Here is a 144,179-nt window from a genome sequence, read left to right on the forward strand (position 1 = left end):
GCCTACGGTTAATATGTAGTGACAAATATTCCAATCCTCATTTTCTGTAGACATCGATATCCAGTAGATAACAGCGATTGGTTCTGAAAGCAGGCCGACGCAGAGATCAGTTGTTGCAAGGCTACGAAGCAAGAGTTTGGACGGCGGATGGAGGGAAGACTCCTTGTGAAGAGCAATTAGGATCAGAGCATTCCCAAGAAATGCAGTAACGGAAAGGAACGAGTTTAAAACTGAAAGAAATGTCAGGTGGCCGTTTAGTCCAGCAGATAAACCTAAAGAACAATCTAGTTGTTCAACTGTTTTCTGCTGTCCATCTCGAATAAAGTTTGTTGCTGCCATATTGATCTGCAACGTAGCTATTTGTAGCTAAACTGTGAGCTAGAATCTGTTAACGTGCGCTGTTGAAACTTCTCAGTGTGGTTTCTTACTACAAGAACTGATATGTGGATGAAAAACTGACTGTAAGCGCTTTTTATAGCGCTTGTCAGTAATTCCCCAAACGTGTCAATACATGACATTGACAGTTTGAAAAGACAACTTAAATAGCCATGCAGCTGGTTTATTGCCAAAGATTCTAAACACTGACTATTTTTATTTTTGCGTTGCAAAAACACTAGGAGGTAGAAGCATGGCATTCTCTTTCAGTTGATAGTAAACATGGAAATAATTAATGAGAACGGTAATAATTTATTGTCCTGCCATTGGTTTTGAGGTGTATGTTTTGACCTCAGGAAATATTTCACAAATCCTTAAATCTACCAGTCAGATCCAAAATTAATTTCTTTCTTGATCACCAATCAAACTAATAATTTGTCAGTTTTTAATATCGGTGATATTAAACAAGAAGATTTTGAAGGTGAAAATAATCTGTAATTCTTTTCTCAGGATCTATCGGGATGGAAATGTATCAAGAATGATTTATCTTAATTTTCTTATTCTTTGCTTTTTTTCCTTGAGATTTTTGACTTTTTGAGTCCTGGATTAGGACTTATTTTGTTTGTTTGTTATAGGGGGTTGTATGCGCGAATTGCGTCTCTTTTCAAGCTTTTCAAGAATGGGCCATAAACATCTGTGGACGTGTAAACTCGCAATTATAAATGCAGTGACCTTCCGTACATTGCTCGACATTTTAAAATAATATCAAATGAGAGAAACGTCATGTGTAAGTTGCACATTCTGGCGAAATTGAAATCGCAATTGTCTTGTGTTTTCTGATTTTCAATTTCAGGGAAGTGGTTTGTCGTGGGTTCATCACAATACGGAGATCTGCAGTATAGCTACATGACCTATCACTCTGACTGACAAACATATCTCCTTTATTTATTTTGCAAATGAATATAACCCAATGATGCAAAGAAAACACATAAGGGAATATCTGTCTTACTTTAGTTTTACTGACGGGTCAATGAAATTCTAAAGAAACTTGTTTCCTGTGAGCTAGGAACTTTAATATACTTTGTCTTATCCTTAATTAACTGTATGGATGCCTGTTACAATGCCATGACAAATCTTGCTTTGTAAATGTGCCAATATCTTATCGCCTCAATTAAAACTTGGAAAATCCAAGCAAAAACTGAAATTAACTGTTTTCCCAGGAAAAGCCAAGCAGCAGTGTTTTGAAAGATAATTTTTAATGTGTCAGTTCATAAATGCGGACGCAGAAACATGTGCATAAAATTACCTTGTCCTATAACCGTACATACAACCGTCTAAAACTAGTAAGGAAACAAGCGAGATGAAGTAGACAACCAAAATATCTACGCTTATAAACGTTTACTTCTCTAAAACTGGTTAAGAAGCTCACGAGCCATGCAACTCAGAAATTGTAACACGCGAAAAACAAAAAAAGGAGCTGACTGAATGTTCAATGTATAGAACTCGTTCCATATATACGAGGCGAGGAAGAACAGCACCATACCCAAATATTAATTGACCTTTTTTATCCCGCAGCCCTCATAAGCAAAGAACGCTTGCATAACCTATTTTGAATTCATGAGTCAATATCCTCTTTGAAACACTGTGCCTTTGATTTTCGAACATCAAATGGCTCCATTCTACTCAGCCGAAGGTGGCTCATCTCGATCTTTCGATCGCCCACCATCGCTCTGAATTAAACAGTTGATGATTCGCGGCATTTTCTGTTTATACCAATGACACGGATGGAAGTGGATTCTTTGACTAGCGAAACATAGCCGTGTCTCTCGAAAAAATGTTTGGGAAAAATATAGGACTTTTTATTTATCACTCGTACATGTTTAAACCTAATAACTTCAGTTTTCTCTTTGAAAATGACTTATTAAAATATTTTCTGTTTTCCATTCCAACAATTAACTTTATCGCCATTTTTCTGCAACGCATTTATCTTCTTTTTGGCCTAATACACCACAGGCATATGGTAAGTCCATATTTAGCTAACAGTCGAGCTTCGTTCAATCAACAAACGCTTCAATTTATATTAAAGACAGACGAGCTGTCTCGAAAGAAAGATATTTTACATGAGAAACCATTGTTTAAAATAGCACGGTTTGAGAAGTGTAACAAGAATGCCCGTCACGCTTACCTCAAATCGATTCCCGAATTTTCAACTGGCATAATTTCAGTCACTCACTAGAGCGAAGCTTCGAAATTTTATGTTCATTATAAAATACTGCTTCACATAAAGCACATCCCAGCTGTCCATTTTAATTTCATTTTGCCCTCACAGCTGCAGAAACATACGCCATCTAAAAAACAAAATTGCAAAAATTTTCATGTTCCAAATTAAAAATAATTCAGCTCAAACCTCAAAAAAGAGTTGAGTCATAATTTTCGAATAATTTTCGCCTGAGTGATAACTACGTATTCCACTGTACCCATGTTTTTTTCTATAAATGTTTCTGCAACCATTTTGTGAATATTCGTCGAGTTTTGGAACTAAAGACGAATCATAGAAACACAGACTAGAATATTGCTGAAGTCGAGACGGTTTGTTACATGATTGTCAAAATTAAATGCATAGTTTCTGTTTTACTTCGTAAACGACGTTCGTGTCAGAATAACGCACTCATCTCAATTTGTATGTTTTAGACATATAAAATTCAGCTAAAACCTCAATGAAGACTGAGCCATAATTTTCAAGGAAATACCGCCAGATCGAGTGTTAACTACGTGTCGCACTGCACCTTTGTTTTATTCTATAACTGAATGTATAATAAGTTATTTTGAGAATATTTGTTGGCTTTTGGAACTTAAGATGAATCCTTCAAACACCAGAGTATTCTATACATGATGTAGTCCACACGAAGAAAAATGGAAATTTATTGTTTTCGATATCTATTTACAGCTGTAAAATGATAAGTCGTCATTTGAAACATCTTTTTTTAAATTTACAACAATGATGAAAACTTTCCCACGGCTGTCTTCTTGCAAAAGAAACATTTCATACTGATATATTAAAATGAGTAAGCACCATTTTTAAATTAAGGCAATGCTCACAAGAGCTTTTAAAATCTTAGTCTTGAACATCATTCTTCGTTACAAGTCAGAGCTAATTCAAATAAAATGGCAAGACAGTTGTCTGATTGTGTTCTTAACTGCTTGTCTAACTTCTTCTATCTTCCAACAGTAAAGAATCGGGTTTAACGAAGAGTTTAAGAAAACTGAAGTGACTGTATAATACCAAGCGGTATAAACAGATAAAGATCATCCACCACTAGTTGCTAAAGCCGACGTTACAACACAGGGTAGATAACAAGCGACCAGCGTCAGTTGCAGCAATATTGCAGTAGACACTGCCTTTTTATATCGCACTATGTTCAGTTGATTTGTTTGGTTCGGTTGTTGAACATTTTGTTGAACTTGATTTTGAAGATTACGGAGGGTCAAGAAAATCTTTGTGTAGGAGAAGATCGAGATAATAAGAACCAGTGGAATACCTACGGTGCCATACCAAAAGGTTATAAGGCGATTCCAAAAGCACATTGCTGAAAAAACAGTGGACACAAACCAGAAGGTAATAACGACCACATAGACTCGGTTTAATGTTACAACTTGTCTGTATCTCAGTCCCAACAACAGGGCGAGAAGTCTATCCACACTTATTGCACTCATTGTCCCCAAAGACACCCCACACAAAATATTGCTTGTTACAAGACCTGCCACTGATATGTAGCGGCACATATTCCAATGTTCAGTCACCACAGACATCCAACAGCCAACACAAAGAGGCTCTGCAAATAGACCAACACAAAGATCAGTTGTTGCAAGGCATCGAAGTAAGAGTTTGGACGGCGGATGAAGCGAAGACTCCTTGTGAAGAGCAATCAGGATCAAAGCATTTCCAACAAATGCAGAAACGGACAGAAAAGAATTTAAAACTAAAATAAATGTCAACTGGCCGCTTAGTTTATCAGTTAGTCCTTCCAAACATAATAGTTGTTCAAATGTTTTCTGCTGTCCATTTCCAGCGAAGTTTGCTGTTGCCATATTGATCTGAAATGCTTACTAGAAACTGTCTAAACTTCTCAGAGTCGTAAAGTTACAAAGCGGTTCCTTAACATCTGACGAACTACCAAGACGCTTTTTATAACGCCAAATTTCAAGATTGCTTAAATATGTCAGTACATGTATGATTGACAGTTTCTGGAAAGACAAATTAACTAGCTATAGCTCAGCAGCTGGGTTAAGCCCAAAGAGTCACTGGTTGTTGTTTCCGATTAAAAAAAAGAACTACGGGTTTAAAACTATCCGCATTTTATTTCATGTGATAATAAAAAAAATGTCTAGTTTAACTATTAGTTTTGAACGTTATATTTTAGCTGCAAGAAATATTTCGCAAATTATGCAAACTTTACGGGTTAAATTAATTTTTTCCTCGATCAGGAATCAACTAGTTACCTTGTGCTTCTGTTTCAAAACGAGTCCCCATGCAAAACTTTTCATTTGAAAATGAGTTTGATTTGCATGAAAATGAACCTGAAGGGGAAACACATTCGTATATCAATGATTTCGGACGAAGACTCGTTTTGACACTGAGGCAAAAGGCAACTAAGAAATGGCCTCAGAAATGTTAGCCATTGTTACAAAGATGGAGGTTTTCGTTAATTGTCGAGCGTTAATTGGTTTTTCGCTGGTTTTTCGCAGTCTCTGTAGTTTAGCTACAGGGTCTTATCAGCCCCATTTAGTTTTACTCAAGGTTTATCAAATTAATCACGTTTTCTGATGAAGAAAATGAAAACTTTACATAAGTTTGTTTGATTCCTCCAACACTTCAAAGCACTGCTGGTCAAGTTATCCAAGACAAAGTGTTTCCAGCCTTGACAGCTTTACTGTTTCTTTGTTATTTTAAATGAAATGACTTTCTTCCTTCTTTGTCATTCTGGCTGACAAACAAGTCTCCTTCAAAAACTTTCCACGTAAATGATTGATGCAGAGAAAACATAGAATTAAATATTTGTTTTGATCTCGATTTACATTCACTGACAATCTAAATGTATTTGTATTTTCTTCGGTGACTCCAATCTCGGGGTTCTTTTTGCATTGCAAATTATAGCTTCCCTCTCCTAAGATGGATAGTTTTGGTTTTATTTTTTTCACAATGCTATGCAAAGGTGCTGTACTAGGAATAACAAACGATGCGTCGCTACTTTGTCTCCAAAAAGCAACCTTCGATGTATCAATATTCTGACATGGCTCCGACGCTATCAAGACAAAATTACAAGTTTCTTTTCGTCTTGGATACAACGAAAACACCACCAAATACACATGTTTTTCCTGAAAACCGCAAAGCCGTGTTAAAAAAATTGATATATCGAACGTAGCTTACTTACAACGTTCATATTAGGTACACAGAAATATATTAAAGTTGCTTGAAGTTTCTTACCGATTTGCCTGTTTTCACCTGTGCTCGACAGATTTGTTTATTTAAATGTAGTCACTGGACCATGGAAAACCCAATAGAACTGAGCTACTATTGTGATTACCCACGACCTGCCCCCTTCTATCTCGTAGCTTAGTCGGCGGAGCAACGGGTCTCTAATCTGGAGGTCTTGAGTTTGAAACCTCCAAAGTGCTGCGAGGTACAACTTTGTATTAGCAAATGCACCCTTAACTCCAGTCCACTCATTCACGATGCACTCTCTTTTAGAACACTGATTGTATACTGACACTGCAAGGAACTTCGTCTCACATGCATAGGATACTAATCCCGCTTTCTTAAACTAAAACCTACAATATGTTCATTCCATTTCCCCGCATTAAACTTACCCTCGTCTGTGTGCTGATGTTAAAGAAGCTACGTCACGGTTTGCGCATCTTGTAAAGTTAAGACTAAATTTTTCAAGTTCCGGCGACGTTTGTAATCCGTGTTAATCTTCTCCATCCTTAACCATCCTTGCTCCTTTATGGGTTATTACTATCTTTTTGGTGTTTTTCTTTCTTAGTAAACGATTATTTTCAAATTTCCTTTGACTTAAAGGTAATTTTGTACCTGGACAAAAATAACTCAATATACCGTGGCTGGGCTCCTTTAAAGAAAAGCGGTTATTTTCGCTGATAAGTTCGCTCATTGTTAGTCGATAAGGTTGGTTCTAACTCCCGGTTGTCAGTTAATTAAGCTCTCTGAGGAATGTTACGTCGGACGTTAGCCGTTTATTTACATTTTATTTCGAATTTGATTTATATTTCCAAATATTCTCGGTCATTTTTTTCACCGCTGGTTCAAAGAGCACACATTTTGCAGATTACCTGTAGTAAGGAGACTTTCTACGGCGCCATAACGTTAGTGCGAGTCCTGGTTTATTTGCTAGATTATCCGTTTTATTTTCGTCGCTCTTCGTACAGTTTGTACATCTTTGTCTATCCGTTTGTAATTTCAGTTTACTCAACGTCGTCTATCCACAAGTCATCTTGACCTTCACCATGTATCTTCAAAGACTGACTAAAGTTCAAGCTTTTAGCGTTTATTGTTTGCCAGGAGAGAAGTCACCTAGGGCAGTTACAGATAAAGACAGAAACCGTGAAGACTGAAGCGACTTTCTCTGCTTGATGGGCGTTATTTTAAGTGGGGGTATGTTGAGTTTGTTTTCCATTTCGTAGTTTCTTCTCGATTAATATTTCATCATTGAGATTACCAAGCACTTCCACGTTGATGTCATGTATAAGGCGAGTAATTTCCTCGCTAAATAAGCTTAAGACACCAGATATTAACCACGCTTCCGCGCTGAGAAGGATTTTTCAGGTATCCCATAATGCGAGTGCATGCCTCGATCTATTTTATAGACTGTTATTGTTCACGTGACAAATCAGTTACCATGTACGCGATCCAGGAGAGCGCGGAGAAAAGTGTTTTATTTCGTCGTCTTTTAAAACGAATGATTGGATTGAATCTGGCCATGTTTTCAGAATACACTTCTTCCCCTACCATTTATTTATGGAGCTTCGTTTGTTCAAGCGAAATTATTCACCGAACACAATCGAACGCAGTCCATTGAATTATGTTCGATTGAGATCGGTTGCCGTACTTAATCGAACTCAGTCTAATGGGTTGAGTTCGATTAAGTTCAATTGTTTCGGAAATCGAACTCACACAAAGTTCGGTATTCGATTTCGTTCGACTGCCGAACTCAATCGAATTCAATCACCGAATTGAATTCGATTGAGTTCGATTTCCGAAGGTTCGATCGACTATGCAGGGTAAACGTGAGGGGTGGATCGAAATAACACGCTTGGGCTGATGCCAAATAATACAGACCCCTCAAACTGGCAAGAAAACAACAGAGACGAGGTAGACAACGAAATATCTAGACGGTGAAAACTAAAACACCACATATACACCAGATACAACTTTACTTCTTTAGTGTTAAGACTCGCCCGAGCCAAAGCATGCAACCCAGAAAAATTAACACGCGAGAAGAAACAAGGAGTTGATACACAACATATATACCTCGTTCAACAAACACGAGACGAGAGAGAAAAAAAAACAATAAACCAATCATTGTTTGACCTCTCTTATCCCGCAAATTTATCCGCCAGGCCTGCCAGACAGCTCATGCATACCCTGTTCATGCATACCTTTTTTAGAACAACAAGCGCATCGGCTGAATCCGGCTATTGTGTTCGAATTCAAGAGGGTATTTTCGTCTTTGAAAAACTTTGCAGTTCATAAATCTCGAACGTCGAATAGGTTGATTTTACTCGTTCAAAGGTGGCTCACCTCGATCTTTCGATCGCCCACCATCGCTAATTTAAACAGCTGATGATTCACAGCATCCACCGTTTATACCAATGACATGGATGGAAGTGGCTACTTTGTCGGGGGAAACTTAGCCGGGTTGGACAACTCTTCAAAAAACGTTTATTTTTGAAAAATGTAGGAATTTTTTATTCATCACTCGCACATCTTTAAACCTACCAGCTTCAGTTTCAGTTAGTTTTCTCCATCATGTGACTGAAATTCAAAGTTGTTTTTTCCTCACGCTATATTTAGAATTGACTTCCTTTGCCAAATACACATTTATGCCAAGAATACGAACCTTGCTGGCAAGGAAGTCCTAAACTTCTTCCGTTTTACCTGAAACTAATTAAATTAATTCTTTTGTCGCTAAGTATTTTCCGTTTTCCACTCCAACAACTTTATCGCCATTTTCTACAACGCATTAATCTCATCTTTGGTCTAATATACCACAGACGAATGTCTAACAGTCGAACTTCCTATTTATGTTAAAGACGGAAGAGTTTTTTTTTTAAAGGAAAAATGTATGATTCGAAAAGTTTAACACTATTCCCCACGCAAGTATCAACAACGATTTAACAATTACTATCCAATATCCAATATTCCAATTCCAAAGAGACATAACTTCAAACACTCAATAGAGCGAAGCTTCACAGTTTTAGATTTAGTATTTAAATATAACTGCTTCTCATAAAGGCACACTTCACCTAGCACTTCTAATTGAACTCATTTAATCTCAGATATTCTGCATCTTAAAGAAAGTTTCAAACATTTTCATATTCCAAAAAAACTACGCATGTGCCTCAATGAAGACTTGAGTCATAATTTTTTTAGTGTAGCCCACGCGGAGAAGAATTGCAATTCATTCTTTTTCATCTCTTTATTATTTACGGCTGTAAAGGGATAAGTCATTTGAAACAATTTTCTTTTTAATTAAGACAATGATGAAGTTTTCTCTTACGACTATCTTACTGATCCAGAAACATGCAATACCGAGATGTTTTAGCAAAGGTTTAAGTACCACCTCTAATTTAAGACAACTTTTTCGAGAAGGTCTAAAATCTAAAACGCATCAGGGATGCTTTTTATCTTATAGGTCTACAGGATCTTGGTCGGAAAACAATAGCAAAGCACTTGTCTGATTGTGCTCTTCACTGCTCGTCTGACTTCTTCCATCTTCCAGCAGTAAAGTATCGGGTTTAATGACGAGTTTAAGTAAACTAAAGTGGCTGTATAAATCCAAGAGTGATAAACAGTTGAAGACGGTACGTTAGTCCACAAAGTCACAATTACACCATAGGGTAGATAACAAGCGACCAGCGTCAGTTGCAGCCATATCGCACTGGAAACAGCCTTTTTGTATCGTGCTAAGTTCAGTTGATTTGTTTGGTTCGGTTGTTGAACATGGCCTTGTACTTGATTTTGATGATGACGGAGGGTGAGGAAAATCTTTGTGTAAGAGAAAACCGAGGTTACTAGACAGAGTGGAATAACTATAATCCAGTACCATAAGGTGATAACGGGATTCCAAAATTGCATTGCTGAAATGACAGTGGACACAATCCAAATAGTAACAATGATCACGTAGGTTCGATTTAAAGTTACAACTTGCTTATATCTCAGTCCCAACAACAGGGCGAGAAGTCTGTTCACGCTTATTGCAGTCATTGTCCACAGAGACACCCCACACAAAATAGAGCCTATAAACAAATCCGCGGGTAATACTAAGCGACAAATATTCCAATGTTCATTCACTTCAGACATCCAATAGGTTACAGCTAGAGGCTCTGAAATAAGGCCAACGAAGAGATCAGTTGTTGCAAGGCTACGAAGCAAGAGTTTGGACGGCGGATGAAGTGAAGACTCCTTGCGAAGAGCAACTAGGATCAGAGCATTGCCAAGAAATGCAGTTAGGGACAGAAAAGAGTTTAAAACTGAGACAAATGTCAAGTGGCCGTGTAGTCCAGCGGTGAAACCCGTGGAACATAAAAGTTGTTCATCTTTTGTCGGCTGTCCATCTCCGGTGAAGTTTGCTATTGCCATATTGATCTGTTAGGTAGCTATTTATAGTTAAACTGTAAGCTAGAATCTGTTAACCGGCTTGCACTGTCGAAACTTCTCAGTGTGACTTCTTGCTACAAGAGCTGATAAAAGAAAAACTGAATACAAGCGCCTTTTATAGCGCCTGTTAGTTTTTCCTCGTACATGTCAATACATATCACTGACAGCTTGGAAATACAACTTAAATGGCCAAGCAGCGGGTTTACTGCCGAAGATTCTGAGGACTGACTGGTTTTATTTCGTCGTTACCAAAAAGCAATGACTTAGATGAATCTACATTCTCTTTCATTTGATAGTAAACGTGGAAATAAGGAGCAAGGTAACAATTTATTGTCCTGCCGTTGGTTTTAAATTGTATGTTCTTAACTTCGGAAACTTGTGACAAAGTACTGAAATCTACCGGTTAGATCCTAAATTAATTTTTCATCGATCACGCATCAAACTAATTTCAGATTTGTCAATTTTTGAGAAAGATGACATCTAAATAAATAGTAGTGGCGATATTAAACAAGAAGATTTTGAAGGTAAAAGGAATCTGTTGTTTTTTCACATGATTTTCCGGGATGGAAATGAATAAAGAATGATTTGATTATCGCAGTTATCTTGTTCTTAACCTCTTTTCCTTGAAATTTTCGACCTATTTAAGTCGCGGATGAATTGCTTCGAAAAACGGAGATGAGTTTTAGCCAGAGGGTCCTATCACTCGGACTGACAAACAAGTCTTCCTTTTACTTTGCTTTACTCTTCCTGACAAACAAGTCTTCATTTACTTAACAAAATAATATAAGCCGAAGATGCAAAGAAAACACATAAGGGAACATCTGTCTTACTTTACATTTACTAACGGTTCCATTTAAATTCTAAAGAAATTTGCTTCCTGTGAACCAGGAACTTATACTTGCTCTTATTCTTAATGGACTTCAATGATGTAGGTTACCATCCAGTGGCAAATCTTGTTTTGTAAATTTGTTAATTATACTTTACTGTTGGGAATCACTCAATTTGCTTGGCAAATGACTTGTTTTACTGGCCATGTCAACTATTTTCGGATATTATGAGTAGGTTAAAAAGCCTTTTTGATCTTGACATTACAAGTTGCCATAATTCAAAATTTTGTTCGGTAACCAATTGAATCTTAATCAGCAAGTCAAAATTCAGGAAACCGTTGTGACCTACCTTCATTTTATTCGGTCAATTTTAATTAAAGATAGCTTCAAGCTATCTCCTTGTTTTGTTCAAAGATGTGGACCGTCTCAATTTCAAGCAAATTGGCAACATATGATGATGTTTATGAAGTCTATAAAAAATTAACCTGAATAGGCATGCGCCATGTTAAACTGGCCTGGTCTGCTCCTCTGTTTTCCTCGAGGTAAAAGGCCTGGCCTCAAATTCATCATATTATTGATTTCTGTAGACAGTCAGCACTGGAGGGAAACTCGGTGTGTTTCACGTGCAGAAAGTTGAAATTCTTCAACTTTTACAAGCTCTTGTTTCATATTTTTGTAGGAGTGAATAGTTAAACGAATAGATTTCTTAGAAATAATTTCGGACGATTTATTTCGTACGAAACAATTGTCCGAAAATTAGATCGTCCGAAATTCAGTTTTAAGGGCCTGGAATATTAACAGTACAGTATAAAACGCTTTACATACGTACTTTCATAGGCGACGCCATCAAAAGTAATATAGATTTAGCCAAGCTTAAAGCGTTAAAATCAAGTGCACACTATTAATCTATTTTTCCTGACTGGGTGCTCAAGGAAAATATTCATTATTGTATCAGAGTTGCTCACCCATCTCATAAGATATCCCGGCTTTCTGCCTGATACAGAATCGCTTCTCTTCATTTAACCATGTTTGAATGCTATGTAATGTAGTCTACGGGAAAAAGAATTGCAATCTATCATTTATCATCTCTTTATTATCTACGGCTATAAAATGATAAGTATCCATTTGAAACTTTTCCTTTATTTACAACAATGATGAAATTCTCTCTTACGACTATCTTACTGCTTAGACAAAGTCAACATATAAAACCGAGAAATTAAAAGTTTTAAGCAGCACCTTTTCATTCAAGACAACCCTTTAGAGAAGTTCTAATATCTTAATCTTTAGACATCATGAACTGTTAATCTTTTTATCGTTTAGGTTTTACAGGATCTAAGTCAAAAAAACAATAGCAAAGAACTTGTCTGACAGTAAAGAATCGGATTCAATGAAGAGTTTAAGTAAACTAAGGTGTGTGTATAAATTCAAGTGTGATGAGCAGATAAAGGTAGTTCACTGATAGCCAACAAAGCCACAATTACACCACAGGGTAGATAACAAGCGACTAGCGTCAGTTGCAGTCATATTGAACTGGTTACTGCCTTTTTGTATCGCGCTATGTTTGTTTGGTTTGGTTGTTGAACATGGTCTTGTACTTGAATTTGATGATGACGGAGGGTGAAGAAAGTCTTTGTGTAAGAGAAGATCGCGATTAATAGACACAGTGTTATAAGTATAAAACAGTGAAAACAGTAGGTTAGTGGGGCAGTGTTCAATTGTGACCTTTCCTGTGTCTTCTACGCTAAGAAGGAGCCCAAAAAAGCCCGAACTAACATTATTCAACAAGTTATGATCATTTTTAGCTCGTGAATGCGATAGCAAGCTATGAGTTGCAGTGGGTAATCAGATTGTACAAATGATAGGCAAATGAGCGTTCGGTCGCTCAATTTTAAACTTCCGGTGTTGATCTATCCTTTCAGCGGGTAATTAACGAGTGATATCGCAGCTAGAAGTGATACGATTATGAAAATGAATGCAGACTGAGACTCCATCAGAATTCATGCACGGGTGAAACCGAATTTCCTAGCCGGTCTGACTCCCTGACTCCCCGTGACACCGAGGACTCACAATTTGAGTAAAATAAAATAACTACGTTTATTTATTCCCAAATTCGCTCAATTATCACGACAAGAGAACGATTCACCCTACACGCACGAGTCCCGGAAACGATTTAATCAGGTAATTCGAAGAAATCTCATTCGCTGAGCGACAAAACAAAGCAAAAGTCATAAATTGAGGTCATTGGTGCCCTAACTTCCTGTGAAAAAACTTGCAATTTGAACAACATAAAATAACCACCCTTATGCTTCCCAAATTCGCTGAAAAATTACAACAATAGATCGATTCACCCACGCGGCCCGTGTACCGGAAACGATCCCACGATTGAAAATTGAACAGGTCAAGATAATTCGATCACTTACCTTCTCAAACTCATTAATAATTCGTCAAGTTAAAACAAAGAAAATCGCAGCCGTAAAGGAGGTTTGGATACCCGGTCATAATTAGCATAGATTTTGACGATTTTACTTCTCCGTTTCCTCCTTAGGTTTTGTTTCGATCGAGAAGATATATCAAACACTCGAGACAATGTTTCATCGGGTATCCAAACACCTCTAAGTTCGTCAAAAATACTCCGCTGCGCGTGGCATTTTCAACTCTCTTCTTGGTGTTTAGATGTCTCGATGAAACACTGTCTTTCGTGTTTGATACATTGCAACAAAACAAAACAAAACTACAGGCACAAGGTCAGTTCATTGGCGTGACGTTGTCATTAGAACTGAAATGAAATTAGGGCATTTGCTACTTGGACTCGGCGTCAAATTTTTGGTCGCTCGAACACTCTTTCGCTTCTCATATCGGGCGTTTCGAATTAGCCTGTGCAGCCTTGTCTTTCTCTTAGTTAAGGAGTAGAAAGCCTAGGAGTGGTAGCTCGCTTAAATCGTTTCAAGTTAGCAGAAACAGTGAACAAACAAAAGCAAAACAAAGTGGAAATAAGATGAGGCATTTTCAGTCGAATTTGAATTTACACCCCTAAAAGAGACCAATCTGGCGTGGCTCGAGCTTTATTTGACCCATAAAGATACAATTTAAAACGCAATAGGGCCACGCTCGATTACCAGCCGCCGTTCGGCAAAGTTCAGAGAAGGAGCTCGCTCTAGTAGACCGGACTCGAGAGATCGGTGGAAATCGAGCCGTAAAAACGGAAATGAGGGCGTTTTCTATGTTCTAATTTCTTCTAGTACACCCTAAAAGATACCTTGACAGCTAGAAATAATGTCGTTTCGTAATGAACTCTCTATATGCGAACAGAATTCTTGATTTATAGTCCTAAGCGAGGTAAGGAGCAATCCTGACCTTTTCGTATGGGAGTCACCCCCCGATCGACTACAGGAAAATAGCCGTAAATAGGCTCCAATAGCTAATGATGGACTCGGCTACCCAGGTCAAGACTTCAGTTGTCGTTAAGAGCATTTAAAAAGGTCGGTGTTGAATACGTAGGTCCCTTTTTAAAGGAACAAGGCCGTGGTAAGACCAGAGGCAAACGTTGCCATTCGTACGAACCGTACGGATCGACAAGTCGTGTCACCCCCTCGACTCAGGCACCAAGTGATTTACATTCTATGTCCCTCTAATGAGATGTAATTTTCCGACCGTATACGGATGGAAAACGGCCTTTAGCATCCGTACAAACCGTACGGATCGACAAGCCGTGTCACCCACTCCACCCTGGTAAGACGTGATTTATATTCTCCTTAAGTCTCCTTAATTTAAGTCTCCTTAATGAGATGCAGTTTCCCAAACCGTTCACGAATCTAACACAGTCTTTTACTGTCTTTCAAACCGCACAGATCGAAAATTTTTTTTTCGGACCGTATCAGATTGTGTGTATTGGACAACCCTGAACATAGAGATGGATGGTGACAGTTACCAGTATTTTCTTAGCTCTTCAATTTTGACGAATCAATACTTAACAACTGTTGGACGAGGTGGAGCAAAATAATGCGATTTCTTAGTGTCGAACAGATCAATTATTTGCTGAAGCCGAAGCCTAGGGCAAATAATTGATCTGCAAGACATCGATAATCAGTTCAATAATTAAACGAACAATTATTTTTGTCAAAAGGTCTGAAAAATTTTGTAAACAAAGCTTTCGACTGTATCGCACAGTCTTCATCAGCGATCAAAGTGAGCTCACGTTGTCACGTGAATGCAAATTGTTTAATCACGTGACAACAGATGGTCAAAAATGGCGGGAAGATCATAGCCCCCGTCTCTGTTCAGTGTTGGGCGTTGACGTCTGATATGGATGGCCTCCTTGATTTTCCTTTTGATATCTACCGACTCTTTATCAAGAATCTTGACTCCTTCCCAGTCGATCTCGTGGTTGGTCTGAGACTGGTGTTCCCGGATTGCAGATGTTGTTTGTTTCTGATGTTCACCCAGTCGCTTCTCCAGAGTTCTCTCTGTCTCGCCAATGTAATACTCTTCGCAATCGTTGCATGTGATGTCGTATACCACGCCCGTCTTCTTTTCAGTTGGTGTCCTGTCTTTTGGATGGACTAAGATGGACCTCAGCGTGTTGTAAGGCTTGTGGTATGTGCGGATGTCTTGTGCCTTACAACACGCTGAGGTCCATCTTCCATTTTTTCACACGAGAGCGTGGTTACAATTACACATGAGTAGAATAATATCTGTACTTATTTTAGACGGCATTACGCGTGAGTAGACCATTATTTGTCAGCAGTTGTTTGCAGGTCACGTGATGAGCTCTCGGTCAATAAAAAAAGACGCGAAAAATGCATCGAATGATAATTAACAGTAATTGGACGAGGTTGAGCAAAATGTCGTGATTCGTCAATGGCCAGCAGATAAATTATTTGTTGAAGCCAAATAAAGTAATTTTTGGGAGTTGTCCAACATAGCTAAATTTCGCCGGTCAAAGTCCTTGCTTTCATCCGTGTCATTGGTAGAGGAATGCATGCCGTGAATCATCATCAGCTGTTTAAATTAGGGATATGAGGCGATCAAAAGATCGAGATGAGCCATCTTCGTCTGAGTAGGATCGATCCATTTGACGTTCGAAAATCAAATGTAAAATGTCCTAAGGACTCGCAAATTAGAATACAATAACCCGTTTCAGCATAACGATGTGCCGGAGAAAATCTTTCCTTCATTGCATCTTTAATTTGAGTGCGTCGTACGAAGCTTGTACTGTGCTGGGAAGATTGTAATAAAACGTCTCAGCTGGGCCTGATCGTAATCGAAATCGTCGATGTAATCGAAAAGCTTTGTACTTGCTTATATATCATCCTTTACACATCAAGTGCAATATTTCGTTTAGGTTGTTCAAAATATAAAAAATGAATCTTATAACATACAATAGGAGCGGAAACGACTTCAATTAGATGGCGAATTCTCATCAACACCAAAAAGTTTCCAAACTTAAAGCAGAGAATTAAAATTAAAATTCACAGCTTGAAATTAAGATAGAGTAAACTTAGGAAATCAAAAGTGAGAAACTCAATTTAAATTTCTTTTTAGTAGTGGTAATGTTTGAGTGGTGCCAGTAAGGAAACACTAGTCTGAAATCGGCGTTAAGAGCGTAGTTCAGAGTGAAAACTCAAGGAAATTGAAGACCTTTGATTACTAACTGAAACTACGGTTATGATAAAGCACAAATGTACCGGTGTGCAAAGATATGGCGATGTTCAAAGTATCATTTTCCAACACAATAAAAGGAAATACCTACTTGTTAATTGGAAACCTACTGTTGGCTTTTCTAGAATTTCGATCAACAAAGAAATGGCAGACATTAATGCATGTTTGAGGAAGTAAATGTAGGAAACCGAAAGATTCCATAGTATTTCCTGAAGTTAAAAACATAAGCTTCAAAGCTAATAGTTAGACTACGGATTTGTATCCCTCTAAAATGAAAGAAAATGCAGATATTTCTTCCTCGTAGATTTTTTATACAACGGAAATAGAAACCAGTCAGTTTTTGATAGCAAACAAAGCTGCTTGTATAAACCTAGTTAGTTTGTCTCTCCATACAATTAATGAAAAATGTAATGTTCATGGGTTACTGAAAGCCGCTTTTCAACTTTATTGCACTGAGAAGTTTCGGCAGTAATAGCTACTGAATTTGGATGAAAACCGATTCTACCTTGTAGATAAACTACCGATAGCCATCTTTCGGATCATTATGGCAAAAGCAAGCTTTATTGGAGATGGACAGAAGAAAACACTCAAGCAGCTATTGTGTACCGTAAATTTAACTGTTGAACTACACAGCCAGTTGATATTTCTTTCAGTTTTAAACTCTTTTCTGTCCGTTTCTACATTTCTTGGAAATGCTCTGATCCTAATTGCTGTTCACAAGGAGTCTTCACTTCATCCGCCGCCCAAACCCTTGCTTCGTAGGCTTGCAGCAACTGATCTCTGTGTTGACCTTATTTCAGAGCCTCTCGCTGTTGCCTATTGGATGTCGGTGGTAAATGAATATTGGAATATTTGTTGCTAAACATTAGTAGCACATTTTATATTAGGCTATATTTTGTGTGGAGTGTCGGTCGCAACTCTGACTTCAATAAGCGTGGACAGACTTCTCGCCCTGTTGTTGGGACTGAGATACAGACAAGTTATAACTTTAAAGAGAACCTACGTGGTCGTTATTACATTATGGGTTTTGTCCGTCATCTTTTCAGCAACGGTTTTGGAATCCCCTTATAACCTTATGGTATGGCATCATAAGTATAACACTGTGCCTAACAATCTCGATCTTCTCTTACACAAAGATTTTCCTCTCCCTCCGTCGTAATAACACTCAAATTCGCAGCCATGTTGAACAACTAAACTAATCAAGAGAGATCAAACAATATTTTCACGTTGTTTTCTTTCTCACCCCGTGCTCATGAAACGATATGTATATATTGTGTATCAGCTCCTTGTTTTCTCTCGTGAAAGAATTTTTCTGGATTGCACATACTTTGGGTCGCGCGCTTCTCTACCAATGGACCATTTTACAGTTGTCTGTTCAGTGACCTGGCCTTTGAATGGCAGCGAGGCTGCAGGTGACCTTGTTTTGACAGAGACCTCACTGCTTTTGTTGTGTAGATCAAGTTGTTCTTATGTTAACTAGTTTGCATTTAAATGAGAAAAGCAGTGAGGTCTGTATCAAAGCAAGGTCACCTCCAGCCTCGCTTACATTCATAGGCCAGGTAACTAAGCACACAACTGTAAAATGGCCTATTCTAGAGAAATATAGATTTATCTGGCGTGTATAATTATGGTGTTTTATTTTTCAAGCTGTAGATATTTTAGTTGTCTACTTGGTCCGTGTAGAAATATTGGTTGTATACATATATACCTCGTCTCGGTTGTTAATTTACCAGTTTTAGGGGTCTGTGTGATTTGTTTTCAGAACTGGCGTGTCATTTCAATCCTTGGCTCACGTTTACAAGGGACGCTATCCTATACAATGGAAGTCGTCGTTATCGGCTGCATTATAATCACATTCAGATAATGACGTAAAAGGAGGAAAAAGGTACGAAAAGCAGGGAGTCAAGCCCCAGGCCTCTCGTTGTAATACATAGCGCAGAAATTGGCGAACAAACATTGAACTACTTTCTAGCCAAAGAATTTGAAAACAAAAGTATGTTTAAAAGTTGAAAAATCTGAACCTTTTGTGAAACACGCCGAGTTTCCCTCCAGTACTGACGATCCACAGAAATCTATGATGTGTTGAGACAACGAGACAGCCGGGCCAAACCAGTTTAACATAATGCATGCCTATATTAATTTTACGGAGACATCATTAACACGAGCATAACGCCAATTAGCTTGAAAACGATTTGAACTTCTCAGAGACATAATTATGGAAGCAGTCCACATCAATGGACAAAATAAGGGAAGGGACTTCAGCTATGTCTAATTAAAATTCACCAAAGAGACATTTTCTAAGAAAACAAAATTAAGTTGGTTATCTGTGAGCCAGCTGCCGTCATCACTATGTTGAGCTGACAAATTAAACATCATATTTCAAAAGACTGGGGCTGAACTTTTCCGGGGAAAACCGCTGTTACCATTTTTCTTTTATGTCCTGCTTTTCCACATTTGAGGCGTATAGTAAATTTAAGCTTACATCCATGAAGCTCAATAAAGATAACAACAGGGGTAAGCCCCTAGCAACGAGGAAGCAAGTTCCTTTTGGATCGTCAAAAGTTCAGTTCTGTGTTTTCTTTGCATCATCGTTTGGGTTTATATTCATTTGCAAAACAAAACAAGGAGGAATCTTTGTCAGCTGGAACGATAGGAAAGTTGTCAGCAGCATTTTTGATTTTAATTAACAAAGGAACAGTAAAATTGGAAAACATTTTGCCTTTGATAACATAGACACCGGTTTGTGCTATGTGAGCGTTGATGAGTTTTGCCGAGTTTTAATTTTCAGAGAAAACAAATAACAAACTGATCTTGAGAATATTCATACCCTACAGAGAACTGCTGGGAAGGGAATTTGGCGATCGTTTATACTTCCCTCGGAGAAGCTCGAGTTAATGGGGTGATCTGACATGCACTCTCGAGATCTCTGATTTCTCCCTAAGATCCAGCTCTTTGTGGAGTGGGACAGAGATATAGTACAGGAATTGTTTAAACCTTCAGCAATACTAACCGAGGTGAATTCTGCTTACACCCTGAAGAAAAAACTATCGACCTCCGTATCTGAAAAAAAAAACCGTGCTAATGCATTTCACTGCGGTTGTGCAACTTACACCTGTCATTTCTCTTATTTGAAGCTTGAAGAGGTCCAAGACTGTTAAGTGGGATGGCCTTTTCTATTTTAATAGCTGTGGTACGCTTTTTTGATTTTTTGGGCTGGAATTCAACGAACACATGACTGATGAATGGATAAATCTCGAAATAACGAGCAAACAACTGGAAAATAAAGATAAATCATTCTTAGTCTATTTCCATTCTGGCAGATCTTATAAAATTAATTTACATATTCCATCAACCTTCAAACTTTCCCGTTTTGAGATGTTTTTTTTTGTCCCCTCTTCTATTTGCTTAGAAATCATATTTCTGAAACAAGACAAATTATGAGTTTAATGCATGATCGAGGACGAAATTAATTTAGATACAGTTCAGACTGGTAGATTTCAGAATAAATTAGTGTCATATTTTCCGCAGTTAATAACATTAGCTTAAAAAACAATAGTTGGTCTATGGATTCTTTTTTCTTTCTTTTTATTACGATGTTTATTTTAAGTAAAAAAAACGTTCATAATTCTAATTCGTACCGTTTCTTTCAACGAAAACAAAACGCCATTAAGTCTTCAGAGTCTTTGGCAGTTAACCAGCTGCTTTTCCAAACTGTCAATGATTCATGCATTAGCATTTTTGACGAAATAATAAGCGCCATAAAAGGCGTTGGATTGTTCATCAATTACTGCCGTACTAAGCTACTTCCTAACTTTACTATACTGAGAAATTTCGCTAATGATACTTTGTTAACTTGATCGAATTTTGATGAAAAGCGATTAGTCCAGTTTCAGCTTACGTTAAACGACACGAATAGCCATCTTGCAGGTCAATATGGCGACAGGAAATTTTTCTGGAGATGGACAGAAGAATACACTCGAACAGCTATTGTGTACCGCAAATTTAACTGCTGAACTACACAGCCAATTGACATTTATTTCAGTTTTGAACTCTTTTCTGTCCGTCACTGCATTTCTTGGAAATGCTCTGATCCTAATTGCTCTTCACAAGGAGTCTTCACTTCATCCGCCGTCCAAACTTTTGCTTCGTTGCCTTGCAACAAGTGATCTCTTCGTTGGTCTTATTTCAGAGCCTGTCGCTGTTAGCAGCTGGATGTCTAAGGTGAATAAACATTGGAATATTTGTTGCTACACGTTAGTGGCGCATTTTATGTTAGGCTATATTTTGTGTGGAGTGTCGGTTGCAACTCTGACTTCAATAAGCGTGGACAGACTTCTCGCCCTGTTGCTGGGACTAAGATACAGACAAGTTATAACTTTAAGGAGAACCTACGTGGTCGTTATTACGTTATGGGTTTTGTCTGTCATCTTTTCAGCAACGTGGTTTTGGAATCCCCTTATAACCTTATGGTATGGCATCATAGGTACAATTCTGTGTCTAACAATCTCTATCTTCTCTTACACAAAGATTTTCCTCTCCCTCCGTCATCATAACACTCAGATTCACAGCCACAATGTTCAACAACCGAACCGAACAAATCAACTGAACATAGCGCGATACAAAAAGGCAGTGTCCACTGCAATATGGCTGCAACTGACGCTGGTCGCTTGTTATCTACCTCATGGTGTAGCGGCAGCTTTGGTGGCCAACAGTGAACTAACTTCATCTGTTTATCACGCTTGGATTTATGCAGTCACCTTAGTTTTCATGAACTCGTCATTAAACCCGATTCTTTACTGTTGGAAGATAGAAGAAGTCAGACAAGCAGTGAAGGACACAATCAGACAAGTGCTTAGCAATTGTTTTTCAAATTAACTCTTTTAGATTTACATAGTAAAATGGTGCAAAGTTCATCTGATTAGAATCGATCGACCCACTTGGGGTTTGAAATTAACTGCAAAGTGTTTCAAAGACGGAAATACACTCGCGAATTGGACATAAAAGCCAAATTCAGCGGTCGATTCGCTTGTTCTAAGCGGTGTATGCAAGCGCTCTTTGTTTATCAGGGCTAGCTGCGTGTAAGGAGTGACGTATAAATTTGCTGGATAAGAGAAGTCAAACACTTCATTTTCGTGTTGTTTTGTTCTTTCGCGCCAAGTGTTCCTTGAACGAGGTATACATATTGGGTATCAGCTCCTTGTTTCTTCTCACGTTTTCATTTCTCTGAGTTTCATGCCTTGGCTCGGGCGCTTCTTTACCAGTCCTAGAGAAGTTAATTTGTATCTGATATATATCTGGTATTATATTTTTCACCATGTACATATTTTGGTTGTCTACTTGGCCTAAGGAGTCTGCATGACTTGTTTCCAGTACTGGCGTGATATTTCAATCCTCTGCTCACGTTTCCAAGGGAAGCTATCCTATACAAGGGAAGTTCTCGGTATCAGCTGCAGTATGATCACGTTCAGATAATCACGTAAGAGGAAGTAAAAGCTACAAAAAGCAGCAAGTCAAGACAGGCCTCTCGCTGTAATATATAGCGCAGAAATTGGCCAACAAACGTTGAAGTCAACGAATTTTAAAACAAAAACCTGTTTAAAAGTTGAAGAATTTTAACCTTTGGTGAAGCACACCAAGTTTCCTTCCAGTCCTGACGCTCCACAGAAATCCATATTACGTTGAGACAACGAGATACTCTGACCAGAAAAGTTTAACATAATTTATGCATGTATTAATCTTTGGTAGACGTCATAAACACGAGCATAACGCCAATTAGCTTGAAAACGATTTGAACATCTTAGAGACGAAATTATGGAAGGGGTCCACATCAGAAAACAAAAATAAGTTAGCAAGCCTTGAGCTACCTGCCGTACTCACTATATGATGAACTGGCAAATTAAACATTATATTCCAAACGATTGGCGCTCAATCTTTCCCGCGAAAGCGGTTAATAAATTTTTACGGCGAGGTTTTCCACATTTGAGATGTCGATCATATAACAAATTTGCATAACTAAGTTTTACGGTGTTACATGTACATCCATGAAGTTCAATGAAGATAAACCCCTAGTACCGAGGAAGCATGTTTCTTCTGGATCGTTAGCGGTTTAACTCTGTGTTTTCTTTGCATGATCGTTCGGGCTTACATTCATACTACGGGAGCGTTGCCAAGTTTTCATTTTCAGAGAAAACAAATATTAAAGGCGTTTTTGAAGAGAACACGTACCGCCTTCTCCCAGAAAAATCCTAACTATAAACGTGAGAGATTACTCCAAGCGTTTCGTCAACTATATATTCTACTAGTTTTCTAGATTTCTTTGATGCAAATGTACGTCAATGTATGATTATTATTCAAAGTAAACATCTGCTTAAAATGCTCGTTTGCAGCATGATACTTTTATTTCATCAAATGGGCTTTTTATCAAACATTGCCGGTCAAGGTAAAAATGCTTTGCGTTAATTTTTAAAGCATGTTTTTTTCATGGCTATTTTGTCTACGTACTCATTAACATATACCAGTTATTTATATTCCATTTGTATCTTCTGTAATGTTTTCAAAGTCTGTTCACAGATCCTCTTTTTTTATTGTCTTCGGAGTTTGTCGAGATCACAATTAGCGAAAGTATTAACCGCGGGGATTTTACAAAAGTCCGAACTCAAGGGGTGGACTTGGGGAATCGCTTGCGCACTTTAAGAAAATAATTCGTAGGAAAAAAAATAAACGTCTGTGGATAGACTATGTTTGCACTGAATATTGAAGAAGTTTCTACCGAAAAATGTTCGTAGTGAATCTTTCGATTGATCTGATGGAAAAGGATGCTGTGTCATGAATCATACCAAACTCCAGTCTGACAAAGGTAGTTTGGAGAGATGGCTACTAGTTAACAATGAAAAAGGGAAATTCAACAGGAAAACATCTCATGAAATGTACTAGACTGCCGTTATTTTAAAAAACTTCGCTTACTCCAAACATCCATGAACATAAAATTGAAAACGTGGAGGTCGCGAAGCCGAGCGGAGTTGATGTCGATTTCAACAGTAAAATATGAAAGGATTGACGGCGTTCATTGCACTCTAATAATCCGAGTCTTTTAATTCTGTCCTAGTATAATTATAATGACAACAGCAAATTATCAAGGAGTCAATATTAACCCTTCTTAAACAAGAAATATGACCAGATATTTGCAATTTGCGATTCATTGCATGAATATAAGTAGTTTTGCCCCAGCGTTGGTTTCTTGTGAGCAAGTTATTTTTTGACAGATTCCGATGGATTTATTTCATGAACAAACAGCAGTGGAATCTACAAGACCTTTATAAGTTTTCTATTTGCCCTAACCCCCTGTTTGGTGGTAGATTAACAGAGATATCGCAAAGACGAACCGTACCAGTTCTCTCAACCCTCCCTCTACGAACACCTCTCTCTCAGGCTAAAGCTACCAAGTAGCACTCAGTTATTGAAGCCCAATAACAACTTATCGTATTTTTGTATTCAAAGGACTGAATTAACTTGTACGATCGGAAGAACTGGAATCGAAAGGTCGAAACCTGGGCGCCATATTGGAAACATGACAATATAAAAGTGCAGTGATTTCCTTAATTCTTTATTGAGACATCCCGCGTTTAAGTGTAGCAAAAACCCCATTTTACAGACATACATTATGCTGGAAAACTCGCACTAAAATATCAAACACTCACTAAATATGTGGAAACAAAACATAAAGCGTCAAGACTTCCTTTTTATTACGTCAAAAATGAACAAGCATGACGTCACACAACAGCACCCGTGCATTCTTCTTCCAGAACAGCTATGGACAACTACGGAAAAGAATGTGTACAAATGAATCAGCCGACAACATATTTCCAAAAATTAAATGAAATAGAATGGAAAATACGAAAGACAATTTTAATCAGGAATTCACTCCGACAATTGATTGATAATGTCCTTATATGTAGAGAGGATTCCGTTTGTGTTACTTGACACGTAGCACTAAGCTTCAGCGTTTATTTTAACTCCGGGACCTTTATCAAGAACAGCAAAGATTCCACGAATAGACAAACAAAGAGAAACAATGAAACAACACAGGAAGCTGTAGAAAGTGCTAAGACATCCCCAGACGGGGGGTCTCTTCTGAGGGGTGAACGGAAGGAGGGGCAAACGTGTGTTCAGTCCTTTCAACTTCCCTGTTTATTTGTTTAATAACGAATTAAGGCAGAGCTGATAATGACCAGCTGGACCTGTAAACGGTTCTGCATTTCGTAAGCTTTACAAGAAATCGCGCCGTTTACAAAAAAATGGGTACAATTAAACTTGGCATTGCACAAAATTGCAGGATTTTGTTGTTTTGCAAATTTTGGCATTACGCTTTCCGCATTGCAATGGGGGCTCATTGAGGAGACTACAACCAGTCTGAAACGAGTTGCATGTTGATTGAAATCCCCTCTCAAGATTGATTATTTATTTTGACTGAGAAATAATTTTGTGATCAAATTTGCAAACAACGTGAGTTCAAGGCATTTCACATGTCTACTTTTTGTCTTTTGCTCACTTGGGATGAAAAATGCCCCTTGTTGTGTTTAGGCAATACGGTTATTATTTTTGCCACACGCATTCCCACGTGATTTGATTTTTTCGCTTATAGCAACTGAATTAAAGAGTGAGATGGAGAAAGAGTTAAAAATGGTTACCTTTGTTGGCCAGCGTTTTTTACCACGTTTACTTGCTCCTCGGTCAAAGCAACGTCATAAATCTGCATAGCGGCAATTCGACCCCTGAGGCACCGTCCATCGTCCCCTTTAGCACCCATTCTGACGTTATCTTGAGTACCAAGAGTCATGCCGGCTCCAATATTCGTCTGCACCACTTGCTGTCCATCCAGCCATAAACTTGCAACACCAGTCTTGTGGTCATAGGATGCACCAACATATTGCCATTGGTTGAGCGCAAGAGAGTTACTGGTAATCAGAGCTTGAGTAAATTGATAATTTCTCTTCGTAAAACGAACAAACAGCTTTCCTGATGCCACCCACATGTGAACACCCCATGAACCACTTGTTTTATAATTGAAGATTGGTCCGTCTGTACTCTGAGGATACAGCCAACATAACATCGTGATGGAACGCTTTGCGTCTAGCCCTCCGTTGTTTGTGAACTCAATGTAACTGTTGGCTTGTCCTGTGAACTGGTAAGAGCCAGCGGTCTTACCATTCAGTCCAGGCGCTAGGGAAACACCAACGGTGGTACCCTCGGGTTGACGATTTTCTATCTCACGAGCTCCATACTTTCTGTTTAACGGATAGAAGGCGACAGCTGCAAGATTAAACAGAAGAAAACAGAACCGGAAACATTGATCATGCGCAATTTAGCATAATTTCACCTTGTTTACGGTATCCATGGTTAGGCTGCCGATTATCAAATGAAAAATTTTTGACATATCTCTGTTGCAATCAGTAGTTTAATTGCGACTTATTCGATAAATAAGGCCTAGATGTCAATCGCAAATGCTCGAAAGTGACTGGTACTAGAGCATGGTGTACTTTTCTTTTTTCATATTATAAAGACTAGATGTCGGTAGCAAAATTCAGATGCAAAGCGCTTGATTACTGAATAAAAAAAAATGTAGCTAAACCATGTAGCTTTACCCAGAAATACAACATGATGCAGATAATTTGTATTTCATGAGACCTTAGGATTTACCCGAAAAATATTAACCCCTTTCTAACCGAGCGCCAGGGCCGTTCTGGGGATATTGACCCGAGCTCGAGGTCATGGCAGTACGGACCTCGTTGCGCTCGCTCCGTATAAAAACGACGACAGCCAATACTCCCCAGTTCGGTTCGGGCGAGCTATGTTAGTAAACAGTTTATTATATGGACTTTGGACAATGCTTGTATATTACATTTACCGGCTTTCGAAAAAAAAAAATACACGACTTGTGTCCGTTTCCATGGAAACGGTCCATATTGCAAAGTTCTGACCAAAAAAGAACCAATCAGAACGCTCAGATTTACGTTGTGTCTACCTCGCTATGTTATAAACATATGTATTGGCTTGAAAAAGATTGACAAGAAAACATGCTCTGTTAAAAGGAAAGCTTTATGCCCAAGAATGCAAGAAATGAATCTGATTTCCGCAAAATTAAACTTTTTTCAGGAAAAATATACACGAGACCAGGTGAAAGATATTGAGAAAGGAACACCGAAAATCGTTTGAGCCGTGGTCAAACGGTGCATGATAGATGATAAAATCGACTCCAAAAACCTAAAGGGAAAGCTACTTCAAAATGATTACCTTGACCAGCAACTTTCACCGCGTTTACTTGCTCCTCGGTCAAAGCAACGTCATAAATTTGCATGGTGGCAATTCGACCTGTGAAGTACCGTTTATCACCTTCTTTAGCACCCATTCTGACGTTATCTTGAGTACCAAGAGTCATGCCGGCTCCAATATTCGTCTGCACCACTTGTTGTCCATCCAGCCATAAACTTGCAACACCAGTCTCGTGGTCATAAGATGCACCAACATATTGCCATTGGTTGAGCGCAAGAGACTTACTGGTAGTCAGAGGTTGTGTAAATTGATAATTTCTCTTTGTAAAACGAGCAAACAGCTTTCCTGATACCACCCACATGTGAACACCCCATGAACCACTTGTTTTGTAATTGAGGATTGGTCCGTCTGTACTCTGAGGATACAGCCAACATAACATTGTGATGGAACGCACCGTGTCAAGACCTCCATTGTTTGGGAACTCAATGTAACTGTTGGCTTGTCCTGTGAACTGGAACGAGCCACCGGCCTTACCGTTCGGGCCAGCTGTTAGGATAACACCCACAGAGGTACCCAGGGGTTGACGATTTTCTAATTCGCCTATTTTATACTGGCTGTTCAAAGGGTATAAAGCAATTGGATCTGGAATCCTGAGAGCTATAACATAACGCAGAAAAAAAAAAGAGAAAAATAGACAAATGATTATGCAAAAATATAAGTAGAGAAGAAAATTCACTTGATCTTTGTTAATTTTTTTCCTGTTTTTCATCAGTAAGAAAACGGTAACGGGCTAATTTCGTATTACTGGCCCACAAAAGCGAAACTGTATGACCGAAAGATCTTTTTCAGTCAGATAAAATCTTTTTCAATCAGAACCAGTCATTAAGTGTTAAATATCTACTGAGAAATATTTCGCAATTATATATGGAGGAAAATTATTTTTAGACACAAAAGTTTAGTAAATACGTGTGTGCCATAAAAGCTTCTAATAAATTTGTAGCAATAATTTTCAAAAATCGCTGGTTTGAAAATTATAAGAAAAACAAGTCTTGCTACAACCTAAAATGAAAAATTAACAAACACAAGCTGCGCCCTGGTGTCACTCCAAGATTCGACTTCCAGAACATTAGAGCAACAAAGCAAGGAGAGTTTAGATTCATCACGGTCTTCCGACTTGTCCGATATTAAGGAAAAGCTACCTCACAATGATTACCTTGACTAGGAAGAATTTTCACCGCGTTTACTTGCTCCTCGGTCAAAGCAACGTCATAAATCCGTATGGTGGCAATTCGACCTGTGAAGTACCGTCCATCGCCCTCTTTAGCACCCATTCTGACGTTATCTTGAGTACCAAGAGTCATGCCGGCTCCAATATTCGTCTGCACCATTTGTTGTCCATCCAGCCATAAACTTGCAACACCAGTATTTCGGTCGTAGGATGCACCAACATATTGCCACTGGTTGAGCGCAAGAGACTTACTGGTAGTCAGAGATTGAGTAAATTGATAATTTCTCTTCGTAAAACGAACAAACAGCTTTCCTGATACCACCCACATATGAACACCCCACGAACCACTTGTTTTATAATTGAAGATTGGTCCGTCTGTACTCTGAGGATACAGCCAACATAACATTGTGATGGAACGCTCTGTGTCAAGACCTCCATTGTTTGGGAACTCGATGTAACTGTTGGCTTGTCCTGTGAACTGGAACGAGCCACCGGCCTTACCATTCGGGCCAGCTGTTAGGATAACACCCACAGGGGTACCCTGAGGTTGACGATTTGCTATCTCGCGAGTTCCATACTGGCTGTTCAAAGGGTATAAAGCGACTGGATCTGGAATCCTGACAGCTATAACATTTGACAGAAAAAAAAAGAGAGAAAAATAAGCAAATCGTTATGCAGAAATATAAGTAGCAGACTAAAATTTATCTGCTCTTTGTTCACTTTTTTCCGTTTTTCAGCAGTGAAAAGGTAGAGGGCTAATTTATCATTATTTTCCCACAAAAGCGGAAATGTCCGAGAGATCATTTTCAGTCAGAAAAATCTGAATACAAGAAAACTTAGCTTTCTTTTTCATGAGAAATAAATGCACGATTGGGTGAAAAACGATCAGGAGGAAACAAAGAAAATCTTGCACTGCGTTATTCGTTAGCTATCAAAATCTTGGACTAGGTTTTAAACCACGGCTACAAGTTCAAATAGCTAAAAGAATTCTCGTCTAGGATTAGTGGCCTTAGGTTTGGAAGAATACGTTTCATAACGAAGTAAATGCAGCCAAATCTCACCAGTTATCTGAGAAATCCAGGTACATTTTACCCAAGGAATTAACTGAGTAAATGCAATAGAAAAATCTTTCATATTTTGCTGAAAAATGTTTCGCTATCACCGTATTCAGGATAATTATCAAACTCTAACGAAAAGGTCAGTTAACACCTGTGTACAATAAAAAATTCTGCTAACTTTGTAGCGCTAATTTTCAAAATCGCTGGTTTGGAAATTAGAAGAAAAACAAGTCTTGCTATAATCTAAACTGATTGAAAATCAACAGTACAACGACAAGCTGCGCCTGGTGTAACTGAAACTGGTTCTGCCGAGCTCATTTTCATAGGCTTCAAAGTTTTGACTGCCAAAACATCAGGGCGACAAGGAGAGTTTAGCTTCATCACGGACCTCTGATTAGTCCGATAATAAGAAAAAGCTACCTCACAATGATTACCTCGACCAGCAGTTTTTACCACGTCTACTTGCTCCTCGGTCAAAGTAACGTCATAAATCTGCATGGCGGCAATTCGACCCCTGAAGTACCGTCCATCGCCCTCTTTAGCACCCATTCTGACGTTATCTTGAGTACCAAGAGTCATGCCGGCTCCAATATTCGTCTGCACCACTTGCTGTCCATCCAGCCATAAACTTGCAACACCAGTCTTGTGGTCATAGGATGCACCAACATATTGCCATTGGTTGAGCGCAAGAGAGTTACTGGTAATCAGAGCTTGAGTAAATTGATAATTTCTCTTCGTAAAACGAGCAAACACCTTTCCTGATACCACCCACATGTGAACACCCCATGAACCACTTGTTTTATAATTGAAAATTGGTCCGTCTGTACTCTGAGGATACAGCCAACATAACATTGTGATGGAACGCTTTGCATCTAGCCCACCATTGTTTGGGAACTCAATGTAACTGTTGGCTTGTCCTGTGAACTGGAACGAGCCACCAGTCTTGCCATTCGGGCCAGCTGCTAGGACAACACCAGCAGGGGTACCCTGCCGTTGACGATTTGCTATCTCGCGAGTTCCATACTGGCTGTTCAAAGGGTATAAAGCGACTGGATCTGGAATCCTGACAGCTATAACATTTGACAGAAAAAATAGAGAAAAATAAGCAAATCATTATGCAGAAATATAAGTAGCAGACTAAAATTTATCCGCCCTTTATTCACTTTTTTCTGTTTTTTTAACAGTGAAAAGGTAGAGGGCTAATTTATCATTATTTTCCCACAAAAGCGGAAATGTCCGAGAGATCATTTTCAGTCAGAAAAATCTGAATACAAGAAAACTTAGCTTTCTTTTTCATGAGAAATAAATGCACGACTACGTGAAAAATGAGCAGGAGGAAACACAGAAAATCTTGCACTGCGTTATTCGTTAGCTATCAAAATCTTGGACTAGGTTTTAAACCACGGCTACGAGCTCAAATAGCTTAAAGAGTTCTCGTCTAGGATTAGTGGCCTTAGGTTTGGAAGAATACGTTTCATAACGAAGTAAATGCAGCCAAATCTCACCAGTTATCTGAGAAATCCAGGTACATTTTACCCAAGGAATTAACTGAGTAAATGCAATAGAAAAATCTTTCATATTTTGCTGAAAAATGTTTCCCTATCACGTATTCAGGATAATTATCAAACTCTAACGAAAAGGTCAGTTAACACCTGTGTACAATAAAAAATTCTGCTAACTTTGTAGCGCTAATTTTCAAAATCGCTGGTTTGGAAATTAAAAGAAAAATAAGTCTTGCTATAATCTAAACTGATTGAAAATCAACAGTACAAAGACAAACTGCGTCCTGGTATAACTGAAACTGGTTCTGCCTAGCTCATTTTCATAGGCTTCAAAGTTTTGACTGCCAAAACATCAGGGCGACAAGGAGAGTTTAGCTTCATCACGGACCTCTGATTAGTCCGATAATAAGAAAAAGCTACCTCACAATAATTACCTCGACCAGCAGTTTTCACCGCGTTTACTTGCTCCTCGGTCAAAGCAACGTCATAAATCTGCATGGCGGCAATTCGACCCCTGAAGTACCGTCCATCGCCCTCTTTAGCACCCATTCTGACGTTATCTTGAGTACCAAGAGTCATGCCGGCTCCAATATTCGTCTGTACCACTTGTTGTCCATCCCGCCATAAACTTGCAACACCAGTCTTGTGGTCATAGGATGCACCAACATATTGCCATTGGTTGAGCGCAAGAGAGTTACTGGTAGTCAGAGCTTGAGTAAATTGATAATTTCTCTTCGTAAAACGAGCAAACACCTTTCCTGATACCACCCACATGTGAACACCCCATGAACCACTTGTTTTATAATTGAAAATTGGTCCGTCTGTACTCTGAGGATACAGCCAACATAACATTGTGATGGAACGCTTTGCATCTAGCCCACCATTGTTTGGGAACTCAATGTAACTGTTGGCTTGTCCTGTGAACTGGAACGAGCCACCAGTCTTGCCATTCGGGCCAGCTGCTAGGGTAACACCAGCAGGGGTACCCTGCCGTTGACGATTTGCTATCTCGCGAGTTCCATACTGGCTGTTCAAAGGGTATAAAGCAATTGGATCTGGAATCCTGACAGCTATAACATTTACAGAAAAAAAAAGAGAAAAATACAATGGAGGCAAATGATTATGCGAAAATATAAGTAACAGACTAGAATTCACCTGCCATTTTTTTATCATCGCCTATTACAATATAACGCTGTCTCAAATGTAATTGTTGCTTCTGGAGGGAAGTTCGTCAAAAATACTCCGCTGCGCGTCGTATTTTCAACTCTCTTCTCAGTGTTTGGAAATGTGGTCAAACACGGTCTTGAGTGTTAGATATATTACTTCAATTCCGTTTCGGTGGTCTTGCAAGCAACTTCTCCTGTTCAAAAGACCAGTCCCTGCTTACGATCACGCTTGAAAATTTTCTGTCGTTTTATGGCTTACGATTCTGAAAGAACTTGCTTTGGTACCTGCCTAGAAGATTCTCTTTCTCTTTCTTTTGACTCTCTTTCTCTTCTGTTTTGTTTAACATCTGACGTGAGTGAACGCCTAGCAGAATTACGCGCTTGAAGTTTGAGATTTTTCTCTACTGAGTCTGTGATCGTGGCATTTTTTCTTAACATTTTCAGTCGTGAAATAAATCTCTTATTAACCAAGCTAGCTAGGAACCTTACTGGGAAATTATCGGCCTTCGGTCTTTTTTTTGTATTGACCGAACGCACCAACGTCCGTACTGTCAAGACCTCGGGCCTATCAGGGCGGAAAAAGGCCGGTCGGTGAAGCGGGCAGTCCTCTCTTGGTCCAATGTGTGATGCGGAGAGGGACTGGCACGAGCGCTTCTTTCGCGCTTCCGGTGCAATTAATGCCTGCCAAAAATATCCTCTCGACGAACCGGAAATCAAGTTCTTAGTTTATTTTTGAGCCACCAGTAGCGTATTTTGAAGGCCTTTTTGATATTTTTGGCCCACAACTCAATACTATTTTGTCTGTTGGAATATCACTCAAGTATTTTCTTCGAAAGCTTCTCAAATTTGAGTGAAATAAGACGGTGTCGATTGCAGGTATGTTCCGCTTATCATGACCAAGCTGTGATCCGCTACCTCTTTCACGAGTACTCCACATTACTCCACTCTAAATTTCACATATGTTGAAGATCGTTAGCTTTTACATAACATAGTAAAAAACCAGCTGGATATATTTGGATATAGCAGCGTTTAATAACTTCAAAGTTTCCCTCGTCTTGCCGCACGCTTGCAAGGATTTCGTCATAGAGTCTATCGCGACCGAAAAGTAATAAAATTTTGCGAGTTTGAGTTTCGTCTGAATTGCAAGCAACACGTGATGCCTCATCAAGGCATAAGAACTTTCCTCTGTAAATACTGCTCAGTTTTGTTTGTGTAAAAATCCAATTAATCGCTGGTTGTCGATGAAAAAGAGCGCTTGCCGATGTGTGTTTTGTAGCTAGACATGGCAAATTCAACTACAATTACGCTCTTTCGTGTAAAACCGTACATCGAACTCAAACAACATCTCTAGCTTTAAATATGTTTAAGACTGATTTGATAAATATTTGAGCATCATATTAGAAGTTTAGCAGGAAATATGGGAAGACAGCAGAGATTTTAAATCAGCAACGTTACGGAAGCGCTTTCTTCAATCAACCCGAATAACAGTTTCGATTTTGTTGTTGGAGTTCTCAAAACTCCTATTTCATTTTCGCATTATAAAAATCTATTATGTCGAAGAAACACACATGATCTTAGTAGCCTTTAAGCGTTGGCAAAAATAGTCGCATCATCTCAGCACAAAAGATGACGAAAAAATACTTTGTCAAGTTTTCACATTGACAAATTGAAAACACCGACTCGGACTTGAAAGTGCACGTGCTGCATTATGCAAATTGCTGGCTGAAATTAGCTACTTGTACGGGTCAGACTTTCCTGCTCGCCAAACAAGCAGAAACAATAAGAAACGTTTACCTAAGAAACTGATCGAAAACAGATTTGGTTATGATTAAGCATTGTTCTCAGAAACGCACAAATTAACTCGATACCAGAGTAGAGAGTTTTCTTGCATAACCTTTATTCGTATGTCAGAAGAGATGCAAGAGATTACGCGTACAATTAGCGCGAGCAGATCTTAAGGCTGGTTTTCACTAGCGACGGAGTAGGGGTCGGAGTCGTTGTCGGAGACGTATGAGCGCTTATGACCTAGTGAAAATCGAAAATCGGAGTCATAAGCGGGGTCATAAGCTCGACGGAATCGGAGTCGGAAGAATCAGAACGTTTCCATTTCTTCCGATTCCGTTTACGACTCCGTCGCTTACGATCTAGTGAAAATTTGACTGTCGGAATCAGAAGCAGAAGCGGAAGAACCAAACAGTCACAAGGCCCAGAATGGAGCATTGTAATTGGTTTATTCTTCCGCCTCTGCTTCCGACTCCGACAATCTAGTTTTCACTGGATCGTAAGCGACGGAGTCATAAGCGGGTGTTCTACTTCCGACTCCGTCGATTTGATTTTCACTAGATCGTATCCCCGATCGTCTCACTCCGACTACGACTCCGTCGCTAGTGAAAACCAGCCTTTACGGCGCGAAATTTGAAGTCCTGTTTTCAACCTGAAAAACTAACCTTTTCCCATTGCCTCAGAACAAAAATGCACCAAAAACGTTGCTGCTTCATAGAGAAGGGAGCTTCGTGGAATTTCTTTAGAAATCTAAGTTCCGGTGTAAGTAAGCGGATCTGCTCGTGTTAGTAGACCCCAGTCTACCGCATCACACCTTTTTGCTCGGACCCGCTCGTTTCACCGCCCTACATATAAGCGCCCTGGGGCCCGTTTCTCGAAAGCCCCGGAAACTTTTTGGGCCCGGAAAGCCATAGCAAAATCTCGAACCTTACGATTACAGAGCTGTTTTATTCACGTATTCTTAATATGAACAGAGGTTCCCTTCACACAAGAAGTTTCAGGCGTATACACTACTCCGTTTGTAGATACATATGAACTAAAAATGGCTTTACGGGCCCGAAAAGTTTCCGGGTCTTTCGAGAAACGGGGCCCTGGGCCTATACTCCGAGCACGGCCCTCGTGTTTGGTTATCAAGATGTATATATTTATTTTTTTTTATTTATAACAATTTAATGGCAATTAAATCTAAGTCTAAAGGCATACACAAACAGGCAAAGTCATAAGGATAATCTGTAAAAGAGTGGAACACTCCATGCGAGACAGATCACCATGTAGCTAATCTAAATAAATAATCGTGTAATAACAATCAAGAAGAAAAATATATCGACCCTTTTTTCCTTCTTGGGCGCCTACTTCGCACCTGAAAAAGGACAAAACCATTTCCTTTTCCTCTTTGACGACATGAAAAATATTATCTAACTTTCAAGAAACCTCGACCTACACGCCAAAAATTCAACGACTCCGACGCGATTCAACTCGTTTTGAGCTTGCACTCGTGTCACGCTACAAGCGCGTGACAACATGATGACAGCTATGATCTAGCGGTAATTAATAGACAAATTCGCTCTTCCCTCAGAGCTTGTTTAGAATCAATCTTTTTCGGGGAAGTTCTCTTAAATGAAAGGTATCAACGTTTTAAATGAAAATAACAAATAACATACTCTGAAAATTGTCAATTTTTAATTGTTAAACATTTTTGTAAATATAATTGCCAATAGGACGCGAACTCTCGCACAAATGATTGCCTTTTTCGTTAATTGAATAAATTTATTTACAAGTTTCGCTTTTCGTAAGCTACGTATATCAATTTTGGCCTTTTGTTGCGCAGTGTAGAAACTGTTTGAAATTTCTGTTTTGTCTTCAAGTTGGTTTCTACATACATTGGCTTGTTTTTGGTTTCCCATACTTTTTACTATTCTGCCATTTAGAGGGATTTTACCCTACCCTTAAAATAATTGCTATGTTGGTTTCCCTCAGTATCGCCCAAACGAGGGGTACCAAGAATGTGGGTTCTTTTATGTTGGGTCTACTGTCTAGCACAATCTTAGTTCAACTTCTATACTTTTTCTACTTCGACAAACAAATGCACACGCACTTAAAGAGTGTATCGGCAGCTATGTGGGGCCAAAAGAATGACCTTGGTCGATTGAACATCCGTTTTAGAATACTAACCCAAACACTTTCACGCGACTCTCAGAAGCGAGCCACAAAGTTTTTGAAACAACCAATAGAAACTAAAGTTTAGAGAACAAGAAACCTAAACAGGATCTTTGTGAGGGATTCAGACCAAGGTCAGTAGACAAACACAAACATGACCATCGATAGGGGATTGTTCGAAGCTTAACTACTCTCGATAAACAAGATTAAACGACTTGAAGTCATGAGACTCAATGTGTGGGCAGTCGGCCCTAGAATCACAAGACTAACGTAGTGGCTAAAAAATTATAAACAATTGATGATCACGAAACAATCATTCTAAATTCAAGAACTCTATAAAAAATTATTGAGCTTCGTAGCAGCTACACAAGTAGACATACTATTAGACATTAAGAGGGAATCCACAGTAACTTAGAGTAACAAGTTAAGCGGACAAAAACTTTGTTATTTAATACATCGTATTACAAATTTCTGTGCAACTTTTAAATATCTTCTCAAAAGAAATAATTTCTAGCAACACCAAATGTCGAAAACAAATTTAGAAATTCGTATAAAACACTTAAAACTATTGGTGAAATGAAACTGATGATGAAATTTTACCTATCTTTGCACAATTTTTCTGAGCTTTAAAATTGCATGATTTTCTCGAGTTCCGACGGGACATTATTTTTGGTGTTATTTAAGGCAACTATTTATATCTTAAGCTTTTTTAAAATGGAAAACGCACTGTATTAAAATACACTTAAAGTTACTCTGGTACAAGATTTTTGTCCGTTAAAAACTGAAATTGCTCGATTTCGTCTTAATTCCGTTGTTTTCGTTTTTTTAGTTTTGGGTTTTTTGAACTAATTGTTGGGTGTTGTTACACGGGACAAATTAAATCACTCTCTAACGTTTGTAAATTTAAGCCAAATAATAATTGAAAAGAAACTAACAAATCACTGCAAGGCCTAATTTTAGGCCTGGCTAAATTAGTACATTACAGCTTCTTACCACCGATTGGTGATTCCCCGATATCCATCTGAAATTGAAAAAGAATAACATGATTTTGCTAAGGTCCAAGTGTTGGCTTTCTACTGAAAACTAAATTTAACTTTCTCATGAGTAAGTTGCTCAGTCAGTGTATCGAAGTATCTTTACAATTAATCGCTTAGGGACCGTTCATTTTTTATAAGGTAGGGGGGACTGGTGGGATTTGGGGGGGGGGCATGCGACAAAAACGGCTTTCGAGGGGGGGCCATCCCAAAAAAATAAGGGAAAAAGGGGGGGTCACGTGAAATATTTTAGTAAAACTTTAAAATGGCATAATGTTGGAATATCAAAAAAATTGCTATAGAATAAACATACAAGGCAGGATACAAATTTTTTAAAAACTTTCCTTCTGCTTTAAAAAAACGTTTGGCGACAAAAAGCATTTGTAGCTACTGAAAAGAAGTATTTAACACTGTTATTTTCGAATGCAACTTTCACTGGCACTCATCTTCATCTCCGCTGTCATCGAGTTCTTCGTCGCCGCTTGTTCTGCTATGGGAGTCTCTTTCACCAATCCTGGAAGAAGCAGCAATGCTTTCCGTCAGAGTATACTCTTCAGGGTACATGAAGGTGTAAACATAATCGCTGACTTCCCGCTCAAGGTTGGTGGTGATTCTGCTTCTTGCAGCATTGGTGAAATAATTCCCTTCCAAGAGCTGTGCGATGTATGGCCCATCTCTTCTAAATATCGACGTGGCAACATCCTCAACTTTAAGACACTCTTCCGGGACGGCCGTTCTAGGAGGGTACACAAGGCATTGTGGAAGATCATTTCCTAGCGAGTTTCCAACATAGATTCCATAAACTCGTTGGACGTTGTTTTCAGTCCGCTTCCTCTTTCTTTCATTTGACTTTCTGCGGTTTTCTTTTTTCCTTCTCCTTTTGTTGATGTGCTGTTTGAGTATGCCTTTGAATATGCTGTTATAATTGGTCTTCTTATTTTCTAGTGCTTCCATGTCCTGCGTGACCTTCGTCAACTTAGCTTCTGTACATTTGATCTGTTTTACATTAAAACTGTGGGCAAATTCTTCGCCCTGCTTTAAAGCAAGCCCATTGGACTGAAAGAGTGTGGAATCGTGTTCCTTTACATCTTTCAATAAGACATTCAACTTTTCCACCATTGCTCTGTGCTCTTTGATGGAGAAGTTCAGTTTTCTTCCATCACTGGGCTTCAACTGGTACCCTTGCATGGAAAACTCACTCGCCCTTTCTGAACAGCCATCCGCACCTAGAAAAATTGCTTCTTTTGCTTGTAAGATGTCAAACTGCCTGGATCGTTCAGCTGTAAACCTTTTCTTAAACGACTCGGCGCTTTCGCCATTATTGCGCATTTTGGAATGAGCCTCTTTCATGATGCTCATGTAGTAATGCGCTCTTTCCCCGATTGGATTAACAATATAAAGAAGAAAGAGCATGGAAGTGGCAGGCTGGTTTTATCTGACCCAGAGAGCGTTGCTCTATTTGCAGATAAGTTTATTGTCAAATCGAAGTTTGTGGTGGATTATCTTCAGCATCTTGAAGTGCTGGAATTTAAAAGGAAAAAGAGAGCAGAAGAAAAGGCAAAGTTAAGTAGGGAGGAGGATTATCCTTGGACTGAGTTGTGCGAAGATTTAACCAAGCTCAAAAAGCTACGTGTTCCAGAACTAAACAAGTACTCAAACCACCACGGGCTGAAGCAGCATTTGAAAAGCAGCAAGAGTGAGAAAGTAAAGGCAATTGTAAGACATTCATGCTTGCAGCAGAAGAGTCCTTTCAGAGCTGGCCAACCAACACTGAGAAATTCCAGGACATTGACACAAAATGACAACAGGGCAAGTGCTCACAGCAGTGAAACGGATGAAAGTGACAATGATGAGTATGACAGTGATGCCATTGACTCTCGGGGAGATGACTCAAGCTAGTGACGTCATTCTTGCATTCATCAATTCAGATGAGGAAGATGCCAATAAGAGGCCAAATGCCATACGCTCAGGGCGAGCCATAACTAGGAGATCCGAAATTGACTTCTCTTTCTTTCGATTTGTTTTTTAAACAACAGCTCTCTGTCGTATAGAGATTGTAAATATTGTCTTCATAGTGAGCACAATAACGTGAAGTAGGGGAATAATAGAGAAATATTAACAAAGTTGAAATCTAAATATTGTTTGTTCAATTTTTTTTTTGGGGGGGTCATCCCAAAAAATGACCGTTATACGGGGGGGGTCATGTGAAAAAATTGGTAAGCTGAGGGGGAATCATGCGATTTTTAAATGGTGCGTCCCAAATCCCACCAGCCCCCTCCCCCCCTCCCTCATAAAAAATTAAACGGTCCCTTAGGGAATCAATTTGTTAGCCTGGGCCGTATAGCTAGTGCCAGGTTAACCAAAGCACTTGCCTCCGTAAAAATTGTATTTATTCACGTCAAGTTCATCCAAGAGGTTATCCATTAAAAACGATCAACATAAAGGAAGATTTTTTTTCTGATATTGCCTCGGTCGGTAAGAGTCTTAGTCTAGCTGCAGCCGTGCTCAGTCCTCATATTTAGGCGAACTAAAAACTGTCCAAATCAAAGTTAGATGTTTTCTTTAGGGTTAAAGAGAATCGTCGTTCTATTTTACAATACCAGAGTTAATATTCATGGGCACCGATATTTTTTTTGGCCCGACAGGTTCATTATAGCCCAGGCCGGTAGGCGACGGCTGAAATTTGGGCCAAAAATGAGGTCCAAAAATGAAGGCCAAAACATATTTACAACCAAGAATAGCATCAACTCTTTTGCTATTATAGTAACCTCAGAGGGCATTAATGACAGAAGCCAAAGACATTAGCGAGATTTAAAAAGCCACGACGGTAACGGCAACGGGAACATCGCAAAACAAAAGATTTAATGAGCAGACCAACGGCTGTGCACTTGCGTTATAATTCTTTGCGCATTTCTTTGCCGTTCTCTTCAAAACAACAACGTGAAATGACTAAATTCTGCGTTGTCATTAGAACGTGAACCACGACAGCTATTTTTTTAAATTTCTATTTCAAATTTATCGCTATGTTCCAGACGTTTCTGGGACTTTGAGTATTCTTTATAAAGGGGCAATTAGTCCGCCGAATTATCAACCGTTTTAGCCCACAAAATACGCCTCAATGCCCGATGAAATATTTTATGATTACGCGTTAGATACGTTCGAAAAAATAATTATTTTTACATTATATTTAGTGGCGAACGTAGAAAGACTGCACAGCAAACGAGAGAAAAGAGTTTCAGATATTTCGCAAAAGCTAACGTAAATGAGCTGAACTTACTGGTTTTAGTGATGTCGCTGCTGCAGCAGATGTCACAACCACTAACAGGAGAATTCTCCACTTCAGAGAGTCCCACATTGCATCCACGAGTCCCTGAAAGTTAATTTAACGCAGTTACACCACAACAGCTTTGAGATTCCTTTGAAATTTCGTTTTCGGTGTTCCAAGGCAACAAATCTTACACAAGGAGATTGTAACTGTAAAGATTCTAGAGGTTGCTTCTTACCCAAATCTTAAACAACTACAGGGGTAGCGCGGTGCGAGATCATAAGTGATTCGAACTCGCCTTGGTAGATTCAAACTGATTTAATGGTAGATCAAGTCCGTAGATCTAGTTCACGATAGGTAGCGACTGACGAAATAGCGTGTAGTAGCAGATACAAATAGTAGAAGTAGTCGTACAAGCAGGTTCGAACTGAAAAGCGATGGTTAAGAATACGTCCTACGTAGATAAGGCGTAAAATACAAATCTAACAGAATAGAAAAATCATAAGAAAATTAACAAGATCATTGCATGAAACAAATAGAGGTGACAACTGATACTTGAAATTAATAAAACTGAGACGATACCAACTCCTGTCGTAACAAACGAAGATATCAACGGAGATCTTGCAAAATAGCAAAATATAGCGTGAAAGAATCACAATTTGGTAATCATATGACAACTGGACTAATTCAAGTAACCTGACAACAAGCCTGAGCAATAATGGACCTCGTGAAAAGCGATTTCAACAAAACCTAGATAAACTAAATGAAACTTTTTCGTGATAAAGAAAAGACTAACAATTCGCGATAAAAACTTACTAAAACGTACTTTGGTTGACGACTCGCACCAAAGGGTAGCAGAGAGACAACGAAATACACGAAATAGCGGCAACTTCGATCCTCTGATCGTAGCACAATAGCGGTGTAACTTCACTAACAATCTCTGACTAAAACGTTGCACGTCGTCGTTTATTGCCTATGCTACGTGATAAAACAAGGGCGTTGCGAGAAACGTGGCGCCCACAATAAAGACTATTTCCTAGCGGTAGAGTCTAGAACTATTAGATACGTGTGAAAATCACGATTCTATGAAAGCTTTGATTTTGAAATCACGTACTTGGCTTGAATAATAACTGATAATAAATCAGTCGGAAGTTCAAAGGAAATTGATAAACGATCGGCGTTTCAAAACTAACAGAAATCAGATTTGAAACTACCACCGTCGGAAAGACGAAAATTCCGAACAGCAGTGTTGAAAAAAGAGTAGATTTAATGGAAACTTTTCTGGCTCAAATTCCAAATCGTTTCGTAGAACACAATTTATATTCTAAAGAGACCCATATGAAAATGCAATAACAGTATTCGGGAATGAAAACTCACCTTTCTTGCTGGCTTCGTCCGAGCCAAAATGAAATGACTGAAATGAATGATGATCTCTAGTGAATTACAAGCCGGCCATCACAAAATAGCACGAGGTTTTGCAAGGTGACACAATATCTCACAATATATCAAATGTTCATCACGTATCACACGACATCATAAGGCGTCAGAGGCATCACAAGGCATCGCAAGGTATAGCAAGGTGTCACAATGTATCACTCACAAGATATCACAAGGTTTCAAACGGTCTCACAAAGCTTCACACGACATCACAAGGCATCACAAGACATCAAAATGTATCACAAGTATCACCAGGTATCACATGGTTTGATGAAAATTAATCAATTTGCCTTTTACTTTAAGGCGGGGGTTAACGTGAAGGCCGTATTTTGGCTGGGTATTATGGTTTTAACGCAAATATCTCGTTCATGTTTCAAGCAGTCAAAAAACTCTCTGCTCATCGCACATGTCTACGTTTTGGTCTCTTTTCCAAATTTTTGGTGGTTTTTGGATATATTTGGGAATAAACAGTTTTTCTCAAAAGATTTATAAAATCTAAGGGAATAGAAATCGCTTTTTAAACTCTTAGACTCGCACGAGGCATAGCCTCGTTTTGGCGCTAAGCTTATTTTCGTCCTGTAATGCCATGAAATTGGTGTTTACATTTCCAATCGTGACAGACGTGTTAAACTCGTGACTTTCTTCACCTCTATTAGCTTGACAATAGCTACACCTTGAATTACCTTAAAATCGTTTTCGTAAGCTGGGTATTATGGGTTTAACGCAAATATCTCGTTAACGTTTCAAGCAGTCAAAAATCTCTCTGCTCATCCCACATGTCTACGTTTTAGGCTGTTTTTAAAATTTTTTGGTGATTTTTGGGGATATTTGGGGATAAACAATTTTTCTTAGAGGATTATTAAAATTTATGGAAATAGGAAATTTTGAAGATTTGATGTTGTATTAAAATTAAAATTTGAAGTTATAAATTGGTAGACGTAGACCAAACAGTTGTCCACCAGCCTGGGGTGCCCTTTCGGGGGGCGTTCAGCTGTCTGGTGGTGTTCCAAAAGTTTTTTTCCTTTTAATCCCTCTTTAAACTTCCTAAAACTTAACTTAAATTCAGGTAGACCTCCGCCTTGAGGGCGGACAATTTCGAATATTTCCTGACGTTTAAATCAAGTTTTTAGTGCCAGATATATTCATCTGATATGGATACGATGTTCAAACTGACGAGAGTTAGAAATTCCTCCACCTTTTACTTTGGTGTTGATGTAACCTGTATTTGCTCCGAGTGTCCATTCCTGGGCATGTGAAAGGGAAATTGGGCTCAATGGAAAGAAGGCCTGAGTGAGTTACATGAAATGAATGTTTTGGACAACTTTAAATTTACCTCATACTATTTACCGTGGTTGCAACTTAAACTGCAGATGGGAGATGTGAATGAAAAAAACAAAACAAAAAAAACTAACACCTACTTGAAAATAATAGTTGAATTCCAAATTATGTTTTTTAACATAAAGTTCACTTGTAAATTATATTTAGTTGTGATTTACATTTTTTCTTTTACTGGAAAATTATCTATGATAGGCACGGTGAAATAGCTCATGGTTTCATTGTGTGTTCTCATGTTATACCACTGCTGAAGTTTAAGGCTCAATGTAACTTGTGTAAAGGGACTATTTACCCAGAACAGTGATAGCAGGTCTTTGAAGTATTTCTCAGTCTTATTTTTTTTATCCACTGCAAGTGTTGTGGTCAACATTTTCACATTGGATGTTAAATATTTTGCCAAATACAGTCTCCAGAGCACTTCCTCGTGTCGACTAGTAACGACTGGAGCCAAATGAATTCAGAATAATTAAGTATATAGGTGTATCCCAGATCATTTATACTGGCACGTTTTGACTGAGATCACTAAATTGTAACAACATTTTGAAATAAAAGCAGATGTACTATATATTTGAACACTTGCAGTAGCTCTTAAAACTTGGGATTGCCATGCATCTTTATAAGTAGTAAGTTGCATGTCACGAAGTGTTCTTTTTCAGTGGTCTACTTCATTCGAAATTTGATATCGTAAACTGAGCAGCATGCTGTAGCTTTCCTTGTTTGATAACTACATTGCATAGGTAGATAAATTTAGTTCTTGGGAAATACAGCAAAGTTGACTCCAAGCCCATAGTCTCTTAAAATACCAGTTCGTGATTTAGCATTTGCTTTAACCATAATGGCTGGCTCTAAAAAAATTTATCTCTGCACATATGACAAAACAAAGTTTCTTCATCCTCTTGTTGAAGATGCCTCCAGGAGGATTGACAGTTTTGTGTATTAAATATACACATAAAACACTTACTATTAGTTGATTTAAGCTCATGTATAGTCCCCCACTACTACCACCATTCAAAGGAAAACATATAACATTCAAAGTATAAAGGAATGGGAGATCAAAAATAACCAGCCATAAACTATACTTTATTAATAAATATTTGCGTACGGTCACGAAACTAGAGTCCAAACTTAAGTATCCAATTTTAAGCATTCGAAAATAAGCTGTGATCTTGAGTTGCAATTATCCAATATAAAGTCGCTGCTTCTTTGCGGACCTGCAAATATAAACAAGAAATTAGTTTCACAAGTCCTGGGAATTGTGTACGAGAGTTTTGACAGACCCCCACCCCCGTAGTTTGCGACATTCAATTGTGTGACCAAATATGGTAGTGAGCACGTGTAGTGACTTTCTCAGAAACTGGAGAGACGAAGCAGCGAGTTAAACTGTGAGCATACTGTGAGTTTAGAGAGAGGTTTAGCTGCGAAATAAACCTGAAAACTAGTGAGTACTGTGTACCGCTGATAAACGGCTCAATTGTAAAGGTTCCCATAAGCCTTTGTTCGCAAAATCCGGCTACACTTCGCCGGCTAGACTCGACTCTAAAATGATGTAAGAGTCACGAAGTGTCACACGATGTCTATCGCGCCCTCTCCAGGTAAATAAACACAAAAAGTACAGAAGTAAGCGAACCAAACGACGTACGTATATAGCGCTATGTGTAGACCGCGTTGATGCTAAAAGTTTCTTCATTTTTGTCCTCTGAGTCGTTGATGAAGATGAATATTTCAGCTTTTCCAGGAAACTGTTGCGGAGTGAATCGAAGTCCAATACTATGCGATTCACCAGGACCAACCTGGAGATAGAAAACAACGATGAACAAAACATTCTAATTTTCAGGCCAGTCTACAAGCTCTAAGGTCTACCGTGATGATTCATTTATAGAAAGACGCAAACACGACAAAAATCATTAATCTTTCAAACTTGCACGTTAGCAAAAAGTTTTATAATTATATGCAAACTGATCCACGACAAAAAGGAGGTTTCTGATTGGTTTCCTGAACTGTCAGAGTTTTGGAATACGGACCGCTAAGATTGACCACTCAGAAAAAGCTTCGGCAAGGTGCTTTTCCAAAACATTGCGACAGAAAAAAAACAGTTTCTTCTTAAGTAGAATTATACTTTGCTTTATGTCTGGAGGATAATTTCGGTTAAAAACTGTCACAAAAGCGGCCTAAAACATGCAAATATCTGCCTAACATTGGCGAGCGCGTTTACCGAGAATCAACGCATTAATTTATCAGCAGAATTTAAAAGTATCCGTTATAATAAGCACTTTATTGAACTACTATCCCTTGTTCGGTCCGTACTAGGGAATATTGGTCTGATATCGAGCCGCAAGCGAGGTCCATAAACTTGCAAAAAAATAACTCGACCAATATTTCCCCAACAGGACCTCACGCTAGGTCAATAAAATTTAGTGGTTACCTCAATGATGTTTTCTTTGAATTGTAGTAAATCTGGCCTGTTACACTTCAAATGGAATGTCTTTTTCGTTGGATAGGGATTAGCGAACGATACACGCTGCCAAGAAAATGGAACAGAAATATTTTAGTTTAAACTGAAGAGGTATGCGCTTTTCATATCTGGGAGCGAGGGTCATCTTTCTCTAGTCAGTTCCTGGTACTTTCCGATTCGTTTCGTCCAAATGGAAAGAAAGACGTACAAGGACTGCAAACACTAGTATTACATCTACATAACAAGTCCAGGGATTCTCGATTGGAATTTGGCTGAATCACATGGTTTTCACCAAGCAACACGGCTTAACATCTGTAGTCTGATAGTGATTTTACTGCGGCAAAACGACCAAAAACGATAAAAATATCGCTTCTCCGGGTTTTCGAAGCTTTGAACATTAAATGAATTTGTAACAATGTTCGGAAAAATACAGCACGATGACCCGGGGGGAGGGGGTTGAAGAAGTGGAGCGGACCAATCCGGTCAATCTCTTCGCCCAAACTCCAGGATAAACATTTGTAAGCAAGCTCTCTATATATTCAAGCTACAAAACCTACGTTCGGTTTGAACTTTGAGAATTTCATAACAACAATTGGGTTAGGCAGCGGTTCTTTCTGCCGGAACTGCAGGAACCGTAATTCGTTTCATCGCCGTGACCAAGCCTTCACACGCATTACACGCACACAGTTCCCGCCAAAACTGCCCAAATCAAAGGTTCTGCACTGTTCTGACCGTTGTCCACCTATTTCATCAGCTCGCAATTTGGTTTGCAACTACTCTTTGTATATCGTTTTCTTAGAAAAGTTTTTTGCACGTTTTTTCTTTTTTAACTCTTCAATCTGTTTTGCAAACCTCCAGGCAAAGAAAACCGTCAGAAATCGCCGTGTTGATGACGACAGCCAGGCTGTGTACTGTAAAAACGTTCGGACGGCTCGTATTGTATCTGATTGGACAGTGAATTCTTCGGCTAACTCAGCGATAATTTATCGTGAACTCAATGGCTAGTTGAGGTGTACAAGATGTTTGAATTTTCAGAGAACAATAAAAAAAAACTCTCACCTTGTTCGAACCCTTTCCTCCGCCAACTTGGATTTGGAGCTCAAACGATTTGGAAATGACGGGCATTTGACAAGAGGCACACACCAGCCATGTTCTCACAAGTTGATGAAATTCCACATCTGAGATGCATGGTTAAGGAATACCATTCCAGAGAAAAGATTGTGAACAATTTCTCAAGTCTAAGCAGCTTGAGAAAAATTGTAGAGAAAGCTCTACATTTCAAATTTTAGAGGAAGACATGTTTCGAGAGCCTCTACCGTCATCGTCCGTTACCAGAAAAATTACAGAGTAGAATTGAATTGAGCATGTAGAATAAAACTAGAATTGCTTAGAAAACCAGTTCACGCAAGTTTAGCTGACGGCGGAGGCAAAACTAAACTCAACCCCATTTTTGTAACTGTAGCAAATCCTCACGCAATGTGGCACCAGTTGCCAACTTAAGCGGGAAAATTCCCGCGCTTTTCAGAGAATGAATCACCTAACGAATTTGACAGGGAAAGCACAAGTGTTAGAAAATAAGAGGTCGAAAACACATTCGATTCCAAACGAGTTTGTTGCTGTTGTTGTTGCTGTTGTTGTTGTTGTTGTTGTTGTTGTTGTTGTTGTTGTTGTCACAACAAAGGATACCAACTACGTTAACATACATATAACGCGTGCTCCCGGATGTGTGGGGCCGAAGTGTGAGATGAACTTCCTGAACAGCATTAGCCATTAACATGATTGGATCTGTCGGCGAAACCTGCCATGAACAAACAAACAATAAGTACTAAACAATTTCATACACCGCAAATACTGTGTGCATTATTATCAGTGCTAGTTTGTGGCTAGTTTACAAATCATCGGGAAATTTTCCTGTTCTTTTTGTCCGTGTTTAAAGTAAGACATCAAACACGTAAGACCTTGTTTGATCACATTTCAAACAAGAGAAAAGAAAGTTGAAAAAACGATGCGCAGCGGAGTATTTTTGACGAGATCCGAGGTGTTTGGAAATGTGGTGATACATGGTCTTCTAGTGTTTGATGTAATATATCTACCACAACAAAGGTTTATCGACCGTTTTGAGGCTGTTAATAGGGGGTTTAAGAAAACCACGACGGAAACGGCAACGGGAACGTCGCTTAACAAAAGATTTAATTAGGAGAACAATGGCTGTGCACGTGCGTTATAATTCTTGGTACATTTCTTTCCCGTCCTAGGCAAAACAACAACGTGAAATGACCAAATTCTGCGTTGTCTGGAGAACGTGAACCACGACGGCTAATTTTTTAAAATTTTATTTAAAGTTTATCGCTGTGCCCCAGATTCAGTTTTGTGAAAGTTTTGTCAGTGATAAAGAAAGTAAATGACTTTAGAGTATCGCGAGATTCGTAGGTAAAATATAAAGTCATTTTTTAATCGACGTTGTCCTCGGCGTCCCCGTCGTGGTTACTTAAACTCCCTAATGAAATACAGGCGACATCGATGTTTGGAAAACCATGCTGCTCTTTTGGCCAAACGACAAAAATAATTCAAAAATCGTTTCCACCTAATTTTAAAAACAAATTGAATACGTGCATCACCTGTAGTTCCTCGGGGTGAGATGAAAAGCATTGAACAAGGCGACTGGACTGGGTCCCACGTAAAATCACCGACAGACGACTGCTCTGACCTTGTACAGCGCTCATGTCAATTCTGCAACAACAAATGACAAACTATGAGCCAAACAAACGGGGACAGAGTGCAAGGAGAGCCTTTTTAGGCTGGGCTGTGTTCTCGTTTTTTGTACAACATACATTGTAATTTTGGCATGGTACAAAGTTGCAAAACGTGTTTTGGGCGCGCGAGTGTACAATTTCGTATCAGGCCACCATTTTAGATTTGGTAACTGTGGAAGGTTGGTGCAAGGAAACATTTTCTGGGGGAATCGAGCGTTCGGTTCCAAAATAACGCCTGCACTGCAGGTTACAAAAGTTATTACGTATAGTTAAACAAAGTTTAACATGGTAACATGCTAACAACATATAGAAGTTACATAGTGAAAAAAAAAAACATGGGCAGATATGAAAGATAAAGATAATTGCAAGGCATTCGAGTGAAACTATAAAAGAAGATTTATTCTACATTGATAGGCAATTAACAGTCAGCTTGTTTCGATCACGGATCGATCGAAATGGTTACTGTAAGCTTCGTGATAATGACAACCAGGAATGGATGAAGCTAAAATATTTTGCGCAATAAATCTTCTTCGTACCTTTGTAATGAATGAACATACAGTTGCCATGTTTGACAAGGTTCAGCGAGGAAAGGATCTCTACAAAAAATAAAACAACAAGTTCTAGAGAGCAAACCAGCAACGAAACAAACTCAGTGAACTCTTGTAGAAGGCATTCGATTGAAACTATTCACCGTGCAGACTTACATGTACAGAAGAACGAAAAACCTTTTGACAGAAGGTGAAGGTCCACAAGCGATCTTGAGAAAGACGTCCTGTGGTTCACCTGACGGCTACAAAATCAAAAGAGAGAATATTTGGTGATGGAGTTGCGGTGGCTTAATGGTTAGCGCGCTGGAAACCGAATCTATTACTCTGGGTTCGAGCCCTGGTCGGGGTCAATGTGTTGTGTTCTTTAACAATACACTAACTTGCACAATGCCCGTGTATAAATGGGTACCAGCGAATTAAGTGCAGCGTGGGGAAGGGAGAGAGGACTATTCCTGGTCGCTTCAAACTGCTTATGAACAAGTGGCTCAGGTTTCCGTGTCACTAATAGCTTTTCTTACTTTTTCATACTTAGATATCAAGCAAAAAGACGCGACAAAACACTCGTTTTCCTTATAAACAGAAGAAAAATTCGGTGTTTCTTGACTACTGCAAGTTTAGTAAGTGGGCAGTTTCAGGATCAAACAAGTTCATGAAAAACCTAAATATAACCAAATACATGATCCGCTGTAAGAGTCAAAGAAGATCTCACCATTTTTCTGGCTTCACAAACAGCATTGACGTCGCTACATCGCACGTGAACTTGTGGTTGGGTATTTTCGTCCATCACCGGCGCTCCTGCGTAAAACACAGTCGCGTATTAATCCTTCAGAACATTTCACACAAGTTAGGAATAACCCGCAATACAAACAAATCGCCATACACGATCTCTGGTAGCAATGCCCTCCAAAATTCGAAATATGGCTTGTGCTTGGAAGAGCCCTGGCGTCGGGGTGCTGCTTGGAAATCACATTGCCAGATGATGTGGAGAACCATAGAAAAAGGCGAAGCACACAGTAGAAAGCTCAAAAATAAAAATTGCCGGTCTATTTGAAAATTGAGGACTAACACTACCACTCACAAAAAATTCTTGAATTCAATTATTTCCAAATTGGAAAGGATGGAGTAGTTTTGTTAACTGTACGCGCACGAACTGTCCGAAGTACTTTTTAACTACAACACTATCCAAATTTAGAATTAATCTGAAGAGTTTGCAAACTTAATAAATATTCTTGCGCGCACTTGTATGAGATTTAAGCCTGACGATATAATTAACCTGAAAAAAATGGCATTGCTAGTTGTCCTGCAACCCAAAAACGTTAATAGATTAATACTTAATCACGTTCGCTCAGGACAGCAAACCTGGCGTTTTGACGTCCTAACCTTCACGTGGACGACGAGTCTAGCATGCGCAGTAGCGCGGTAAGGGGAAATTTTACTTCCGGTCGTCGTCCTCTGGGCTCATCGTCGTCGGTGCTTAAGGTCCCTAAAACCTCAGCCGTGTCTCAAGCGTGGAAAGAGTCACGCGAGCGAAGGAAAAAAGGAAGACTAATGCCTACTTGTGTTATCTGGGTCTGAGAGCCCATTATGGACTTTTACTAACCTGGTAGAGATCGCCAAGGAGGCAGCCGGATGGTCTTCTTTAAGAACGACTGTTCTGCGTGGTAGAACCTAAATGTTCTATCCACCACATGAGGTCGAGGTTCCGCTTGCACGGTTAGGATGGCCACAGGACACTCGTCTTTGTTCATGAATGACACCTTGAGGAGGGGTAGAGCAGAGTAACACTTTTAAAAGACATTTCATTTCATTTCCTAACAGTCCTCAATTCACTCAGTTCAGTGTTCTTTTTCACTCAAGGTTTTTTTCAAAATGGTAACGCCAAACAAAAGAGAGGGAGAAAAATATTCAGCCACGAGGAGAAAAAAGGACTTCACAAATTCTGCCATCAATGACTTACTCAGGACTCAAAGCACCCTGTTTTACACGGCTAGAAAATCACCATCAGAGACGGAGTTGTTTGACTTATTTTTTTATTAGCTCTCAAAACGTCAAATCCGTTTCGTTTGGGTTTCCATTTTCTACAATCTATGATTGGCTAAAACAACTAATGCCATCGGCTTTAACCAACTAGATCAAAATAAGCTGTATTTTTAACCAATTGGGGCCAACACAAAACAGATCGTGACTTTGCGACCTTGGCGTACGTGGATTTCCCGCGCTCGGTACCGTCTGCAGGTTTTCCCGCGCTTGGTTCTGTCTGAATCGTTTTATTTCGAGTTCCGGTTGTCTCGTGATTCTTGCGATTGCTGTGATTGGTCAAATATGATTGATTGATGGATTGAACTCTCTCACCTTAATTTGACGAGGTTTCAGGTTGTTTTCTTCTGACGTGCTCGTCTTTAAATATGTCTGGGTTTGATGTTTGAGCGGGTGAGAAGGGCCCTATGGAGAGAAAGGACAAATCAGGAACATATAATTTCTCTTTACAAAACCAATACACTGTCAAGAGACACGTAAAGAGAATAACAAAAATCATCAAGCGAGGTATGATTAATCTTTAAATTCTCAGTACTAGCATTATGGGAAATTCATAACAATTAGTACAGAGAGTTACTCATTTGATCTTGATGCCCCAGTGAATGAACCTTTACCTGTTCAGGGACGCTTTGATCCGCTCTAAAGGTCTGGAACTTGAACGGGATGTGCACGGTCTCCCTGGGCCTTAAGAACACTTGTGGGTAGGGGCTGGTAGAGGCGGTGTCAAACATGTTTTCTTCTAGAGCTGTAAATGAACATTTTACATTTCTGATAAACGTCTGGCACAACACAAGAGGGTAACACTGGATTACGGGCGGACCAAACACTGTATATAACACATAAACAGGCTTTGCCATAGTAAGCTACATAGTGCAAGAATCGCTATTTCGCAGAGAAAGGTTTTTAAGGTTGATAAATTGAAGATGCTTGATCTGTGAAAAAGTCAAATTTGAATAAAGCACAATCATTTATCACCTGAACGAGTCTCAGTTTTCCTCTTGAAATGTCTCCATTCCCTAGTGTCTGTTATGACTCTGTAAAAGACCAAATGCTTCGTTTTTAAGTGTTTTCATCTTGTAACTGCAATTGTTTTTCCATACTGCAAGAATATCGGCCTAAGAGCTTGGCAAGACTGACTGACTGCAGTGAGGTGCGTACAGAAAACACCAAGGGTCAACATTTTCCCAGCAAGCTCCCGAGCAAGTTTGGTTAATACGCAGTTTATTTCACGACTTCCAAAACGCTTCGAATAAATCGCACTACTACAGACCGGAAAGACACCGTGAACTTCAAGCACACAATTCTGATTGAGTATGTGGGTATCTGGGTATCTGGGTATGCGCCGCTCTATTCTGTGGCCAATGATAGACCCAATCTTAGTTACTTTGGGTTCAATTAAATTTTTGCGACCTCATCTTAGTCACTTTAATAATAATAATAATAATAATAATAATAATAATAATAATAATAATAATAATAATAATAATAATAACGGTTTAATGATGACTTTTCTACAGAGTAGTTCATTCATATGCTAACTAAAAATTAAAAAGACATATAGATATATCAGTATAATTTACAAGTAAAAACTATGTGGAAAACACGAGTATGTAAAAACTTAATTAATTTTGTACATTCAAAACAATCTAATCTGAGTTCGGCCTCAGTTTTCAAAGACTTACAAGCTTTCCTCGTAAATGTTTAGCATGTTTTAGCATGTTTTAGTTTTAGTTTTAGCAATGTTTTCTGTTTTATGAATCTACCTTGTAAAGTTTGTTCACTAGGTCATCCTGTAAAGAGGTGACACATAAGTTAAACTGAATGTAGAACGGTTACAACTTTCTCACCGCGAATCTTCCCCTTTTTAAATCCCCACTTGCCAGAATTTTGATCCCAGAATCTCGAAAAAGGCGCAAGCCCATTCTAGTAACCCTATTGAAATTGCAACTCCCTTATAGTCAATCCAGTCGCAAAAGTGCGACCCCATCCAGCGGAAGTGGCAAATCCCTACTGAAATCCCCGTGAGGGGCTAAAACAGTCAGCACAATTACTTGAGTTCGTTGTCGTCACAATGAATGGTGATAGTTTGATCCGTGGAGTAAGGATTTCTCAGCACAAACTCAAAAAATTCCGCTGTGCCGAATGACGGGTAGATTGTGTGACTGGTTGTGATGTTACCCGCCAGCGAAGACAGAATCTTCTCATGTCTGAGCTTCTCTCTATAAAACAGAAACAAACGAAAATGGGTGTTTGTAATGCTATAGTTGAAAGCAGGGTGTTTTAAAGAAACAAACTAGCAAGATCGCCATGCGTCACGCAAACAGTCAACATGCATTACTTGCAACAAATTTCGCACGATTTTAATTTCGGACGAAAAAATGTCCGAAACTAAAACCGTCCGAAATTTTTAAGCGTCCGGAATTTTAAGAGTCCGAAATATTTACAGTACAGTATAAAACTTGGAAGTAGCTTCTAAGCTCTTAGTTTCATTTATTGAGTGAGTCTAGTTGAGACATGACGTGACATACGTAACGGCTTGGTAGCATATGTGATATTCACTCGTCGGTGTATTTCTTTAACATTGAAGCTGCAGCAAAACTATCATTTTCACAGATGTTGTTTCAGTCTAATTCGTGTTTTGCAGACGTAAATTTACTTCAGTTATGTTTCAGCAAAGTGTGCGAAATTGTTGTCCGAAATTTGTCTGAAATGAGATTACAAAAGTGTCCGAAATTAAACGCCCAAAACATTTTGCAAGTAATGTAATATTTCATAAGTACAGCTTGGCCTTCTGTCACGCAACGCCAACCTCTCCTTCGTGAGCGCAGCATTTCTGTAACTGCAGAGAGTTAGAGGTCAGAACTGTGCATAACGACCTTTCCAACTGGAATGTGAGAAGTGCTCTGAAAGTTTCAAGATTATTTTACCAACCTGTAGAGCTGGATAGTTTTGAGGTCTCTTGTTCTTTGTAACTTTTCCTCTTTTTGAATCTAACAAGGAAAAGATTCCCTGTTTACATTACATTACACTAAAGCTAAATGCAGATTGGTCTACAAATTAAGAACTAGAAAGCGTATTTTTATATTGTCTTAACTTACTATTAAATTCCCTGTAGAATTATCAGCTCCTTGGATCTGCCGAACAGCCAGCATTCTTTCAAGTTTTCTATCGCACAAATTCACAACATGATGAATAAAGAGACAGCAAGCGTAACACCAAAGAATTATCGTACCCACAATTAACAATTAGCCAATCAGGAGCCTTTTATTCTGTCCTGATATCCTGTGATATCAAGTCAGTACCCAGTCAGTATGGCACGATTTATGGCCAAATTTTGGTACGGTAAACGAATGATCATACCTTTTTTGTACGCCTTGTTTGTATATCAGGCTCATATGGTCTCTCCATGGGTATTTTGGCGAGACGTATGTCGAGCCAAAATACGAACCATGGCTCGCCCAAACACGCCTGATATGCCGCCGAAGCGTACGAAAAAGGAAAAAAAAGATACGATTAGGTATGAAAACTGCATAAGTGTTTCGTATCTTTTTGCAATGGACTACAGAAAACGATTTTAAACTGGCTAAATGGCTTCTGGTAGTGTAAACACAATTTACTCATTGCAACACATTCATATGCTTTCATTTCACGTAAGCGCACCCAAACTTTACAATGAATACGTGGAATTTCATAATGATCTCCGGGAACTTCTTGAGGAGTTTTCTTTATGGAAACCGGCCCTAGTTTTGTTGGCACAAATCATTTAGAAATACATCTTCAATAGAAGCCGTCATTCAGTAGTGGTTCCTAAAGGCTGCCGCACACTAGCCGATTTTTCGTCGTAGAATTGCAGATTTTTTGTCGGGGTCAAATCGGGTTAAAATTTGTCGGGCCATCAACTTGCCGCACACTAGCCGATTTTATGTCGCGACTAATCGCTCTGAGGCTTAGGGCCGAGTCATCCAAAATCAAGATGGCGCTTATTCCACTGGCGTAACTCTCATGACATTTCCTTATTGGTCGAGGCGCGCGCGTGTCCCGACAAATTGTCTTGGTCCACCGCACACTAGTCGAAAAGGCCCGACAAGACGTTTTGAGATCTAGCACTGTCAGATAGCGCCCGACAAGCTCCGATCTTGTCGCAGACTTGCCTGAATTCACCGCACACTAGCCGACAAGTGAAGATTTTCTGTCGGCCAACAAAAAATCGGCTAGTGTGCGGCGGCCTTAAGCACACCCTGATAAACAAGCGTAAGTCAACACACCTATTGTAATTTAGCCAAGATATCCGTCTTCACCTCCCTGCTACAGAATTGTTCTTTGTTTGTTCGCTATTTTATTGAAATGACATTACTTTAGAGTGACTCGAGCACACACTTAGGCAAGTATCTACAAAGACAAACTAACCTTTTCCTAATGGCATCAGCCTCTCTCACTGGTTGATCATCTTTAGCTATTTTGTCCTGTCTACTGAACAGCACTGCTGCAAGCTCAGCATCGCATTCAGCCATTTGTTTGGCTTTCAGTTTAGTCCGCACCTTGTTTCCTTTGAGTAAAAAGAACTAAATATTAAGTACTGGAATCTCTTTTAACCTTAAACATCTTTGCTTTACTCCGGTATGGTGCTTTTTGTGTGGGATACCTGTGGTATCTAACACTATTGTCATCGGCTCGTGTCCGTTAATGCAAATGAGGTACCTCACACATGTCGCTTTGGGTACCTATTTTTTCTTCAGTTATTGGAGAGCTTAAGTAACGACGACGGTAACGCCGAGGACGACGCCGAGTAAAAAATGAATTTGTATTTTACTTGCGCAATTTGCCATTGTCTAGATCTGTTCAGTACGCCATTTGCTCTAAAAACGTCCTCAGGCTAAATATGAAATGACAGCGTTCAATTTCGAATGGAAATACGAAACATTAGCCGTCGTCGTTCACGTTCCTCAGACTACGCAGAACTTGGTCATTTCACGTTGTTGTTTTGCAGAGGACGGCTAAGATATGTACAAAGATTTATAACGCACGAGCACAGCCATTGTTCTACTCATTTTAAAACCTTTTGTTTGGTGACGTTGTCGTTGCCGTCATCGTCGCGCCTTGCTCAAACTTCCTGTTTTAAAATTGCAAAAAAATGGTTTCACATTATGTTCACAGAGCTCCTTAATTCCCAGAAGAAATCAAAATCTCATTTCTCGTTACAATATTTACAAGTGGACAGGTGATGAGAACGAACAAAGTCATCAACTAAATTATATTATCAAATTCTCAGAACTGACGATAGATGATCTGTAAAAAGAATTGACGTTTTGAACTTGAGACCCACACGAAACAGTTCTTCTCAAACTCGTTCATACTTCATCAAATTCAAACAAACGAAGCAAATCATTGCCGTGACCGTAGTGTGGATATCTAAGCTCGATTAGATACATATATAGGATTGTATTTTCCCATCTACTCTGTGGTTTAATTTCTACGCGGCGTGTGGTATTGTTAACTGTCTTCTATGCACTTAACCAACCAGTGAGGTTATGGTCTCCATCGACAACGATGGACGGACTTCTTGTGTTTGGTTAAGTGATGAAACACTGAATTGTCTCTCGTATTTGATACATTACTTAAAAGGTCTTAATCATATTAAAGATTCAAAATATATGCCTCTTACTAACCTAAAAAGAAGAAACATTTTTCGCTTTTTACGATTTTACGTAACTTACAGTACGGGCCAAAGAAGACTAGGTAACAAGCGTGTCTAACGATTTCCGGAAACCAATTCAAGTCACGCGGAACGTCTCAGTCAAATGATTGACGCACGTCAAAAAACACAATGAGTCAATCCGAAATAGTTGCCAAGTCATCACCACGTTTTGATATACATGTCAAGATTAACGAAACAATTTACATGTTTATTTGCCTTGAAAGAAAAAAAAACTTGAGGCATTTTAGCGACTAAGAACAGCTTCAAATTTCATCGAAGAGCGCATAGTTATTGAAGGCCCTTTTTGTGATTTAAGGGTCATTTATCTTTTCATTAGCATTTAAAATGACTATATAATCCCAAGCCGTCATTATGTACCACACCCTGCAAACTGTAAGAATTAAATGTTAAGGCAGGTTCAAACCACCACTAACCTGTTAGCCCATTGGTAGTTCCTGTTTCTCTGACAGTTTCCGACACCACGACAGTGGAATGTTTCTTGGGAACTGTACCTTACAAACAGAATATATCACCAGTAACACATAACACAACAACTGTATTTCAGAAGCTCGTAGTCTCGTAGTTCAAAACATTACTGTGTTACCATGATCGCATGTTTCCTTACAGTAAGTCGAGTACACGTCAAGTGACAGGAAAACGCCACGAACAAATGAAAAGAAATCCTCCTCAATCCCCCGTCCCTCCCAGCTGTCGTCGTCATCCCCACCCCCACCCCCACCCCCTTCTCCCTCTCCATTGCCGACATCGTTGTCATTGTCCTCACTTTTCAAAGTTATGCTAATGATGGTGCCCCTTTGAGAGACAAGAACAACTGAACTGATTTCAGAAACAAAAAAGAACTTAACTAACCAAGTTTGCCTTTTGGTGCTTCGCTGGAGTGTCCAATGTTTGCTACTCGAAGATGAAGCCTGGCTTCAACAACAGACTTGATACCAAATGGACGAATTGTTCCCGTGCGAGTCTGAAAGAGATAAAAGGATGTGGTACTAAGGTTGTGAGTTCCCCCATGATCAATGACGGCCTTCCGGCGGAGGATACGTGTTTACCTGATTGCTTAACCATTTCCCATTTTCCCATTGTTCCCTGGGATATTTCGCCAAAGTTCAAGTTAATAATAGAGATATCCCTTTTTCCCTCACATTAATCAAAAAATATCCCTCATTTCAAGGAAACATAAGAATTATCATAGGAAATTTCTTGACAAAAGGGGCTAATTAGCAGCATCTTAATGTGACTGCGTGTGCTTCTTAACGTGCTTGTGCGCAAGCGAAAACCACCCTTTACGAAGTAACAAGAGCACAGGGCTGTATAACCAGGATTTCTCGAGAAACCTGTAATCATTTCATGAATTGTTCCCCTTACCATGTCTCCAGCCTGTGATGGTGCTTCTTCGGAAATCTCACTGGAAACGACATCCAATTCACGCGCCACAATCACAGCCTCACGGCCTTGACGCAATAAGTGCTGGATAGAACAACGTTAAACAAATATTGAAAAGAGGATTATTGACGGATAAAAACCCTTTGCCATAATCCCTCTTGCCATGACGTTCACATGAGACTAGTGGTTTAAAACAGTCAACCATTCAAATCCTGCTATGTTGCTTTCTCTCAGGAAACACTGACTCTAAAAGAATTCAAATGAAAGTTACGGGATTTTCCTCTCTTATTCTTACACATTCTAAACCAAATAGGAAACATTTACTCTGCGTTTGTATTCACTTGCAGAAACAACGTTTGGGTGAACGGGAAAATGCTGCTTTGCAAGCTTTTATTCACGCAATATTTCAGTCTTGTCCCCGCAAACTTCCACTCGTGTCTCTGTACCTCGATGGAAAGGCGGAAAATGATTCCTATTACTTAACGGTGTACTCAATTCCAGCACGTTTAGTAATCTTAAAACAAACTTAATTCTTTAAGCCCTTCGATTAAAATATCAATTCTTCTAACGTATTCTCATGTTTCTCTTAAAGTCAGTTCTGAGAATTTGGTAATACATCAAGGCAATATCCCTCCTTAGTTAACGACTTTGTTCACTCCAATCACCTGCATCCTTGACTAGTATTGACATTATGGAGGGAAATAACATGTTGGAGGTCGGATAAATAACATGTCGGACCCTCAAAAGGGTAACATATGGATAATTGTTTACCTTAAGAGGCAGTGTGGTCGAGCCAATCAGGAGGAGTGAATCCCCATCCCAGACATCAATGTGTAACGCCTGACTCAGAAGATACTGACTAAACACACGACCCTCTCCAGGCTGCATATATGAAGGGTCCACCATATAGCGCAACTGAAAAGCCAAACAATTACCAGTGCTATATGAACTCAAAATGTTTGCAAGGAACGTTGCACAAACTTTATACTGTCTGATTAATAAAGTCAGCAAAAATTAATCCAATTTTGACGAGGAAGGAATTGCCAAATTTCGCTATGTACTTGTCTCGTTACATTAACGTCTTATTTTCCTTGTGTTTATTTCACTTTCGCTGTTATGACTGCCTTATTGTGTACCTTATATCCAATTACGATCTGCAAAATGGCAATGGTAACATTTTTTTTGCTAGCCTAAGCTCTCTTGATGAGCATTTCGTGCGTTCTTGTTATAGAGCAAAAACAGCGATCTAATAAATAAAGCAAAAGCTTGAGGTATACAGCTGTTTCTACAAGTCAAAGATTGTCCCTCCCACAAACGCCTAAAAGCGTACGCGACAATGCCGATTGGTATTATGGTTGGTAATAGCTTATCGTTGCTTGATTGAGGTTAACGTGTTTTCAACAAGAAGGAAAAAGAAAGCAAAAATAAACGTGTTTGTGTTGTTTCCTTCTATCACGCTGAAACACACTGAACTTCAATCAAGCAACCGTAAACCAGCATTACCCAAAATAACTTTCGAAATTGTCACGTAAGCTTATAAGCTTTTAGAAAACACCCCTAAGAAAATACGCGCGCTGATTGGTTAAAAATTGTGCTTTAATAACTCGATAAAAATACAGAATAGCACGAGCTGTTGACGTTATGATGGCAAGAGCAAAGAGAAGTTACATTTTCATGATCAAAACAAACACGTTGTTTTCTCTTTTTCGTCGTAGTGTTTTCTAAAGGAAATTGAAAGCATGTTCTCCGTGTTTCTATCGAGTTATACAGAGCGGAAAAACGTAATAAGCATGCGCGAGTTTTGGCTGTGCGCCAGGCTCCAAGTTTGAAAAAATTGCGGGAATTTCGTCGATCGGGTCAAAAAAGTCATGCTTTCCCAATTTTCCCTTTAAGCATCAACATTTTATCGTCAGTAATGGAAAGCTGGTGTATTGTTTTCGTGGGGATTCAATTTTTTTTTCGGACAAAATTAACCTTAAGGTTTCCGAACCCTTTATTTCCCCACGGTATACACAAAAAATTTCGGTGCGAAAACACATTTTTTCCTCAAACACTCTTTACATATTGCATCCATATAAACAGCCCACTGAATATATAAACAAGAGGGACTCTCAGCAGGCAGGGGAAACTTAGTTTTCTTTACAGTGAAATGCCGGGAAAAAATCATGCTTGCCCGAGTAAAAATATATCAACCGAACGACATCCTCGCGCACCTTATTAGCAGTCCGCCGTTGACTCCGCCCTTCTTTCCACAATTGCAACCCTCATTATCACCTGAGCCCGCAAGTAGGGCTAGGGATGCGCAAAAAGATGCGCAGTACGTTTTTCCACTCTGAAATCGAGTTATAGAAACATTCGTGAAAGTTTGGGAGAATTCGAAAAAGCTGTGGAAACACCTGAGGCTCGTGTTTCCACGGCATTTCTCGTTCTCCCAAACTTCCACTCGTGTTTTTGTTGAACTCGATAGAAACACGGTACATGATTTTTATTTCTTTATTGTAGAGCAACTTTTCTAAAACAGCTATATAGGTGGAAGTTTCCTTCCTCCATCCCTGACCCCAAATGAATAGACACATTTATTTACATAATAACAAAGTGGCATCACATCTCACCATCAGTCCAGGAGATTCATCTGACAGTGATCCGTCTTTGTTAAACTTTTGTAGCACACAAGGAATACCTTGTGATTGACTGTCAGTGTCTTTGAGATACACTCTAAAAACAAATCAGTTTTAATATTAACAACTCACACTACAAATTGAAAACAAACTCGACACCACTTATCAGTAATTTGTACCTTCCCAGAAACGTTTCAATCAGGATACTGCCACATAGCATAAAATACCGAAAACAACCCCACCCAAGTCTATGAAAATAAGCCTACGGAGCTATAAAAAAATTCTAATATTTTTAGACAGAAGGAACATCAGCCTTAGTTGGTTTTCAAGCGGGTCTTCTATCCTGGTCGAATTGGAATTTGGACATGTTTGATTTTGCAGCGGGAGGAAAACTGGAGAACCTGAAGAAAAAGACTTGGACCAAGGCGAGAACCAACAACAAACTCAACCCACATATGACACTGGGCAGGAATCGAACCCAGGACACATTGGTGGGAGGTGAGTGCTCTTACCACTGCGCCATCCCAGCTCCCCGTGAATAATAAAAAAAAACAACAAATACAAGTTATAAAACCTCTGCTTCTTATAGCTCTTGAGGAAAGATGCTATTGTACTTCTAATTGCAAGCTCTCTGTTGTAGAAGTCGTTTAGTATTTTACTCTGTTAGAGTATGCTTAGAGACCTGTAATGTTCGTTATGTAACTGTAGAACTTGTATTGAGTTTCACATCATCATGTTTAGAAAGGTTTATCAAGTGGTGATCTGTTGCACGCCTAAAATGTTTTCGACGCAGTATACATTCCCTTGCAAATATTAACCCAAATTTATGAAGTGCAAAACTCTTTCACTAATGAACCCCCCTGAACACAAGCCGAGAATAAAAGGCCATTTGAACAAACATAAGACCAGGGCTCAATATCGAAAGTTAATAGTGCTCAAGAAGTTCAATCTGAAAAATCTAATGCACAACAAGCAGAATTAAAAAGAAATTCCTTTGAAATTTACACAAACCTTTCAGTGGTAACTTGAGGAAAACGGTAAAATTGGAATGAGAAAAAGGAAGTCCTGTTGTAGCACCTAACAAGATTAAAATACCAAATAAGGTCACACCTGGGGGAACATCAACTTTTAAACACACTTTAAACTTTCACTTTCTTTCCCACGGTTAGATGTGACTACTCTGTAAAATGATTAAAATTCTGAACACATTGTAAATTTCTGAAAATGGAGGAAAGGAAGCAAGGAAGAAGGGGGGAGGGAGGGAAGGAAGGAGGGACAGAGGACGCACGGAAGGACGGAGGGCAAGAAGGAAGGAAGATAGGAAGGAATGGATGGAGGGAGACAACGGGAGAGTGAAAGGAAGGGAGAGTAAGGAAGAGAGGGATTAGAGAGGGTGGGAGGGAAGTGGGAGGGAGGGAGAGAGAGGGGAGCTCGAGGGAGGGGGCTCGAAGGAGAAAGGGGAAGAATGTAAATGGTCATGATATAAACCACCCAAATCAAATCTTTCTCACAAAGCTAAATACCAGCCACGGCTATATCTTAAGATCTAAACCAGGTTCAGCAGCAATACCAAAGTCAGGAATGCAAAAAAAAAAAAAAATACTAACTCGTTTTCAGCAAGAGCTTGAAGACTCCTCCATTTATGGTCTGTTTTTTACTTACCTTACTAGTAATTTTACTTAATAATAATTCACTATGTATGTATTCCCCTTTAAATTATGTAAATCCATAGTATATGTTTCTTATAAAAATGTATAAATAAAGCTTATTATTATTTTAAGAAATGACGGACGTAGGGAGTGAAAACTATGCACAAGTTATATGTCTTTCATCAGCCATACCTTGACAGTGCAAGAAACTGGATGATAATCTCATTGCCGAGGAGTTGATCCATTCCTTCAGTATCTAAGTGTAACGGTAGTTCCTCTCTGGGATCAATCACTTGTGGAGGATTGCCACGGCGATCGACAATTGTCGGGAATCCAGCACTAGACAGCCGTGCATAGGCCGCACGAGTCATAGTTGTGGGTCCACTGTATAAAAAACAATAAATAATGCATACTGAAAGCTAACGATAAAATCCGACGTTTCGGAGTAGTCAGGACTCCATTATCAAGAAAAAATATATCAGATCATGCAAATTACAGCATTTAAAGCGATCTTGGCGCGGAGAATTAACATAAAAGGGTGCGAAGATTATGAAAATACTCTCGCACGAATGGACGCGGACATTTACATAATCGTGTAAAAGGACATAAACAACAATCCTCCGCCATTGTCAAACACTACAAGAACATACACGGGACGATACCTCAGGACCTGTTAAAGCGTTTCGAAGTGCTTAAGAAATGCAGAAACAAATTTGACTGTTTAGTGTACGAAATACTCTTTATAAGAGCTTTAACGCCTAATCTCAAGGTGCAATCAGACTCCAATTTTCCTCTGTAAATGTCGTGCTCTGTGGCAAAAACGTGGCAATAGAGGCAATATGCGCTGACTTCCACGCACTAATCAAATTTTACTGTTTACGAATCAATTAAGGCCCCTTCCACTCTACACCAGAGAAAATTGAAAACGCATGCGCAGCTTTATTTCTACGGTTAGGCCTACCGTCCACGCCAATTCGTCACGAAAACGGAGCTTTTCGAAAACACTCTTCAGACCGGAGGAATTTGAAAACGCCGGCTTCACGCTTGCGTGTAGTCGGAAAACTTTTTGAAAACGGAGCTTTTCGAAAAACAAAGTGACGTCGCAACATCCATGTGATTTCCGTGACGGAGTTTTCCACAAACACAAATCCAAAATGGCCGACGATGATTATTGCGTCTTCAAATTTCTCCGGCGTAGTTTGAACAGAAAACATTTGATGCTTTTCAGAGTGAAAACGCCGCTTACTTAATTCGACATTTTCTGTGTAAATTCGTTGACTCCTTCCGTGAAATTTGTGCATCAGTCATTCTGCCTTCAAAAACTGTAGCCGGCCTATGATTACTGAACTATATGTGGTTCAGCAAAGGTACAATATACTCACGACATAGCTTGCACATGCGCCGAAACCTGAAACTGTCCCTTTACAACATGCCTAAAAGACCAGTGTTCTTAAATTTGTGGCCAAGGCCATTTTTTTTTTTTTTCAAGAAAAACCTCTGTGCTTGTTAACAGACAACTCTTCTACGGATCCACTTGATGATCAAACAAAGAAACGAAGAAGGCTTTTTGGAGTCAAACAAGAGAGACAGTCACGGTGGTTTAAAAAATTTCCAAATACTGAGAAGAGAGCTGAAATACGAGGATACTGAAATAGTTTTGACGAGTTCAAGGTGTTTGGAAATGGTAAAACAAGGTCTCGAGTCTTTGATATATCTTCTCAATCGAAACTAAAACTATAGAGAAAAGGAAAATATGTTGTATAATCAATGCTTATATTAGGATAAAAAAAAACAAACAAACACCGTCACAATAAGATTTAAGTTATGATTCCCTTTGTTTAAACTAAATTAACGAGTTTGAGAAACGTATTCCAACTACAATTACAATTTTAAATCATTGAGTATACCTGGCAGGGGTTATGCCTGTTCCGGTTAAAATCAAAGGAGAGTGAACTGTGCTATGCGGCACCTCCGAGAGATGAGTCACTGGACTGGGAGCACTTGGACGCATGCCAGAAGAGCTGTACTGCTAGAGACAAGACGAAAAGGGCATTACACTTTACCGACAGTTCCAAATTATCACCAACAGCAACCAAACAATACTATTTGAAACGACAATGCCATCTTAAAGGAGCTACGATAAGGTTTACGCATCTTGAAAAGTTAAGCCTAAAATTTTTCAAGTGCGCCGTTTGTAATCTGTGTTAATCTTCTCTATCCTTAAAGGTCAAATGAACCAAAATTTAGACATTTTGTTCATTTGAGTTCAATGTGCTCATTAAGTATAAAATAAACATATTCTGAAGTTTCGAACAAATTGAACGACGCAATGCGGAGATATTGGAATGCTAAAATCATTGTTCTTTATCCTTCATAATCGTAGAGCGGTCGGGAAAATTGTCGGATAATTGTTGGAAATAAAACTTGTGACGTCACTGTTGGTGAGCTCAAGAAATGCGGGAAATTTGAACCTCTTTTGGTTTCATGTTCTCAGTGAACTTCAGAGGAAAACCATTCAAAATCAAAAGTTAGCACTTTTAAGTTCCCCCAGGACCCAAAAATTAAAAGAGAATGGCTTAAAAAAATGAAATGGGAGTGCTTCATGCTCTCGAAGCATTCGCGCGTTTGTGAATAACACTTTACCGAAGACAGCTTCGAACAAAATCTTGTAGTAAGGAGTTTGTTGGGACCCTCTTTCAAACTTCGTACCGACCATTTTTAACTTCACTATGGACCGTTGCAAGCCTGCAATTGGACAAAAAACAAATAAAAACAAGCGAATAATGCCCGCCGAACAGCGGAAGAACTCCTCGGCCATATCCCAAGTAAAATATGATTTGTATTTAGATCCAAAACCCTCCCCACGAACGACTCACTGACGCAGAAACGCAGCAATTTTCAAGACAACAATGACGTCACAAAGCAGAGTCTCAGTTCCATTCCTTCCATTAAAGTGCGCGGTCATTTTGGAAACGTTTTCGTGAGGCCATCGGCTGTCTTCGTACTTTTAACTTTTTTACTCCTTTTCACGGCTCAGAAAGAAAAATTTCCACATAAGTTTCTTTTTACGTGTTTTTTTTTTTTTAACATTTCGTCGCTATAAAATGGCTGAAGAAAAGATGTCGAAATTTTGGTTCATTTGACCTTTAACCATCATTGTTCCTTTACAGTTTATTAATATCTCTTTGGTTTTTTTTTCTATTTTAGTAAACTGCTATTTTCAGGTTTCCTTCAACGAAAAGGTAGTTTTGGCCAAAATAACTCAAAATTCCAAGACTGAGCTCCTTTAAGTGCGACGTCGAGGACCTTAACAAACCTCCCCACCCCCTCCCCCCCCCCCCTTAGGCCCATCTTTATTTTCATCTGCCTCAAACCCTTTCCCCCTCACTAAGCACACGCAAACACCCTTTTCAAGCACCTATGGAGACCTTATTTTCTTTGAGATACAGCTATTGCTCACAGGAAATTAAGTTCAAATGAAATGTTTTAGTTCAAAATTGATGGCCAAAATTTACCTGAAAAAGTGGATCTCGAGGAGATACGGCAGGGTATTCATCTGACATCCTGAAACAAAAGACAGAACAATAACATTCAGCGCTACAATTAGAAACTTTACTCTCAAAGACCACACCAAAGGAGAGGATGGATTCTGGACTTAACATTTCTCGCGTTTTAAGTGTGTGTTCGGTCTACAATGTAACACACACAAGAGAGTTTTTCAGTCTTTTAATCCTTCAAAACAAACTACATACAGTACTAAATACCTAAATGATCACAATGATTCGATTTAGCGCAGTCCTTCCAGGAGGTAGCCTCCCACGCAGAAGCTCTTTGGGCTCATCACGCAAGCTTTCTTCCCCACGTGTTGGAAAAAGATTGCGTGACGAGCACTAAGAGCGTCTGGCTATCTCTCCAATAAGCTACCAAAAGTAAATTAGCGCCCGGATAGCTAAATTGAATCATAACGGTTCCTCCAAGGAAGTGCAACCTACAGAGTTTTTATTGAGTTACGAAACTTCGGAAACGAATGACTAAGTGCAACGAACGAGTGACGGTTTGTTTGTCTTACACATTGGACAATCAACCTCTCCCAGACAAAAATTTAATTCAAATTAACACACACACAGCATTGCTTTCAAAAGCACAATTCGTTTAATAAACGCCTCGGGGAAACGTTCTCACAAGCGAATCAACCAAACGTTTTATGGCATTTCGGGATTTACATTGTCAGTCAGTGAAAGTTTTTGTTTCAGTTCCATGCTCCTAAATACGAGTTCTTCCCTAATGAATGTTGGTACATGTAACAGTCCTATGCTAGTTCCACTGTAATCGACTGTTTTCAGTGAAGAAAATGAAACAGAATTCAAATTTGTGTGCTGTGTAACATGTGATTAGTTGGGAGCAGGTAAATTATCATTAGTTTATAATTTATGTTACAACTAACAGGCTGCTGGAAACGGGCAAATGGCGGCAAGAATGGCCACATGACTTGTTTTCCTGCCATTTCCAGACAAAAGAATGATGGAAAAGCGCTGAATTTTTAATTCCATTTGTTCCCTAATTTCATTTTCGGTGAAAATTAGAACTGCAGTCTACTAAGCAACAGTCTTAGCGGCAGAGCCTGGTGCGCATGCTGTGGAGCCCGGAGCCCCACTTTTTGGGGAGTCTGAGATGAAGGGATCTTTAAATGGTAGTAGACGGGAGCTGGAAGTTAGTCCGCAGAAACTATTAAAATCGTTTAAATCCCTTCCCGATGGATCTATCTGATCTGCCACCGCATACGAGAGAAATGGTCGACAGAAACAAGGATGATGGTGGAACTGACAGAAAGTCTCTCCCCAGAGATAGAGATTTAAAGGCAACATCGCTTGAGGCCTGTAATTTTATCACACTGGATATTTTTACGTGTCTAGAAGACGTTTTTTCACTTGGACTGTGAATATATGCTTATAATGCATGTGCCTGACTGCCTGTCAACATGGTGTAATACCCAGAAGCATGAGAAAACGAAATGGATAACGAAACTTGCACGACACAAAAAGAGGTGGATCTTTCCGCCGCGCGAAGATTGCCTTGATAGATTGGCCCTAAGATAAGAATCAACCATCAGATTACTGGTAGTAAGACCTTCAGAGTTTGAAGAGTACGTCGAGCAGTGTGGGCACAAGTTCCCTATTATCTGCCTTCCACAAGATGAAATCGGAGCAGGGTATCCACAATATTGGATCCAGAAAATTGCTATGCGGTTGAAGCTGCAGTTCATCTGGATGATTGATGACAGCGTGGAGTGCTTCTACGAGTATCACCCCAATCAGGAGCCACCTGAACGTCAGGTTGGAAAAAAGTGGGTGAGGAACTTCAGAGACAACCGAAGGCGAGAACTTGGCCTTGTGTTCAAGGTATTGAAGTCTTTGTCACGGAAACAGATGACAATGAAAAGCCTTTTGCAGTAATGAGCCCGAGGCGATGGGATCCGAGACGTCCACCTAAAAAGCCATCTTCTTGTAGGCCTCCACAGGGTGCTGTCTAACTCAACCTAAGACCATTCTCAGAAAAGAATGTTTACTATCGACCAGAACTTAATTAATCAACCTTCCCTTGCTTCTCTTAAAAGAAGGATGGCAACAACTTTGTGTGGCTGAAAATGGGGAAGCGGGTGGCAGAGTGCTCAGTTAATATTTTAGCCCCATGAACGCCTGGAGTGTCAAGAAAACCACACCTACAGCCCAAGGAGATGTAGACAGTGGATGGAGAGAAGGGAGTAAGCCTTCACTCAGGGTCACTGTAAACATTCCTGGGTAGAGAAGAGGGAGTGGGCCTCCTCTCTGATTGAAGGGAGTAAGCCTCCATTAACCTAACTCCAGGGGGTACAATTGGAGGGAGTTGGCCTCCGAAAATCGAGTCTATGGGGGCAAGAGTGTGCATCACCATTCCCGTGTTTATTTGACCAACCTAAACAGAACTTGCAAAGAACGGTAACAATATAAGAAAGCATAAATTGTGAACTATGATCTCAAGTATCTATTACTGGACTGGCAGAGTGTTCTAATCTACATAAACAAACCTAAGCGAAGTACTTAGTTTCTATAGTTCGTGTCTAAACCACCTCAAAGGTGGTATGTGCTCTAAAAGTTATGAATGTTCGTTTTGGTAATTTTAATTCGAGTGTACACAAAGAAACCTCAAAAGAGGTACTTATTGTAAGAGTCCCATTGCTCATCTTAACAGTTAACGCATCTATTAAATACAACTAAAAGCGGTGCCTGAACCCTCAAGATTTACATGTTATGCCAGGAGTTTTTATTAATTGTGTACATTACAAACCCAGGTGTAAAACTGATGTCGCCCTACAATTTAAGTTGTATTACAAAATATCCTAGATGATTGGAAAAACCCTTAGCCAAACTATATTATTACGAAGACCTATGAGTGGGCAAGTGCTTTGGATGGGTGGGAGGGAATAGAAAATATTCTGGACAAAATGTCGCACTGTAGTCTCACTCGTGTGAGAGCAAAAGACAGTGGCCAAATTTAGCAAGCACGTATCAAGATGCTAAAGTTCACTCTGATTGGGTGCTTTTCAGGATTCTTACGTGAGGTCATCCAAGGTCGATGAATGGATGATTAGCAAAGCACATAGCTCAAAATAGAAACAAGAGTTGTTGATTAACTGAGATTTATTTCATATGTTCAATAAATTGTGACAACAACTTATATACATGACATTTGGATATGAATGCGAGCAGAAGGGTCTGAAAGTTTAGAGGGATAACCGCATTATTTTACAAGACCACGACTGGAAGGACACCGGAGCCAGCAGTCCATCAGTTAAAAGCAAGTGGAAGAAAAACAGTGAGTGGCAGTAAGTAATGAAATGTTCAGGAAAATCCAAACTAACAAGTCTAAAGAAGGTGGGCTCTTGAAAGACTTGGAAACTCTTAACAATCTGAAAACAATGTTTTGTTGTCCAATATTTTGTTGTCCTACATGAGAGGAAAGGATAGACATTTATTGCAAGGAAATCCCATGGACACGTCTACTCTAGACTAATGAGAAGTAAAAACCGAGTTCCATTGTATTTTGTTAACTACAATATTTACTTGTTTATTTACCGCATCCGATTAACACCACAGTGTTAATTACATTGACACTAAATCAATGTGATTATTTTAGTTGTTTCTCTTTGTCTAAGGGCAGAATCAAAGGACTCTACGTCTTTTATTTTTTAGTTGCTAAATGTTTCAATATTTTAGGGTTACTTTCCTTTTTATACCTACCTTCTTTTACTTTCCTAACGGGCAAATGATCACAAAGTAAAACAAAAGGAAATATTTCAAATAAAAAGTTCCCATTGAGGACACATCAATTCTAGAGATTTAAAACTACCTATTTAGAAATACCAACCAATTGTTAGGTTCGGTTTTTAAATATTTCAGCTACAATCCAATTCTTGGGATTGGCATAGACTCTGCCATTTTAGATTTATTAATTATTCTGTGGAGATTGACCTATGGTTCCTTCCCAGATTCCCTGCCATGTTTTTTCTCCACAGGAGTTTTTTTTTTTTTGGCAGTGTTTGATATACTACCTCAAGACATTGACATAGAATAGACTGATAAGACAAGTGAGTTATGTAGACTATTTTGCCACCTGAACGTGGAAATATTTTTAAAAAATTAGCTTGGCATAAACAAGAAGATGGTGTTATGACTATGAAAACCCCCTAACAGTTCTCTTCCTACAGTATCCGTTAGCGTTTCATTTAAGTGCTGTATCTCATTCGAATGTTTATTTCGAAGAAAGAAAAAACCGCCCCAACCCAACAAGCGCCTCTTTCTTCAAAAATTTACCAAAAGTAAATTAGCGCCCGGGGAAATAAATGGAATAATAACTTAAAGTAGTTTAGAGAAAGTGCAGCCTACAGTTATTTTACTCACGAGTAGCGAAACGGATGACTAAGCGAACGAGTGAGTTTGTTTATTTGAACCCTCCTACACAAGAATTTATTCAAATTAACACGCACCGCTATCAAAAGCATAACTCGTTAAATAACCGCCTCGGGGAAGCGTCCTCGCAAGCGAATCAGCTCAAAGTTTTATGGCATTCCGTGACTTAGATTGTCTGTCAGTGATTGTTTTTACCGCAGTACCATGCATCTAAATATATATACATTCCTAATGGAAGTTTGTACAATTTGTTCGTGCAGTCCTGATGCTAATGTGTTGGACTGTTTTTAATGACTAAAACGAAACAGAATACAATTTTGTGTGCTATGTAGCATAACGTATTGTCTGATTGAGACAATAACTTCATTGTGATTGGCTGTGAACAGCCAAATTTATAGATAATTCATAATTTGCCCGGCAGTTAATGCTTGCCCTCGTAGTGTTCTTTGTCATATAATAAATGAGTAGCCATACGAAAGCTCGAGCATTTAAAGACTTACACTGCTCCTGATATTCTCAAACTCTCAAATATTATTCGTACTGCATTTCGTAGAATAGATAAGTTTACTTAACGACAGTAACTAACGCCTTTAAAAATGGCGTCATGTCTGTGACATCTATCATAAGGACACCTGTCTAATCAATGTAAACACGTTCGTCTGTCGTTTCGATGTTCGTTGTAGAGTGGCTGGACTGAATCATAAAAGTAAGTACGCTAAGACGCCACGATATGGGCTCATGCTTACTCCCAATGATGGCCATAAATTCTTTTTAATTGATGCGATACATGCAAACGATACAGTCTCTCTTGATCTGGGAGTGATCTACAAAGTGAAAGCGGAAATGTAAATGATATACAGAGATGTAAATGATTTGGGGCTTAAATGTGACTTGAATTGTCACAGTTCGTCACAAGTCCAAATTACAGCCATGGCTCACTCTCGACACAGTCGAGATGAAGGGTCTTCTCACGGTATTTGCGACAGTGAAGCTGAGACAGATCAAAGTTCCGCAAGCAGGAACAGAGATTCAAGCGAACATTTCTCGAGACATACATTTTCGAAATATGAAGAAGAGCAGGAAACGGCATACGGCATCGAAACACTTCAGCAGAAAAGTGACAGTAACGATGCAAAACTGAATTTGGATACTAATCAGTCTCCTGTGTCAGAGCACAAAGATGGAGAATGGCTAAAAGACCATCCGTGGGAAAACGAAACACCAAGGCGCCAAGAACGGATGGAGACGAGGATGGACATGTCGCAAGTGTGCATCGTGCCAGATAAATGGCTCGCAAGTAAAACCGTTGATCTCGAAAGGATCTATTCGAGTCTTCCGAAATTTATTGATGAAATCAAAGGACCATCGATTCGCCAAGAGCTAGAGGAAGTATTGCAAATCGATCCAAGCTCACTAAAAATACCCAAATTGTTGAAGGCGATTGAATCTACAAATACGAAGCTCTCCCCACATGTGCTTGAAATAGCTCAAAAGCAAAACAAGGTTCCGCCGCAAGACCAGCCATCTCTTCGTGATCATGGGAATAAGAACACTTTCAAGGCTTTTTCTTTAACTCCACCACAAAAGATCTGGTTTTTTGACTGCGAATACATGCTTAAGATGTGTCTGCCGGACGACTCATTACAGTGGTTTAAAAATAATGATCAGCAAGGAAGACACATTAGAGAAATTAATCCTGAAAAGAAAGATAAAAGATGGATTTTTATACCATCTTTCCGCCGGGCCAAGATTGCCTTGTTAGATTGGCCCCAAGATAACATCGTGACCCAGGAATCCACCATCAGATTACTGGTAGTACGACCTTCAGAGTTTGAAGAGTACACGTCTTGCTGCGGGCACAAGTTCCCTATTATCTGCCTCCCAGAAGATGAAATCGGAGCAGGGTATCCACGATACTGGATCCAGAAAATTGCTCTACGCTTGAAGCTGCATTTCATCTGGATGATTGATGACAGCGTGGAGTGCTTCTACGAATATGCGCCACCTCCTTGCAACAGTGACGAATTTAACTTTGTGCGGAGACGCAAACCACGAAAATTTGGCCTTGTGTTCGAACGTATAGAAAATTCGGTCAAGGCCACAAAAGATGAAAGCCTGCCTATCGCAGCCATGAGCCCAAGACGATTCATGAGTTGGGAGACTAAACCAAGACTACCATTTGATTGCAAACCTCCGCAAAGTGCTGTGTTTCTCAACTTAGCAGCACTGAAATCAAAGGAGGTGTATTATCGACCTGAACTTCGTCTATTAGAGGATATGATCTTCGGGTACAAATGTGAAAAAAATGGCCTGAAAGTATTCATTGACAACCGCATCCACCTGCAGGATCATGACTGGCAAGATACCGGAGCTAGGAGTCCTTCTGTTCAACAAAAGCCGACTTAGCAACCATACTTAATCACTGAAGATATGACACTTGAAAACTATAGCACATTTTCAAGTAATATTTCAAGATGTACATTAGATGTACAATCACTGATCAGTGAGGTAATCAGCAAGGTAATCGTTATCAGACTGCCATGGATAGCTTAAAATTAATTTTTCAATTTTGTTTACAGCCGCTGGAATGTGAAATTGTAACCATGCTGAAATTTCGACGTAGCCCAATACAAAAAAAGTCTGGCTTCATTAAATCACAGGGGCTGAGCAAACTAACACGATTCACTTGTTTCATCTCCGATTATCTATAAGTTTGAGAGAACAAAATAATAACTAATATTGAGAAGCATGCGTGTCTTTTCCAATAACTTATATTCACAACATAGAATTTTGTTCGTATTTTTCAAAACAACCTTTCCCGTTTCTAAAAATTAAAAGTATAGGGTTATAAACACTACTACAATCCAAATAGAGATTTCATTTTCCATCTGTTGTCAGTACCCTTTTCATCTTACTTTCACAGCGTAAGAGATCATTTGACTTTGCCGTAGGTACTAAAAGAAACTCTTTAGGAAATGCCAAAACAAGATGTACCAATGTTAAATCCTAGTCTGAACATTTTCCCAGTTTCTCCTAAAGTGGGAACAAACCATTATTAAATAGGGAATTTGCTACTTAGCTTCTTCATGAACTCTTAGTAACCAGTAAACAACCAACAAGAAATTTTAAAATAAAAATAGTGACATTAGCTCCTACAGCCAAAACCTGACTGATTCAAATTTTATTCAAAAGTTTCATCCACAAGGTGCAATGAAAGTCAAAGTTGGGTCTGGTAGCCCACGGCCAGCAGATTCTGTGGTCGGGTGAGTGGCTTCTATCCTTTGGTTGATCGCTCAATTGATCGATCGATCGATTGATTGATTGATTGATTGTACTGTATGCTCACTTTTTCATTAATGTTGAAAGAAAAAATATAGTGGTGGAAGAATTACTGCAAAGTAGCATTATTAGACAATGTAAGTATAGTATCACTGAATGTACTAGATATTTCTGCAATCCACAGACTTGTATCTTGAAACGTATTTTTTCCAAGTAGAATGCAACTGTCAATAATTCTGAATAAAGTATTGAAAAATCTAATGGCTGTTTTCAGAACAATCATTTCATCAGTGAACATAGTTTATCCTATGTTCCCTGGCGAAGTGATGTCTAGCAATACCTGAGGTGGCATCAGTACCACCACTTGACCAGGGGATAGAGTGTTTTCGCATGATGTCGCAGCAGCCATATTGATGAGTACCAAAATAGTGAAATGCCCGCAATGTTGGTGAACCAAACCAATATTGTGGGAGTGGAACTCTTGTTTTGTGTAAACCTTTTCTGTTGTTCTAATAAATTTACATGGCCGCTGGCCATGTGAGTGCAAAAACTCTATACACACATGTACATAACTCTAACAAGTTACTGATGAAATAGACAAATAGTTGATTGCAGTTTAGTTTAGCTGATTTGTGGCCTCTCCAGATTAACACCCCCTGCTTCATCGCCAAATGAGCTGAATAACCCTTGGCTCATTTGATGGATGAATTTTATTGAGGTGGCAAGATCAAAACGATCCTGTATCTTCCAATTATAAGTTGAAGAATGTTTCAATATTTTTAGGGTTACCTTCCTTTGTATACCTACTGTCGTTAGCTTTCTCAACAAGCTCGTGATCACAAAGAACTACCAACCAATTGCTACTTTAAGTTTTATTATTTTTGCTAGGATCTAATCTCTTGGTATTGGTATAGACTTTGCCATTTTACATACACAGGTTACTTGATGATTGTACTGCAAGTACGACCCCCCCCCCCCCCACCCCCTGGGTGTAGAGCCTGAAAGAATGGCTGATAGCTATTTTTGATAATAGACTGATAATTACTTTAGAGCACGTCTCAGATTCCCTGCCACGTTTTTTCTCCATTGGCAGTGTTTGATATATTACTTCCAGACATTGACATAAAATAGACTGATAAGACAAGTGAATTATGACGCCTACTTCGGAATAAACACGAAAATTGTGTTACGACTACGAAAACCTTAACAGTTCTTTACCCACGGTATCTGTTGTTGTTCATTTAAGTGTTGTACCACATTTACGTTTATGTCGAAAAACGAAATAAGCACCCCGTTCATGATAAATGCGCCCTCTCTGATAAGAAAAAGGGAGCTAAACAAAACCACGTCGACAACGGCAACGAGTTTGTCACCAAATAAATTTAATGAGCACGAAAATGGCTGTGCACGTGCGTTATAAATCCTTGTGTATTTCTTAGCCGTCCTCATCAAAACAACAACGTGAAATGACCAAGTTTTGGGTATTTTGAAGAACGTGAGCCACGACGTGTAATTTTCCGACTTTTCTTTAGGAATTGATTGCTGGCCTTACATATTTAGTTTGAGCAAGCTTTTAGATTGATTGGAGGGGTGAACAGATCTAGATAATTGTGAAATTCGAAGGTAAAATATAAATCTCTTTTTTTTTTACTAGGCGTCGTCCAAGGCGTCGCCGTCGTCACTGCTTGAGCTCACTAATATGATAAGCGCCCTCAATGCGCTGGTCTGCCAGTTTTGCAACGTACGGATGTTATTCACGAGTGGCGAAACTTCGAAGAACAGACGACCGAGCACAGCGAACGAATGTCAGTGAGCTTGTGTTTCATAGACAGGACAATCAACCTCTCCTAGACACCTTTATTCAAATGAAGACTGCATTGTTTTCAAAAGAAAAACAAGTAAAATGACCGTCTCGAGGAAGCATTTTCGCAAGCGAATCAGCTGCACGTTTTATTGTATTACGTAATCTAGTTATGCAAACCCTCCACTACGTCTCCGGTTTGCATAACTGTCTCGAATGTTTCAAACCCTCCTTGAGTTTAGATGAGGCTATGTAAACACGGAAAAAGTGCCCTATTGCTGGTTTTCAGTGTCACGCCATTCAAAATAGATCAAAATAAAAATCAAAACCGGTCAATAGATTAAGTCCAGAATCTGGGAAATGAAACAAGGTAAACATGCAAAGACTCTCAATCAATCAATCAATCAATAACTTAATTAATGTGTCAAATACATTCTAGCCGAGGAGAAAAAAGCCCTCTACTAATAGGGGACACATAAAACAAATAAAATAAATTATAAAATTTAAAAACCTAAATTTGATATTTACAATAAAAAGAGACTAAAATTTAACTACATTATTTACAGTAATTCCAACAATTCTAAAATAATTCATTTCTTATTTTCCTTCCTTATTTTGTCTTTGCTTGTACTTTTTTTACTTTGCATTTTGAGAAACACAAGAAAAACATCTAAAATGTGAGCGAATTTGGAAGTTATTGAGCTATTTTTATTTTCTGCGCTCAGGCTGACGTAAGTAACCGGAAGTGAAATTTCAGTGACGCAATCCGGTGTGACAAGAAAACAAGTGCATACATTACTTTTTGCCTAGTCATGTTTACGATGCTTTCACTTTAAAGCAAAATGGCTGACAGCATGAACGAAACTCTGGCTGATTCTTCAGCCAGCGGAATAGAAAGGAACTTGGAGAAATTGACCCTAGAAGAGGAGCAAAACACAGCAAGAGACGAAACACCCGAGCCGAAAAGTTACAGCAGCGATACGAGATCGAGAGAAGAAGTAAGAAAAAAGCTCTTCGCTGATGGCGACAAAACGCCAAAGCGGCAAGATGGGGAATGGCTAGAGAGCCATCCATGGCAAGACAAGACACCAAGTTGCCAAGAAACAATGGATACGACCATCAACGTGTCGAAAGTGTACACTGTGGCACAAGACTGGCAAGATGGTGCAAACGTTGATCTCAAAGAGATCTATTCCAAGCTGTCGACATTTATTAATAAAATGAAAGGACGATCGATTCGCCAGGAGCTGGAAGATATATTACAAATCGATGGAAACTCACTTAAATTAGACACAAATTCAACATTGCTGAAGGCGATTAATTTTGAAAAGGTGAAGCGCACCCCACATTTGCTTGAAATAACTCAAAAGCAAGATAATGTTCCACCAAAAGACAAGCCATCTTATCGTCAACCGGGTAAAAATAACAACTTCAAGGCTTTTTCTTTAGAAAAACCGCATCAGCCATCGCAAAAAAACTCCTGGTTCCTCGACTGCGAATACATGCTAAAGATGCATCTGCCTGATGACTCATTAAAGTGGTTTAAAAATGACGATCAGCAAGGAAAACGCATTACAAAAATTAATCCTGAAATGGAGAATAAAAGATGGATTTTTATACCATCTTTCCGCCGCGCCAAGATTGCCTTGTTGAAGTGGCCCCAAGATAACATCGTGACTCAAGAATCCACCATCAGAATACTGGTAGTGAGACCTTCAGAGTTTGAAGAGTACGTGTCTTGTTGCGGGCACGAGTTCCCTATTATATGCCTTCCACAAGATGAAATCGGAGCAGGCTATCCACGATACTGGATCCAGAAAATTGCTCTGCGCTTGAAGCTGCAGTTCATCTGGATGACTGATGACAGCGTGGAGTGCTTCTACGAGTATCATCCCGAACAGAAGCCACTGGGTTCCTACGCAGCAGACAGACGAAGAAAATTCGGCCTTGTGTTCGAGCGTATTGAACACTTTGTCCAAGACGCCGATGACAATGAAAAGCCTATTGCAGCAATGAGCCCGAGGCGATGGAATCCGCTATGTCGACCTAAAAAGCCATTTTCTCGTAAGCCTCCACAGGTTGCTGTCTACCTCAACCTCAGAGCACTGTCGGAAAAGAATGTTTACTATCGACCAGAACTTAAAACATTTGAAGACATGATATTTGGATATGAATGCGAGCAGAAGGGTTTGAAAGTTTACAGGGATAACCGCATTCCTTTACAAGACCACCAATGGAAGGACACCGGAGCCAGCAGCCCATCAGTTAAAAACATGTGAACCAATAACGGCAGTTAATACCGAAATGTTCAAGAAAATCAAAACAAACATGTCTAATGAATGTGAGCTCTTGAAAGACTTGGAAACTCTTAACAATCATAAAACAATACTTTGTTGTCCTACACGAGGGGAAAGGATTGACAATCATTGCAAGGAATCCCATAGACATGTCTACTTTAGACTAATGAAAAGTAAAAACCGAGTTCCATTGTATTTTGTCAACTGCAATATTTGCTTGTTCATTTACTGTATGTAACTAGCATCACAGTGTTAATTACATTGACACTGAATTAATGTGATTATTTACTGAGGTGGCAGGATCAAAGACTTTGCACATTCCATTATGATTTTCTTTAGTTGAAATATGTTTCAATTTTTTTTTTAGCGTTAGCTTGCTTTGTATACCTACTGTCATTTACCTTCCTAACAGGCAAGTGTTTACTCAGTAAAACAAAAGGAAGCATTCAAAATAGAATGTTCTTGAAGTACACGTTGATTTCAGTGTTTTAAAGCTGTTTGCAGATAGCTGCCAACCAATTGCTAGTCCAAGTTTTAAATATTTTAGCTAGAACCCAATTCCTCGGGATTGGCATAGAAATTGCCATGTGATGTGAAGTTTTTAATGACTGTATGTAGAGTCTACAAGGATGGGCTGATAAATACTTAAGAGCCTGGACCATGGTTCCTTCCCAGATTTCCTGCCATGTTTTTTCTAAACCGGAGTTTTTTTCTGGCAGGAGGATTTTTTTTGGCTTCTGTTCAAACAGAGTCTCTGTAAATGTTACAATTAGAGACGCTCATAGACATAATATTACGAATTAGGATCGATAAACTTAAGAAGCAATGAACACATAGCACAGATTGTTAAGGTTGCATGAGCATGCTATATTGGCACTTCTAATAAAATTAATAAATGCTTGCAAAAAAAGATGTGATCTTCCCTGTGTCAACTTCATCACAACTTATTGCACTGTCTCAGAGCACACAAGGCAAGCTAAGGTAGAATACATGGTCATAGCAGGTGGTTTAAGGTTACAGTATACCTTCAGGGGTGTCTCGCGCGCAAGCGATGTAGCGCGTGCAGTTTAAGCTGTAGATACCTAAACCCCTATATCAAATTAAAGCTTATGGAGCTGGCTATCAAACTATACCAACAATTTTGAAAGAAAATGAATTGTCGAATTTTTCACGACCACTAAATGCGAGCGCCCGAATCACCTTTCGAAAGCTACAAGTCAAAGCGAATTTCGTTTTTCGCCAATTTAATTTTTTCCTAGGTTTTAGGGCCCAAAGCACTTAAAAAACGTGTCTGCGTTTTGGCATATTCGATTGCAGTAAAAAGTTACAGAACATTTTCGAAATAGGATTAAAAAAATGTGGAGTGATCGTACAAAAATCGCTCTCGAAGAAAAAGTATTTCGAAGTTAACAATTCCCAGACACGCTTTTGTAGTTTATATGTTAAACTAGCCACTGTCCAAATTTAAGAGCAATTGAACAAATTCCCTTTGAGTCGTAACTCTTTAAAGTGTCTGCTTCAAGTGAAAAAATTTATTCGAGAAAACAGCGCTAAGAAAAATTTTCTGCTTCGCGAACAAACTCCGCCCACAAACGCCTTCAACTGGGTTCTCAGGTAACTAAGCCAATCAGTGCAGGAAAAGTTTACTGCCGTTAACCGCCTGGTGAAATTTACGCGCGAATCTCTAAAAAACTCTTGTGTTTCGCAATGCGCTCAAGGAACCGAAGGCAGTGAACTGAACTGTGTGTGGGCAACTGTGCATGGATAATATTTCAAATGGTCTCAATGAGTCCGACGATTCGTCGATATCGGACTCATCAGAAGAGTCTCTGTCAGCATCCCTGTTATTGCTGTCAAGTTCCGAAATTTTTACAGAACCTTTCTTTTCTCTCACCACGAATATTTGCCCGCCTTATACGATAACTATAGTTTCATCCGCGTGGCGAACTTTCGCTTCTTCACTCATTGATGTATTTTCATTCGTTCTTCGCTGTTTTCGCTTTTTCGAACCGGTCCATGGTTTAAACGTGGTCTATGTTTACTTATAACTTAATAGAGACACGCCTAATATCAAAAATGCTGGGTAGTCGGAACAACAATGCTGATCAACTGAGTAGTCAATTCGTGACATCCATATAGGTAATTCCCGCGAAAATCGTCTCGGTTGATTGCATACGCGCCATAGGGATGTCAATCAAGAGGTAAACTTTTACTTCCGGTGAAAACGTAAAACCGCCATTTCTCCGCCAATATTTAGCCTTTTTCAAAATTTTTCTTCAGAAATTAGAGATTATTCTTCGACCTCTATTTTGACCCAAAAATCCAAATTTGAAGAAAATTGCCGACCCGAAGGTATACTGTAACCTTAAGAGCCAATTTGTCCTTTTATACCTGGTAGTGGAAGCACTTAATTTAGAAAGTAGGATTTTAGGTGGGTGATTTACACACAGACACTAATTTTTCAAAGTTATGATAACAGATTCCTAGGAATCACATCATAAAGATTGAGGTACATGGTGGCCTGGACACTGGTCACACCAAACATCAGCGGCATTCATCAGTGAATACTGTCTGCTTTAATGGTACCCTGAACTGGACAACCCTCAATTCATCATTTCAAGATGTTAATGTTCCACCACTGCGGGGCTCAAAGTTAACGACCAACTGGTCGCACAAGCAACTAGACTTTTTATTTTGCACCTACAATATTACCATAAGTGGTAGCACTTGTGCTTCTATACAGCGCAAGTTTAGAACAACTTCCTGCATTGTCACTATGTTTCCCGCTCCAAAAACCAAATATATACTTCCTGATCAATAAAATAGTTAAATCTACCCATTTCCTGGTGGAAGTGGTGGTCAAGATGCCGCACCAGGCATTGATCAGTGGTATTCCTGTATGAATATACCATTTGCTTTATGATCACGTGAACTGAACATTCCTCAATCAATCATTTAATCTGTCAACATTTTAACACTGAAATAGCTGTTTACCTATTCCCTGGTGGAAGTGGTGGTCGAGATGCCACTCCAGGTGTCAGTGGCATTCCTGGATGGCCACCCTCTGCTACATTGCCAAATGAACTGAACATCCCTCCCACAGTGTCAAATGGACCTGGAGAGGGTAGGCCAGGGGATGTGGGGACCCTCAGCATCTGCGACCCTTGAGTGGAGGAATGAATACTGCTTCCTCTCCTGCGCTGCTGTGTGAACAGGAACTTCAATGTTCCACCAGATTTAGGTGCCTAGAATACAGAATGTACAACAGTAAAGCCCCACACAAAGGATCACAACATTTCAATGTAACATATCGCAACATTGCTGGGTGCCATTTTGGCCACCCTGTTGCAACGTGTTGTGATATGTTGTGTGTTGTTGACTCAAGTTTGAAAATGGTCAAATTTGAGCCAACTACACCCATCATGTCGCAACACATCGCAACAGGGTAACCAAGCACACACAACACATTGCACCCAACAATCTTGCAATTGTTTGGCCAGGGTTTCAGCATAATTATAATAGGAATGAATAGCAGTTTTAATTTTGCCCAAAAAAATTAAAGTATTCACCCTTGACTTAGACTTCTAAGTGTAAAAAGAGGTCATCAAAGTGTACATGGTGTAGTTGGATTTTTTTTGTTTGAAATTTATTTTTTCAAACACTTTTGAAAGTGGTTTCCTTTTTTTTCATATTCCACATCACCTGAAACAGAGGATATTAAGTAAAATCCAAGTTCTAACTTATGACAATACAATGGTGCAAAATATGAGTTTTGTCAGCTTCTTCAAATGATAACATTTAAATGCAGATTGCTCCTGAAACATATGTTGGTATACACACTTGTACATAGTTAGAAGTATTTCAATTGTACGTAACATATTAACCAAAATTGGGAGTTTACAAATACAGTCAAGCCCCTTTACAAACACCAAATGGGCACAGTTGCGAACTTATTATAAGAGCATTCCTATTTTGGAGGTGTACATATGTAGAGATTTTACCTACTCAGATAGTTTCAACTGTCCATATTGCATAATTACATGTACATGTATATGTAGGTGCCTACATTATGGAGGTTTGCTCAAGAAGATGAGCAACTATAAAAAGCTAGCATCAGTGTTTAAATTAAAGTGGAAATGTGACATACAGTATTAAGTAGGTAGGTGTGAATAACAAAAAACAGATCTTAGAAACCTTCTTGCCAGAAAGTGTTGGTGGCTTGCTAGTGTACACAAGTCTGTTACTGGGGAAGTCCTGACAGCCCCCAGTGAGTTCCAGTGTTGTCTCTCTTTCATCACGACTTCTACCCTCAAATGGCAGCCACATTGCCCACCGTAACGTTACAGCTTGGTTCTGAGACCGCATCAAACTGCCTGATAGGGATGGCTGAAAATAACAAAGAAGTTAACACAGCTCTTAACAAGGTTTTCCCTAATTTACAGAGTTGTTAGTAGGAGGCATGGTGACAGATACTAACCTTTTTACGTTTTGTTTCAATTAATGGCTGAGCAAATGGTTCAGATGTAACATACTCCAGTTCAAAAATAATGGCAAACAGTGGGTGATGAACAAGTTCTTTGAGCTCCAGTCGACTTCGAAGGACCAAAGAAAGGATTTTTCCTTGAAAACAAAACAAACAAGTATTATACAATCATTCCTGAAGGTTATTAATAATTGTAATTTATATTAATACTTTGTTTTACTCTGAAAATTTAATCCCAGACAAAATTGGATGTTAAAAGTGTTAGTTTTGAAAGAGAGAGGAAAACAGATCAGAAGAACATCTTTGGAGGAAAAAAAAACTCAGAACCAAAATAACAGAAATTTATGTCTCTGCTGGCAGGGAAGCATTTGACCCCCAACACAGAATCAAAGGATAGATCACAGTTCATCTTAGTGAAGGGCTCTCTCTTCCAGAGAGGCTCAAAGGTTTTTTTGGGTGGGGAGTGGCGAACACATGAGGAAATTGGCAAAGAGTCAAGTTGGATTCCACTCAAGTTGAATTTTACTCTTGGCTCACAAATTCCCTTGCCACCTGCAAAAATAAAATGGCAGCTTCACCGCCAGAAATCGCTCACACATGATTCCTGCCAGCTATACTGGCTACTTTGTAGCATCACAAAGATCTTAAAGACAAAATTTTGGCAAGTGGTGCAACAGAATTTGCTTGCAATGTACCTCTTAAAGATGATTGTGATGCTGGCGACTTTCTTCCCGATTTTCCACCTTCATACTCTGGTTCAAGGTAAACAATATGTGGCTCACTTACAAACTTCCAGCCATTGTGCACTGAAACCTGTGTTCAAATAAACATTTTCTACTTAGTACAGAGTAATTCAATGCATATGGGTTATGACTGGGGCTTTTTCAAAACCTAGCCTAAATATCTTCTGATTCAATTTAATAATGGCCTGTTACAAAGGTTTATGACCATAGTCTATGGACTACATTTTATTGATTTGATACTGAATGTATTAATTATATGATTATGGTCAGTTGTATATTTAAATACATTGGGTGATTTTATAAATAATTATTTTGTTTATTATTTCACATTCTATTACATGTAGTTAATTGTAGGTCTAAATCAGCCTCACTCGCTGCCGATCTTGGTAACCTGCATTACTAAATAAAATGGTGATGACATCTGATCATGATGATGGTTACACACCAACCTTAAGTCTCCTCTCAACAACTGAGATCTGAAGGCCATCATCAGGAATGATATTGTTCTGAAGAGAAGGATTAATATGGAAAAGTATTTCAAAAGGTGGCTCAAAATGGTTTCCAGCACTTAAATATTTGATGGTTCATTACAACCACTCTTTATCACTTGATGCTACGATCATGGTATCAAAAAAACTGACCCATCATTGGTGAACAAGTTGTTCTCATTTTCGTGACACAATAGGTTACCATAGCAACAGTATGACCTGCTAAAAGCACCCTTAATTACAGCTTTAGGGACTTATAATTCAAAAAGAGCACAGTGAAATTTTTTTATATTATCAAATTTTGATAAGCATGATAAGACACAACTTTTAAAGTTGCAAAGTTTAAAAAGATCCTGTACGTAGGGTTCAGAGCTACCTTAAATTTTCAACAATTTAAGGTGGCTCTGAACTCTATGGAAAGGAAAATTAAAGAAGTTCTGTTCAAAAGGTTTGCCTGCCCATGAAAACCAGTTGCCTTCTTGCTGAGAACACTGGTGAAACCTCTGCATACACAATTTAAGCAATTATAATAGATTATAATTACTAAGTAACATGTAAATATATGCAAAAATATACACCTTGTGAAGCCTGTCATGGTTAAGTATCTGTCGTAATTCATCTTCAAACTCTTCAACAGATGGATACAGCAGAATACTCAACTGTAAATATCAGAAAAATAGGTATATTTTCTATAATGTAATGTCACTTTGAATAGCCTTGTAAAATTATCATATGATCAATTTTCTCTTCATATATACTGCTACATGTAGTTGGTTTGAATTCATATTTTCTAAGTAACCAAGTAATGAATCTTCAAATTTTATAACCTCCTATGAATGGTGGGTATGTAACCATCCAAATTTGACAGCAGATTTACACTTCATTTTGCCAAAATTTGTATCACTGAGAAGCCCAGTAATTTATAATTTATATAAATTTAATTAATATTAAATACATGTAATAGGGATCTATTAATTCAATGTATTTAGAGATATGAAAAAAAGAGTATTCAAAATTGCTGGATAAAAAGGAAAATTAACAATATTAATTACAATAACAAACAATTTAAACAGCAAGTCACATTCTGATTTCTAACTGCTACCTTATTTATAAAACTTGGGGTAGTCTTGGCCAGCCTGGGTTTCTTCAAAATGTCAACTATTCCAGAACCTATCAAGAAATTGTCAAATTTGCATCAGGGATGCAGCTAAGAATACTAGTTCAGCTCATTAACACGCCTGCTGGTATCTCTGGCATTTGCAGCTGCAAAGTTTTCACAAGTCTGTTTTTGTGTGAAGTTACAGCCAGAATTTAGTTCTCTTTGACAGCGTTTGAAATTAGCCAGCAGCCAGCCTTAAGCAATATCCCTGTTACATACAAACTAAGGCAATTAGAAATTGATATTTATTTGATAGATTTTAACATGATCTTTTTGAATGTGCTTAAAAGAGTTCATTCACAAAATTTTGAGTTATTTTGACCATGTACAAAATTCAGAGTTGGCCAGGGTTTGGGGGTATGTGGTGTAGAGATTTTAAATCAAGTATACAGTATTTTGATGCCACAATTGGGCCTTTTGTGGGTATAAAGTATTCCCTGTTTTTCCAAATTTTGGTATTTTGCATAAATTTGAGGGTAAATTTTTGGTATAACAGGTTTTTCTTTTCAGTTACAGCTGCATTTTGGTATACATGTACATGTACCACTAACCCCCATGACAAACCCTGAAAATTACCATTAAATTGAAGGAAACTTGAAAATAATAGTTCACTTCACTAAGATAGAATAAGCTATAGAGGAACAAGGATGGTTGAGGATGGAGAAGATTAAGACAGGTTACAAAAAACGAACTTGAAAAAATTCCGCTAAACTTTTCAAGATGCGCAAACCGTGACATAGCTCCTTTAATACTTTTCAATAGATCGTCAGTGGAGAATTACCGTCAGGTTGGGGTTCCAAAACTCCTGGAACAAAGTCATCCCCACTCAAGACAGCATTTTCAGGAATCAGATGAAACACTCTCTCCAGTGGCGGATGGATTTGAAGAACAAAACTCAAGCTGCATCCCTCAATTGGAAGCAGACTGGGTGAATCTATTTAGAAAGGAACAAGCAAACCACAGGAAAGCCGCTATAACTCTATAAATGTGCTAGGTTTTTCAAAAATTGGTGAACAAATAGCAAATAGGTCATCCACCTTAGCACAGATTTAGTTCCAAAGATATGACAACAAAAGTTGTTACTTATTAATTTGCTCTATAACCCAATAATTTCATGTTGGAAATTAATATAATAATAATATATTATTACAAATCAATCATGTATATACAATATTGCTTTAATAGCACATGTTTGACAAATCAAAATTCAGACATGACGTCCTCTAGGACTTTCTGGTCTCTGTTGTAAATTTGGCCTTGATACAAAGAACACAAGACCAAACAGGTTTGACAAAAATGTGGGTCATTGGCTTAAAATCATGTGACTGTACATTACATGAGAGCGGAGTCAAATGTGAGCGTTTGTATGTTACCATGAATCACAGTTAAGAAATAGAAAACATGTACCATGTTTCTATCGAGTTACAGAAGTACAAGTGTTCCAAGTTCTCCCAAGCTTTCACAAGTGTTTCTATAACTTGATAGAAATACAGAGAACATGTTTTCCATTTCTCTTAGAAAACACCGCGACAAAAACAAAGAGAAACAACTTGTTTACTTTGATCATCAAAATGTAAATTCTCTTTGCTCGCACCATCATTATGTCAAAAACTTGTGCTAGTTCCGTGTTTCTAACGAGTTACAGAAACACGATTTTTAACCAATCAGCATGCTTATTTACTTAGGGCTGTTTTCTAAATTCATTTAAAAAGCCAAAAGTTCCTGTATTAAACTGTTATATCAGTACCTTCAATTGTTTCAGAAATGCAGAGCAGACCAGCAGGTGAGCCACAATACAAAGGAATGCTGATGAGAAACAAAAATGAAGACAGGTTACTGTTGAAAAATATAATCCATAAATTAAAATTTATTTCAAAACTTGCACTTATCTATTAAAAAGATTTTGAAGTTCTTTGTGTTCATTCTTATTTTATTTTCCTTCCCAGTAGAGGAACCAGTTAATAAAACTTTATCTAAATAAACTAGTAGACTGAGTAGTTTAACTAGACTAAGTAGTTTGTGAATAACTACCTAGTCTAGTCTATAATCACTAGATCAGTATTAATGATGAATTAATAATAATAAATTAATATAGTCTGCTGGCAGCTGGTTTTACCTCTAAGGATGACACTTAGACGAGTATTTACTCATTGTGAAAAGGGACAGTATGGCTTCGGCCAAGTAGGGAAGAAGGCAGAACAAGGGCGGTATGGCAGAGCAGGGAAGAAGGCCCACGTCTTGTCCCATTCCCCTATAGGCGAAAACATCTATCCTCATAACCCCTGCTGAATTTTGAGAGAAAAACAGACTTCCAGCAGTCTATAATTAGTATAAGTATTCTGTAACAGACCATTCCTGAACCTCTAAATTTAAATACACAATTATTAGAATGATTAATTAATATTTTCTTAAGGTGACATACCATACCTTTTGGGTGTAGGCTGTCGTGTAGTAGTTTCAGTCAATTCTGAGACTCGGTCAAAAATTCTGATCAGAGTCCAGCCACATCCAATACTTTGACCATTCACTATAATTAATAACAATAATTATTTAATATCTATTTACTTATCAGGAAGTAAATGTTCGTGCACAGAAAGACGTAATTCAACATGTTGAGTTTTCCTTGGCCAAGGTATGTAACTCTTAATTAAAAGTGCTTCCCTCACTCTAGGATTAAACAGGTACCACTGAACTTCAGTTATGCCTGGTAATTTATCAAACTGTTGTGGGATAACCTTACGATGGACTAGCATCTGATCCAAGTTGCTTCATGCTATGGGAACTGTGTCTGGTGACAAGGGTCACTTTGGTAGAGTCCTTACACATCACAAAATCAATGTATTTCCCCAATACTGCATATTTGTATTCTCGGTATTGGAACTACATGTGGCTTGGAATGCAAGCTCATGTGAGGGGATATCATTAAAAAGAGATTTGCAGTCCAATATCAAGAATACAGATATGGCCTATTATTACGTGCCCCTGCTCAAATATCACACGTTCAAGTGGTGAAATATGAAATTAAAAAGCCACCCATCTTACTAAAAAGCAATCACAATGAATCAATGAATGGACCTTTGCTATAAGTTTTGAGGACAAAATTATAAGACACTTGGTTTTTGAAAACAGAAAATTGCAAAATTTCAAAAAAATTCCCTGAGCAGTGAGTCACTCCTGACCAAGAAACATTAAAAGAAAATTGACTTTGTAAGTAATTAGTAACTAGTTTTCAGTTTCTGGTCCAGAGGGTAGACTGCAAGGCAAGTAGAACAAAACATGCCATGAATCCAATGAATGCATACAAGCCAAACTGAGATTTGTGTAAAATGATGTTAAACATGTTATCAGTAGAAGAAAAATGTTAAATGTTGAATGTTGATAATAGTGTTTGATGAGCTTAGCTACAACTGGCTAGTTCTCAGACAGGCATTGAGACATTCTGCTTAAACTGAGAGAAAGAAACATTTCAAATGAACACAGTAGGCGTAAAAATCCCAACTGGTGGGAGGCAGACCAGTTGGCTATTTACAAACAAGACCGAGGAGTTGAACTAGGGTCTACCGAGAAACAGCTCCAGCTTAGTGGTCAGAGCAGGACTTGAACCTGCGACCTTATGATATCAGGTCCGGCACACTAACCACTTGGCCACGCTGCCTTCCTTAAAAAATGAGTAAAATTGAATTAATTGGCAGAGGTACAAGTATGTATTTTCAGTTTATAATCTATCCTTTACCTTCTCCTGAGACTTCAACTACTCCAACACATGTGATGTCGTGTAAGGATGAGTAAAAATAGACAGCCTGTTTTGAAAGAAAAATTACTCCTAAGGGCACTCTGTAAGGAACCCTCACAACACTTTTACCAGTACAGTGGAATTCCAACTTGTCAAATCCCAATTAATTGTTCAACCTTCCCAATAACTCGAACTGTTAAAAAGGTTGTTTCTCTCCCCTCAGTTCAACACTGTTTATTCCTGATTTCTCAAACTACCTGATTTTTCTACCCAATTTTTGTTTGAAGGTTCAAAAAGAATCAGGATTTCACTGTATTACTAATTAAAAACTACTTTAGTTTATGTTGCATAGATCTTCCAAGGTCACAATCTGACTTTTTCTATCTGTATAAATTTAACTATTGACAACATTTATTAGTAATAATACATCATCCATTCCTGTCCCAGAAAGCTCAATCCTTAAGATCAGCACCAAGAATAAGGATGTCTTATCAGCTGGTAATTAAAAAGCTCAAAAATGCTATCAGTCATTATTTTTAAAGCTGACCAATTAGATTGCAACCTATGGGGACAAGAATATAGTTCATCAAATGTTAAATAACAATTTATAGAGTTGAAGTTGAAGTTGAAGTTTATCCTGAATTAACTTTATCCCACGTTTTAGTATGACAAAGCTCAGGCATTTTTTTCTTACAAACCTCATCACAGACAACTTTATGCCTGCCATTTTCTTTCCCACTGCTTGGAAAGTATGGTCCTAGCCATGTACTTCCAAAAAAGCACTTATTGGCAGCATCATATAGTGTTAGACGCAACTGGAATTCTACATCTTGGGGGTTGGCATCCTGCTGAAAATAAATAAATAAATAAACATTTTACAAAATGTGACGTTCTCGACTTCTTGTGAACCCTTCAAATTCAATGATTGTTTAACAAGCATGTAAGCTTATAAAGGAAGCTGATTCAGTAAATGTGACAATTTATGGAATCCCCACACCACCACACAGCTGGTAGTTTGTAAGTTATTATGTTCAAAACTTTTCAGACCAATTTGATTTTTGTTTTCCCATGTCTCATATTTAGAATCATGATCACGAAAACTTCATTGAACTAAAGTAGCTTAAAGTCTTACATGCATGTAAACATTGTTAAATTACTGAATAAGACAATACCTACATCATTGTTAATTTTAAGCATCAAGAAGAGGTAATGAGAAATAAATGCATTACGAAGTAATAATCAAGCCTCTAGCTGTACGTTACAGTAGCTATTAATTTCCAGGACAACAAACTTACGGAAGCTGGCGGTAATGAAATCCCGATTACAGATTTCAACAAAAGACAGAATGGGACATTAGGCTTTGTTTGTGATCCTGACTTCCTCCTGTTGGGATGGACGGGAATAAGTCGATTATTTTCGAAGAATTCTGGCCAATTTTCCTCCTGTTCTTCATCCGCCATAACAAACCATGGCGCCAATTTGAAAATTTGTAAACAGTGCGACCTCGCTCGCAAACTGACCGTGTGGAAAAAGGAAAAACTGCGAAAACTAGGCTCCACTTTTTTCCAAATATGGCGGAATTTTCCTTATATGGGGAAATCACCACGAGAGCTGGGTGTCTTCTCTTGCAGAAAATGGCGGCCTGAGAGCGGGCAAATTCTCCGAAAGATTTGCTGAATTTCCACGCTGTTGTCACCACAACCTATTGAAAGATTACCTTTCTATCGATTCTGGATATTTCCTTTTACGTTTAGACTGTTTTATTCAACATGATAGGTGGTTTTTTCATCTACAATCACAAAGGAGAAGTGCTAATTTCTCGAGTTTACCGGGATGATATTGGGTGAGTTGTAACAGTTTAATCAAGTTCTTACCTGCACAGCTGCTGTAGTGCAGTTTAATCTTGGTTATTCTGAAGTTGAGCAGCCATCTGATTGCGGGTTGATCGAATCATTCAGTGCTGTATAAAGACAATTTACTAACGTGAAGGTTCTCTTGGGTAGTCGAGCTGCAAGCCTCGTCACGTTTCGGTTTAAACGCATGCAACTGTTTCAGATTTCGATCATAACAACTAGTAAAAACTTGTCAAAACCTCCTTTCCCCCTTTCAATGTTAGAAAATAGGACAATGCATTCATGCGTCCGTACAAATTGTTTTTTCAACGTTGCACAGGGGTTGGGAGGTGCAAAATGTGTGAAAACTGAAATGTTTTGACACTTTTGACGAGGCATGTGGGTTTCTCATTTCAGTGAAACCTGAGATCTTGATACTATTTTTTATTTAGCTCAATAGTTACCTATATATACAGTCAAACCTCTCTACAACAGCCACCTTGGCGACAGAGGAAAGTGGTGGTTCTAGAGTGGTGGCCATTATAGGGAGATAAGGATGTAATGTGACACCTGTTCTTTTCGGGGGTACAACATTTGTATTTTTGAAAAATGCTAATCTTAGCTTATAAATACGTAACACAATGAAAATATAACAAAAGAAAACCTAGATAGAAACAGAGATCAAGGACAGGTAGTAAGGATCAGGTTTGGTGACCATTTCCCAATAAAAAATGTAGTTTTGTATTTACTGTTCGTCAGTAATTCATTAACTAGCCATTGTTAAGAGGTTATTTTGGCAATTCGGATGCGCTTTTTGGCTCTTACCATTGTGGAGAGGTGGCCATTGTAGAGAGGTTAAAATAAAAGTGAATGTATCGACTTTCCGCCATTGTAGAGAGGTGGCTGTTAGTGGATGTTCGACGGTATACAATTTTTGTTGTTGTTTTTCATAGTATCATTCAATTCATACACAGACATCAGTCACAATTTTATGCATGGGGTTGCCTGAAATCTTAATTTCCAGTCTCTCAAGAATCACAGTGTGACTACTCTGAGCTTGGTAGCTGATAAATTCTTTGCAAAGTGACTTATGAAAACCGTGGATGTTAACCCCAGATCTCATTGATTTAAGTAAGCAGCAGTGATTAATTTGGGAAGAATTTGCTTGGGTGCCCTTGGTCAGAGTAACCAAACTGCCATGCCTGGCAAATGCCTGCAGGTAGTGTTCTAATTGGCTGAAGTCAATGATACTATACATGTGAGTGCATCTGTACATTCAGGGGAAGAGGAGAATGGGCTCTTTTCCAGGACAGCAGTGGGTAATTAAGCCTGACTTAGAGCTATGCATCTCGACCTTCCATGTTACTTTTCACTGCTTTTGTCAACTTTTTCACTGTGCTCATTTTCAGCCGAAATGCAGTGGATGCTTTTCGGGTAAATGTCATCCATGCAAGAGGCCAGGTAAGGTCACCAGTTACAAACATTGCCAGAACAAGCTTCTTCCATATACGACAGGGAAATGTCTGGCTGGCTGCTGTTACAAGGCAGAATGTTAATGCTGCTATGGTGTTTGAGTTCCTCAATCGCACAGTGGAGATTATGATTTCTTACTTTGGAAAAGTCACTGAAGAAGGAATCAAGAACAACTTTGTCCTTATTTATGAGCTCCTTGATGGTTAGTTCAATGTTTCTTTGTTGAATCTATTTCTCTGCTGACTGGTTGGCTGACTGACTTACCGACTTACCGACTGACTGACTGACTGACTGACTGAGTGACTGACTGACCAACTGACTGACCAACTGACTGACCAACTGACAGAGAGACAGACAGACAGAGGGACTGACTGATGGACTGACTGACAGACTGACTGACTGATGAATGGATCAACTGACGGACTGAGTGACGGCCTAATGGACTGACTGACTGACAGACTGACGGGCAAGAGAAGTAATTTCAGGCTTGATTCAACTTCTAGAAATAATTGATCTGGTGATTTTTCTATAGAGTTTGTCTTAACTGTAGACCTCGCAGAATTCCTCTGACCAAAATACTGGACATTCATGATTTTGCATCAGTACTAACCTTAACCTTGTCTCTTTTCTTGTGGAATGCAGAGATCGCTGATTATGGATACCCCCAGAAGACTGACACTGCTATTTTGAAAACATTTATCACTCAGCAAGGTATCAAGACACAGGCAAGTCAAAACCTGATTTTAATAACAAAATTTGGGGTCCAAAAAGCAAGGGCCAACTATTTTTAAAAATAAAATATGCGGGTTTAGAGCTAAATTTGAATTTCTGTGGGACTAGCTAACCAAGGCCAGAGCTTAATCCAATGTCCATAGCATTAAGAAGTACTTAATTATTTCTGTAATGCTGGTCCATTGCAAGGGGTTATCCCCAGCATTAAATTCACCAGAACCTTTCCCATTTATAGACTAGGAGGGACAGAGGAACTATGAGAGTAGAGTGTCTTGCCACCAGCACTTGAATCTGTCCAAAGTCCATCCCATTAGGCAACTGCACATCCCAATCAAGGCTAAGCACCATCTAAATTGTATAATTACTACATCATCTACATCATACATGTAGGCATAACAGGTGTGACCACTGGTTATAAAGCAGTTTACACACTCTTGCGTGAACTTTCTATGAATGGTCAGTTCTAACTGGTTTGCTTGCAGGCTTCGTATATCAAAATGTGGTTTATCAAAACAAACAAGAAGTTTAAGAACCAACCAAACTGCGTCATATTCCAAACAGTTTGGCAGAGATAACCTTTCCCTTGTAGAAACCACGGAAAAAAACATGATTTCATTATTTGTCTGTTTGTTTTAGACCCGAGAAGAGCAAGCTCAAATCACCAGCCAAGTAACCGGACAGATTGGTTGGAGGAGAGAAGGGATCAAGTACAGGAGAAATGAACTGTTCCTTGATGTACTGGAGTCTGTTAATCTGCTTATGTCACCACAGGGTTTGTTGCGTCACCAATCTCCAAACGTTTCTTGTAGTACTTATTAGAATCAAGCAGGGTTTCCTGCTTGATGCTTAAGATGGCAGTAAATGATGACAACTTTCCTAAAGGACCAGCCATTGGTATGAATGTCCTTACTACGGTTGCTGATATCTTCTGCCATCAGCTTTGAGCAGGTGCTCTGTTCATAGATATAAAGAAGAAATTCAGGTCATTCTTGGGCTAGTGGTCTGACAACCAATCAGTTTTTCAGGGGGCTGCTTGTTTACTGGGATGAAATTCTGATGCATAGACGCTTCTTTGCTTTCTAGGTCAGGTTCTAAGTGCCCATGTGTCAGGCCGGGTTGTGATGAAGAGTTTCCTGTCTGGAATGCCCGAGTGTAAATTTGGCATGAATGACAAATTGGTTGTTGAAAAACAGAAGAGTGGAACTTCAGACCCATCTCTTGATCCACAAAAGAAGTTAGTATTACAAGCGTTATCTTATAAGCTAGAGTTAAATGCAGGTAAAAACACAGTAACCGTTGAACACAATGTTTTAAGATTCATTTTCAGATTACAGAGTAATAGTGTAACTATATACTTTTATTTGAACTGTTGCTAATCATTGCCTAACAAACTGTTAAGACCACGCAAGTTTTTCAACAATTTGCTCAACATCTCTTCTATAGAAATACAACAAGCAAGTCAGGAATTGCTATTGATGACTGCACGTTCCACCAGGTTTGTAAATTATCTTTTATACTCTTCATCTTACAATAAGTGTACCTCAGATGAACTGTAAGTGGTGACGAGAAAGGGTCTATACGACACCAGAATGGATAAGCCAGTTTTAATTAACAAATAAAGAAGCCTTGACTGTGCTCTATTCTGTTGTAAAGCACGCAGGAAGCGGTAGAGCACGAAAGAAGTGTAGTGGAAAACACGAGACGTAGTCGAGTGTTTTTCCCTACTTCTTGAGTGCTCTACCGCTTCCTAAGTGCTTTACAACAGAACAGAGCACAGTCGAGGCTTCTTTATTTGTTTTATGATAAAGAATCCGATAATTTCCCCACGCATTTAGCTGAATTTTCAAACCAAACTTTATTTTCCAAACGGGCAAAAGTGGCGTCAGCCGTGAACTGTTCTCTGATAAAGCACGCTAAAATAAGCCAATCACAATCGTTGTTAGAATTGTTCAAATAATTTGATTGGCTAACGAAGCGACAGCTGTCAATCATAAACTGGACTTCAGCTGAGCTTTCAGTTTCAAGTAATGTTTCGAGTAGTTTGAGCGGTTTTCGAGAGAAGAACGATGCCTTCGAAGTTCGCTTTTAAGTTAAATTTTAAATACGGATCTAAAGGCAGGTGAAGGTTTATAGCCCAGAGGAATCCAGCCATATTGTGGCCCATGAAAACGTGCACTTTTCCAGTGGAAATTACGAAACGCGGAGCTCAAAGCTTGCGGATGAAAATGGAAAATGCCGGCCGAGTTGAATTTGAAAGGAGCTACAGTTATTTACGGCTTGTAGCCGCATGCAGCAAGACTGCCCGAACTAGCGTAAAAGTTAGAAAGACTAAACGGCTCCCGCTGGTTCTACTCTGAGCACAAAAGAGAATATCAGAGCAAGCTTTGCACTGACCACTCGTCGGTTCACCTAAGTTCGCTGAGATGACCGGAGAACAAACGTTACTACACTACATGTAAGTGTTGTTTGAGCAGTTGAGCATTTTTACAAAAATAAAGCTTCTCATCGTAAACAGAGACAGTTCAGTTGTTGTTTTCTGTCGTTGTTTTACTTCTTAAGTATAATTTCTGCCTTCATAACAAATATAATGTCTTTTATTGAAGCACTGTTTAGGTTGAGAATTTGTTTATTTCGCTACGTGTTTTGTCAGCGGGAATCTAGCAAAACTTGTTATTTTAGTACAGTTTTAACACTAATGTTGCTAACAATGGTCTCTGTGAGCCATATTTGCTACAGACAAATAGCTCGTTTCCATTGCGTTTGTCTGAATCACAGGGGATGTTTAATTTGGGTCAAATTTGTCAAAATTCCCAAGCAAAAATTTGAAAGCCAACTTACCGTCATCAACCCGTGCTCTGTTCTCTGATAAAGCACGCTCTTTCAGCCAATCAGAGCGCACGTTATATGGAAACTTTATTATAAAATGTTATATTTCATTGCTTGTCATGCTTGGAAATTAGAGCAAAACCTTCCTGAGTGGTTTCATTAAGGACCAGGTACAGGGTATGTTGACTGGCTTTGAAGACAATTTTGCCCTCCTGGTCTGACCATCTAGAGGAAAGTTTTTCTTATTAAAAAGATTAAGTTCAAAATGTTTTGCCTGCCTGTGAAAACCAGTTCCCCTCCTGCTAAAAAGGTTAATGAAATGCCTGCTTCCTCAACTTCAAGTTTGACAGAAGTTGAAGAAAATGTGTGATTAATCTTTAAAACAATTGTTCGTCTCTTGTACCTGTATTTCCTTGTTGGTAGAGATGAAAATCTTTTCAAACCCTCTCTTGTCTGTTTGCAGTGTGTTAAGCTCAGCAAATTTGAGACAGAGCGTGCAATTAGTTTTATACCACCTGATGGAGAGTTTGAGCTAATGAGGTAAGGAGATGTAATTCCTTGGCATATCATTGCTTCTTTTGCAACCTGTATGCAATGATACAATGTTTGTAATGTGTCTTGCCCCATTGTTGTCCTGAGAAGCTGTGTAGCTTACAGTTCTTGTGGACACTATGTCTAGAGAATTTGAACTTATGCTCTGTTGAAGAGACTCAAGGAGCACGTTGAGTATTGAGTGATCGAACAAGGTTCGACAAGAAAAATAATAAAAATACATGTGAAGAAGAGCCAAGCGATAATAAAAATACAGGACAGAATATAAAGAATTACAAATGTTTCCTGACTGTAGAGATGACAGTAGTAAAGCTAGGTAGAGTATAGATTCCGCAACAGTATTAACTTGAAGCTAGAGAAAACGTTGAAAAGATTGGCGTGCTAGGAAACCATAGCGTTTGAATAGTCTTAATTTGCATTAGATAAATGGCAAGCTAAAATAAAAATTCGCACATGGAATCTTACAAGCTGTAATCCATTTGGTCAGAATCATGTATACGCAGATCAGATTTGAATAACCGGCTTCCAAATTGGAACCTGCCAGAGCTTGAGACGTTTTAATCCTTGATGCTTACCTGAAGGATTTTGGCCTTGACTTATGGGACAAGAATGGGCTTGTCAAAGAAGACAAGAACCCAACAAAACGACCCTGGCAAGACTGAACTTTCAATAATTATTGCCCAATCTCAAACCCCAACTCACAGACCATCATTAATAATGTTAGACTACCAGTTAGGTTAAATTAACGCAGGTATTGATTAATTTCTTCCCTCCAGATACCGCACCACTAAGGACATAAGTCTCCCATTTAGAGTTATTCCCTTAGTGAGAGAAGTAGGAAGGTCACGGATGGAAGTAAAAGTAGTCATCAAGTCTAACTTCAAACAGTCAATACTGGGTCAGAAAATAGAGGTAAGAAACAAGACGGATACCTAATTTGTTTTGCCCAGATTTAAGCGAGAGAACCTTGTGGTTAGAGTCCAATGCATCAGTGTTCCATTTAGCATAATTTTATTAATTCTGTAGTTACATAAGGGATGAGTTTTGGGATAGAAATGTGGTGTTTTTTTTTGTCTTTTGTTGTTCTTTGTTCTGTGGCAAATTGTCTGCATGCGAGGCCTCACGTGAATGGCTCAATACCCTTTGAGAGAACAACAGAAACAATGCTAAAACAATAATGGCTGCTACATTGTGAAGACAAATAGAATTACAAACTTACATGAGAGGAGCTGCTCTTCCAAAATGTCATATTTTTTCCCCTTATCTTTGTTAATTTTTTTAAAGAAAATTATGCAGACTTGAGCCTTGTACTGTACTGTTTATTACTTCTGGGGTAGTGGCTTGGTAGATGACATTGGTTTTTCCCAGTCTAAATGAGTTATCATAATTAAATGATCATTATTTTATATTACTCATTGAAGCACTCAGTACAAAATGTAGATGTAAATGCTTATTGGGGTTTGGGAGTCAAACATTGGCATGTACCCATAAGTCACAAAGGGTGGAACTTAGTAAAATGGATGTTGACATGACAACTGAATTGATTGACAGGTGAAGATTCCTACCCCACCCACTACAGCAGGTGTTCAAGTGGTTTGTATGAAGGGAAAAGCAAAGTATAAGGCCAGTGAAAATGCAATTCTTTGGAAGTAAGTAGTCTCTGTTCTGCATCTTAACTGATTGAACCTGTTATGTTTGTTGGTAGAAACGTATTACAGACAATCAATTTGTGGACTTGGGATCTTGTTGTCTTGGGTATAAAGTCATCCACTCTCTGTCCTTGATAGCACTGAGTTCAATAAGCTTCCATAACTTGCACTTGTAAAACAGCCAGTGTCTCTGTCTTCTATCAGCTGTTCTGCTTATTCGTACTCAGGGTTCTCACTGAGTGCCAGCCGCCAGCTAAAAGAGCAGCTACTTCAATTTCTAATCTTGCCTACTTTTTTTTATGAAATAATAGTATGTAAGTTGTAAAGCGTAATTTATAGAAAACACAGGTTTTTTGGAAAGTGACTGAACCCTGACTGTGTTTGTCTCAGGACAGTCTAGGCTGTAGCTAGAGATGGGACATTGGGGTGGGGGGTGTACATTTTTAATTACACTAGCGCTTTAGGATAAAAATTGAGGAAAATCTTTGTAATCCCTTGATATTCTTGGTGTTTGTAACTTTTCCAAAATTGATTTTTTTTTTAGGAAATATCTTCAAGAGAATGCATAAAATAGCATTACATAGCCTGTCAATTTCAAACTTTTCTGTGGAAGCATACCCTCAGACCTCCTTAGAGGCTTGTCCATTCAGCACTCGAATCAGTGTCAGCTGTCTTTCATGAATCTAGCCCTCTACTCCCTAAATGAATGAGATTCAGAATCCTGCATATTATTTCTTTCAGCATTTGTTCATATAGCCTTTACATGATGTAATTTGCTTAACTGTCTAATTGCTGTTAAGAATATTTCCATCAAGTGCTTGTTTGAATTGTCGTAATGTTTTGGTTTTTTTTTTTTTTTTACCTTCCTTGGCCTCTGCTCATGAAGATTGTTGTCTCCGTATGTTGCAGGATAAAGAGAATGGGTGGTATGAAAGAGTCTCAGATAAGTGCCGAGATTGATCTGATGGCTACCAAAGACAACAAGAAATGGGCCAGGCCTCCAATATCCCTGAACTTTGAGGTAATAATAATACCTATCAACGGCACAAGTTACTCTTCGATAACAATGCTTTTATCCAGATCACATGGACTGCAGTACTGACTGTAAAAAAAACCTTTCAATACAACCACCTAGCTTTAATGCAAGGGACACCAAGGGTAGTCAGTGGGGCAAGAGAAAGTAGAAAGAGCAATGAGAAGTGTCTTCTTTGCCGATTTTGTCCTCGTTGTTTTGGCCTTCCGTAGCTCCGCAAACTGCTCTAGGTTTCCAAGGATTTAATGCAAGTAATGACCACTTTGGAAGGCCCAACGTTGGTTGTTTGTTTACCCTGGTCTTAAATAGGCAAAACCAAAACCTTGTTTGGGATGAAGCTAAAAAAAGGAATTGACATAGCCGTCGAGACAACGTGGGTTCAGCGTATCACTTTCATTACGAGCATTTCCAACATTCAAACCACAAAGCTGTCAACCTGTCTTAACACTGCTTTGCCTTGACACAATGCTTGTAACAGCTCTCGAGAGAAAGCACATGTATTAAGGACACTGATTTGTTATCGTGTTTTTATTTTCAGGTTCCATTTGCATGTTCTGGGTTGAAGGTTCGGTACCTGAAGGTGTTCGAGCCTAAACTGAACTACAGTGACCATGACACCATCAAGTGGGTGCGCTATATATCAAGATCAGGCCTGTACGAGACAAGATGCTGAAGCTTTATCAATCTAACAATGTAGTTCCATTCATATTCTATTTTATCCATTTCTGGTAATTCACTGCCTTGTCTTTATGAAGCTTTACTAAGGGCCAACATCGCAAATTCAAGTCAGTTTTCAACATCCTCAGTTTAAGGAAAATGCTACATTTGAGACTTCATGATTAGTCCTGAGGAGAACAGTTAGTGTTATTTTCTCCGCCTCAGGAAACACTGAGATTCTTGAGAGACAAAGTTAACTGGTTTCCTTAAGGACCAATTATTAATTGACTTGTTATATAGCACGACGAAGACATAGAAAATTAAATTTCACGTGTAACAGAGGGGGTAACAGTGTATATTGTTACTTTCTGATGTCATAGATCTTGCAATATTGCCCGCGTAGACACTTTTGGCGGGAAACAGTGTTATTGTTACATTTCATGTGACCTCAAAGTAGCCAATAGCCAATGACAGCATGCGCTGTTGGGGAAGAAAATTCCAGCTATATATAACGAGTGTCCTTGTTGTTGTTAATGACAAAATTTTTTAAAAGCTAATTTGTTTAAAAGGCTAAAAAGATTAACGTTTTCGACATTACTTTTATGTCATCTTCAGGGTAAAAAAGCCGTCCGCTATTTGCATGATTTGTATCCGTTAGGTAATTCACGATGGGAACAGTTTCGCCATGAAACTGTGAATTTGTTTGTTCAAGCCAAGCTGGGTTGCCATTGTTGAATCATATGGCCTTCCAGAATTCTTCGTTTGTGAAAAGATTGGACCGCGCAGAGTGTGCGCCAGCTAAAAGAATGCAAAAGATTCTCGCGTAATTGACGGGCAGGTTCAAAGTCATTCAATCTTTAGCAGTTAGTGTTTCATGCATCGTTCTTCATCGCCGATCCTGACACGTGTAATGAGCTGTACCAAAGTGGTTCCGTATTCTGAAATCACCTCTAATTTACTCCTACAAGAAAACTGACTATTTGATTTGACGTCTGTTAAGATCTGTTAACAATGTATCATAGCACTTCGTTGATGTTGTTGAACAGAAGTAAAGATAAGGGTGGGTTCCGTGCAAGAATAATATTAAGACCTCCATTCTCGCCATCATAAACCAGGATGCAATCGTTTACAGTTGGATTACTTAGATTTGTCAAAGTGCACAGTTACATTAACAAGACTTCTTATCTCGACTGATGTTATTTGACAATCTTATTGTCGTCAAACGCGTTGAGCTGTCGAAGAGCTGTCGGTAGTGCTCGGTAGTGTTCGTGGTGTTTCCTGATTGGATAATTATAATTAGAAATTCTTCCGAAGATTTCATTGAAGCGGTTCTTGTTCCTTCGACTCACCAAACCAACAGTTTGCGATATCGAGCACAAACATCTGTTTTAGCGGAGTTTCCAGAGGCCTCTAAAAATACCTTGGTCATAAAAAGCCCAACAATATTGGTTTAATTTGATAGAACAGTACTCGACTAAGGACAGGAATACATTTATAAGTGAGGATGACTCAAGATTGCTAGGATGGAGATGGATTGCTTTATGTCCCAGCTTAAAAACGTGAGATTTGCGTTTAGGTTTTGCTCGGATTCCTTTCGTATTGTACAGGAATGTCTCAGTGTTTATTTGCAGGTAGGATAATTCGGCCCGGGGGTGGGTGTAGAGGGTTACGCTTCAATAGAGAGAACATTCACTCCCCCGTTTAAGGTCATTCCACAATATTGCATTGCGCATCCCTACTGCGCATATTTTCACGCCTGATTACCGCGCGCGCATTAAAATTGGCGGCTTTTTCTTTGCGGCTGGACCTCACCATAGAGGTAAATCGTCATCTTCTCGCAGACGAGTACGGTGACCTATCATTTTTTTCTGTTGTTTTGAATTGAGTAGTAAATTTCTCTGTGTAAAATAAATATGGACCAATTCTCAGTGAAGAACAAAAACAATCGTCGGAAACGTGAATTTAGCATGTAATCGTGACTACAATCATGGTGATATTATAAGAATTTATTGGGTATAAACAAGGTGCTGTTGCTCCTAAACGAACATGGGGACCCCTCATTTTTGTTTCAAAATTTAAGTTCCTATAATATAAACAATCAATAGGCAAAGTTTCACAAAAATCTCAGTGCAGGTTCTATTTCAGTGGAATGACCTTAATGTGAAAATTGAGAAGCATCTATATCATACTTTTTGGTGTATTCCATGTTTAGGAAAGACGGGTAAGAAAGGGTACACCATTCGCAAGCGCTGTGGAGAGTTTGTTGTCATGGCAAATTGTTTCTCTGCTATCTCTAAACTCGACTACCCAAAAAGATGATTCTTCTAATGTTACCCAAAGAAAAGCTTTCTATCTATTGTTACGCTAAAGTACACGCTTAAAAGTACTTTAAGGCTTATTGAATGGAATATATATTGTAATTCAACGAGTGTAGATACTAATAGAAAAATACGATACGTTCCTAATGAAGAAATGCTTTCTTTTAAATCGTCTCGGTTGCCGGCTGTCCACATTAATTCCCGTTTAGCCCCCAAAGGTTAACTGTGAATTCTCCCTTTTCCTTTACCTCATATTTCTTTTGTTCTTATTTGTGAGAATTTGCTTATTCGCCATATAATAAACAATTAGATTATGAGCTCGAGATTTCTATCGCGTGATAGTTGAGTCGACTCTCGTACGATAGAAATCGAGAGCGACTAATTGTTTTAGTATAAATCTACTAGTCGTTCAAAACTTAATCTAAATCCTCTTCGGACACTTCGAAAACGCGGGCGTCATTTTGTTAACAAGGGCGCACTGCTACGCTACTCAGTGTCTATCACACAATAGATAGTTAGCAGCGTAGCCAATCAGAGAACGGCACTCGTGATAGAACGCTAATAGATTTATACTAATATCCTACAGTTGATAATAGTCTGTCTAGGACGAATAAAGCATCTCAGACGGATAATTCGTCTAGATATAAATTCGCTGTTTAGACCAATTTATAAGACAGTATTCGTTCTTGGTTAATTTATATACCTCGGCTTATCAATCATCTTTTGTTTACTTTTTCTGGTCTGCGCCCCGCTACCCCCCTCCTTTTTTTCTACATTTTTCATTCGGGAAAAGTAGCGGATTTAAGGACAATACTGCTTCCCCCCGCCACGGGGGTAGTCAATGGCACCGCATGCGCGCAATTCCAATGAGGCTAAGGAATTTGACACTCATCGAAACTCTGGAAGAAACAAAGTTTTGCTTCTGTCCACTCGAAAAGACTCGAGGCATTCACGAAAATTATGAAAGAAACCTGAGTCTAGCACAAGATCGGTTTCACATCTCCGGTTGGTAAGCTGCAACTGGACAAATCACCCAAACATGTTGAAAAGGGGCAGGTACGTTGAAAAATCGACTTTTAAGTCCTAGTGAGTCTACTTAACACGTCGGTTCTCCGGTTAGCCTGAATAGGGACTTTAAGCAATGACAACGCGCACGGCGACGGGGACGCCATAAGATCAGGGAAAATCCAAAAGGTCCACTGCGAATGACTGGCGGGACACAGGTTGACGTTCTGCGTTCGGATCGGGCCCGACGCGAGTGAAGCTCTTTTCGCGTTGTCTGAAAACCTGAGTTTTCGCTCTCGTTTCCTCTGCCGTGTCAACGCTAAATAACCCGTGTTACTAATTTCGAGGAACGTTACTGCTTGTTTTCTAGATCTCTTGTTATGTGAGATATTTCATTTTATAGAAACGTCGAGAAATCCGACGCGAACTCAAGCCAGTCGGCGAACATGTGAGTACCGTGAAATATCTTTTTGAAAGCTTATGTAAATAAAGACAACTTACACGAATTTCAATCGAAATTTTTCCTTTCAAGAAGTACTCAAATGTCAAATGGCTCATTATGGTGAAATTCTAACACATTTAAAAGGGTAGACACCATTAAAACTTTTGTAGCGTTTTCCATTTTCAGTCGTAAGATCAGTGAGTTACTTAGATCTTTATTAGTCGACACGCTGATTTGTCGCGCCAGTCTGATTAAGGATCTGCTGATAATAAGTTCATTTACTTCATTGTACAACTCAGCGAGAAGGGGCAAGTTGCGTTTGTGGAAGCGAAATTCGGACAGGCAATCGTCGTCTTCAAATCATCGAAGTTAAAATCAGGGAAGGAATCATAAGCTTGGTCGAGATCATTAGAGCGGTTTAAATCGTACAAGAGTAGTTATCAAGAGTTGATTGCGAACTTCTTTCAATGAAGTCATCCTAGTTCATCCTGATAAACAGAGGACGAATATCAATAATGTCATTAAGCTTGACTGTGCGGAAACCGCGATTTTCGACGGTGCTGCTTAATGTTTGTGAATTCCCGCTACAACGGCGTTCCCTCCCCAGCCTTCTCGCAGGTTTCGGCGTCCCCGTCGCCGTCCGCGTTCCCCCTGCTTAGAGTCCCTAATAGCACTCTGGTTAGCCTAAATTAGCTTAGGTAGCTTGCGGTTAGCCTTTATACTGGGGTTAATTCGACTTCAACCCAAACAAGTCGTTTCAACCTGCAAAATATACCTGCCGGTTGAAAAGTGCAGCAACCCAGAGGAAGGCTTATCGATCAGAATAGCATACGGCCCGCTAAATTGACCAATCGCAGCCCGAGTAGTTCCTGATACAAGAGAGGCGTATTTCGTATCATAACCGAGTTACTTTCCTCGAGCGTTTTTTTTTTTTTTTCTTTTCTTTTCTCTTCCAGGTGCGGATTTCATGCCAAACAGTTCGCTGAAAACATTGATTAGTTTATGCTAATATTTCCACAAACTCTTTCCTTTATTCGTATCTAAAGGCTTCAAAAGGCTAACTGGGTCACTGAAAATAAACTTCTGATTGACACTTTGAGATAGATCTTTATTATTATACATATAGAGCTAACAATACAATAGAATTAAGACATTAACATATTGATCGCGAGACGCCACTGAGATAAACTTCAGTGCACATTTTGCATAACAAACGTTTAAGGGCCAACTATTTCAGTAAACGAACTTTAAGCAGATCAATATCGTGGTTTAGCTGAAGACAGCGATGGGAATTAGGAGGTTTAAGACAGATCAAAAACAACAAACTTGAAGCCATGTTTTTTTTCAGATGACTTCCGTAACTGATGAGTGTGTTACTAGAGGAAAGTGATAACGCGGATGTCCACCAAGTCGAATAACCGTTCAGTTCTATAGCAAGGCTACAATCAGTTCTGGTGGTATTTATCGTCTTCGCCGAAAAGGAAACTTAGCTGGATCATTTGAGTGTCGAGATTCAGGGCGTTATTTTCAAAATATGCGCTCACGAGGTTCCTTTTCTCAGAAAAACAGAGAATTTGAACTAAACCATGCGCGCGCAAATAGACAAGACAAGACAACACAAGACAAGACAATAATCATTTCTCGAAAACAACATCTATATTCCTAGAAATAAAACTGAGATGATATTATTTAAAACGTAACTGCATAGCCGGCAATTAAGTAATAAAACGAGGATCGCTTTTCCTCTAAGCATAACATTTCCGCATGTATGTATCACAAAGTCTCGAGATTCCTATTGTAGCTATCGTCCGCGATAAAAGCTAGTGCGGATAAGCGAAACCTTGAGGATAAGGGTGATATTGTTCTCTAGGTTGTTTCACGGCCATCTTGGAAACCTTGGCAGGCAGGACGAAGGCCTGGCAAGATGGCCTGTTGTAACCCGCGTGAGCCTTGAAAAATCCACCCAGTCCGTTGCCTTTCACGTTCCAGATGGAGACATTCATTGGAGCACCCGAGCCTTGATCGGTCCACAGAGCTGCAGTATCCAGCGCTCCTTCTGACAGCAAGTCACCGCGAATGCAGGCGTATTTGGCTGTAAACTGAGTCGAAGGCGGATCGTAGCCATTACAAGCCACATCACCCAGTGCTATGTAGCCGTAAGGAGCTTGAGGGCGCCAAAACGAACCATCCTGTTTGCCACCCGAACGCTTGTCATTCCAAACCATCTCGTAACCTGACGGTGGCATAATCAGATTGCCAGAACCATCTCTCGGAACCAAGGGCCACACGAGAATCACAGATGATGGAGGGATAACGTTTGTGTGCGCGGGAACAGCTACTTGGCCGACCATGTAAGCGCCTTGAGGGATGGACTTCACTTCAGCTTGAAACACACTAATGTCCATGCGTGCACCGGTGCCATGATCCATGTAAACTTTCTCCACTCGAGGTGCTGTTAACAAGCATAAGGGTGGCTGATTTAATGCCATTGCTTTGCTTGTCTAGCTATGTGCGGTGAGCCTACTTTAGTCTGGGAAGAATTTTGAACTTTGGAGGTGGAACAAACAAAAGCGAGCACCCGTCATGTCTGCGTGCGCGCGTGGTGCCTCTCACGACTTCAAAACCCAATCAGCGACTGACACGTGTATCATTGTTTTGTCACGGGACTATGGCATAGATCTCATTGATCTAAGTAAGTGGCAGTGATTAACTGATGGTACTGGTTTTGACACTCAAAAAGTATATATGAATTTGGCAAGAATTTGCTTGGGTGCCCTTGGTCAGAGTAATCAAACTGCCATGCCTAGGCAAATGCCTGCAGGTAGTGTTCTAATTGGCTGAAGTCAATGATACTATACATGTGAGTACATCTGTACATTCAGGGGAAGAGGAGAATGGGCTCTTTTCCAGGACAGCAGTGGGTAATTAAGCCTGACTTAGAACTACGCATCTCAACCTTCCACGTTACTTTTCACTGCTTTTGTCAACTTTTTCACTGTGCTCATTTTCAGCCGAAATGCAGTGGATGCTTTTCGGGTAAACGTCATCCATGCAAGAGGCCAAGTAAGGTCACCAGTTACAAACATTGCCAGAACAAGCTTCTTCCATATACAACAGGAAAATATCTGGCTGGCTGCTGTTACAAGGCAGAATGTTAATGCTGCTATGGTGTTTGAGTTCCTCAATCGCACAGTGGAGATTATGATTTCTTACTTTGGAAAAGTCACTGAAGAAGGAATCAAAAACAACTTTGTCCTTATTTATGAGGTCCTTGATGGTTAGTTCAATGTTTCTTTGTTGAATCTATTTCTCTACTGACTGGTTGGCTGACTGACTTACCGACTGACTGACTGACTGACTGACTGACTGACCGACCGACCAACTGACAGAGAGACAGACAGACAGAGGGCTGACTGACTGATGAAAGGATGAACCGACAGACTGAGTGATGGCCTAATGGACTGACTGACGGGTAAGAGCAGTATTTTCAGGCTTGATTCAACTTTTAGTAATTGATCTGGTGATTTTTCTATAGAGTTTGTCTTAACTGTAGACCTTATAGAATTCCTCTGACCAAAGTACTTGACATTCATGATTTTGCATCAGTACTAACCTTAAAGTGCACCTAACCCTAATTTTTTTTTTGCTAAAACGAATCCACTCGTTATTTGAAGCATTTGGGCAAAAAAATTTTGAAATTCGTTGAATCGTCGATTTTCTATGCCCTTTCAAAGTCGCGCCTGTAGTGTTACACGACCGCGTTTCAAGGAGTCTGGGGCGGTGGTTGCTGATGACGTCTACCCAGGAACCAAACACAATGGTGCCTCAGTCAGCTCTCTGTATTTGCTCGAGAAAATGGAAAACAAAACTAATCGTTCCAATACATTTTGGGACTAAAATATCCAAGTTTTGTTTCGTTCCAATACATTTTGGGACTAAAATATTCAAGTTTTGTTTCAGAAGCATTTCTTTTTCGTCACTGGAGTCAGAGTTAGGTTTCGATTCGCAAGACACCGAAATAAACTTCGATCGAGCACGTTCAATAACTGTGAACTCACTGCTTAGAACTTTGAGAACAATTTGCTATATTTCAAGCTGCGACGGGAAAGACTTCTTTACGGACGAGCTGTTTGTATATTAGGAATGGAAAGCTAGATAGGAAGTGGAGGAGCAGGCAAACGAAAAGCAGGAAAGGAAACTCAAGGACTGCTTTGGATGGTAATTTTGTCACCTAAACACAAGACTCCCATGCGTGTTTATAACCTGTTTACATTTGTCCGTAGCGAGAATGTATTTTGTCAAGGTATGGTTGTTCTATTAAATCCAGTTTGTGTTTTACTTTCTGGAATGCTTCATGTTTATAAGAGCGACGTAAGTGTTGCAGTTACACTGGCTTCGATCGATTGAGAATCGTAGAATTGTTTGGACCTGTATTTTTGAAGCTACAGGAAGCAGGGTAAAAAAAACATTTCATACAATTACCGATTTCACATTGCCGCACGTCTTTAGTCATAACTCCAAATAACCAGTGTAAATTTTTTTCAAAGTTTGCAGTGAAATTCGTCGGATAAGCGAAAAGGATGTGTTCCCTGAGCGGTCCGCAGATAATGTTACGCGGTCATATTTTTGACGCTAATGTACAGAATGTTTGTCGCACTACTGATTTCCAAACCTCTGAAAAACTCTGTGAGTGTAACAATTTTGTTATCATGTAATTCTAAAGGATTAATCTTCGACTTTAATCTAAATAGAACGAGAAATAAGTGCTGGTTGGCGGCGTTCAGTTGCGACCTATTTACACATCACTGATATTTGGTCGTAAGGCTTCTGGATTGATCACACAACTTTGCCGGCTATGTTATAAATACTGCGGGACTGGAAGATATAGGTTGTCGGTAGTATTTCGACAAATTGCTTGTTGGCTTTAAGCAGAAAATTTTGAAAATAGCGTTTGACAGTCTGCGGAACAAATTCCAGTGAGAGTTCTTCAATGGTTCTCACAGACACAGTTCGCGTGTTTCGGTTCAACAAAATCAACCATCGTTATGTCTTTATTGTACCATTGACCCATCATCGCTAGTAAATTGTACAGTATATCTTTTTTTAGATCTAGGATATTGCTGCAACATCCGATACCACTTCTGGAAGGCATTTCTGCGCACTTTTCGAATGTGTATTGCACCATCCTGAAGGAAATCAGAGGACGTGAGATATTCGATCTTCCTGGGTAGACGTCGACAGCGCGGAAATACGTTTTCTGGGGCGCGATACAGTATTTTGCTGGTCAGCGGTACACCTTAACAAAACTACAAAATGTCTGCAACTTTTACATTGTTTATGCAGCGAGTCTTGTCGACAGTCAAAAAGATACAAAACTTAGAGCGCACACTGTAAACTTAGCTTTTAGACTCCGCTCATTTGTTGGTTAGTTCTTAGTTAATATTATATATTGTGCCAAAGCAAAACTGAACTTGCACACGGTGTGAAATTGTTGTTGTTTCGTGAGAGTTCATGCTCGTAAGCGGCGAGCCAGTGGCGATTTACGTTACGAAGTGGGCTAAGGCTAAACCTAGGCAGCTTTTGTGTTGCTGTAGCGGTGTTCTGAGGACATCAACTTCTCAAGTTTGTTGAATTGATGGGCTTGAACCGTATGAATCGGTATGTCAACGGCATTTTGATCAAATTCGTCGGGAAGACATGCTCGTGTTCGTACACTTGTTCGATTGGGGACACTCACGTAGGTAAACACGGTCATCCTGTCCTCAGTCGGTATCACCGAATACACCGATTCCAGAAAAAAACCGGAAGTTGCACGCAAGCGAGGCTTAATAGCCCTCGAGCTTTCAAAATGGCGGACGAAATGTTGGGGAAGGACGAAAAAATTCGAATGTATGTAGGTTAGAACTACTTGTCTGGAGCAAATGTGGTAAAGAAAAGGAAAAGAGTTGGACACAAGTGTTGTGCGGCTGCAAATTCTAATAATCGAAGCAAAAACCGACCTGATTTATCATTTCCACGACTGAGTTTCCTTCGGACAAGCTAGCCAGATAAACAAAGAAGAAAAAAGTGGGAAATACTTATGCAAAGGGGAGATGTCTATTTTACCTCGGTAGGAAATAATTTTTGTTTTTCCGAGCACTTCTTGCCAAGTGATTTTAAACTGAGTACACTTTTTGAAACTGGGAGCCGTACCCTCGGCGTTCCCTTGGGCAAAAGTTGATGAGGAATCTCTGTGTAGAGCAAAATATATGATGCATCTGAGTCTGGCATATGAATACCCATCAGCTTCAATCAACTTAGGAATTAATCAGTTGTCATGCCTCTGAGGTGAACAAAAAAAATTTCCCAAAAACAATGTTGAATGTGGAAGGGCATTAGTGATTTAAATACAGCCATTGATGAATTTTGAATATTTTTTACTCGCTTAATATTTCAGCAAGATCTGGCTTTTAGGTTCAATGTTTCAGAACTAGTAGTGTCAGATAAATTATTGCATGGGCCAATTTCCTGTACTTGATGTTGGGGAGCCAGCCCATGAATTATTTACCTGAAGTTTTCCTAGGCTGAATTTGAAAACATAAGGTGCAGAATAGACTGCAGAGAGATAACAGGTCAGACACCCAAGACCTGGACATCCAAAAGTGAACTTTACTCTGAATAAGTCTGACAACACATTTTAAGGCCTAGTAGGAATTTTCCTTAATGTCGTAGATTTGATAGACAGCTTGCACTGGCAAGCAGGAAGGTTATAATCTTCATCCATTCTATGCAACCAAGTAAATCAGAACTGACTATAATTTTAATGCCAATTTTCTAAGGAAGACTGTTTTCCAACCATGAACCAGAACTGCAAATGTAAGAATACAAGCTGAAATGGCTATTAGGAGAATAAATGGATGGCATGTATTTGATGGTGTAACTCCACTAAGGTTGTGTACAGTTGTTAATCAACCCTGGATAGTGAGCTATTTGCTTGTAAACTGGCAGAAAAAAGTTATCTGATGTTTATTTGTCATTTGGTAGTGACTTTAAACAGAGTACATGATATTGTTCATCAGTGGTAATTAAATATTTGGTGATTTCCACCATACTGAAATTGTGCATTATGTGGCTTCATGTTCTATTTTCTGGCACAGGGTGTAACATAGAAGGACACATGGTAGAGCTGGTTTATAATTTTGCTAATAACATAAAAGTGCAATTGAATTTGACCTCATTGAGAATTTTCTACATTGTATGATCTTATAGATTCCCAATTGTTTTGAACTATTTTGAAATATTTATTCAAATATTCATCACCAGAGAAAAACTGGAAGTAGCTGAATTTTCTCATATTAGATGCTGGACAAAATTTTTGGACCTTTGATGTACATTATTTCTTCTGGCTTTAGCAATAATCACATCGTGTAAGGCCATCTCTAAGCATTAGGTAAGCCAATTCATATATAATATATTTATCATAAATTGTTCAATATTCTTTAGCATCTCCCTCCACCATTCTATGTCCAAGGCATTTTGCTCATTAAAAATTTGCAGTTACTTTCAATTTATAGCCAGGACATTCCAAAGTCTGTTCACAACAAAGAGTAGTTGTTGTACATTGTACATCATAAACTGAAGTTCATATGACTCTTGTTTACTTTTAAACCAGTGTCAAACATTTTGCTTATTGATTTTATAAGGCAATCTTTCAGGGTCTCACTATCCATAACAATGACATTCCTAGCTTAAATTATTTCATGGAGATTACCCTTACTTGGGTCTGTAACCTCAGTCCAGCTGGGGGACCCTGGGGAGGCCCCCAAAATTTCCCTTTTCTCTTGAACAAAAAAAAAAGCATTTTGTTACTTGCACCTTCGTCGATCCCTGTTGATGCATTATTTCAATGTACTTGTTCATTACTAGTTGCTAGTTTTCTACGCCATCTTTCATGGCATGTGACTGATAGTCTTTGTTACACTGTAGTACACGTCACTGATAATTTTATTGGTGATTTGACTGATGAATCAGCTTTGTGATTGCGTCCTACCCTGTAACGCAATGATGCTGTCACTGTACCGAACCCTTGCTTATACCATTCTTGGCGAGTAGATCGTGGTCTTGTTTGATACTCTGATTAGCATCTTTTGAACTTTTAAAAGGATTTCCCTTTATTCTTTAACACCGATTGTTAATTTATGAAGAGAGATTGGATGTTCTCAAACTTGAGAAGACTGAAGTCGTCAGTGAAAAATGAATCAGCCGTAGGAAATTTTTTAAAGTGTTTTGTTGCAATATTCCCGATATCCGACACAATTTTTAAATTTACTTCCGTATGTTCTTTCGATCTCTTGTTGTAGCTTTAGTAAAGCATTCTTCGGGTCAGGGTCGTAAACTTTTACAATTTTCATTTCATTCAGATTCTTTTTCCTGAACCGACCATGAACAAAGTTCTTTTAGGCAATAAAAATGGTGAGAACAGGTTGTTTTTGTGCATATTGGAGATCGAGACAATCGAAGGATGGAAAACATAACCGTCTAAAAGTTCCTTTATTTTGCCCCTTTGATTTATACGGCGACTTTTAAGCCAGAATTTCGATTGGCTGAGTGTCAAGTTTTCAATGTTCTTCGCTCACACTGACGCCGGGAATATCATCAGCAGAGAGATTGGCCTTTCTTCTTCGTTCGCCATGTTGCTTTAATTACCGCGAGGGCTATTAAGCCTCGTTTCGGTGCAACTTCCGGTTTTTTTCTGGAATCGGTGTATTATAGACCAAGTTGGCTGAAATCGAAGCAGTGCTTCGTATAAATCATGGACACGTTGGTGTAACAAGTGCAGGACTGAATCCCCAAAAGGGTTCAAAATCTGGCCTCAACTCGAGGAAGAATTCACCGAGGTATGTTTTATCATAAAATATCCAATTTTAATTATACTGTACTTCAGGAAGCTTGAGGCTGGCGAAAATAAAATTTTAAATTTACATGTTTATTATTGTTTCTTTGTTTCTTGTCATAATTTCGAATTATTGCAGTTCTGTATTTTGCTTTAAGCGCCTCTAAAGTGTGAAAATTATTTCAAACTAGTTGCATAGCTATTAGAGTTTAGAAAACAAGCTATTTAGCTATTAGAAAAAACCACAAGAGGTACATGACATCTGATTATCTTAAGATGGCAGAAGACATGGAATACAAAACTGTTAAAAGGGTAATTAAAAATACATGCATTTGTTATTGTAAGACAATAAAAATACCATAAAATCTGGGTAATAACAACTTCCAGTTAAAACTCAATAAATGAATTTCATTTTTAGTTATAAATAGGCTATCCCCCATGTATTCACACAACAATCCTCTGATTATAAGGCCACCCAGATAATTTCTGACCACATAACCTTGGAGCCTGAGACTCTGTATAACTTTCTAAAATTAATATTTGTTTACATATTACTATTATCTGGATTTCCCTATAGAAAACTTCTTCTATTGTACATTTTTTTTCTATTTTGGCTCAGCAAAAATCCTTTTAGATACTGTCCATGGATGATTTCCACATCATCAATGCTGTAAAAACACCAACTGAGAGAACACTGACCAATGCTCTCCATATGGCAACTCCTCTCCTGAACATTCAGCCATCTGTTGATGGTGGGGAGAGGCAGGGGGCAGGAGCCCGGGAGAATAGGGGGCAGGAGCCTGGGAGAATAGGGGGCAGGAGCCCGGGAGAATAGGGGGCAGGAATCTGGAGAGAAATGCAAAATGCTAATTTTTGTCATTCATAATCTAAGGCTTCAAACACTTTCAAAAACAAGAACTGAAAATGTTACTTGACTTTCATTTAGTGTCTTTAGAGACTACTAGGCCGACGGACAAAGAAAAATTCACCCTTGGGCTCAAAATGAGGCTTAAAATGAAACCCTTTGACAGTGGTTACATCATAGGTCATTCACTTGAAAGATGTGGGTAAGAGTAGCAAGGCTAAAAATGAAGGAAAAAAGGAAAAGGAAATGCCTAAGGACTGTACAGCTAAATGATGAGGATGTGTTTTGAGTCTCTTAATTTACAGGGGACAGGAGCAGGACAAACAAGGGTGGGAGTCAAGAGATAGAGGTATGGGAAGTGGGAGAACAGGGTATGGGAAGTGAGAGGTTCTGACTCCACTGTCCCTTCCCCCACTTGATGCAGTACCTTGTCCCTAAGTAAAAGGTAAAGTCTGCATAGAGCCAGGTGGCCCATCAGGCCAGGCTTATCTCGGTTTCTGTAGCATGAACCAACTAGGAGTATTTCTACTACCCCCTGGATAGGATGCTAGTCGATCACAGGGTTACCCCCAGCATTAAATTCACCAGTACCCATATGTACACCTTTGTGGAGAGAGGCACCCTAAGAGTAAAAGTGTCTTGCCCAAAAACACAACACAATGTCCTTGACCAGGGCTCTAACACGGACCGCTCCATCCATTGCTGAGCGCACTAATCACAAGGCCACTGCACCTCCCACCTTGTCCCTTAGGCCTAACCTTAACCCTAAACCTAAAAAAAAAGGAGTCTGTAGATTTCAGTCAAGTTTACCTCTTTTATCACTTGTGTATTTGAGACAATGTCCAATTTCCTCGCTTTCTGCCATTCAGTTTACAGTACCAAAGCCTGATTTTAAGCGATTCACAACTACTGATGGAACTTGTTTTTGCAACTTACAACTTCAGACTTTGCACAAAATTTCTCACTGGAGAAAAGCAATGTTGTAGATCTTAAGTGATGAACTAAATGCAATAAATGTTAATTTGTAAGAAGAGTATCTGTTCTTTAATACATGCTTTTGTGTCTAGTATCTGAGTTAGATGTAGTGAAGATATATTACCAATGGTTTGTAGATGACAGAAAGCCACATAACGAGCCAGACGTTCTTAGCAACCAAAAAACAGACCTGGGATCCCGTGGAGATGTAGAACTTTTAGTCCTACATCTCCACGGGATATCCAGTGGCTTGCAACATTCCAGTGTAATCATATCCCTGTCGGTGATCATTTATGTTCCACAAAACGCGTCAAGTTTTGCACGAATGTGTCATAATCCTAAAGTGTGAAATTATATTTACTGTAAGACAATTCCATCGTGTCAGAACCAGGTTACTTTTGTACACAATTACTCTCACTGAAAGCAATTATCGCTAACCACAATACAACCGCAAAAGTCTTGGGATGACAGCAACCTAACAGATAAATGACATCACCCCATAGCAACCGGACCTGGCGAATTTTTGAGCTTCCGGTTAGCTCTGGCTCGTGATGTTCAGAGACACAGTGGCATAAACAAACCCACTTGTTAGCCAATTTATCACAGGAAAAAAAATAAATGCATATAATTATATATATATAATTTATTGCCATCAGGTGCTATAGTGTCTTGTAATAAAGTGCTTACAAGTTAAGTAAGAATCTTACAGAAGGGAGGATGATACGATATTGTTACTAAAGGGATCATAATTTATTTCATATTGATTCAAAGCACGTGATATGTACATGTATGATTACAATGTAAAAATTATTTTGTAGTGATTGAGCAAAGCTCATCTGAATTAAATTAAATGCAAGGAAAAACAACAACAGTCAATTTATTATTTATATAAGTTGATACAATACACATGTAAGATAGAGAAATAGAAATTGAAAAGCTTCAAATGACTGAGTAAACAAAATAAACTAATGGGTTTCATTGAGGAGTTGATTACTGCCTCTCTGAAATGTTGAATGTCTTTTCAGCATCAAAAGTAGTGAAACTTGACTACATCCCATAAGTGAAAGCGGTTTCGTGTAAACAAATACAGGTGTTTGGGCATTTTAAAATATTTAGTTACATGTGCATACATGTACAAGAAAACGGCCTTGAAAATTTCCATGTACTATCAACATTTAATCGATGTAAACAAAAAAGACCTCAAGCAAGGAAAAATTGTCAATGAATTGCGAACCGAAGATATTGAGCGGTCTTGAATGTTTTCAGTATTTCCAGCGTTCGCTGCAGCCAACAAATCACAATATTTTCGATTTCTACTCCCTTCGCAAACGCCACCATTATATAAATGTAGGCTTAAACAATCTTTAATGATAGAGAAATATCTTGTGAATGAAATCAACAAATGTTTTATTCTGACACCAAACGGCAGGTACAAAAAAATTATTTCACCCGTTCCAAAAGGCGCAGAAAGTCAGACAGGTGATAGAAACGCCAAAACGCCAGTCTTTAAAGACAAATTCTTATCAAAGTTTCTTTGACGCGTTGCGAAATATAATCTCAATGAACAAGCACCACATGTCGGCGCAAAGTGAGTGTGAATAAAACGGTCCCGACTTACATGTAGTGCCTTAACCATTTCGTGCAAATTACACTTTAAATCCAACCAGTCTTCAAAATCCTTGCAAAAGCTGCATACAGGACCAATCTTCTGTTTTGCTGGATACCCATCGTTGATTTTGACAATTCTGAGGCGAGGGCGGCTGAAACAACACGATCCACGTTTCGTCCGCTCCAGCTGGCTCGAGTCAGCAAACTACACATTACTCCACACAAAATGACTCCCCTGTACCGCTATTCTTCACGAACATTGCTTGAGTATTAAAAACCCATTTAAGGACGTAAAACTCACCAATAAGGAGAAGTATCAAGGATATTTTCGACCTTAAAACGAAGCAAAACACCGATCTCAGAGAACTGATCGATCGAAGGATAGCACAGCCCGATGGTAATGACCACTGACCAGTTACTGTGACGTCAGAAAACGTATTTCCGCGGTGTCGTAGACGTCACAATAGCCGCTGGACCCATTCTCCTCAAACTCGGTCGTGAAACAAAATGGTGATGTTTTGGGGCTATTTTCAAGATTTCGTCGGGGCACAGAAAATCGAGGATTTAGCCGAATCCAAAAATTTTTTCGCAGAAGTATTTCAAATAACATGTAGATTCGTTTTAGCGAAAAAAAAAAATTGGGGGGTTAGGTGCACTTTAACCTTGTCTCTTTTCTTGTGGAATGCAGAGATCGCTGATTATGGATACCCCCAGAAGACTGACACTGCTATTTTGAAAACATTTATCACTCAGCAAGGTATCAAGACACAGGCAAGTCAAAAGCTGATTTTAATAACAAAATTTAGGATCCAAGAAGCAAGGGCCAACTATTTTTAAAAATAAAATATGCGGGTTTAGAGCTAAATTTGAGTTTCTGTGGGACTAGCTAACCAAGGCCAGAGCTTAATCCAATGTCCATAGCATTAAGAAGTACTTAATTATTTCTGTAATGCTGGTCCATCGCAAGGGGTTATCCCCAGCATTAAATTCACCAGAACCTTTCCCATTTATAGACTAGGAGGGACAGAGGAACTATGAGAGTAGAGTGTCTTGCCACCAGCACTTGAATCTGTCCAAAGTCCATCCCATTAGGCAACTGCACATCCCAATCAAGGCTAAGCACCATCTAAATTGTATAATTACTACATCATCTACATCATACATGTAGGCATAGCAGGTTGACCACTGGTTTTAAAGTAGTTTACACACTCTTGCATGAACTTTCTATGAATGGTCAGTTCTAACTGGTTTGCTTGCAGGCTTCATATATCAAAATGTGGTTTATCAAAACAAACAAGAAGTTTAAGAACCAACCAAACTGTGTCATATTCCAAACAGTTTGGCAGAGATAGCCTTTCCCTTGTAGAAACCATGGAAAAAAACATGATTTCATTATTTGTCTGTTTGTTTTAGACCCGAGAAGAGCAAGCTCAAATCACCAGCCAAGTAACCGGACAGATTGGTTGGAGGAGAGAAGGGATCAAGTACAGGAGAAATGAACTGTTCCTTGATGTACTGGAGTCTGTTAACCTGCTTATGTCACCACAGGGTTTGTTGCATCACCAATCTCCAAACGTTTCTTGTAGTACTTATTAGAATCAAGCAGGGTTGCCTGCTTGATGCTTAAGATGGCAATAAATGATGACAACTTTCCTAAAGGACCAGCCATTGGTATGAATGTCCTTACTACGGTTGCTGATATCTTCTGCCATCAACTTTGAGCAGGTGCTCTGTTCATAGATTGAAAGAAGAAATTCAGGTCATTCTTGGGCTAGTGGTCTGACAACCAATCAGTTTTTCAGGGGGCTGCTTGTTTACTGGGATGAAATTCTGATGCATAGACGCTTCTTTGCTTTCTAGGTCAGGTTCTAAGTGCCCATGTGTCAGGCCGGGTTGTGATGAAGAGTTTCCTGTCTGGAATGCCCGAGTGTAAATTTGGCATGAATGACAAATTGGTTGTTGAAAAACAGAAGAGTGGAACTTCAGACCCATCTCTTGATCCACAAAAGAAGTTAGTGTTACAAGCGTTATTTTATAAGCTAGAGTTAAACGCAGGTAAAAACACAGTAACCGTTAAACACATTCTTTTGAGATTCATTTTCAGATTACAGAGTAATAGTGTAACTATATACTTTTATTTGAACTGTTGCTAATCATTGCCTAACAAACTGTAAAGACCACGCAAGTTTTTCAACAATTTGCTCAACATCTCGTCTATAGAAATACAACAAGCAAGTCAGGAATTGCTATTGATGACTACACATTCCACCAGGTTTGTAAATTATCTTTTATACTCTTCATCTTACAATAAGTGTACCTCAGATGAACTGTAAGTGGTGAGGAGAAAGGGTCTATAGGACACCAGAATGGATAAGCCAGTTTTAAAATGTTATATTTCATTGCTTGTCATGCTTGGAAATTAGAGCAAAACCTTCCTGAGTGGTTTCATTAAGGACCAGGTACAGGGTATGTTGACTGGCTTTGAAGACAATTTTGCCCTCCTGGTTTGACCATCTAGAGGAAAGGTTTTTTTCTTATAAAAAAGATTAAGTTCAAAACGTTTTGCCTGCCTGTGAAAACCAGCTCCCCTCCTGCTAAAAAGGTTAATGAAATGCCTGCTTCCTCAACTTCAAGTTTGACAGAAGTTGAAGAAAATGTGTGATTAATCTTTAAAACAATTGTTCGTCTCTTGTACCTGTATTTCCTTGTTGGTAGAGATGAAAAACTTTTCAAGCCCTCTCTTGTCTGTTTGCAGTGTGTTAAGCTCAGCAAATTTGAGACAGAGCGTGCAATTAGTTTTATACCACCTGATGGAGAGTTTGAGCTAATGAGGGAAGGAGATGTAATTCCTTGGCATATCATTGCTTCTTTTGCAACCTGTATGCAATGATACAATGTATGTAATGTGTCTTGCCCCATTCTTGTCCTGAGAAGCTGTGTAGCTTACAGTTCTTGTTGACACTACGTCTAGAGAATTTGAACTTATGCTCAGTTGAAGAGACTTGAGGAGCCCGTTGAGTATTGAGTGATCAACCGAGGTTCAACAAGAAAAATAAATAAAAATACATGTGAAGAAGAGCCAAGCGATAATAAAAATACAGGATAGAATATAAAGAATTACAAATGTTTCCTGACTGTAGAGATGACAGTAAAGCTAGGTAGACTATAGATTCCGCAACAGTATAAACTTGAAGCTAGAGAAAACGTTGAAAAGATTGGCATGCTAGGAAACCGTAGCATTTGAATAGTCCTAATTTGCATTAGATAAATGGCAAGCTAAAATAAAAATTTGCACATGGAATCTTACAAGCTGTGATCCATTTGGTCAGAATCATGTATACACAGATCAGATTTGAATAACCGGCTTCCAAATTGGAACCTGCCAGAGCTTGAAGGATTTTGGCCTTGACTTATGGGACAAGAATGAGCTTGCCAAGAAGACAAGAACCCAACAAAACGACCCTGGCAAGACTGAACTTTCAATAATTATCGCCCAATCTCAAACCCCAACTCACAGACCATCATTAATAATGTTAGACTACCAGTTAGGTTAAATTAACGCAGGTATTGATTAATTTCTTTCCTCCAGATACCGCACCACTAAGGACATAAGTCTCCCATTTCGAGTTATTCCCTTAGTGAGTGAAGTAGGAAGGTCACGGATGGAAGTAAAAGTAGTCATCAAGTCTAACTTCAAACAGTCAATACTGGGTCAGAAAATAGAGGTAAGAAACAAGACGGATACCTAATTTGTTTTGCCCAGATTTAAGCGAGAGAACCTTGTGGTTAGAGTCCAATGCATCAGTGTTCCATTTAGCATAATTTTATTAATTCTGTAGTTACATAAGGGATAAGTTTTGGGATAGAAATGTGGTGTTTTTTTTGTCTTTTGTTGTTCTTTGTTCTGTGGCAAATTGTCTGCATGCGAGGCCTCAAATGAATGGCTCAATACCCTTTGAGAAAACAACAGAAACAATGCTAAAACAATAATGGCTGCTACATTGTGAAGAAAAATAGAATTACAAACTTACATGAGAGGAGCTGCTCTTCCAAACTGTCATATTTTTTCCCCTTATCTTTGTTAATTTTTTTTAAGAAAATTATGCAGACTTGAGCCTTGTGCTGTACTGTTTATTACTTCTGGGGTAGTGGCTTGGTAGATGACATTGGTTTTTCCCAGTCTAAATGAGTTATCATAATTAAATGATCATTATTTTAGATTACTCATTGAAGCACTCAGTACAAAATGTACATGTAAATGCTTATTGGGGTTTGGGAGTCAAACATTGGCGTGTACCCATAAGTCACATTGGGTGGAACTTTGTAAAATGGATGTTGACATGACAACTGAATTGATTGACAGGTGAAGATTCCTACCCCACCCACTACAGCAGGTGTTCAAGTGGTTTGTATGAAGGGAAAAGCAAAGTATAAGGCCAGTGAAAATGCAATTCTTTGGAAGTAAGTAATCTCTGTGCTGCATCTTAACTGATTGAACCTGTTATGTTTGTAGGTAGAAATGTATTACAGACAATCAATTTGTGGACTTGGGATCTTGTTGTCTTGGGTATAAAGTCATCCACTCTCTATCCTTGATAGCACTGAGTTCAATAAGCTTCTATAACTTGCACTTGTAAAACAGCCAGTGTCTCTGTCTTCTATCAGCTGTTCTGCTTATTCGTACTCAGGGTTCTCACTGAGTGCCAGCCGCCAGCTAAAAAACCAGCTACTTCAATTTCTAATGTTGCTTACTTTTTTATGAAATAATAGTATGTAAGTTGTAAAGAGTAATTTATAGAAAACACAGGGTTTTTGGGAAGTGACTGAACCCTGACTGTATTTGTCTCAGGACAGTCTAGGCTGTAGCTAGAGATGGGACATTGGGGTGGGGGGTGTACATTTTTAATTACACTAGCGCTTTAGGATAAAAATTGAGGAAAGTCTTTGTAATCCCTTGATATTCTTGGTGTTTTTAACTTTTCCAAAATTGATTTTTTTTTTTTTTAGAAAATATCGTCAGGAGAATGCATAAAATAGCATTACATAGCCTGTCAATTCCAAACTTTTCTGAGGAAGCATACCCTCAGACCTCCTTAGAGGCTTGTCCATTCAGCACTCAAATCAGTGTCAGCTGTCTTTCATGAATCTAGCCCTCTACTCCCTAAATGAATGAGATTCAGAATCCTGCATATTATTTCTTTCAGCATTTGTTCATATGGTGTTTACATGATGTAATTTGTTTGTTTGAATTGTCGCAATGTGTTTTTTTTATGATTATTATTATTTTTTTTTTTTACCTTCCCTGGCCTCTGCTCATGAAGATTGTTGTCTCCATGTGTTGCAGGATAAAGAGAATGGGTGGTATGAAAGAGTCTCAGATCAGTGCCGAGATTGATTTGATGGCTACCGAAGACAACAAGAAATGGGCCAGGCCTCCAATATCCCTGAACTTTGAGGTAATAATAATACCTATCAACGGCACAACTTACTCTTCGATAACAATGCTTTTATCCAGATCACATGGACTGCAGTACTGACTGTAAGAAAAACCTTTCAGTACAACCACCTAGCTTTAATACAAGGGAGACCAAGGGTAGTCAGTGGGGCAAGGGAAAGTAGAAAGAGCAATGGGAAGTGTCTTCTTAGCCGATTTTGTCCTCGTTGTTTTGGCTTTCCGTAGCTCTGCAAACGGCCGTGGGTTTCCAAGGATTTAATGGAAGTAGTGACCACTTTGGAAGGCCCGACGTTGGTTGTTTGTTTGCCCTGGTCTTAAATAGGCAAAAACCAAAACCTTGTTTGGGATGAAGCTAAAAAAAGGAATTGACATAGCCGACGAGACAACGTAGGTTCAGCGTATCACTTTCATTACAAGCATTTCCAACATTCAAACCACAAAGCTGTCAACCTGTCTTAACACTGCTTTGCCTTGACACAATGCTTGTAACAACTCTCAGGAGAAAGCACATGTATTAAGGACACTGATTTGTTATCGTGTTTTTATTTCCAGGTTCCATTTGCATGTTCTGGGTTGAAGGTTCGGTACCTGAAGGTGTTCGAGCCTAAACTGAACTACAGTGACCATGACACCATCAAGTGGGTGCGCTATATATCAAGATCAGGCCTGTACGAGACAAGATGCTGAAGCTTTATCAATCTAACGATGTAGTTCCATTCATATTCTATTTTATCCATTTCTGGTAATTCACTGCCTTGTCTTTATGAAGCTTTACTAAGGGCCCCAACATCGCAAATTCAAGTCAGTTTTCAACATCCTCAGTTTAAGGAAAATGCTACATTTGAGACTTCATGATTAGTCCTGAGGAGAACAGTTAGTGTTATTTTCTCCGCCTCAGGAAACACTGAGATTCTTGAGAGACAAAGTTAACTGGTTTCCTTAAGGACCAATTATTAATTGACTTGTTATATAGCACAACGAAGACATAGAAAATTTAATTTCACGTGTAACAGAGGGGGTAACAGTGTATTGTTACTTTCTGATGTCATAGATCTTGCAATATTGCCCGCGTAGACACTTTTGACGGGAAACAGTGTTATTGTTAGATTTCATGTGACCTCAAGGTAGCCAATAGCCAATGACAGCATGCGCTGTCGGAGAAGAAAATTCTAGCTATATATAACAAGTGTCCTTGTTGTTGTTAATGACAAAATTTTTTAAAGCCTCATTTGTTTAAAAGGCTAAAAGGATTAACGTTTTCGACATTACACTTATGTCATCTTCAGGGTAAAAAAGCCGTCCGCTATTTGCATGATTTATATCCGTTAGGTAATTCACGATGGGAACAGTTTCGTCATGAAACAGTGAATTTGTTTGTTCAAGCCAAGCTGGGTTGCCACTGTTGAATCATATGGCCTTCCAGAATTCTTCGTTTTTGAAAAGATTGGACCGCGCAGAGTGTGCGCCAGCTAAAAGAATGCAAAAGATTCTCGCGTAATTGACGGGCATGTTCAAAGTCATTCAATCTTTAGCAGTTAGTGTTTCATGCATCGTTCTTCATCGCATCCTGACACGTTTAATGAGCTGTACCAAAGTGGCTCCGTATTCTGAAATCACCTCTAATTTACTCCTACAAGAAAACTGACTATTTGATTTGACGTCTGTTAAGATCTGTTAACAATGTATCATAGCACTTCGTTGATGTTGTTGAACAGAAGTAAAGATAAGGGTGGGTTCCGTGCAAGAATAATATTAAGACCTCCATTCTCGCCATCATAAAGCCAGGATGCAATCGTTTACAGTTGGATTACTTAGATTTGTCAAACTGCACGGTTACATTAACAAGACTTCTTATCTCGACTGATGTTATTTCACAATCTTATTGTCGTCAAGCGCGTTGAGCTGTCGAAGAGCTGTCGGTAGTGCTCGGTAGTGTTCGTGGTGTTTCCTGATTGGATAATTATAATTAGAAATTCTTCCGAAGATTTCATTGAAGCGGTTCTTGTTCCTTCGACTCACCAAACCAACAGTTTGCGATATCGAGCACAAACATCTGTTTTAGCGGAGTTTCCAGAGGCCTCTAAAAATACCTTGGTCATAAAAAGCCCAACAATGTTGGTTTAATTTGATAGAACAGTACTCGACTAAGGACAGGAATACATTTATAAGTGAGGATGACTCAAGATTGCTAGGATGGAGATGGATTGCTTTATGTCCCAGCTTAAAAACGTGAGATTTGCGTTTAGGTTTTGCTCGGATTCCTTTCGTATTGTACAGGAATGTCTCGGTGTTTATTTGCAGGTCGGATAATTCGGCCTGGGGGTGGGTGTAGAGGGTTACGCTTCAATAGAGGGAACATTCACTCCCCCGTTTAAGGTCATTCCCCAATATTGCATTGCGCATCCCTACTGCGCATATTTTCACGCGTGATTACCGCGCGCATTAAAATTGGCGGCTTTTTCTTTGCGGCTGGACCTCACCATAGAGGTAAATCGTCATTTTCTCGCAAACGAGTATGGTGACCTATCATTTTTTTCTGTTGTTTTGAATTGAGTAGTAAATTTCTCTGTGTAAAATAAATATGGACCAATTCTCAGTGAAGAACAAAAACAATCGTCGGAAACGTGAATTTAGCAAGTAATCGTGACTACAATCATGGTGATATTATAAGAATTTATTGGGTATAAACAAGGTGCTGTTGCTCCTAAACGAACACGGGGACCCCTCATTTTTGTTTCAAAATTTAAGTTCCTATAATATAAACAATCAATAGGCAAAGTTTCACAAAAATCTCAGTGCAGGTTCTATTTCAGTGGAATGACCTTAATGTGAAAATTGAGAAGCATCTGTATCATACTTTTTGGTGTATTCCATGTTTAGGAAAGACGGGTAAGAAAGGGTACACCATTCGCAAGTGCTGTGGACAGTTAGTTGTAATGGCAAATTGTTTCTCTGCTATCTCTAAACTCGACTACCCAAAAAGATGTTTCCTCTAATGTTACCCAAAGAAAAGCTCTCTATCTATTGTTACGCTAAAGTACACGCTTAAAAGTACTTTAAGGCTTATTGAATGGAATATATATTTGTAATTCAATGAGTGTAGATGCTAATAGAAAAATACGATACGTTCCTAATGAAGAAATGCTTTCTTTTAAATCGTCTCGGTTGCCGGCTGTCCTCATTAATTCCCGTTTAGCCCCCAAAGGTTAACTGTGAATTCTCCCTTTTCCTTTACCTCATATTTCTTTTGTTCTTATTTGTGAGAATTTGGTTATTCGCCATATAATAAACAATTAGATTATGAGCTCGAGATTTCTATCGCGTGATAGTTGAGTCGACTCTCGTACGATAGAAATCGAGAGCGACTAATTGTTTTAGTATAAATCTACTAGTCGTTCAAAGCTTAATCTAAATCCTCTTCAAAGACACTTCGAAAACGCGGCCGTCATTTTGTTAACAAGGGCGCACTGCTACGCTACTCAGTGTCTATCACACAATAGATAGTTAGCAGTGTAGCCAATTAGAGAACGGCACTCGTGATAGAACGCTAATAGATTTATACTAATATCCTACAGTTGATAATAGTCTGTCTAGGACGAATAAAGAATCTCAGACCGATAATTCGTCTAGATATAAATTCGCTGTTTAGACCAATTTATAAGACAGTATTCGTTCTTGGTTAATTTATATACCTCGGCTTATCAATCATCTTTTGTTTACTTTTTCTGGTCTGCGCCCCCCTACCCCCCTCCTTTTTTTTCTACATTTTTCATTCGGGAAAAGTAGCGGATTTAAGGACAATACTGCCTCCCCCCGCCACGGGGGTAGTCAATGGCACCGCATGCGCGCAATTCCAATGAGGCTAAGGAATTTGACACCCATCGAAACTTTGGAAGAAACAAAGTTTTGCTTCTGTCCACTCGAAAAGACTCGAGGCATTCACGAAAATTATGAAAGAAACCTGAGTCTAGCACAAGATCGGTTTCACATCTCCGGTTGGTAAGCTGCAACTGGACAAATCACCCAAACATGTTGAAAAGGGGCAGGTAGGTTGAAAAATCGACTTTTAAGTCCTAGTGAGTCTACTTAACACGTCGGTTCTCCGGTTAGCCTGAATAGGGACTTTAAGCAACGACAACGCGGACGGCGACGGGAACGCCATAAGATCATGGAAAATCCAAAAGGTCCACTGCGCATAACTGGCGGGACACAGGTTGACGTTCTGCGTTCGGATCGGGCCCGACGCGAGTGAAGCTCTTTTCGCGTTGTCTGAAAACGTGAGTTTTCGTTCTCGTTTCCTCTGCCGTGTCAACGCTAAATAACCCGTGTTACTAATTTCGAGGAACTTTAATGCTTGTTTTCTAGATCTCTTGTTATGTGAGACATTTCATTTTATAGAAACGTCGAGAAATCTGACGCGAACTCAAGCCAGTCGGCGAACATGTGAGTACCGTGAAATATCTTTTTGAAAGCTTATGTAAATAAAGACAACTTACACGAATTTCAATCGAAATTTTTCCTTTCAAGAAGTACTCAAATGTCAAATGGCTCATTATGGTGAAATTCTAACACATTTAAAAGGGTAGACACCATTAAAACTTTTGTAGCTGTTTCCATTTTCAGTCGTAAGGTCAGTGAGTTACTTAGATCTTTATCAGTCGGCACACTGATTTGTCGCGCCAGTCTGATTAAACATCTGCTGATAATAAGTTCATTTACTTCACTGTACAACTCAGCGAGAAGGGGCAAGTTGCGTTTGTGGAAGCGAAATTCGGACAGGCAATCGTCGTCTTCAAATCATCGAAGTTAAAATCAGGGAAGGAATCATAAGCTTGGTCGAGATCATTAGAGCGATTTAAATCGTACAAGAGTAGTTATCAAGAGTTGATTGCGAACTTCTTTCAATGAAGTCATCCTAGTTCATCCTGATAAACAGAGGACAAAATATCAATAATGTTATTAAGCTTGACTGTGCGGAAACCGCGATTTTCGACGGTGCTGCGTAATGTTTGTGAATTCCCGCTACAACGGCGTTCCCTCCCCAGCCTTCTCGCAGGTTTCGGCGTCCCCGTCGCCGTCCGCGTTCCCCCTGCTTAGAGTCCCTAATAGCACTCTCGTTAGTCTAAATTAGCTTAGGTAGCTTGCGGTTAGCCTTTATACTGGGGTTAATTCGACTTCAACCCAAACAAGTCGTTTCAACCTGCAAAATATACCTGCTGGTTGAAAAGTGCAGCAACCCTGAGGAAGGCTTATCGATCAGAATAGAATACGGCCCGCTAAATTGACCAATCACAGCCCGAGTAGTTCCTGATACAAGAGAGGCGTATTTCGTATCATAACCGAGTTACTTTCCTCGAGCGTTTTTTTTTTTGTCTTTTCTTTTCTCTTCCAGGTGCGGATTTCATGCCAAACAGTTCGCTGAAAACATTGATTAGTTTATGCTAATATTTCCACAGACTCTTTCCTTTATTCGTATCTAAAGGCTTCAAAAGGTTAACTGGGTCACTGAAAACAAACTTTTGATTGACACTTTGAGATAGATCTTTATTAATATACATATAGAGCTAACAAGATTGATATTGATCGCGAGACCCCACTCAGATAAACTTCAGTCCACATTTTGCATAACAAACGTTTAAGGGCCAACTATTTCAGTAAACGAACTTTAAGCAGATCAATGTCGTGGTTTAGCTGAAGACAGCGATGGGAATTAGGAGGTTTAAGACAGATCAAAAACAACAAACTTGAAGCCATGTCTTTTTTTCAGATGACTTCCGTAACTGATGAGTTGTGTTACTAGAGGAAAGTGATAACGCGGATGTCCACCAAGTCGAATAACCGTTCAGTTCTATAGCAGGGCTACAATCAGTTCTGGTGGTATTTATCGTCTTCGCCGAAAAGGAAACTTAGCTGGATCATTTGATTGTAGAGATTCATGGCGTTATTAATTTTCAAAATATGCGCTCACGAGGTTCCTTTTCTCAGAAAAACAGGAAGTCTGAGCTAAACCATGCGCGCGCATTGAGGTATCTCCAGACAAGACAATAATCATTTCTCGAAAACAACATCTATATTCCTAGAAATAAAACTGAGATGATATTATTTAAAACATAACTGCATAGTCAGCAATTAAGCAATAAAACGAGCATCACTCTTGCTCTAAGCATAACATTTCCACAAAGTCTCGAGCTTCGTATTGTAGCTATCGTCCGCGACGGAAACCTTGGGGAAAACGGTGATATTGTTCTGCAGGTTGTTTCACGGCCATCTTGGAAACCTTGGCAGGCAGGACGAAGGCCTGGGAAGATGGCCTGTTGTAACCCGCGTGAGCCTTGAAAAATCCACCCAGTCCGTTGCCTTTCACGTTCCAGATGGAGACATTCATTGGAGCACCCGAGCCTTGATCGGTCCACACAACTGCAGTATCCAGCGCTCCTTCAGACAGCAAGTCACCGCGAATGCAGGCGTATTTGGATGTAAACTGAGTCGAAGGCGGATTGTAGCCATTACAAGCCACATCACCCAGTGCTATGTAGCCGTAAGGAGCTTGAGGGCGCCAAAACGAACCATCCTGTTTGCCACCCGAACCCTTGTCATTCCAAATCATCTCGTAACCTGTCGGTGGCATAATCAGATTGCCAAAACCATCTCTCGGAACCAAGGGCCACACGAGAATCACAGATGATGGAGGGATAACGTTTGTGTGCGCAGAAACAGCCACTTGGCCGACCATGTAAGCGCCTTCAGGGATTGACTTCACTTCAGCTTGAAACACACTGATGTTCATGCGTGCACCGGTGCCATGATCCATGTAAACTTTCTCCACTCGAGGTGCTGTTAACAAGTCTAAGAGTGGCTGATTTAATGCCATTGTTTTGCTTGTCTAGCTATGTGCGGTGAACCTGCTTCAGTCTGGGAAGAATATTTTCAACATTCGAAGTGGAACAAACAAAGCGAGCACACGTCATGTCTGCGTGCGCGCTCCATGGTACCTCTCACGACTTCAAGACCCAATCAGCGACTAACACGTGTATCATTGTTTTATCACGGGACTACGAGTTACCCGTAAGGCCAGGGTTTACCTAAATTCTAAAATATGCAAAATAACCGACTGAAAGAGATGGCTCCCAGCTTCGTTTCATATTAAGGCTGCGTTTCTTTGGCGTGATCCGGATCAGGATCAGTGATCCAAGATCTGTCTGGATCATGGTGCATCAGAGGAACCGATGAATCCATGACCAGAATGGACTCTATGGAGGTATATCTATGACAAAATTCAGTACTCAGTAATTGATATCAAATCATCCAAATTTTACATGCATCAATCCAAAGGTGAATGGCAACTAGCCGATTCTACAAATAGTTATTACGCAAACAGGTATCGCGCTAAAAGGCATCGCACTGAAAGGCATCACTCGAAAAGGCATCGAGCTTAAAGGCATCACGCGAAAAAGCATCACGTTGAAGGGCATCACGCTTAAACTCCTTAAAGAGATCATGCGAAAAGACGTCACACTGAAGGGCACCACGCTGAAGGGCATCACGCGAAAAGGCATCACACCTAAAGGTATCAGGCGAAAAGGCATCACGCAAAAAGGCATCACGCAAAAAGGCATCACGCAAAAAGGCATCAAGCAAAAAGGCATCACGCAAAAAGGCATCAAGCGAAAAGGCATCACGCTTAAAGGCATCACACGAAAAAGCATCACCCAGAAAGGCACCGTTACAAAAATTATGTGGAATCCGGGGCTAACTCTTCTTACTCTTGTCTTGTAGGGTAACAGCCTTCTCAAATAGTTTTTGACCGAGACATTACGTCTTTGCCTCCTTGCGAGGTCTTAATTCAGTACAGGAGGCGTGCCTTGAGAGAGTTAATACAGCAAGTGAGCAATGGAATCGAAAACAAACGCATTTCTTTCCGATCGGTGAGATCGGCGAGTATTTTTCAAAATGGCGGACAAGTGCTGGGTGTTCTTCGTATGACATTGGCGATAGTACAAGAACCTCCTTAACATGAATTCACTACTGCAGCTACACCTCTCCCTTAGTATGGTGCGAGAGGGAGATGACGTGTAGAGACACAAGCAGAAGCGTTATGCCTTTTTGCGTGATGCCTGTTTGCGTGATGCCTTTTCGCGTGATACCTTTTAGTAAGTGTAATACCTTTCGCGTGATACCTTTTTGCGTGATGCCTTTCTGCGTGATGCCTTTCTGCGTGATGCCTTTTAGCGCGATGCCTTTTAGCGTGATGCCTGTTTGCGTAATGACTATTGGTAGAATCGGCTAGTTGCCATTCAGCTTTTAGTTGATGCATGTACAATTTGGGTAATTTGATATCAGTTACTGGGTACTAAATTTTGTCAGCGGAGCTTCAGCGCGCCAGCGAAGCACCATGGGTAAATAAAATTGGTAACCCATCAAGCCGAGAAAATTTGGGTATGACGTCAGCGTATGAGCGAGCGAGCGAGCAAACGCCGTCCGTACAGACTCTGGGGGAGGGGGAGGGGCGTCTCGAGGTATCCCTCACAGGAATTTACATATGCCTTATGCCTGATGAGGATGAAAACTTTATCTGGTGGCTCTTTAGTTTTGGATTTTTGAAAATGATCATGTCACGTGCAAATGAAGATTATCCTTGAGGTCAGATTGGGTAAGATTTGAGTCCTAGATTGAATGGTTTTTTTAGCATGAACATCTCAATATTAATTTTATTTCAAACAAATTAGAACCTAGAAGTTCACTAAATAGCTTAATTATTTAAGTACCTGTATTACCTGTAAGGCTTATAAGCCAAGGGAAAACAGCAAGTTCAACTCCTCCTACATGTACATGAAGGAGTTGTTTGACTCAAGAAAATAGCTTATAGCTTCTGAACTTATTAGCTTGCAAAGAAAGTCATGTCTGATAGCACAAAGCCTAGCAGTTCCTTGGGAAATTCTTTGAGGAAATTCAAACTACAGAAGTACTGTGAGAGATTAAATCTTGGGGGGCTAGTGAGAATGACTTTTAGGCAACTACATCATAGTGACAGCTTACTGAGAGGATAGCCCAAAAAATTGGTTTTCATTTCTCCACACCCTGCTTATACTTAGTAATACTCTGGGAGATGGTGCAAACCATTCCAGCAGAAGTGAAGAGCACTAATTGTATCTTCAAGTTACAATAGATACAAAAACCTCCGACTTTACACAGGGGTATACTATTAACTTTTGATATTTTGGGGGGAGATATGGTAGAGATTTAGGAACTGAGTAAACAAAGGATATACCGGTAATGATTAATTAAAATGCTGTCTTTCTGCTTAAGGAGGTAATAATGTCTCCAAGCACAGGAGACAGTTTTGTTACATGATCGAAATTTCCATTACATTGAAAATGCATGCTCTTTTGTCAATGATCAAATCTACAGGTGGATATATACGACTTCTCCCACTTCATATGAATGTCCTAAATATAATGGGTGACACCTTAGAATGTCTGAAAAATTAACTACCCTGAAAATTGATGCTTGAAGTACAAACAGCCCTATGCATTTTAAGCTTCCTTGCCAAGAGGAGAGGAGTGATGTGAGTAAACAATTGATAATCTTTTATGTTGTACTATCTGGTTGTGACTCCTGTAAGTCAAAACTACATAAGACAGAAATACCACCAACAGCTTACTTGTTAGGGGTTCAAGCAAAGTTTCCCAATAATGTATCCTTAAAACACAGGAAACATTATTTTTCAAAGAAATACTTATTACAGTCAAACTCACAAAACCGTGAACACCTAAAATATGCCTGGAATGTTTATTGTGTAATAACCAATCACAAGTGAGATCTCAAACCACACAAACCACAGAACAAGGATGTATTGCATAGGTCACGGAACTATAAATACATGTATAGTTTTGGTTTTAGCTTTGTCCCAAGATACACCCTCTGTCTTTATATATTACTGAAAGTCTAAATAATTGCTATCCTTTTGTATCAAGAACCACATCCAGTATTTAGTTTGTGCACAGTTACTCAAGTGAAGCGATGGTTAATTTGCCACAGCTATAAATAGGGATGAATAAAAATTTAAAATTTTGGTGGTTTTGCTAACCTTGGTGTCATCTTTGGTTAAACTAGCAACTCAGTTTATTTTAGCAAACAATTACAATCCCTTGTGCCCAGTGGTTTGGTGATCTAAACACCCTGGAAAGATTGACCATGATAAATGCAAAGGTTTGCTAATTTTGCAATTAGTTGTGGCAAACAGTAAACACCTCACATTTTCCGCTGTTCCTTCACAAATAAATTTGCACTTGATTCACATATTACAAAATATAATGGAAGACTTCTATTTTCATCAATATCACTTGTCGCTTTTCGTTGTTGTCAAAATTATTATAATGAAACGAAATAATGAAAGTACTGATTTGGATCGTTTGCGCTTGAGTGATTCAACAGCCGCTAGTTGTGTTGGCCCAGAACATTGGTTTGTGAAAACAGTTTTCTCACGTTAAAAATATCCCAAACCCTCTTCACTAGTGTTTAAATAGCCTGTAACAGCAATTATCTAATTTCTTGTGTAACAGAAATAGAGGATTGATTTTGAGACTGGTCACAAAACAAATTTGTTCCATAACCGATAGAAATTCATCCGTTTCTGTGGTTTCTATGGTCGTAGATCTCGCTCATGATTGGTTATAACACAATAAACATTCCAGACATATTTTAGGTGTTCACGGTTTTGTGAGTTTGAGTGTAAGGCTCTCCAATAACTGTATAGGTACCATGCACTTCAATTGTACAATCTTATAACAGTGGTTGGCCTTTTTAGGGACTATACATTGTAGTACATTGGCCAAAATACAAATAGTCCAAAAATGAAGAACAGTCTAGAAAGTAAATTTAACAAAGCCTGCAATGATTACAGAATGATTAAGCCTTGTTATTGTTTTATTCAAGCAACACATACTTAGTATAAGCTTTTCCTGACAAGAATAGTACAAATCTGGAACGATATTCCCACAACTCTGGTTACTGTTGTACTCTCTAGTGAAACCACAACCTGCATGCCTCTTGTAAGATTTGCTTGTCAAATAGAACCAATAAAAGGAATCCATTTTAGCATTCTGCAAACAGAATATAAGTGGACATAAATAAATAAACAAATTAATTATTCAAAATTATTCCATTAAATTACTGCAACTAACATAATAGCCACCTAATTTGTTGTAAACTACAACTAGATTCTAACATGGGACCTACAGAAATTTGATTACCTATGATATTTTGAACTTTAACACCTAACATTTAAGTACATTGTATACTGGAGTAGACTCTTTTTCCTTTATGTTCTAAAGATACTAATTTATGCACTGCATCATTTACTCTGTACTGATGATACTGCTTACAACATTCCAACAGTTTAGCTGTTCTATATATTTAAATGATTCTGTGGTTATTTTGTGAAAGGGCCTGTACGGTCGAATATTCTTTGATGGCCTATGTAATTTAGTAATATACAAAGATGTTCCGATTTCACTTCCACTTTGCTGGCAATCAAATTGAAAATCGTCACTGTAAAACGCAGACTGCGGACTGCAGACCGGGGTAAAATGCAGACTGAGAGTAAAATGCAGACTGCAGACTACAGACTTCATAAGTACATATCTTTTTATAATAATAGTATCAGGCGCTGATCTTAAACATGATTATTCAGGCTAATTGCAGTGAAAGACTGCACTCCGGTCAGCTGAGTCGCGCTCCGGTTAGACTGAATACCCTCCAGTTAGCCTGGATATCACTTAGGTTAGCCTAAAAATTGCTCCAGTTAGCCTGTTTTCGGTTAGGACTCAATGGTCAGTCTGCATTTTAGTCTGTAGTTTGCGCTCCGCAGTCTGCGTTTTACACTGACCGAATCAAAAATCTAGTGTAAAATAAGTTTACTTACACTGTAAAACTGTAATCAACCCTAAGGCCTACCACTATCAACAATGAAAAATATCAGATGGCTCACCTCTTAATCTTTTCAAGAAAGTACCTATTCTTGTGTCAACACTTCATGGCGTTCAACTTCGAATTTTTTTGTTGCGGATCTTGTTAGACCTTTCGTGAACACGTTGCTTATGATCTGACATGTTTCTAACTGAGCATTAATTTTTCCGATACCTAATAAAGAATTAAAATCACTTGAAACCTAAAAACTCTGATCAAAATGGTTAAATCCGACGTGTTTTGCAGGGTAAAATAAACTTGCCACGAGCGGCGAATTAATGTTTTGTTCCCAGTGTTCGTCGGCCTCCGTCGGCCCCCTCTCGGTTGTGTCTAAATCCTACCGCTCAGAAGGACAACCGAGGAGTACTAGGAGCGAGTTTCCGAGTCGAGCAGTTTTCGGAAATTGTCGGCTATTCCAATATGGCGGACTATACCAATCACATAAATAATATGTGAATTGCCAGTGGTAAAACTATGTTGATCAACAAGACAAGTACGTTTTTATTCACCCGACAAGTTAAGAGTAATGTGTAGAGAGTAAAGCAGTGAGTTGTTCAGCAAATGCTGTATATTTCTTTAGATCTCTTCCCGTCTGGTTCGTAAACCGTAAATTTGTACGCCGGCTAACACATTACACTGTAGACGTCTTTGATTTATAATAGGCACAAACGTTTTTAAATACGTCGTTCCTTCAGGACGAATTTATTTATTGATTCAGCGGATCCCCGAATTCAAACTTCCTTTGCCTTGTCCCTCTGGCCGGTAGGATCTTGGAAATACTACCGTCCAGAGGGACAGCTTATGTATAAGGTACTTGGACTGAAGTGCATGCACAGTTTAATTTGTACAATAGTTTGATACATTGCTCTTAAGTTTTATACTAGACTAGAATCACTCTACAGTTGAATCTTTTCAGTTTTCTGTGATCTTGTCCCTCTAGCCGGTAGGATCTTGAAAATACTACCGGCCAGAGGGACAGCTGCTTGTGTATAAGGTAATTGGACTGAAGTGCATGCACAGTTTCATTTGTACAATAGCTTGATACATTGCTTTTTAGTCTTACACTACACGAGAATCACTCTACAGTAATATTTTCAGTTTTCTGTGATCCTGTCCCTCTAGCCAATAGGATCTTGAAAATACTACCGGCCAGAGGGACAGCTGCTTGAGTATAAGGTAATTGGACTCAAGTCCATGCACAGTTTTATTTGTAGAATAGTTTGATACATTGCTCTTTAGTCTTACACTACACTAGAATCACTCTACAGTAATATTTTTAGTTTTCTGTGATCTTGTCCCTCTAGCTGGTAGGATCTTGAAAATACTACCGGCCAGAGGGACAGTTTGTGTATAAGGTAATTGGATTGAAGTGCATGCATATTTTTATTTCTAGAATAGTTTGAAACATTGTTCTTTAGTTTTATACCACACTAGAATGACTCTACAGTTAAATATTTTCAGTTTTCTGTGATCTTGTCCCTCTGGCCGGTAGGATCTTGAAAATACTACCAGACAGATGGACAGCTTGTGTGTAAGGTAATTGGAGTCAAGTCCATGCACAGTTTTATTTGTACAATAGTTTGATAATTGCTCTTATTGCTTAAGTCATAAAGCAGGCTAGAATATTGAGGATTCCCATTTATATGAAGGTTATCAGACACTTGATTTCAATGCCTTAATAAAACTTATTTTGCATTCACTCGAAGTGAAACAGAGTGCCAGGCAGTACTAGGACACATTTCTGACATGTCCAGTGGGCTCAAGTTGTGTACATCAATATTTAATATATTATTTTGTGACTTACATACTCTGTGTAAGGATAGAGGAATTTCCTCAGGAGGATTGTTAAACTTAAAGAGTTAGATACTGTTCCTTAGCATTGTAAGACTATCTGTTAATGGAATAAACACAAATTAAAGTAACGAAAATGTCCTTCTATTGTCTTTTTTTGTGAATGGTGTTTACCTTTAAACAAAATAGGTTTAAAGAAATCCTTTAACCAAAACGTGTTGCTTAAAGGACACTGACCTGACATACTCACAAAGCCACTCTCATTGCAAAATTTCTAGTATATTTCCTTCATGTTTATTAAGCCTGTATCCCGCAAAGTCACTTCTAAAATGAGGCTTTCTAAATAACAAGTGTAAATAAGTGTAAATAGTTAATAAGTGTAACCCCAGTTACCCTAAAAATTAAGCAGATTGAATAGTATGCTCAGTTTGCATATTTGTGCACCCATGAGTAAAATTGGGGGTGGGGGGGCAGGGGGGTGGGAGCCCCAGAAGAATAGGGGGCAGGAGGCAGTAGAGGAAAGGGTGGGAAGTGGGAGTTCTACGAAGGAGGGAATCATCAAATGTTTTTTGACTTACATTTAGCTACAATATTGTTTTGGAATTAAAATAAATCAAACTTCAAATTCCTAAGTTGTTGATCAACTGTGCCAATTTTGTACACATAACAAGATCCAGCAACAGGAACTCAAGGTGACCAGAGTTTGGAACTCAAGTTTTGTTATATAAGCATACATGATTCCAGCCAACTGTGAGGCCCCTTATTTGGTCTCAAGTAACCAAGAAAGCCATTACCCCATTGACCCTAGCCAAGTTAACTTTCACCATTTTGTTGAGAAAGTGAAACACAAGTCACCCTTAGCAACATAACCAGGGTAACCCTGGTAGGCCTGATAACCTTTTTTCGTCAAAATACTATGACTGGCCTACCTGGGGCAACTCATGGTATGAAGAAATCAAAATTAACTCACAAAACCCCACAGTGATCAAATGACTGAAAGGAAGCCAAAGGAAGAAGGATAACTGAGCACTGGAACATGAAAAAAGGCTTACATGTACTAAGTAATTGAGGAGGGACAACTTCATTTCATATAAACACTTGATAAAGTTGCCTCAGAAGGGTCTGAAAGGGTTGTCTTCAGTACCCAAGACCACATAAATGGGATCTTGTACTCTCCTCCACAGAGGCTCCCTATGGGAAATTGAACATACTCCAAACTACCAGCCTACAGTCAAAGCAGCACAAAAGAGGCCTATGCTGAGGAGAGAGTACCTTGTATGTCAATATGTTTAAAGAAAAGTCTTACAAGACTAGACTGCAAACCATGGGTAAAATGTAGACTGCAGGCTTTTTAAGAACATCATATTCCCAGAGAGAGAGATTCAGCTAACCATACACCGGCTAACCTGAGCTGTATATTTCAGGCTAACAGCACTTAGATCTCTTTGAAATATAGATAGGACCCTGTGGGCACTCTGATTGGTCAAAAATCCATGTTTTATCAGAGTTTATTATACGGCTCTGTCTCACAAGGACTGGGAACTACTGAATTCACGAGTTTGATTAGCTTAAATCGATATTGAAAGCGTTCTAGATTTTCCCATCTAGACAGGTAATGTTTTGCCGTAAGAAAGTTGCAAACTAAAATACAAAGTCATTGACTGTTTTCATCTAACAATATATATTTATGGAAGTGCCATAAAGCCTGATGAGAAAAAAAAGTAAACAGGACAAGCAAACTTTAGCAGAATTAATTCAGCTTATCGCCGATTCGCAAGCAAAAAATGATAGTTAGTACAAACCAGTTACATTAAACGAATTACATTATTCTTGTTTGTGCCATATAATGAACATCTTATTAACTGAGCTTAGTCGGTCTGTATGGGAGAATCTTGACCTCTGTTGTGTGTACAGACCTCACTGCGTTCGGTCTGTACTCACGACCTTGGTCAAGATTCTCCCATACAGACTTCCTGCTCGGTTAATAAGAGCTAAATATAACATAGAAAAAGCGTGTTTTATTGTTTTGGGTGTGTAAATCTATATCATAAAGCAAATAAAGAAGCCTAAGCCATGTATTACACTGTGATAAAACACTCCAGACATTTGAGAACACTCCAGAAATGTAGAAAACACTCGCCTGTTTTCTACATTTCTATCACAGTGTAATAAACGGCTTAGGCTTCTTTATTTGTTAAATAAAGGAAATGGGAATGCAATATATTTCGATTCTTAAAAAGTCTGCAGTCTGCATTTTAACCACCGCTGTGCAGTAGGCAGGCTTTAAGTCTCATTTGAAAAATTGAGCTTATGTTCTTGTTTGTGAAAGTTCTCATTTCCATCATTGTGGATAGTATTTCTGTTTGTTGGGCCTGTTGCTGGATATGTGCCGAGTACGAGATCGCAGATATTTCTTACTCAAATGAACTGATCATTTTTACTGCCGATTCTTCAAAATCATCTTCAATTACAATGTTTCCTTATACATGTAAGCTATTCTGTGACCAAGTTACACGTTTCTTTAAGCTACCGATCACGTAAAAAACGCAATTTTACAGAGCGAATTGTCAAAATTTTGCCCCACATATTTCCACCGGAGAGCGATGACAGTAACACTTGAAATACACTTTAAGCAAGATTTGTCAGTTATAATGAAAATCTGCTTACCTCTCAAGAAAGAAAAATGATAATGACTCCTTGAGATCCAAATACAATACCATTTGAAGCTGGAATGATTGGAGAAATCCGCCTCAAACAGTTGTATCAGTGAGAGGCGACGACGACATTTTCGAAAACTTTGTGCATTTGCGCGCCTCTTCGCCATGACGTCATAATGGCCATGATCATAGGGTCAGTCAAATCTGACGTGTTCACCTCTCCGTCCTGATTTAGGCACAACCGACAGGTCTCAAAAACCGCTGATTGGCTGGGGACTTTTTTTAAAGACGCGTGCGTAGAACGTTGACCGCTGACTTACTGCGGGGATTGGAAGCGCGATCGAGTGGCCATTGAACGGTAGTTTGTGTGAACTGCGCTTGATTGTGCTCTTTTCACCACAAGTTGGTGCTTTTTCCTTGGCCAGTTTGTCAGTATACTTGCACTTTTATCAATGGTTATTTATGAAGAAAGACTGGGTTGTCGAGGATGAGCATAAAATCAATGGATTGCAGTTGATGTTTGCCGACAACGACGATGTTAGCCTGCGCTTGGAGGAGCACAGCAAATTCGGCGCGAAATTCTGCTACATCCTTGCATTGGTTTCTGTTTGGGATTTGTATATAATGGAAGGATCTCTGGTGGATTCGTTTCCTTTTAAATTCTACCCTGGTCCCAGAGGTTTTTCTTCATTTTTCTTTTCGCGAAGCGGCGAGAAAGAAAAACCTCGTTTTTCTTTCTCGCCGCTTCGCGACTCGTGTTTTCACCACTTCGCGGCTCTCTCGTAGCTCTCTCGTGCGGAGAAAAATCAAGAAAAATCTCTGGGACCAGGGTATGTAAATTCAGAAGCGCTCCGCAAATTTTGCTTGCTTTGATGTCATCAACCTTTTTCCTGTAATCGATCATCGAACTTGTCATCCCCTCGATTGTCTGACTCTCTATTTGAGCTTTCTTCTGGTTCATCGTCGTCTTCATCTCCACTGTTTTTGTTTTCTTCAAGCTGAGCTGTCATTGGCATACACCTCAGCTCATACAGTAAAAGTCAAGAATAAGAAATTGGTAAGCAGAATTCTGTATACATACAGTTAAGAAGGTCATTAATAACTTACATTGTGCAACTTTCAAAAATAACAGTTCATTATATTATGTCCACTTCACAATACATGTTTGTGATGTTTCCACCTTCCAATAAAATTCCATACCAGTGGCCATAGCACCTGACCATGCAATGTCTTCATTACTTAAGAATTTGAAAACGGAAAAAAACCAGGAGATTCTTAACCATAATTATTTTGACAATTTTTTTTGAAGTTTTTCTTGAGTTAATTTCAACAATTTACCACAGGTTGAATGATTCTGTTACAGTTTTGAGGCAATTTATTGCTTCTAAAGCCTCCTCTTTTGAAAATTTGATTTTCCTACACAGTTACAAAACTAGCTACCTTCTAAAATTAGAGTGAAGGATTTCAATCTTTTTCCCTGTGAAAACTTCAAGGTGGTTCTGAAAATTGTGTGCCATACCTTAGCAGCACAAACCATTTCATGTCCTATGTCTTCCTAAATTCTTAAAGCACACTGCATTTTTTACAAACATAGATTACTTTCATTCCTTAAAACTTTTTTCAGCATTTGACCAGTTGAACTCTTTGAATTGCAGAGGGAGATGTTGAAGGAAGTTTTGGCAGTGATAATTTCCTCTTTCAACGGATACAACACCAAGGAGATGCTGAACGTCAATAGCCCCTTGCCAAGGGCGGACTGTGCCACCCTCCATGGTCACGTGAACATTACGGTGACTCTTAGTGATATCATCTCCCAAATCAACTACTTCCATTTTGTTGTGACTTTGTACATCCACAACTGCAGTGCACATATGCCAAGTGGTACTTGCTACGGAACTTGTGGACCAGATAGTGCTTGGCATGCAAAAAAATGTCTTCCTGGATGAAGAGCGTGAACTTTCTATTCTGCAAATTTTGGGTGAAACACTGTACATTTCTGCTCTCGGAGTATACAGTAACACTGAAACTTCTATCATAACTCTTATTGGTATTACCTCCTTGTATTAATGCAAAGTAGACTCATCTTCTGTCTACGATCATTGATTGGACAATAATTTTGTTATGATCCACAACAAATTTTTCTGTTTTCTAAGTTGGGCACAGAGTGGAAATACCAAAAAATTGCTGGCTCAGACTAACTAATTTAATTCCAGTTGATGATTATTAGCGACATGTGATCTCACGTTTATTGCCTCCCTTATTAAACAAATTTTGTTTTTGTACTCTTGTCTTCTTGTCTGTCGACCAAGGTCTTTTCATAGTTAAGTAATGGCTGTGGGTGGCGGCTGAACCCAAGAACCATGTACGCATCAGTGAACTGTGACTGGCTCCTTTCATTTTGAGATTTGAGCCATTTGCCCTCTGGATTGGAGAGTTTTTCTAGCAGGCACACAAACACAAAAAGATGTTATGCCAGATGTCCCTGATAAAATGCAAAGTAAACATTTTGTCTCTGAACTACTGTAGATACATGTATTTTGCAAGTGACCAAACAGTCCAGCAGAATGCTGATCACAGAAAGCTTCCATTTCAGTCAGATCATAGAGGTGTTTACCACCCTTGTGTATAGTGCTTCAGCTTGGTCAGTGCTCTGTGAAACTGCTGAACATGTTTGCCAAATTCTGGTTCTGCTACAAATATTCACAACATTTTAAAGGAGCTCAGTCACGGTTTGCACATATTAAAAAATTTAGCCTCAATTTTTCAAATTCGTTGTTTGTAATCCATGTTAATCTGCTCCATCCTTAGCCATCCTTGTTCCTTTATGGTTTATCATTGTCTTTGGTGTTTTTCTATCTTATTAAACTGTTATTTTCAGGTTTCCTACCATTTAAAGGTAATTTTGAATGTGGCCAAAATAACTCAAAATACCATGACTGAGCTCCTTTAATTTCTACCGGTATTAACAGTTGAGTGCAGTCAAGGATAATATTATCTTGATACCTTCATTAAACATGGGTTGGCACTTCAGCCCTTTTGTTGTTTATTAGCACTGATGCATGCTCAAATATAATTAAAATTTGTAATGAGCCTTGACTACAGAGTGATGGTTGACTCTAGGGGGAAAGGTTTATAATGATCCCATTCTCAAACTGCAGCTTCTTTTGGATTTTGCAAAAACTGACTTATTGGTCTGTTTTCAATTTCAAATAAGAAATTAAATTTACATGTTTGGTCACAATTTTTTTTTTCACTTGAATGGAATGGTTGGGGCGGAGACTGGTGATGCACAACTTGCCAGTCAAAATAGGGTTATAGTTACTTTGTGTTTTCTCCAGTAACTTTGCACTGACTTGTTCAAGCTCCTCAACTACATTGTGTATGCTTTCATGTTGTAATCTGGCGACATTTAAGTTAGCATTCTGCTGAATGATTTAAAAGGTCTGATGTAATTATTTTGATGCTATACCTGTATACCTGTGGGGAAACGAAATTTGATAATGATTGGTATTTTTTCTTACAGACATTTTCATTGAATGATACATTTTTTTCTGACATTCAGATTCATGAAGTAATTTTTTTTTCACTTTAAATCCTAAATATTGTTTTTTGGGTTTTATATTCCAGCAATACTTGGATCACACATTGACCCAGGAGTGCTTTATAAATCTGGCTCTCTGTTTTTATTAAAAATCAATAAGTTGAGTCTTTTAGGTTGAGTAGTGTCAACTAGTAGAGCATTTTCTGTATGTTAAACTTTTGGTACTGATGCTGGAAAGCCCTTTTTAGGGATGCTCCGTAAAGTAAACACAGGTATTGTATGGTGCAAGATAATTTTTCTTTATTGCTTCAAAAACAAAAGAAACCATTACAATGCCCTGATCAGAAGCCAGTGAAGTGCTTATGCTACCAACCTTGCATCCTACTACAGTGTACGATTATTTTTAATTCTGAGAAGTAAGCTTGAATATAAGCTTATGTACCTACCTATTTCGGCGAAATATAATGTTTGCTGCAAACTATTCGCTCCTGTGCGTCTGCTTGAATTAATTTAAGCTTAAGTGTTTGTTGCAAATGCTCGGGTTTAAAGAAAGCTAAATCGCTGTGGTCTAGGCTCTCGAACACTGTAATGTTAGGGGTACTTTAGTCAGCCTCCCTGATCAGGTGTCACCAGCGGAACTTTGCGGAAAGCAACAAGTTGTCTCGTTTAATATTTTTCCGTGAATTTTCATTTGGCCGAAAGAACAGAAAAAATACCCTCCCCTAATTCATTTCATTAACAGCGATCTGATCGAGTAATCCTTTTCTTTACCGCCTCGAAGGGCCCGTTGTCCCTTGGCGCATATTATTGATTTCCACAAAAAGTACAACAAGATCTAAGAGAAATCCAGTTGCTTGTTTTGAGTTAGGTAAGCTACATTTTTCAAAGTGGATGCACCTTGAAATGGCGGGAAAAATTCGACAGCTAACCGTGACGCTGAGAAGAAAGACTACAACTCCATCTTGATATTCTAAACAAATCCTATTTTATTTTACATGAACAAAGAGAAGCGTGCAATACACTACAATAGAGCATTGATTAAATGATGGGAATTACAATCTTGATGGTATTTAACACGAAAGGAACGCCTAATGAGAAAACAACTTGTCTCTACTCACAGAGTCACTTTTTGCATCCGCTCGGACGAGGTCTTGCCGTCAGATTGCCATTAATCCAGCCATTATTCATCGTTAAAGAGCTTCACTGAGCTGCTCCTTTCGGTTTACAACCATATAATGCCTTTGGGAAGTGTTTTCTCAAAACCATGGAAACGAAAAAAAAGTAATTTTTGATATTTCCTTGCGGAAGAAACAACGATAACGTAGTCCAAATCTCAAGCTTAACAAACACTGGGCCGTCTTAACAAACGAGAAAATCAGAGTCCAGTTTCTCTTCCACCAGTAGCGAACGTTAACACAAGGGGGAACCAGGTAAGGGTGAATATTCTGTAGAAAATGACCGCCGATCTCACTAAACACAATGCCAAGGCAAACTAGAAACGTCGAAGGCGTAATTCAACCGATTATGGAAGTTTGAATAAATGTATGAGCAGCCTGATGAAAGGCTGAATTAGGTGGCGAAATCCTATTCGTCGTCCGCCATTTTGAAATATTTGAAGGCGGGAACTGAGTGCGCATGCTCAGCGGTTTTTGAGACCTGTCGGCACAACCCTCTCGAGAGGGGAAAATCCGCTGAGTGCAGGCGCAGGGCTACGTGAAGGGCGACCCAGCGGGCGACCCATGAACACAGCGGTCAAACGTCTGCGCATGTGCGAGCTATGGGGCAACTAAGGCGGCCAAAATATTTTCATAACCTTGTTCTTTTCGTGGGTCATTGGCATCCTATAAATGACATTGTCCTCGTTATTTATATATTTGTTTGTGTTTTAGCTTGTACAACGAGAGCTAACAGAAATAAGAGTTAAAAATTGTTCTACCTTCTGCTTGTTGCAGGTCTTTCCTTTCCGCGGTATGTATTTTCCGTGCTTCTTGAATTTTTTGTCCGCCTCGACTTTGCATTTAGTGCACCAGTTTGTCCAAGGTTTGTAGTTTGGAAAAGATTTTCCCACCTGGTCAAACACCTGGTACAGGCGGTTTGGGATCAGTATTTTGGCCAGCTATGCCCCCATGACGATGGACATGAACATCGTTTGTCATTTCGATTCATCTCGTTCCTGTGCTTCAGACAAATCCAGGATCCGGACGGAATCCTCCTAGTCCTTGCCAAGATTTTTCCAGCTCGTCTGAGCGAAGCCGAATCACTGCTATTATCTTTTTCTTCTCCATTTTTTCCTTCTTTTAAACACCGCTTGTCGTCCGTTTCCGGCGTCACGCATCGTGTGATTAATAAAAACAAACAAATGTATACTACGTCGTCGGCTCGTAGCATGACACTGGTTTTCAAGACTTACAAACTTTTTTGGTAAAGCTTAAAACAAAATGGTAAATCAACAGAATACCGGTAACTTAATTAACTTTGTACCTGAAAAGTCTTAAGTTTTCCTTTTACCTACTTTCTTTTCCTTTTACAGATTTCTATGAACTTTTCAATTTTTTTTCGTAAATTTTGCGTGACACCGGTTGTATTCCGTGTTTTCCTTTAAATTTTTGCGCGGGAAATTGGCGCGCGGCTGCCAAAAATGTACCCATTTGCGCATGCCCGACGTTTGACCGCTGTGTTCCCAACATGGGACGATTTGTGTAACGAACGTTCGAAAAGATCTAGATAGAAAAAAGTCGTGGGGGAGGGGGAAGGGGAAGCCTCTTAAGGGGGTATGGTACCCTAGAATATGGCGATGTTCATGAAAAATTCAATTTCTTGGAAATACAAGACTTAAGACCCTTGAGGACTTGTCAGAAACATTTTGAAACGATCTTGCCGAATGTCCTTCCAGATGAGTGTGAAATTTAAGGAAAGTACACAGTGGTATAAGTTTTTTCACGGGGCAACGGCCATAGCAACGACTGTTTACTATAAGAACGTGACCAAAAATATAGATTATTTTTAACTTATATGAACGAAACTATTCAGAAAAAACTTTTAAGACATGCACAACTCGATTGGTATAACTATTTGTGAAAAGCTTTGCCTCGAATTGCCATCACAGGCTCATTCATTTCCCTTATGACAAGGAATATTTCCCGCAACTGCGGTAACTTTTTACAAAATAGAACAACCATTGTACCCCCTCCCCCGAGATCCAATCTGCACTCCCCCCCCCCACTATTTGTGGCTCGTTAAATGCTTAATACTTCTTGTAAGAAACTTAAAGTGCATTTTTCTCAAAAGTTTACTTTTGTACCGACTGACTTCGCGCCAACATTTCTACTTTGCAAGGTTTTTAAGTAGAATTTCTGAAACTTGGGCTCATCAAAGACCAATAGTGTCGTGATGATATAAACCAAAAACATCGTAACATTTTAAGGTCTGTCACGTGACATGAGATGATTTGTCCGCTGGGTGTGGTAAAAAAAAAAGGTTATTTCCAAATAAAGCTGTAAAAAGCACTGAAAATAAGAGTTAACTGTCAAAACTTAGGTTCATATCACAGAACAAAACAGAAACTTACATGATATGCTTATTTGACAGTCAATTCTTGTTTTGAAAAAGAGCAGGAAGTGTTGGCGTCAATACTATAAAACACTCTTCAAAAGGCTGTGGCTGGTTTCCATAGCAACCATTTGGAGTAAAACTCTAAAAATTTAATTTCTCTTCTTGAGTGCAATAGCACACAATTGATCTTTCTTCACCATATTTAAACAAACTTTTTGATCCATATTGAGGGTACCATACCACCTTAAGTTCCCCTGAAATCTGCCCATGAATTAAGGCTCAATTTTCCTTTTCATTATCACATCAC

General features: G+C 39.1%; 10 protein-coding genes and 1 pseudogene across 15 annotated transcripts; 6 read left to right on the plus strand and 5 right to left on the minus strand.

Moving 5' to 3' along the window:
* Nucleotides 1–9,138: 9,138 nt before the first annotated feature.
* Nucleotides 9,139–10,252, minus strand: LOC145480324 (melanocortin receptor 5-like). Its single transcript, XM_081458617.1, has one exon. It carries the CDS (start codon nt 10,250–10,252, stop codon nt 9,308–9,310), a length of 945 nt encoding a protein of 314 aa, XP_081314743.1. The 3' UTR covers nt 9,139–9,307.
* Nucleotides 10,253–20,688: 10,436 nt separating this feature from the next.
* Nucleotides 20,689–21,630, plus strand: LOC145480325 (melanocyte-stimulating hormone receptor-like). The gene has a single exon (XM_081458618.1). The coding sequence runs from the start codon at nt 20,689–20,691 to the stop codon at nt 21,628–21,630; it is 942 nt and encodes a 313-aa protein (XP_081314744.1).
* Nucleotides 21,631–22,412: 782 nt separating this feature from the next.
* On the minus strand, nt 22,413–41,610 carry LOC145481795 (uncharacterized). Of its 2 annotated transcripts, none has more exons than XM_081460334.1 (9): nt 41,594–41,610; nt 40,229–40,321; nt 36,911–36,938; nt 31,247–31,882; nt 29,745–30,380; nt 28,238–28,876; nt 27,046–27,681; nt 25,443–26,064; nt 22,413–24,572 (listed from the first exon to the last, which is right to left on the minus strand). In XM_081460334.1, exons 2-9 carry the CDS (start codon nt 40,304–40,306, stop codon nt 24,563–24,565), a joined length of 3,285 nt encoding a protein of 1,094 aa, XP_081316460.1. In that variant the 5' UTR covers nt 40,307–40,321; nt 41,594–41,610; the 3' UTR covers nt 22,413–24,562. The 2 variants fall into 2 exon arrangements, with proteins under 2 accessions (XP_081316460.1, XP_081316461.1); XM_081460335.1 differs by lacking the exon at nt 41,594–41,610 and adding an exon at nt 41,043–41,282.
* A 961-nt stretch (nt 41,611–42,571) lies between these two features.
* LOC145481794 (nephrocystin-4-like) lies at nt 42,572–89,623 on the minus strand. Of its 5 annotated transcripts, none has more exons than XM_081460331.1 (39): nt 89,366–89,623; nt 88,769–88,915; nt 88,071–88,137; nt 86,765–86,864; nt 86,085–86,143; nt 85,119–85,271; nt 84,281–84,348; nt 83,757–83,837; nt 83,140–83,196; nt 82,643–82,760; nt 81,942–82,084; nt 81,659–81,850; nt 80,459–80,709; nt 65,657–65,705; nt 64,049–64,170; nt 62,334–62,525; nt 61,504–61,569; nt 60,487–60,589; nt 58,646–58,789; nt 57,857–57,958; nt 57,344–57,455; nt 56,908–56,985; nt 55,186–55,324; nt 53,877–53,943; nt 53,710–53,768; nt 52,830–52,997; nt 51,754–51,812; nt 51,393–51,523; nt 51,094–51,183; nt 50,342–50,498; nt 49,451–49,536; nt 48,898–48,983; nt 48,730–48,789; nt 48,059–48,170; nt 47,127–47,238; nt 46,500–46,618; nt 45,411–45,506; nt 44,628–44,778; nt 42,572–44,199 (listed from the first exon to the last, which is right to left on the minus strand). In XM_081460331.1, the coding sequence occupies exons 1-38, from the start codon at nt 89,528–89,530 to the stop codon at nt 44,638–44,640; spliced, it is 4,251 nt and encodes a 1,416-aa protein (XP_081316457.1). In that variant the 5' UTR covers nt 89,531–89,623; the 3' UTR covers nt 42,572–44,199; nt 44,628–44,637. The 5 variants fall into 5 exon arrangements, with proteins under 5 accessions (XP_081316457.1, XP_081316456.1, XP_081316459.1 ...); XM_081460330.1 differs by having other exon boundaries at nt 64,049–64,167; nt 88,769–88,918; XM_081460333.1 differs by having other exon boundaries at nt 56,908–56,979; nt 88,769–88,918.
* LOC145480486 (uncharacterized) lies at nt 66,895–69,007 on the plus strand (annotated as a pseudogene).
* On the plus strand, nt 70,937–74,344 carry LOC145481796 (uncharacterized). The gene has a single exon (XM_081460336.1). The coding sequence runs from the start codon at nt 70,937–70,939 to the stop codon at nt 72,491–72,493; it is 1,557 nt and encodes a 518-aa protein (XP_081316462.1). The 3' UTR covers nt 72,494–74,344.
* LOC145481797 (uncharacterized) lies at nt 74,343–80,451 on the plus strand. Its single transcript, XM_081460337.1, has 2 exons — nt 74,343–75,498; nt 75,925–80,451. Exon 2 carries the CDS (start codon nt 76,010–76,012, stop codon nt 77,444–77,446), a length of 1,437 nt encoding a protein of 478 aa, XP_081316463.1. The 5' UTR covers nt 74,343–75,498; nt 75,925–76,009; the 3' UTR covers nt 77,447–80,451.
* An 86-nt stretch (nt 89,624–89,709) lies between the features above and the next one.
* LOC145481799 (AP-2 complex subunit mu) lies at nt 89,710–101,304 on the plus strand. The gene is made up of 11 exons (XM_081460338.1): nt 89,710–89,913; nt 91,312–91,577; nt 92,018–92,100; nt 92,744–92,879; nt 93,191–93,341; nt 93,551–93,602; nt 95,397–95,473; nt 96,262–96,397; nt 97,037–97,134; nt 98,044–98,155; nt 98,706–101,304. Exons 1-11 carry the CDS (start codon nt 89,840–89,842, stop codon nt 98,838–98,840), a joined length of 1,320 nt encoding a protein of 439 aa, XP_081316464.1. The 5' UTR covers nt 89,710–89,839; the 3' UTR covers nt 98,841–101,304.
* A 2,367-nt stretch (nt 101,305–103,671) lies between these two features.
* Nucleotides 103,672–105,614, minus strand: LOC145481801 (uncharacterized). Its single transcript, XM_081460340.1, has one exon. The coding sequence runs from the start codon at nt 105,076–105,078 to the stop codon at nt 104,410–104,412; it is 669 nt and encodes a 222-aa protein (XP_081316466.1). The 5' UTR covers nt 105,079–105,614; the 3' UTR covers nt 103,672–104,409.
* On the plus strand, nt 105,335–121,153 carry LOC145482499 (AP-2 complex subunit mu-like). The gene is made up of 11 exons (XM_081461101.1): nt 105,335–105,343; nt 105,530–105,866; nt 115,598–115,680; nt 116,323–116,458; nt 116,770–116,920; nt 117,130–117,181; nt 117,665–117,739; nt 118,497–118,634; nt 119,273–119,370; nt 120,254–120,365; nt 120,917–121,153. Exons 1-11 carry the CDS (start codon nt 105,335–105,337, stop codon nt 121,049–121,051), a joined length of 1,326 nt encoding a protein of 441 aa, XP_081317227.1. The 3' UTR covers nt 121,052–121,153.
* Nucleotides 121,154–121,165: 12 nt separating this feature from the next.
* On the minus strand, nt 121,166–134,665 carry LOC145481800 (uncharacterized). The gene is made up of 2 exons (XM_081460339.1): nt 132,354–134,665; nt 121,166–131,466 (listed from the first exon to the last, which is right to left on the minus strand). Exon 2 carries the CDS (start codon nt 127,233–127,235, stop codon nt 126,567–126,569), a length of 669 nt encoding a protein of 222 aa, XP_081316465.1. The 5' UTR covers nt 127,236–131,466; nt 132,354–134,665; the 3' UTR covers nt 121,166–126,566.
* Nucleotides 134,666–144,179: the final 9,514 nt, after the last annotated feature.

Source organism: Orbicella franksi, chromosome 3 (genome assembly GCF_964199315.1).
Source record: "Orbicella franksi chromosome 3, jaOrbFran1.1, whole genome shotgun sequence".
Taxonomy (NCBI): domain Eukaryota; kingdom Metazoa; phylum Cnidaria; class Anthozoa; order Scleractinia; family Merulinidae; genus Orbicella; species Orbicella franksi.

Bases quoted from the DNA above. Each gene is read 5' to 3' on its own strand.
- LOC145481794 (XM_081460329.1), bottom strand. From the start codon at position 89,530: ATGGCGGATGAAGAACAGGAGGAAAATTGGCCAGAATTCTTCGAAAAT. The intron at 52,998-53,709 runs GTTGGTAAAATA...TCTGTTTTATAG, and splicing joins AAAACTATCCAGCTCTACAG to AGAGAAGCTCAGACATGAGA. The intron at 51,184-51,392 runs GTAAAGGTTCAT...TTCTCTCCATAG, and splicing joins ATCAAAGCGTCCCTGAACAG to GGCCCTTCTCACCCGCTCAA.
- LOC145481797 (XM_081460337.1), top strand. From the start codon at position 76,010: ATGGCTGACAGCATGAACGAAACTCTGGCTGATTCTTCAGCCAGCGGA.
- LOC145482499 (XM_081461101.1), top strand. The intron at 116,459-116,769 runs GTTTGTTGCATC...TTTGCTTTCTAG, and splicing joins CCTGCTTATGTCACCACAGG to GTCAGGTTCTAAGTGCCCAT. The intron at 117,740-118,496 runs AGGGAAGGAGAT...TTTCTTTCCTCC, and splicing joins ATGGAGAGTTTGAGCTAATG to AGATACCGCACCACTAAGGA.
- LOC145480325 (XM_081458618.1), top strand. From the start codon at position 20,689: ATGGCGACAGGAAATTTTTCTGGAGATGGACAGAAGAATACACTCGAA.
- LOC145480324 (XM_081458617.1), bottom strand. From the start codon at position 10,252: ATGGCAATAGCAAACTTCACCGGAGATGGACAGCCGACAAAAGATGAA.
- LOC145481800 (XM_081460339.1), bottom strand. From the start codon at position 127,235: ATGGCATTAAATCAGCCACTCTTAGACTTGTTAACAGCACCTCGAGTG.
- LOC145481796 (XM_081460336.1), top strand. From the start codon at position 70,937: ATGATATACAGAGATGTAAATGATTTGGGGCTTAAATGTGACTTGAAT.
- LOC145481795 (XM_081460334.1), bottom strand. From the start codon at position 40,306: ATGTGGGACTCTCTGAAGTGGAGAATTCTCCTGTTAGTGGTTGTGACA. The intron at 31,883-36,910 runs GTAAGAAGCTGT...TAAATGTTATAG, and splicing joins CGGGGAATCACCAATCGGTG to CTGTCAGGATTCCAGATCCA. The intron at 27,682-28,237 runs GTAATCATTGTG...GTTATGTTATAG, and splicing joins GAAAATTCTTCCTAGTCAAG to CTCTCAGGATTCCAGATCCA.
- LOC145481801 (XM_081460340.1), bottom strand. From the start codon at position 105,078: ATGGCATTAAATCAGCCACCCTTATGCTTGTTAACAGCACCTCGAGTG.
- LOC145481799 (XM_081460338.1), top strand. From the start codon at position 89,840: ATGATAGGTGGTTTTTTCATCTACAATCACAAAGGAGAAGTGCTAATT. The intron at 92,880-93,190 runs GTTTGTTGCGTC...TTTGCTTTCTAG, and splicing joins TCTGCTTATGTCACCACAGG to GTCAGGTTCTAAGTGCCCAT. The intron at 93,603-95,396 runs GTTTGTAAATTA...GTCTGTTTGCAG, and splicing joins ATGACTGCACGTTCCACCAG to TGTGTTAAGCTCAGCAAATT.